The 121,896-nt window shown below is 39.2% G+C and overlaps 3 protein-coding genes across 9 annotated transcripts; 1 reads left to right on the forward strand and 2 right to left on the reverse strand.

Moving 5' to 3' along the window:
- Positions 1-14,747: 14,747 nt before the first annotated feature.
- Positions 14,748-15,463, reverse strand: LOC121485310 (protein FAM136A-like). The gene has a single exon (XM_041745497.1). The coding sequence runs from the start codon at positions 15,084-15,086 to the stop codon at positions 14,748-14,750; it is 339 nt and encodes a 112-aa protein (XP_041601431.1). The 5' UTR covers positions 15,087-15,463.
- Positions 15,464-23,980: 8,517 nt separating this feature from the next.
- Positions 23,981-35,859, forward strand: SMNDC1 (survival motor neuron domain containing 1). Of its 2 annotated transcripts, none has more exons than XM_041745495.1 (6): positions 23,981-24,113; positions 25,302-25,421; positions 30,474-30,616; positions 31,203-31,364; positions 33,799-33,952; positions 34,598-35,859. In XM_041745495.1, exons 2-6 carry the CDS (start codon positions 25,302-25,304, stop codon positions 34,733-34,735), a joined length of 717 nt encoding a protein of 238 aa, XP_041601429.1. In that variant the 5' UTR covers positions 23,981-24,113; the 3' UTR covers positions 34,736-35,859. The 2 variants fall into 2 exon arrangements, with proteins under 2 accessions (XP_041601429.1, XP_041601430.1); XM_041745496.1 differs by lacking the exon at positions 23,981-24,113 and adding an exon at positions 28,300-28,487.
- A 5,575-nt stretch (positions 35,860-41,434) lies between these two features.
- MXI1 (MAX interactor 1, dimerization protein) lies at positions 41,435-121,673 on the reverse strand. 6 transcript variants are annotated; one of them, XM_041743688.1, is made up of 7 exons: positions 119,026-119,186; positions 106,569-106,650; positions 103,064-103,196; positions 79,701-79,730; positions 49,466-49,580; positions 48,669-48,840; positions 41,435-43,987 (listed from the first exon to the last, which is right to left on the reverse strand). In XM_041743688.1, the coding sequence occupies exons 3-7, from the start codon at positions 103,159-103,161 to the stop codon at positions 43,824-43,826; spliced, it is 579 nt and encodes a 192-aa protein (XP_041599622.1). In that variant the 5' UTR covers positions 103,162-103,196; positions 106,569-106,650; positions 119,026-119,186; the 3' UTR covers positions 41,435-43,823. The 6 variants fall into 6 exon arrangements, with proteins under 6 accessions (XP_041599622.1, XP_041599617.1, XP_041599623.1 ...); XM_041743683.1 differs by lacking the exons at positions 106,569-106,650; positions 119,026-119,186 and adding an exon at positions 121,267-121,673; XM_041743689.1 differs by lacking the exons at positions 106,569-106,650; positions 119,026-119,186 and adding an exon at positions 119,217-119,347.
- Between the last annotated feature and the right edge of the window lie 223 nt (positions 121,674-121,896).

Genomic DNA, 121,896 nt, shown 5'->3' on the forward strand with positions numbered 1-121,896 from the left:
GGCAAGGACTCCATTGTATTCGTGGTTTTATCCCCTGTGCTTAGAATGTGGCAGTAGAAAGCACTATAAAAGTTGATTGGCTGGATCTCATCAACTCATCTAAGAAGTTGGGAAAGCAAGTTATCATATGATCTCCATTATTTATTATTTCAGGACACTAAGTTGCAAGTAACAGAAACCCAGTTTAGACTGTCTTAAGCAACAGTAACAGAGAAGACCAGTAGTAGGCCTGTCTTTAGGGACAGCTGGTACCAGAGACTCAAAATTAAATTGCAATCTCTCTTTCTCTCTCTGTTAGCCCTGTCTCCTCTGGATTGGTTCCACTTGCTGGCAAGCCCTCTCCATGCAGTCGCTCCTGCCAGCTCTGTGCTTATGTTGTACATTGTACAACTCAGCAGCCAGCAGAAAGAGAGCTGCCTCTTCCCAGGCTTTCCAGCAAAAATCTCAGAATTGACTTTCATTGGACCAATTTGGATCACATGACCATTCCTGAACCAATCATTGTGTCTAGGGGGCAGGAATATGCTAATTAGTCAAGCCAACTCACCCACTCCTAGATGGGAGAGCATGATTGGGAATTGGCATCACCTGGGTCAGATGGTTGGGGGCAGAGGAGGAGAGGCTTCCCCCGCTAAAAAACTTAAATCTATCAGGAGGACAGAGATACAAGTTGTGGGAGAGAAAAAATGTCCATCACAGTTGTCTTTTTGTTTCAGGGAGCTGAATTTGTGCCAATTGCAGAATAACCTATGATTTTAATGCTTAAGGATAATGAATGGTCTTGCTGCTGCCATCTTCCAGGGCAGCCTGATGAACTCAGCTACCACTGAATATTTACACAACACTGACTGTATCATATACCTTATCTCATAAGGCTTTTGTGACACCTCCCGAAAGGGTTCATGCTTTGTCAGTCTCCTGTTTGTCAGCTGGTACTAAATTTATGATTAAGGATTGACCTCAGGACAGGAGGGTCAATGTCATTGACTCTCATTTCTCAGGTGTCAGGCCTCAAACTTCCTGAGCCCTGGTCCATGAAGCCCTCATCTCTCTATGCCTTGTATCATTGCTAGTCCTCCTGATTTCGCCTTTCAACTCATTTTTGCTGCACTGCTCCTTCCTACCCCACCCCTCTGAATCTGCTTTCTGACCAGGCCTGCTGCTACCCAAAGTCTGCCTTCACATCAGGCATTTCCCTCAAGAGGTCATTCCTTCCTTAATCTTTGGCGATGAGCATCACACAGAGGAAAGAGCTAGAAACGAGCTGATCCCTACCTCGTGATTACCTTTCATATACTCATAGATTGGCACTAAATAGGTCATCCGTTTTCCCCTCTCCAATTCCATTTATTCCATTAAAATAAAGTTTTCCTAACCCTTTCAGATTGTTACTCCCCATTTGGTCCTCTGCCATTATGTGTCTTATGCTCTGTGGCTGAGATACAGCAATAAGAGCACTGTAGTTTTTCCTTTGAGTCATGAACTTGGTGACAAAGTATTCTTCATGATCCCACTTGTTATTTCCTTTTTCTTTAACTGCAGAAACTCACTCTGGTGGTCAGGTAAATTCCTAAGGCGTGATCCTTTGGCACAAGTGTTCTCATTCTAACCACATATGTTGGTTGAACCCATTTACTTGCACAAACAGAAACAAAAAGCTTATTTCTCTACAGAGGCTGCTAACCTGACCCACAAAGGCAGTTTGATTCTCACCAGAGTATAAAATCCATGATGACAGGGACTTTGTTTAGTTACTACTTTATCTCTGGTTCTCAGCATATATAGGTGCTCAGTGAATGACTGTGAATTCATTCATCCAACCAATCCTTATTAAGCCTTTACTAAAGAGGGTATTGTCCCAAGTGATACCTGGGATTGAAGGAATAAAGACAAATGTATCTAGGAGGATATTTCAGCAACATGTAACAGAACTGTCTTAAACAATTAGGCATTTACAAGTGCACATAAGTAGCAGTCCAAATTTAGACCAACTTAGGTTTGCTTGATCGACTAAGGATCCAGGTTTTTTCAGGTTCATCCTAATACTCCCCCTGGGGGAGAGGAGAGCGTGAAAGATCATAGGGTTGCTGCCAGTAACCACTAGCGTAACAGCTGGAAAGAGTAAAGCTTCCTACCAGAGAAAGACCCTTCCCAGAAGTCTCCAGCACTCCTCTTCCTTCTCTCGAAGGCCAGAATCGGGTCACCAACTGACTCCTGAATCATGTCTTAGAAGCTGCATTGGCCTGGGTGTTATTCTGTATGTTGACAAATTGAACACCAATAAAAAATAAATTTATTTAAAAAAAAAAAAGAAGCTGCATTGGTGATTCTGATGCCCAGCTGCATTGCATACCAGTGCTGTAAGCTAAGAACCACCATCCCATAAGTGTGTACAAATAAGAATTCAGCACAGTCCTTACCCTGGAAAGCCTACACTAAATGTCCTTTAAGAAATTTTGTCATATGTGACAGAGGAGTTCAGAGGAAGTAAAGCTCCCTGTGAGGTAGAAAGTTGGGAAAGAGAGAGAGTGGGACCTCCAAAGATGAGTAAGACTTGAATAGAGCACCCAGGGAAGCAATGTAGCCAGACGGGCACAGCATGAGCTGGGGTGGGAAAAACTGGAACACTTGTCAATTCATGTGTTGTGTTTGTCGGAGGACAGGCTGATCTCTGTTTTGTTACCTCACTGGTACATGAGAAAGGGAAGTTTTGTCATCTTGAACCAATAATTGGAGAAACTGAGGTTTGTTTCCAGAACTTGGTGAATCAGTGCTATCTGATATTCCTGATACTTTGCTGGAACTATTCACCAAGCTTCCTCTTTGAGCACAAAGGGGATTTTAAGAGGTAATGATTGGGGCTTTCACATAGTTGTCTTAAAAATCAGAACGAGTGGGTGGAAAAACCCTATGAGATCACCATTCTGATGTACCTGATCTGTGGGGGAGACACAATGATCTCCTTAGAGATGGAGGTTTTTCAATTTCTCCTCAAAGCAAACTAAGATAAACCCAATCAAATCCAGTCGGGCTGCAAAAGTGATGAGGAGGAAAGTTAGAAACAAGCTAGAGAATACGGAAGAAATCTGTAAATTGGCTGGCAATTGGATTACATTTAAAGATTTAATTAATGAGAGATTCAGAATAGAGTTTCCTTTAGTGAGTTTGTTAACTCCCAGGCAAGAGGCTTGGTGGTTTGCTGATAGCACAGAAGGTGAGTCATGCAGCACTGGCTGGCTCAGCCAGGCTAGGACAAATGTCACCCACTCACTTTGATGGATGCACCCCATGCATAGAAATATGTGAACAGATATTGATTTTTAAAAACTCTACCATTACTCACTGTTCTTGACAACTTATTTTCCTTCTTTGGTATACCTTTGTTGTTGATACTTCTGCTGAATCTAAATTGCCTTTTAGTGAACCTTAAAGGGGTCTCTCTCATACTAAAGGAGTTTCTGAAAGGTAGAGAGCTGGCAACAGACTTGCTAGGTGTGGCTTGGGCTGGACCTTCTGGAGGAATATTGCCTTTCTCAGGCTCAAGAGCCCTCCCTATGCGAGTTATTAAGTGGGTTCAGGGCAATACTGGGTAAGTCAAGAGGTATCTACAGAAAGCACTAATGTGGTAATTAGCTTCAGCAATGAGAAAAAACAAAATGTGTGCATATTTTTCAAGGAGAGGTCATACTATAAACTTTGTAAGAGAATGATTTTGTCTGGAAGCTCCAAGAAGGAGAACACCAGGCCACAGAAAAAGGACTGGTATAAACCAGTGAGAGCAGAGGTAAGTGCTGGCTCACCTGGTTTCTAGCCCTGTACCCAACCAGCTCTGGCAAAAGGAAGATGGAGCAGAAGCAAGAGCAGCTGATGTGGGAGTGATGTAGTAGCAGAGGCCTCCCTACAAAGTTAAAGATGACTCACACCTGTTCAGCTGTGAAAGTCAAACCTTTCTGTGGGTTCCATTGTTCCTGGTTTGAGCTGGTCTCTAAGTTCAGTGAGAATCATTTCCCATCATGGTGGACCTGAGATCAATAATGCTGATGAACTGAAAATGACTGCAAGCAAAAGATATTTTGAAGAAATTTAGGCCTTGTTTTGGTAAATGAGTTGTTTAAACCCATCTGAGTCTAGGAGATCACCTCATAAAAAAGTGCCCAATAAATCTATCTTAGAAGCAAAGACCCCAGGAATATGAATGGTAGGCATGAGTACTATTCCACAAAAAAAGTGGTATAAAAAGCAAATAAGGGTAGTGTACAGTTGAAAATAATACAAAAATAATTTTACTGAAAAAGACTGCTTTCCCAATTTAAGCCAGCTGGTTTACCCATGTGCTAATGATCATCCGAGAAGGTGGTCAGCTAAAGAGGTGAACCATTTAGCTCAAATCATCCTTGTAGCGGGAAAATAAGCCCAGTATGCTTCACTATCCTCAAGTCTCCTTACCTAAGCATGTGGACAAAATCCTTCTCCTTGGGTTTTGCCCCAAGTTCTTTTCCACTTGTTTTCACATGAATATTTTTATTTTGGGAAATTTTATCAGGCAAAAAAGATCTTAGTGGCTAAAAAATGGATAGGATCCATATAGGTAATCAATTCAAACTCTGTTTTACTCAGGCATTCACTCATTCAATAAATATCAAGCACCCACTATATGCCATGTTCTGGAAACCTACGGATGAATTAGGCCTGCTCCTACAGGAAAATCAATGGTGAGTGTATAGTGGAACACTAGCTATAATAGAGGTAAATAAGCACAGGATGTCATGACATCAAAAAGGAGCATGGATGGGGTGCCTAGGTGGCTCAGTCCATCGGTTAAGCATCTGATTCTTAGTTTTGGCTCAGGTCATGTTCTCAGGGTCATGACATTGAGCCCCATATTGGGCTCCATGCTCAGCATGGAGTCTGCTTGAGATTCTCTCCCTTTCCCCCTCCCCCTGCTTGTGCATGTCCCTCTCTCTCTAAAATGAATGAATGAATGAATGAATGAATGGATTATTTTAAAAATGGAGGAGCATGGGAACATCCAATTCTTCTAGGGAAAGGAGTAAGGGAAGATTTACAAGAGGAGGTGATCCTTAGCTGGGGATTGAAGGATGAGTACAGCTTAGCCAGAGAAATGAGAGAAGAAAAACCTTCCCCACAACACACACAAAAGATCAACATGTGCAAGGCCACAGAGGTATAATACCATGGATTATTCAGAGAACTGCAAATGATTTGATATGACTAGGTCTGGAAATTTCAGCAGGACCCAGATCTTAAAGGACCTTGTAGGTCTTGCCAAGGAGAAGAAAATTTACTTCCAAAAGGATGGAAAACCACTATAAGATTTTATACTGGAAAGAGACATGATAAGAATTAAGACTTAAATAATGATTCTGGCAGCTAAAAGAAGAAAGAGCAGGATGACACCTTAGGAGGCTTCTAGGCCATAAATGATAAAAGATTGAACTAAGCAGCTGTGATGGGAGAGAGGTTTGAGCTATGTAATGGTGTAATAGCTGGAATTGATGTCTGAGGTAGAGAAGAAAAGAAAGGATGGGTCTAGCAGGACTCCAGTCTTCCCTCTTACAGGAGAATGTGGCAGGTGGCATTACTTCTTGAAAAAGGAAATATGAGGAAAGGAGTAACTCTGGAGAAAAGATAAATTCCATTTTAAATACGTGTATGATCTATGGGTAATCCAGGTAATGATCAGTTGATATCTATTTATTTATTTTTAAAGATTTATTCATTTATTTTAGAGAGAGAGAAAGAGACTGAGAACATGAGTGAGGTGAAGGGCAGAGGGAGAGACTCCCTACTGAACATAGAGCCTAACATGGGGCTTGATCCCACCACCCATGAGATCATGACCTGAGCTGAAACCAAGGGTTGGACACTCAACTGACTGAGCCACCCAGGTCCCCCATGATCAGCTGATACTTAAAAAGATGATTTCTCAGTAAAAAATGTATTGTAGAGAATGACATTTGTATTGGCTGTGAGTAGAGGAACTACAACTGTTTTGTGCATTTATTCCACTGCTCAAAACTGCCTGGCACACAGTAGGTGCTCCCTAAATATTTTTAAAGACCTTTCATCCTTAGCAGTTTGAATATAATATGTCTAGGTTTATTTTGTTTTATTTTTAATTTACTTATCCTGCCTGGGGTTTACTAAGCATCTTAAATCTGTAATTTCAAGTCTTTTGCCAAACTTAGAAAAATCTTAGCCACTATTTTCTCTCTCATCTTCTTTGGAGATTACAGTTATAACTATGTTAGAACTTTTGATGTTGACTCAAGTCATTGAGGTGCTCTTAATTTTTCTTCAATTTTTTTCTGATCTTCAGTTTTGATCATTTCTATTGATCTATCTTCAGGCTCACTCTTTCATCCAATATATCCAATTATCTATTAAGCTTATTAAGTGAATTTTTTATTCCAGATATTGAATTTTTCACTTCTGGAATTTCTGTTTATTTCCTTTTACAGTTTCTTTCCCTCTGCTGGCAGTTTCCTGTTTATTCATTATGAACATATTTTTGTTTGTGTCATTGAAGATTATAATAACTAGCATAAAATAATTATGTCCTAATTCTGATTTCTGCATCATCTTAGGATCAGTCTCTATCTATTGTCTTTTCTCTTGATTATGGGTCACATTTTCCTGCTTTTTTTTAAGATTGTCTAGTAGTTTTGGACTGTGCTTGCACATTGTAAATGGTACGTTGTAGAGACTATGGCTTTTGTTATGCTAAGCTTCGAATTTTTTTTTTTTTTTAACTAAAGAGTTAAGTTGGTTACTAAATTTTTCTCCTCTGTTGTGGGGAAGGCTTGAAATTTCCATTATTCTTTTATCGCTGGCTGGGCTGATTGAAGTCTGCCTCACATGTGTGTAGTTCAGAGATCAGCCAGAGATTGGGAAAACTTAATGTACAGATTCTGGATGCTCTTCTCTGCAATTCTCTCCTTACTAAGATACCCCACCACCACTACCATTTTCCAGTTACTGTGACAGCCTCAAACTCTGCTAATTCCTCAAATAAATTAATCAAAACTGTGGATTTCCAACCACATTCTAACTTCCCCAGTATGACACTGACTGGTGCTTGCCCTTAGGCAGAAAGCCATTTAAAAACAAAACAAAACAAAGGCAGGAAATTCATCTAGTGCCATTTTCTTCTTCTAAGTATTAGCTCTTCTCTAGTTTCTAGTTTGGTTTCTCTTTACTGCCTTTAGGTAATTTCCCCCCCAGAATTTATAATTATTATTTGCAAAAGGGTTAATCCCATATAAACTACTCTGCTATTAACAGACATGGAGGGTTGCCTGGGTGGCTCAGTTGGTTGGGCATCTGCCTTCGACTCAGGTCATGGTCTCAGGGTCCTGGATTAAGCCCCAAGTCAGGCTCCCTCCCCATCAGGGAGCCTACTTCTCCTCTCCCACCCCTGGTCATGCTCTCTCTCTCTCTCTCATAGACAAAATCTTAAAAAAAAAAAAACAACATGGAATTCGAGGTACCCAGTAAGTATTTCTTGAATAAATTCAAGTGCCTACTATATATCTCCATGTTGATCTCTAATAGACACTATCGTTTGACCTAGTCTAAATGAAACTACTCTTGATTCTCTCTTCCACTTCTAGCAAACTGTTCCTTCCCAAATCTACTTTATTTTATATATATGATACATATAAATATCATATGTATATATGAAAAGACTATCATCCATAAAGTCACTAAGGGCGTCTAAGTCTTAAAGACAGAGAGCCACTCTGCAGTCCTTACCTCAATCTTTGCAATAGTTGACACTTCCTTATGAGAACTCCTCTTGTGGCTTCCATGACATTATTCTCTCTTGGATTTCTTCTTCCTTGGTCTATCTTATAGGCTCTTGTTCTATTGGAGTTTATATTCTAGTGGATATATATATATATATATATATATATATATATATATAGAGAGAGAGAGAGAGAGAGAGAGAGAGAGAGAGAAGATAATAATTTTCTTGGCATTTCCACTTAAACGTATAATAGGCCTTTCAAACTCAACATGTCCCAAACTGGAACACTCTCACTCCAGAGTTTTTGCATTTGCTGTTCTCTCTGCAAGGAATGGTCTTCCACCAAATATCCACATGGTTCACAATTCTTAGTCTCTTCAGGTGTCAACCAAAGTCAACTTTTAAATGAGGCTTTCCTAACCTTTTGCTATACAATGAATATGGCCTGTCCCTTCCTTTTGCACTATGTATAGTGCATACTTTCCTTTATCTTTCTCCATGGAACTTACCACCATGTAAATATTATAGATCTATTTTCAAACTGTTGCTATCAATTTCCCTTCACTGGAATGTAAGTTCCATGAGTGTAAGGCCTTATCACTGCTGAATCCCTAGCACTGAGAAAAGAGCCTAGCATGGAGTAGGTAGGTGTTCAATAAATATCTGTTAAATAAATGTTGAAGCTACTTGACTAGAGAATGAGAAGAAACATGAGTGAGGAAGGAATACTAGCATTCACAAGCAGGGTGGTAGAACAAGAACCTATAAAAGAGATCAGCAGGCAAGGGAAGGAAATTCAAGAGAAAATAACATCCCAGACACCAAAAGAGGAGTTTCCAAGGAACATGCCAAATATTGTAGAGCTCAAATGAAGCAAGAACTGCAGTGGCTTCTGTCTTTGAGAGTTAGAGGGCCTTGATGACTTTATGGATGACAGCTATTTCAGTGATGTGGGAGAAGAGAAAATCAGATCACAGTGAGATGGAGTAGCAGCAAATAGAAACGTAAGGTCAAAGGCTGGGTGGGAGAAAGGCCAAGTACGGAAGAAAGCTAAACCTGTAGGAATGAGGGGTTAATGACAGCTGGAGGGATTAGCCTTAGGCAGAAGGAAGATCTCACCCTTTGACTCTGAGATGCAAGGAAGGAGGAGAAGATGGGTTTGTGTGATGTACAGAGTCAGGCTGATACATATGATTGTATAGGTTATGTCCAATCTGAAGATACCTGACTGAGGGGGACATTCTGTTTTCCCAATTATAAACCCTGATATGGGGCTGTGTTGGCACATTTTCTTTTTCTTTTTTTTTTAAAGATTTAATTTATTTATTCATGAGACACACACACACACACACACACAGAGAGGCAGAAACACAGGCAGAGTGAGAAGCAGGCTCCATGCAGGGAACCCCAATGTGGGACTCGATCCCAGATCCCCAGGATCACGCCCCAGGCCGAAGGCAGGCACCAAACCACTGAGCCCCACGGGCTGTCCATTTTCTTAATGTAGTAGTATCCAAGTCATGCCTCTGAGGTGTTGTGTACATCTTCCCAAGGTTTACAAAGAAGGCCTTGTGTGAACTTAAATATTTTAAATAAATATACATATTAAACTTTATATATTAAATATTACAGATATTTAATGTATGCAAGTGGAAAGCCTCTTGCATACTACTCTCTGGTCCCAATGCCCCTTCTTCTTTCTGATACAATCACCATCCTGAATTTAGTTGTTTTCACTCGCATGCATGGTCTTATACTTTTACTCTACATGTGTTCCCATACACAATGTATTTTTGCATGACTTTAAAATTTGTATCAGTGGTCTCGTACTATACATACTATACATAATTTATTTTTGCTGAACATTTACCCATATTGAGAGTTATCCACATTGATACATGTATCTCTAGTTTGCTTTCATTAATTTCATGAATATTTATTCATCCACTGACTAAAATGTCCCACATTTCTTCCCTCCATTTCTCGGTTGGTGAACATACAGGTTTATTGTTTTTAAGGTTTGTGTTTTTAAAACCAAAGCTACAAAAAAAAAATTAAAAAAAAACAAAGCTGCAATAAATTTTATGTGTCTCCTTATTACATATCTAGAGTTTCTCTTGGAGTGGAATTGCTGGTTTGTGAGGGGTGCCCACCTTCTACTTACTAGATGTTGCCAACTTGCTCTCCACATGGATATAGTAACGTGTACTGCCATCATCCATGCATGAGTATTACCATTTCCTGGAGGTTTTTTTTACAGACTTCTAAATTTTTCCCCATTTACTGGCTTATAGTTTTTGTTGCCATATCCCTGATTATGCATAAGTCTGAGTATTTCTCATATGTTTATTGGTCATTTGGAGTTCTTCCTTTTGTAAATTATTTGTTCATATCCTTTCCTTTTCCTTCTCCTCATTATTTTCACTTTTCCATTAGGCTGTTTTCTTAATGATATATATAGGGTGTTTTTTGTTTTTTGAATTCTGGTTACTGATTCTTTAGTGCAAGTATCTTCTTGTGTCTTTAATTTTTTAAATGATGCTTTTGGTTGAACACATGACTTATATTTTAACAGTTATATTTTTTCAATCTTTTCAAAATGAACCAATTTAGTTTTTAGGTGTGTGTGCTGTAGGGGGAAGTTATCAAAGGAAATTCTTGCCAAGTGACCTTTCTTTTCTCTGTAAAGTAAAAGGAGAAGTCAACTTTGAAGAGATAAACTGTGGAATCCCTGAGGTTCCTCCTATAGCTGACATGCATTGAGTCCACAACAAATGCCTAGATCTAGGAGTAGGTGGGGTGGGGCAGGGGGAGAGGATGAGGTAGGATTTCATACACAGAACCTTGCTTTACTAAAGCTTACCATGAGAGGACTAATACAGGTTAGACTGTGTAACCCTATTGTACTTCCTTAGAACTCAGAGGAAGGAGAGATGGAGATAGGATCGAGTTAATTGTCTATGGACTAGATTAATCAGGGAAGACCATATGTCAACTTTCTTGGCTTCTGTAAACCTAAGAATCACAAAGTCTCAGGGCTGCAAGGAAACAGATAAGGCAAGAGAGGCCATCCCAAGTTAAGGTCTCTCTGCTGCAGGTCTCCAGCTAGTGAGAGGCAGAATGCATGCTAGAACTATAGTTCCCAGATTCAGAGTACTCTTCCACATGCCAGTCAAAGCATGTTGACATGTCTTCTTTTGATCATAAAATAGAGGTCTGAGAATAACGCAAAGGAAAAGCCAAATCAGACCAAACAGAAATTCAGTTAAAACCAAAAAAGACCCAAGACCATTTAATCTGGGTTCACAAACTGTTAGATACAGTTATTATATTCACATTTACTTGTTTGTCTTATGAGGCTATGGGCTATGGGGAAATATGTTATCCTCATTTTTTTTTTTTTTCAGTTGGGACAGAAAAAGATCAAGTGACTTAACCCAGGGCACTTTACAAGTCATAGCAAAAGAGAATCAATAAACATGGGCTCCATGTTCAATAATTTTCTCTTCATAAATCACAAGACAAATGGCACATATGCCTACAAATTATAGTTTCTTTTTTGTTTGTTACATTAGTTTTGTTCTTCCATTAACTGTCAGGTTAACTGGTTCTAATTCCCTCTGCTTGTGGAGAAACATCAAATTAGGCAGCTAATGAGTAACACTGAAGAAAAATAAACCAGAGGTACATTGACTGAATTGCTCATGATGAAGCTATTACAGTCCTGTTTTTCCTATCTATATCCTTATCAGCAAACACAAAGGTAGAGGGACACCTGGGTGGCTCAGTGGTTAAGCGTCTGCCTTTAGCTCAGGTCCCAGATTCCCAGGATCGAGTCCTGCATCGGGCTCCCCTTGGGGAGTCTGCTTCTCCCTCTGCCCATGTCTCTGCCTCTCTCTCTGTGTCTCTCATGAATAAATAAATAAAATCTTAAAATAACACAGACACAAAGGTAGAAATCACCTTCAACTGCCTGGAGAGACACACCATTAATTAGGATCAATAAACAGTTCTTTCCACCCAGAAATGCTTCAAAAATGTTAACTCCTTATATCACATAGTAATCGCCTTATGAAGAAACCAGTATCTTGTGCCAGTGTCAGAGAAATATCCTAACACTAATTACAAGAAATCCTTAGAATATTCTCCAAAATCAAATAGAATATTCATTGCTTTTGAAAGTTTGCCTCCTCCATGTTCTCAAGGAGATGGAATTCTACTAGTGCCAGGCACACCTGGCCCCTCGGATATGATGCCTTGAGTTCTGTTCTAAACACTAATAGTCTAGGGTGCTCTTACTAGATGTAAAAGTATGAAGGGAGCAGAAGAGGGAGGTAGGAAGCTCTGAAGTTAAATCTGGTGAGCAGTCACCAATGCCCTTAAAGAACCGGGTCTTTTAAGATATACTCCCAGGCAGGGAACTGAGGAAAAGCATGTGACATAGAACAGACCCTAGCAGCAAAGCAGTATGGCACTAAAGGGCATGGCAAGTTTGTACATGGAGTGTGTGGTCAGGATGAGAAGCAAGCTGTGACCATATCACCAATGGCCTTATATGGTGGGCTAACAAGTTGGGATTTTATTTTATTTTATTTATTTATTTTTTTTTTATATATATATTTTTTATTTTTATTTATTTATGATAGTCACACACAGAGAGAGAGAGAGAGAGAGAGAGAGAGAGAGAGAGAGAGAGAGAGAGAGAGGCAGAGACACAGGCAGAGGGAGAAGCAGGCTCCATGCACCGGGAGCCCGACGTGGGATTCGATCCCGGGTCTCCAGGATCGCGCCCTGGGCCAAAGGCAGGCGCTAAACCGCTGCGCCACCCAGGGATCCCAAGTTGGGATTTTAGAGGTAGGTATGGGCAAGCACAGATTGGTGTTTCCATAAGATCAATGTGGCAGGCAAGTGTGGAAGATGAATCTTAGGGAAGGAGCCCCCTTTCTTATGCTACTGCATCAGGTTAGAAAAGACAATGATGGCAGCTTGGTCTGCAGCAGTAGAACGGAGAGGAGGGCATACATCCAAAACACATCTAGGGGGTAGAATTAGTTAAGTAATTCTTGGAGAATTCTTGAAGAAGGAGAAAGTAATTTTTTTTGGCTGAAATTGGAAAAAAATTATTAAGAGCATCAGTGTCCCAGAATTCAAAAGAAGATGAAATCATGCAAAAATTTAAAATTTAAAAAAATTTAAAACTTCTTTATAATAGTCCATCATTTTCTACCTATGAAGAATCTATTTTCAGAGAAAAAATAAATTATTCGATTTTTTAAAAAAAATTTACCCTAGTGGCTTTTCTGTTTATAAAAGTCATGTTTAATGGCTTTTGATAATCACCAATTGTGTCAACAATTTTTGGGAAATTCAACAGAAGAAATGCTTATAATTTGTGTATCTGAGATGCTTATGCATAAGCAAGCTCTCCTACAGCATAAAATATGTAATAGCATCTACATATTAATATCTTTCTCTCCCCACACATGCACAATCAGGTATCAATTTAAAACAAACATGATATCATCTGCAGGAAGTGCCAAGGCATTTTTTTCCATTAGCTTTTATATGAGAGAAACAAAATGAGAAGGTGACATTGTTTCATGGTGCGTTTTTTTTTTTTTTTTTTTTTTTTTGAGGAAAAACTAAGCCTTATTTATTTTTTAAAACTGAACCACTAGGAAAATATATCACAGCCGTGAAACACCAACCATAGGCTATATTATCACTTCAAGTAACAAGCTGGTAAAAAGACAATAAGGTCCTAATCAAAATTATAAGGTGCTAGAGCTGGGGCAGGAACCTTGCTTGCTGCCAAGGCCCCAGGCAACAGTAGTATTTGGTAATGGGTGTGTGTTTGGTGTGTGTGTGGGGGGTGTCCCTCTTTTGCTTTAAAGGAATCACAGCTCACCTGAGTTGCTTATTTTTTTCTCCTTTGATCTTCCTATTGCAAAGGGATTAGTCTCTTTCAGGGGGCTAAATAAGCAATCCTGATTTTAGGCTTTCATTCCAATCTATTCTATAAAAACCATGTTTTTTCTAAATCCAGTACTTAGTAACTCCCTTAATTAAGAAGAAGTTCCTCCTTCCATGTTTATCCCTGGACACTGGTATAGAGTGCAATCAAAACCCTCTTTCCCTTCAAGGAGAGTGCTACTACTGCAAGACTGCTCAGTGGCTCTGCCGCAGATACCCTCAGGGCCCATCAGGGCAGCCAGTGAGAGGGAAGGTCTGAGAGGGAAGGTCTGCTTCCCATACCCAGTGTAACATCACCTCTCATGTCCCCCCCCTCCCCCCAGTCTCCTAGCTGGAAGATGTAATGTGTATTTCAAGAAATGCATATCCACATCTTGATGGCCAGAAACACATACAAGGAAGTGTTCAAAGTTCTTATCCAAACTACCTCTCTCAGGTCCACATCTTAAATCAACTTCATGGCCTTGTATATAAATAAAAACCAAGCAAAACAAAGAGCCAGAAACCCTTTTTCCCTCTTGCAAATTAGTGTTTTTAGCTTATAGAAAATGATTTGGTGATCTTCTGGTCAATAACAGGAGGTTGGCAACAAACAGAATCATCTCTGCTCACACTCTACCCGATCACAGGCAGGTTAGAGGAACCTGCCAGCCTGTCGGCACCTGGGCACCTGCGTACTAGGAAGAATGTGGTGCCCTGGAGGGCTCTGGCTTAGTATACGGGAGATCCCTAGTGCTAGGACAAGCATGTGAAACCTAGGATATCAAAAACTCTCCTGTGCTGTCTCTCACCCAAATTTTAGCATCAGTTTTCTCTATTTCACTTTTTAGGGTCGAAACAAAGGAACCAGTGTCCAGAGGGAAGTGACACATGCTTCAAACTTGATACTACCCTTAATTTCTTCATAAATTTCACTTTAAAGAACAAAACTTCCAATTCTCTTTTTAAATAGATTCCTGCTGTCACCGATGGCCCATTGCAAAGACTTCTATTTCCCAATGGACTAGAGAGACTCTTTCGTCTTCTTGGTCACGGTCGGGATGAGGTACGTGTGGTCATCCACATATTTGGTCACAGAAGTCTCCAGCTGCCACTTCACCTGAAGCTCTTTACTTCCTGCATCTATTGAATCTTTGGCTTTGTCATTACAATGCATGGTGCACCAGGCCAGGCAGACCTGGAACTTCTCCAACTGGGCTTGAGCCAGAGGCGCATGGCAGTGCTCAATGCACTGGTGCACCTGCTGCATGGACGTCTGCTTGTCCTCACAACAGCTGGCACTGCACCAGAACATGAGGCCCAGCATCTTCCGGATGTTCTCTCTCTCCAGACTCTTCACCATGGAATCTATCTACTGTCTCCTGCACCTGGAGCTGCTGCAACTCCTCCATGAGATCCTGTACTATACCCCTCCGCACCAGTGCTCACATGGACTCTGGTGCTTGGCCCCCGTTTCACAGTTTCTAATACAGGTAGCTTCTGGAACAGAGGCAGTTGAAGGGGTGACATATAAAAAGTATGCCTTCTTCAATACTGTGGATGATGTGGTACACTGCCCAGATTCCCCTTTCAGAACTCAGATGCTCGTTCACCCAGAACTAAGGAGTGTTGGTGGCTGACAGTTTTCAGCTGAATTATTTTCAGCTCCCTTCACAGGGGCAGTCCACATCTATTGGCTTATCATCTGGGGTTGGGTGGGTATAAAGTAGTGGCCCCCTTCACTTAAGGAGTAGAGGATCTTTGAAGGGCCATCTACCTCCAAAGCTCTTCTAGGAATGGCTGAAGCTATGCAGCAACTGCTTCTCCCTCTCTCTGCCCAGCGCTGCTCCTGTCACTCTCACAGGTGATGTTCCCAAGGCCACTACCCAATAAACTTCTTTGTAGAGACATGAATCCTTTTCCCAGGAACCCCAACCTATGGCACCAATCAGGACCACAAAAAGCCTTTCATGAGGGGCACCTGGGTGGCTCAGTTGTTTGGGTGTCTGCCTTTGGTCAGGTCATGATCCCGAGATCCTGGGATCAAGCCCTACATCAGTCTCCCTGCTCAGTGGAGAGTATGCTTCTCATATACATAGCTATACATGTGCATGTATATATACACACATATACATAGCTATACATATACATGTATATATACACACATATACATAGCTATACATATACATGTATATATACACACATATACATAGCTATACATATACATGTATATATACACACATATACATAGCTATACATGTGCATGTATATATACACACATATACATAGCTATACATGTGCATGTATATATACACACATATACATAGCTATACATGTGCATGTATATATACACACATATACATAGCTATACATATACATGTATATATACACACATATACATAGCTATACATGTGCATGTATATATACACACATATACATAGCTATACATATACATGTATATATACACACATATACATAGCTATACATATACATGTATATATACACACATATACATAGCTATACATATACATGTATATATACACACATATACATAGCTATACATGTGCATGTATATATACACACATATACTATAAGCCATTTTTTTTTTCTTGGTTGTTTTCCCCCATCTCCTGCCCTGAAAAGCTGCTTGACAATGTTACTTTCCTAAGTCTCCATTATTGGAAGAGGCGGGGCTGTGGTGGTGGTGGTAGGGGATAATCAGACATCAAAAGATGCCTGTGTTCTCACTGCCACCTAATGGGTTCTTGGAGCATTGAGGCCTCTATTGTATAGTTTTTTTTCAGCTGCTGACACTGTATCAATAAAATGGCTAAATGTGACCATATCAAACTAGTTTTTATGAGGCAAAACTCTGGGGCTTATTTTGACTTCTGGAAAGAAGTTGTATTAACTGTCTCCTTTTTCTTACTTACATTTGAGTATATCCATCCCAGGCCACCCAGGTTGTTTAGTGTAAGTATTCTTAAAAATTTTTTTTTGTTCTATTATCCACTGTGCAATAAAAGTGGTATGGAATGTTCCGGGCTGTTTCTGCAATAACTAAGTTCTTTCTAAGACAAATAGTCAACATGAACACTCAGATAAAGAGGATATTTTCAGGGGCTGTGATGCAGATGAATCCAATTAACTCTGAGTTTAAGACCATTTTAAGACTACCACTGGAGACTTTTATATGAGAAAGCCAAGTAGGGCCAAAAAATGAAAAAAGCTCCTGTCACCACATCAGAGGGTAAGGCCCATTGGACCCTCTCCTGCATGTGGGGAAGTTAAAGTAATTTATTCTCATGCTTTCCTTCCTGGCCTTCAAAGAGCTCCTGTGACTGCTTCAGCCTCCACTGCCCACATCTTCCTGCTAGACCTTGACCCATCCAGCTTTCTACAGCCTTTTGTTTCTGACAATCACATATGCTTTTGTAACCTTTCATATTACTTCTAAGCTTGTTAAACTACTGCTAGCTCCTAGAGATCTTCTCAATTATCTACCTGCTGCTTTCCCCCACAATGGTCCCCAAACACATACATACAAAATACCACCTAAAACTATTCTAGCTAGTTTATGAATACATTTCTCCATCTTTTTATTTTGAAAAATTTGAAACATAAGTTGAAAGATTACTACAGTGAACACATATATCCCCAACAGTGACCCTTAGCATAACATCTGCACATTTTAATTCCTTCTCTTCATCTATACACACACATACATTTATACATGTATACACATGTGTAGGTCTGTATATATATCCATACACTATAAATACATGTACAGATACACATTTATACATATATGCACACACATTTACATATGTATACATTTATGTACACACATTTAAACATATATACATAGCTATACATGTGCATGTATATATACACACATATACATAGCTATACATATACATGTATATATACACACATACATAATCTCCCCTTATCTGCAGTTTACTGTCTTTGGTTTCATTTACCCGCAGTCAACTTTAGTCAACATGCACATGATCCTCTTCTGAGGTATAGTCAGAAGGTCAATAGAAGCCTAACACTATGTCACAATGCCACATCATTCATCTCACTCCATCTCATCACATAGGGATTTTATCATCTCATGTCCTCACAAGAAGGGTAAGTACAGTACAAGAAGATACTTTGAAGGAGACCAGAGTCAGATAACTTTTATTATGGTATAATGTTTGGGTTTTTTATAAGATATTATTTATTTATTTGAGAAGAGAGAGAAAATGTGTGAGTACAATGGGGTACAGCAGAGGGAGAGGGAGAAGAGTATCAAGCTGATTCCACACTGAGCTGAGCACAGAGCCCGACATGGGGCTCAATCTCGTGACATTGATATCATGACCTGAGCCAAAACCAAGAGTCAGATGCTTACCCAACTGAACCATTCAAGTGCCCCTATTACAGTGTATTGTTATAATTGTTTGATTTTATTTTTATTTTTTAAAAATATTTTATTTATTTATTCATGAAAGACCGAGAGAGAGAGAGAGAGAGAGAGAGAGAGAGAGAGAGAGAGGCAGAGACACAGGCAGAGGGAGAAGAAGGCTCCACACAGGGAGCCCAAGGTGGGAATCAATCCTGGGTCTCCAGGATCACGCCCTGGGCTGAAGGCAGTGCTAAATCACTGAGCCACCCGGGCTGCCCTGATTTTATTATATATTATTGTTAATCTCTTACTGTGCCTAATTTATAAATTAAATTATCATACGTATGTTATATATAGGAAAAAACAGTATACATAGGATATGGTACTATTAGCCGTTTCAAGCCTCCACTGGGGGTCTTGGAACATACCCTCCCCCCAACGTGGATAAGGGGTGACTACTGTGTGTGTATATACATAAAAGCACATATATACACATATGTATACATCTATATTCATCCACACATCCACATGAATTTTATGAAATTCCATACAATGTTTTTGGCTGAACCATTTTTTTTTAATTTTTTTAAATTTTTATTTATTTATGATAGTCACAGAGAGAGAGAGAGAGAGGCAGAGATACAGGCAGAGGGAGAAGCAGGCTCCATGCACCGGGAGCCTGACGTGGGATTCGATCCCGGGTCTCCAGGATCGCGCCCTGGGCCAAAGGCAGGCGCCAAACCACTGCGCCACCCAGGGATCCCCATGGCTGAACCATTTAAAGATAAATTACAGGTATATGGCACTTCATCCCTAAATACCTGAGTGAGTCATTCTTCTAAGTAACCTAAATAAATTTCACACTTAATAAAGTTAACAATAATACAATAGCATCTAATACCCAGTTCATATTCAAAATTTCCAAAGTATCCTCAAGATTTCTTTTATGGCTTCTTCAAGGGGCACAGGGACCTGACCCTTGATTCTGAGTCACTCTAGACTTAGGAACTTTAAAAATGCAATAAATTTTTTGATCATCTATCAGTCATTATTCAGTTCAGCCCAACTTAACTCACATTTGGCCAGAGGAGTCAAAATTGATTCTGTGAGGTTTTGACCTAATCCTATTAGTTTTGGGGTACTTCCTTGCTTTCTTGCAAGGTGTTCTAGGCTCACTTTTGTACTTCTCAGGCCCAGAAAATACTTCTGGGCCTGAGACCCCAAAATAACCATTTCTCCAAGAAATGAAATGCTTTCTTTCATGGAGAAAGGGATCTAGATATCAAGATACGGGCACCCTGCATTGGGAGAAATTATATGTACGCTTCTAAGAAATACATATATAAACAACTCTGATTCAAATTTAACATCAGAGAGCTTCCCCCCACAAAACTTTTTATTTTACATTTTTATTTCTTTTCTCCTACAGTTCTAATATATTATTCAGTTTATAGTCAGTATAAAAGACTTTTAAAATTGTATTGCCAATAGTACTACTAGAATAAATCCAAGACATTTTATTTATTTGTTTACTTGTTCTTTTTTGCCCTCAGAGTATGTCCCATTAAGAACACATGTAAGGGGGGGATCCCTGGATGGCTCAGCAGTTTGGCATGTGCCTTTGGCCCGGGGCGTGATCCTAGAGTCCCGGGATCGAGTCCCGTGTTGGGCTCCCGGCATGGAGCCTGCTTCTCCCTCTGCCTGTGTCTGTGTCTCTGCCTCTCTCTCTCTCTCTATGTCTATCATGAATAAACCAATAAAATCTTTAAAAAATAAAAAATATTTTTTAAAAAGAACACATGTAATACTACTTTCAGGGACGCCTGGGTGGCTCAGTGGTTGAGCATCTACCTTCAGCTCAGGTTGTGATCCTAGGAATCTTGGGATAAAGTCCCGCATTGGGCTCCCTGTGGAGAGCCTGCTTCTCCCTCTGCCTATGTCTCTGCCTCTCTTTCTGTGTCTCTCATGAATAAATAAAATCTTTATTAAAAAAATAAATACCACTTTCAAATATGTCTAAAAAACTGAATGACTGCCATTTTTGATCCTTGTATAAAGCCTTAGGTTTTTTGTGGGTTTTTAATAAAAGATTTTATTTATTCATGAGAGACACAGAGAGAGACACAGAGACATAGGCAGAGGGAGAAGCAGGATCCCCACAGGGAGCCTGATGTGGGACTCCATTCCAGGACTCCGGAATCACGCCCTGAGCCGACGCTCAACTGCTGAGCCACCCAGGCGTCCCAAGCCCTAGGTTATAATCTTTTTCAAACTGAAGGAATTCTGTTTTCTCTTTTTTGTAGCATGTTTTCTGTTCTTTAGTGGTACACATAAACACAGGAATAGCTGAAAATGCATATCCTAAGATAAGCAAGGCAGTGCAGATTTAAATGAACAAACCAGAATTGCTATGATTGATGAGAACCTGGTTTGGTCAGCATCTATTTAAGGTGTTTTTCTGTCATAAATGAATGATGCCACTTAAGAATCACCTTAGGGTATATAGCCAATGCACTGTACACAAAAACAATAGGCACAAAAAGCCAGTAGCTTGCCCTGCAGCAAATCTACATGCAAACATTCAAAACAGCTATCATGACCAGAGGGCAAAGGCACAAGCAGTTGTTATGACTATGTACACATCTCTAATTCATCATCTTAGGCATTTGTCAAGATTGCAAAAAAAAAAAAAAATGTAGGGAAATCTGGGGCTACATTTAGTCAGGAATGGATGTGATAAAAGCTAAGCTAAAGAATTCACTCTCCTGGAGCACCTGAGCGGCTCAGTCCGTTGAGCGTCGGACTCTTGATTTCAGCTCAGGTCATGATCTTCTCAGGGTCTTGGGATGAAGCCCTGCATAGGGCTCCACGCTCAGTGGAGTCTGCTTGTCCCTCTCCCTCTGCTCTTCCTTCCACCTCCACTCGCACAATCTTTTTCTCTTATATAAATAAAATCATAAAAAAAAGAATGCAGTCTCATTTAACTAATAATTTGTTGCATACTCTTGTGCTTTGCAGTGGGTTGGTACATTTTCAAAGGCAGCTGCTATATTTTATTTTCTTTAGTAAAATAGCCATACATTGTATGACAACTTGGAGTCTTCAAATGTTATTTACCTACCAGGTTTTGATAAAATACTAGGTTTAAAGAACTGGAGGTTTTAGATACCTGCTCTTTTTGAAGAATAAGCATGATCAAATTTGAATGAGAATGTTTTCAGAAAAATTAGACACAAAGTAGATTTTCACACTTCAATAGAGGTAGTAAGTCTGAACACTTACTTGAAGTATCTCTCTTAGTCACTTTACACTTGCTCCAATTTTGTCTCTAATAGCATATTGAGCTACTGTAAATCAAATGAGTACAAGTGCTTAAAATGGCGCCTGGTACATACAACTGTTATCTGTTTATGAAAACTAAAATTAAAACTATAGTTTTTCTCCCACCAAATATAAGCTATGTTGTACAGAGTGAGAGACTAAGAGCAATCCTGAAAACAAAAGCTATCAAGATGATATATAAATCCATACAGGAGCTTATAATAAATATTTTCCTATTTTCTGATCTGGAGACGGTTCACTAGAGTTCTCTTATTTGAGGGGTGCCTGGCTGGCTCAGTCAGAAGAGCATGGAATTCTCGATCTCAGGATCATGAGTTCAGCCTCACAGTGTGTAGAGGTTACTTAAGTAAAGCTTAGGGAAAAAAAAAAAAGGTTCTCTTAAAGATTTTTACATAACTGCAAAGTTTACTTTATATTCAAGGAAGATCCTCCCGGCATTAGTTCTTCAAATACACAATTAGAATAAGAGCAATTGTTACAAACTATATTTGAAACCAATTTCCACTATGTTAAGGAAGTATATCCTTTCTCAGCGGTCTTCCCTCTTAATTCTAGCTACACACTACTGCCCCCTGCAGCATCTTCAATTCTTCCAAATTGCCACCCCGATTATCACAAACCTAGTTTCCATCTCTATTAAATATCTCAGTAAAAGGGATATGTGTCTGTAGAGAAGAAAAAGGAAGGCCCCTTCAAAGAAGCAAGAAGGCGCTAGAGCAAGATGTCCCAGTCCAAAAGAGCCCATCTGGGGAGGGTTTTCTTAAGGGTCCAGCAACAGCCCCCAACCCCCAGAGGTTCTAGCATTCATAAAGCCTGTTTCCCAAGAGTCTTAGATTTTTAATTGGAAAAAATAGTATACGTAAGGGTAAAAATTTAGAAAGGGTAAAGTGAAAAAGATAATCAGTGAAAACATTTGGCTTAGGGGATCCCTGGGTGGCTCAGCGGTTTAGCGCCTGCCTTCGGGGCAGGGCGTGATGCTGGAGTCCCGGGAGCAGGCTCCTTGCATGGAGCCTGCTTCTCCCTCTGCCTGTGTCTCTGCCTCTCTCTCTCATGAATAAATAAAGAAAATCTTAAAAAAAAAAAAAAAAAGATAACATTTGGCTTCTATTCCGAATCCCTAGATAGGTTTATGTGTATAGAAAAAATATGTATTATTACAAACATGTTTCTTTTTAAACAAAAATGAAAATACATCACTCTGCTTACCATTCAAGACAAGAACTTGAACTAGGGGTGGTGGAAGGGGAGGAGGGCGGGGGGTGGGGGTGACTGGGTGGCGGGCACTGAGGGGGGCACTTGACGGGATGAGCATTGGGTGTTATTCTGTATGTTGGCAAATTGAACACCAATAAAAAATAAATTTATTATAAAAAAAAAGACAAGAACTTGGAGATTGCCCCCTATCCCGCGAGATTAACCTGCATTATTTATTTATTTACTCATTCAAGAGACAGAGAGAGGGATCCCTGGGTGGCGCAGCGGTTCGGCCCGTGCCTTTGGCCCAGGGCGCGATCCTGGAGACCCGGGATCGAATCCCACATCAGGCTCCCGGTGCATGGAGCCTGCTTCTCCCTCCGCCTGTGTCTCTGCGCCTCTCTCTCTCTCTCTCTCTCTCTGTGACTATCATAAATAAATAAATAAAAAATTAAAAAAAAAAAAAAGAGACAGAGAGAGAGGCAGAGACACAGGCATAGGCAGACGCAGGCTCCACGCAGGGAGCCCGACGCGGGACTCGATCCCGGGTCTCTTGGATCACGCCCTGGGCCGAAGGCAGACGCCCAGCCGCTGAGCCACCCATGCGTCCCCCTATGTAATCTATTAAAAGCAAGTCGGTTCAAACAAAATAGGTTTTAAGTCAATCAACCTTCTCTCCAATAGGTCCTGCCACAACTTAATTAGCTTTTTGCTGTTACTAAGCCTTATTATCATATAATGCGATGGCTCTGAGGCTTGAGCGGACGCTGGTATCACCTGGAGCGCTCGTTAAAACAGGCTGCTGAGACCCCTCGGATTTCTGATTCAGGAAGTCTGGGGTGGGCGCTGAGACTTCGCGCTCGTAATAAATGACCAGACACGGTGCGGAGGTTGCGGGGACCACATTTTGCGAACCAACCCCCACCATGCGTGCTGCGCTAAACTCCGTCCCTCCCACCTCCCAGCACCACTCATCTAAGAAGGCACACGCGATCGACCCCTCGGGAACTTCAGGAAGGGCGCACCGGTACCTACTCCTAAATAAGCCACGGACTCTGCACGCGCAGCAGAAATTAGGATGAGACAAACCTACATCCGGCGCCTGGCGCAGCCAAGCTACGCCATTTCCTTTCTGCGAAGCTCCGCCCACTCCGCGTCTCTAACGCGAGCTAAGGTGGGCGGCCCAGGGAAAGCTGGGAATCACGTGAGGAGGTGACGTCTCGCGAGGCTTTTAACCTCTCGCGAGGCTTGACCCGCTTCTGTCTTTTCCTCCTTCTAGTGCCCGGCTTTTTCCCCTCCCCCTCATCGCTGACCAAGTTCTTCCTTTTCAGACCGAGTCGCCTTGTTGTTGCCGCGGAGATTTTTTTTTTCCTGCTGCTGCTGCCGTCGCCGCCGCCACCACCACTGGGCTCCTTTGCCCCGACCCTCTCCTGCGCCCTGCCCCCAGCCCCACCCAAGGTAACGAAGCCGATGAGGGAAGAGAGCAGGGCCTCGCCGGGCCTGGGCCTCGGGTTGGAGCAGAGGCCTGAGGCCGGGCAGCGGGCGGGGCGGGCCGCGCCGGAGAGGCTTGGGCAGCCGGCTGGAATCCCGGGGGCCCGGCCCCCCCTCCCAGCCGGGGTTGGGCCGGGCCGGGCCGGGCTGGGAGCTGCGTGCGGTGGCGGCGACGGGGGCCAAGCGGGGAGCCGGTCGGGTGGGGTGGGGACGCGGGAGGCCTCTGGAGGACGCCCTCAGCCTTCCTGCGGGGCGCCTTGCGGTAGGAGGCTCCGGCGCCGCCGGCGTCCGCTCCGGTAGTGTTTTCGGTTTCCCTGGAGCTTGTGTTTGGATTTGGAGGTCTGAAGTCCTCGAGCAGTTGTGGCGGGCTTGCTCTCGCCCCAGGCTGTGGCTGGACGGGAACTGGAAGACAAGGGTCCTCGCAAACCCCGCGTGTTTGCTTATGCACCGAGAAGGGATTCTCGTGTCGTATTTTCCGGAGGAGAATGAGCCCGATGGGGTGAAAAAGGCACGCTCCTTAGAAAGCCTGAGCGGGACCGTGTCGGTGCCGTTTCTTTAGTGAAGGAGCTGCATCGGCGATATTTCAGTGACCGAGTGAAACATTTTTTTGCTCTGGAGAGAGGTTCTAAACACACTCCTATCTCACGGAGGGAGTATTATTTGTGTAGTTAATCCAAAAGCCATTTCTGTTTTGTTTTGGACGTAGTATTGAGTGCTTAAAAGTACTTTATCAAGTCTCCACTCTTCAACAGATTAGTGCTTTTTTTTTTCTTTCTTTCTTTTTTTTTTTTTTTTTGGTGAAGCTGTAACACCAAAAAAAAAAAAAAAAAAGCCAAATAGAGTGTCCTCCCTGTTACAGAAGTTTAAAGAAAATTGGAAATTATCCTTCTCCCTTTTGTCTTAGCTCTTGTTTTCTGTTCTGTGTGGAATTTATTGGACGTGTTTATAAACTGTGGAATCCATTGCCCTGAAGCTTGGGTTTGACTCACAGCTCTTCTAATTAAGAGTAAAGGTAATGGTAATAAGTTAAGCTGCAACAATGAATTACATTGAGGAGCAAAACTGGTAAGGATGAAGGCAGGCAGACAGGGAAATTATTTTTTTTTTATGGTGCTTTTGGTTCAGTTTTCATGATCTTACTCTTACTTTCCCCAGATGTCAGAAGATCTAGCAAAGCAGCTGGCAAGCTACAAAGCTCAACTCCAGCAAGTTGAAGCTGCATTGTCTGGAAATGGAGAAAATGAAGATTTGCTAAAATTAAAGAAAGACTTACAGGTAAGTACAAGAGGACACTAATAGTTACATTGCTTGGAAAAAGTATTCTTTTTCAAATGATCTTATTACTTAGAATCCAAATCCCTCCACCATTTGGAGGGGGATATTTCCTCTCCTACTCTCCCTTGTGTGTACATGTGTGTATGTACATAGGCATCTATGGCTCATAGAAGTAGGGTTGCTTCTCTGTTACAGACCTCAAAATGAGTAAAGCATTGTTCTGTTATGTAAATCTTGTGTGTTGATATAACTTAAAAGTAAGAGTTGGTTTTAGAATTTTGTCAAACCTTCTAGAGAAGAGGTACATTTAACTTTACAGTAGAAAATGCTTTTATTTTTAAAGATCTGGCAAAGGAAATTTAGTTCAAAAGGTAACTAAAAGAAAAATATGAGGAATTAAAAAAATGTCAACTATACTGGAATTAAAAATATGTGGAAGCATTTTATAAATGATAAAAACAATGAGAAAAATGTAACCTGATTAAGATTCTTTTTAATGTTACAAGATTCTTTGAAACAGAAATGAGAATGTGTGTGTATGTTTCAAAGCTAGCAGGTAAACAACTTGTATTAAAAACATAAGAATATCTAAAGAGATACTTGGTTTCTGCATAAATGTTACATAATGTTTGAATTTAAGGCTAGATTTTACAGTGTAGTTGTTGATACTTGTTGAAATTGAGTGGATGTGGAAAGATCTGTTTTGTCTGTCATGGGAAAGTTCAGTAGGAATAAAACTTGGCTTTTGAAAACCTGCACTGGGGTTTCAAGACAAAATCATTATAGTAAATATCTATTGTTTCTCAGAACATTAGGTTGATTAGTGAAAATCCTGTGTGTATATATACACATGCATATGTGTAGAACTTTATTTTTAAAAATTTGAGAACTTAACATTTTGAACCTGATTTTTTTTGAGTTTTAAAAGATGTTTTTTTACTAGATGATCTTCCTTTACTGATTCAGTACAAAACTATAATCATCTTTATCCTATCTAAATCCTTTTCCTCCTTTTATCATTCTCTTGCCCATTAAAATGAATATTTTAGGGATATCAGAACTGAAAATAAATGAAACTTCTTTGAAATGGGGTCCAAATACAGGACTTTGAAAAAGTTTATCTGGGCATAATTAAAATGAATTGAAAATTTTTAGGTTCAAATTATAGATTTAGGATAAACATGCCTAAGGTTGCAGTAATATATAGTTTTTAAAAACACAGAAAACAGGATCCCTCTTCAGTATGTAGAAGTCAGGCCAGTGAATTTGAGAGTGCTAGTCAATACAAAAGATGTTTTGGAAGCAGTTTCTCCCACTTCCAGGGCAACGTTCTGCCTACCTCAAAGAGAGATCCTGGAATGCATCATTTACCAGCTTAAAAGTGGTCTTTTTTTTTCTTTGAAGAAAATAAAACATTGTTGATATTATGTATATTGTTTCCTGGGCAGTTGTTGGAAGGAGGGATATGTGTGGAACTGGTGGAGGGGAATTTAGGAATAAAGATTAAAACAATATTATTGTGAAGTGGGTTTTTTTTTTAATATTTCTAAATTTTTTTTAGAATTTTTATTTATTTATGATAGTCACAGAGAGAGAGAGAGGGAGAGAGGCAGAGACACAGGCAGAGGGAGAAGCAGGCTCCATGCACCGGAAGCCCGACGTGGGATTCGATCCGATCCCGGGTCTCCAGGTTCGCGCCCTGGGCCAAAGGCAGGCGCCAAACCGCTGCGCCACCTAGGGATCCCCCTTTTTAATATTTCTAATATTTAATAAACTCTCAGGAGTCTAGGCAAATTGCCTTACTGTGACATGATCTCTGGTGGAAGTATTGTAGGGAGAGAGACTGTCGTGGTAGGCATTATAGTAAGCACATAAGTGGCTTACTTAGGGTTCACTTAATGATGACCTGGGGGTTATTTATCTTTAAAGTTTCCTTTTTCTATAACCATTTAGAACAGCACTGATGTTGCATATCTAGTTTGTAGTACTGTAGCCACTAGAGACCACTGAATATTTGAAATATGGCTAGGGTAGCTGAAGAACTGGATATTTTATATTATTCAAGTAGCCACTTGTGACTACCACCTTGGATAGACCAGGATATAGAAGCTTAAGTTCTAAAACTTCAGATAATAATACTTCAGAATGTTTTTCCTGACCAATTTTGATCACGGTTTTTTTTCTCTTGTTATGAAAATTTTTTTATTACAGTTTGCTAGATACAGGTCTGTTTTGAACTGAAAATTACTCAAAGGTAGAAGGGATCATTGACGATTAGATTAAGTCTGAAAAGTGTTTGGATATCTGCTTCCACCTAGTAATTGTCATCTCCATTGATTACAGTTACAGCTCCTGTTTTGTCGTGGATTTCTAAAAAATAGTTTTCCTTTTTTTTTTTTCTCTCCTCTGTTTTCTGGGATATACCTCATGCCTTTGATATTTAATTCTGCCTTTTATATTTGCTGAAAAGTTGTTCAGACTGATGACTGAATTTGTGGCCTCCTTTATTTTGTGTTCCTCTAGTGGAGTGTCTTTACCTTGGTTATGACTGTTTGCCCTTTCATTTATGACAAAATGCTTTTCTGCATTTTTTTCAGTGACTTCATTTTGCCAGTAAGGCTTCCATGTTTATCTTTTTATGTACTGTCTTTCATATAGAATAAAGTTACTCAGCAGGCAGCACGTTAACCTACTGAGGTCCTAATTGCCTTTTTTTCACTTAAAAAAGTGGGTGTAGTAAAAATCTAGGCTAGCTACCTGACTAGTTCCCCAGGCAGTCTGTGATAATCACAAAAATAGTCAATTTATTAGGCTGTTTTGCTGAATAAACTGGTTCTAAAGGAGGCAGGGGTCAAGTCACTTGTCTCATATATTACAGTGGCTCTCTGCATCCCCGAAACGCCTTCCTTCAGTAAGCAGAGTGCTTGAGTGCACCCTTTGACCTGCTGATATGTAGATCACAACATCTGATGCTTCCTGGAATTGCCGATTACTGTAACTGCTGCCCATCTGTCGATGAAGGAGCAGTTTCAGAACTCAGACTTGGGGGAGGAAAAGTAATTAATGGTATGTACCTTTAAGAACCCCCTCATACATAAAATAGTTTCTCTAATACTTTGGTCCATATGCACATGTAAAGAAAACATTGAGAAGTGTCGTCATAGTTTGTCGGGAGGGATATGTGAAACATGGCAAAATGAAAGGACAACTAGGGATAAGTGCTTTGGATTTTTTTTTTTAAGTGTCACTTAGTGCAGGGCTCTGAAAATTGTAACATGCACAGCTTTTCAGAAGCCTTTGGTGAAAATACATTTCCTTATGAAATGTGTACTTAATCTGCTAATAAAATGGCAAGTAGTTCTATGCTAAGAGAGGTAGAGTTCTAAATCTGAAACCTACAAATGGCAGGAATCGTGTTTTGCTTTAGTTAAATGGAGCTGTTTAAATGATAGGGATTGTGTGGGCTCTTGAGTCAGGATTACTGGATTAGATTCTTGGATAGTAGTTGGTTAAAAACAAGACTGGATAATTTACTTTGCATAGTACATGATCTATTTATTTGGAAGTTCTTTGCTTTATTTGCAAAGGATTGTCTAGTTAAAAGATACTTAAATGGCTCTTTGTCACCTAATAAAATCTCATTGAAGATACTACTCTACTAAATTTTTAACTCAAATCTGAGTTAGTCTAGGGTTTTTTTTGTTTTGTTTTTAAATTCACATAACTGGCCTTTCTCCCAGGGCTTGCCTTTTTGTTTTTTGGTTTTTTTTTTTTTGCTCAACTATTAGTTTTTCAGAAATAGCCATGAAGATATAGAATCTTTAAGAGAGGAGCAGAATGTATATCTTTTTGGTTACTGAACCAGAACTATTAGAAAACTTCAATGGAGCCATAAGAAACTCTGTATAGAGCTTAACTTTGCTATATTTTCTTCCAAAGGGTGTGATATTTTAAAGTATTTGATATGCAACAATGAGGGAAGAGGTATGCAGGTTCTTAAATCAGATAAGGTGATGCATAACATAGGTCTTCATTAGAATAAAAATACAGCAGATAGGTGGCACAGTTTATCAATTTGAACTGTTATCTTAAATTTTAACCAACCCTACCAAACACTCTTGAATGAAGTCAGTAAGTGTAAGCTTGAAATAGAAAAAATAACTTGCCACACAGTAAGGTATTGCCTGTCTGTGTGTTACATTTCTTTTATTTTTTTCATTTTAAATGGAGCCGTGCTAATGTGCCTTTTAGAATATTTTAAATCTAACCTGGTAATTTGCTTACCTGGATGGGGTAAGTTTTATAATAGATGAATAAAGACTACTGGCTTTTTATATGTGCCTATAGTATTTTAGTAGAAATATGTATGAGGAACATTTTTATTACTAATAAGGCTGCTTCAAGTGATTTGGGTTTTATTTTCTTTTGTTTTGTTTTTGACAGGGGTGGGGAGAACATACTGGCTAGAGAGTTAATACTGCCAAGTAATGCCCCATAAAACAGTCCAGATGCATGAAATATTTTTGACAAAGATATGAGATAAAAGTGAACTTGAACCCAGTTCAGTCCCTCATAATTGACTATTTCTAATATTAGATCTGTGTAGCTAAAACAGGTACTTAGAACTGATGCATGGTAGAGGCGCCTTGCTGGCTCAGTCAGTAGAGCATGTGACTTTTGGTTTCAGGATTGGGAGTGCAAGCCCCACATTGGGTGTAGAGCTTAACGTGAAAAGGGAAACAATGCACGGTATAAGCTCAAGTCTACCTTTTTAAATTAGTATTTGAGGTTAATTAAGTTTAAGTTGAAAGGCAACTGTTTGAATCCTAGTTCCACCACTGTAAAAATAAATTGTATCTTAATTTCTCTGTGAGGATAATCATAGTAACCTACATCACAGTATTGATATGAATTACAAATAAATATGTGTAGTGTACTTAATCTGCTAAATGGTGTGAGAGCTATCATCCTCAAAAACTGAAAACCTGTTGAAAGTAGGTGATAAGCGAATTATAAAAATAATGTTATGGCTTTTGTTTTTTTTCTTTTTAGGAAGTTATAGAACTAACCAAAGACCTTCTGTCAACTCAACCTTCTGAAACTCTTGCAAGTTCAGACAGTTTTGCTTCTACTCAGCCCACTCATTCATGGAAAGTAGGAGACAAGTGTATGGCAATCTGGAGTGAAGACGGACAGTAAGTGTAGAAAAAACTCTAACTATAACATGAAATAATAAAATGCAATGGTAAGAAGTTTTTATTCAGTTTAAACTACCCTATTAATCTTTCTGTGTAGATGATATGTAGAGCCAATTTGACTCTTGGGTGGTTAACCACTAATACAGTTTAGTTTTTAGCTTTGGATTACATTTTGGGGCAGTTGAAGGACTTGGATCCTAGAGGAAAATGAATGGATGGCTTTACTAATCTAAAATTTTTTTCTCAAATTGAAAACTGAGTGAATGGTTGGCTATCTTAGGATTTAGGTGAAGCACGTACACTGAAATTATTCCTATAAAAAAAAATCTTTTCTCACAGAGATCAACCAGAGCACATTTAATAGACATGTAAGAGACTTTCTGACAGTATTTTGATTACAACTGCCTTTTTTGATAGTAGATGGCTAACTCCAACCACTCTTGTATTATCTTTACCAAAAAGCCAACTGATAGCAGAAGTCCCATTTGAGACAAGAATAATAGTTGAAGCACTGCAGTGTAAGTCTTAATAGGCTGAGTACTAAACCTTTACTCACCTGCTTACAGTCATGATATCTTTACAGGTGTTATGAAGCGGAGATCGAGGAGATAGATGAAGAAAACGGTACTGCTGCAATCACCTTTGCTGGCTACGGCAATGCTGAAGTGACCCCACTGTTGAACCTCAAGCCTGTAGAAGAAGGAAGGAAGGCAAAGGAGGACAGTGGCAACAAACCCATGTCAAAGTAAGTGATTTTGATGTTAGCAGTTTAAGTGTAATCTTCCCCATTTTGGTAGTTGAGGTAGTCCATAGTATCCATGCAGGCTAAATTAGGGTAAAAAGGTTATAATACTCTTTACCATTATTTTGAAGATTAGTAGTACAGGGTCAACCCTGTATGTGAATACCTAGGTCCACTTAGGCATTTAGTATATTTATTAAGAAGATACTATGTAGCTCTCACCAAATCAGGTGTTGGGGTTCCATCACAGTGACTACCAAAGCTTGTGCCTTGTCCTGATTGAGTTTATAGTCTAGAGAACAAAATAATAAAATCAAAGGAGAACTTTAATAGGAAAGTCTACAAGTTATGAAGGGAACATAACAGGTACTTTAAGGGAACAAAGAAGAGTTACCTAAATTGCACTTTAGTCATCAGGGCAAATTTCTTTGAGAAAATGACATCGAAACAGATTTGAGAAGAAAATGAGGTAGTGAATGAACTTAAAAGTATGACCTTGGGCAAACTGCTAACTTTTTTCCTTATTTGTAAAACAAAGTTGACAGTATCTACATTGTAGGTTGTAAGGATTAAATGTTAGCATTTATAAATCATGTAGCACAGTTCTTGGCATGAAGTAAGATTCAGCAAATGTTTGCTTTTAAAAAACAAAACGGTGAGAACATAGAAGCAACAGGAACAAATTCCTGTGGTAAAAACTTAGGGCTTGGGTAGTTTGACAAGAGAAAAGAGGTAAGAGGTTGAGAAGTCAAGGCCAGATCACAAAGAGCCTGACAGCCACTGATGCATTTCAAATAGGGATGATATGATGTGATCATAGTTGAGCTTTCAGATAATCACTGACAGCAGAGGGAAGGCAGCTACTGGTGGGATCCAGTGAGATGATGGTGGCTTGAACCCAGGAAGAGAAGTGGATGGTTTGAACGGTACTTAAGAGGTGGAATCAACAATATTTTAGTTAACTTACACATATTTGCCACAATTTTCTCTTTTTTGGATTTGTCAAGGGTTTGTAAAACCTAAGTTGTTACATAAATATATTTGAACTTCGGAAAATTATATCGCCTAAGTATCCCAATGATAAAATCAGATTGTAGAACAATAATGTAACATGTCAATTTGTTTGTAGTCTTTGACATCAGTGTTTAAAAAAAAAAAAAAAAGCCTCTCTTAGCTTCCTAGTGGTGGTTATATGATACAGAGACATCTAGATCATCTTGCCTCTTTTTTAAAGACCCGTTTCTTCATGCTTCTTTTGGTGAGAAAGTCAGTATGTAAGCTGAACAGAAATTACTGAGAAAGCTTTAGGCTCTAATCCTATATAGAAGAGTTTTTTTTTGTTTTTTAAATCCAGTTTTTGTTTTTAGGAATTTTAAGTTGTGATTCCCTTTATACTGGTGCGTTCTTTGTATCTAGAGAAATAGTTTTATCTGCATTGCATCTCTTCAGACACTTTTTCTAAATGGAGCATATTAAACTTGCTAACTTGGGGATCCCTGGGTGGCTTAGCGGTTTGGCACCTGCCTTCCGCCCAGGGTGTGATCCTGGAGTCCTGGGATCAAGTCCCGCGTCGGGCTCCCTGCATGGAGCCTGCTTCTCCCTCTGTCTATGTCTCTGCTTCTCTCTATATATAACGCTCATGAATACATAAGTAAAATCTTTTATTTTTATTTTTATTTTATTTTTGTTTTATTTATTTATGATAGTCAAAGAGAGAGAGAGAGAGAGAGAGGCAGAGACACAGGCAGAGGGAGAAGCAGGCTCCATGCACCGGGAGCCTGACGTGGGACTCGATCCCGGGTCCCCAGGATCGCGCCCTGGGCCAAAGGCAGGCGCCGAACCGCTGCGCCACCCAGGGATCCCAGTAAAATCTTTTAAAAATAAATAAATAAACTTGCTAACTGTCCATTTAGAAATGGATAAAGGTTTAGACAGCTATTAATGTTAAAACTCATTTCTAAAATGCACCTGGCAAAAGCAATGTAAATGTCAAAAAGTCATAGTTTAAATATTTGATTTGAGGGGCATCTGGGGTAGCTCAGTCAGTGAGCAACCAACTCTTTATTTCGGCTCAGGTCATGATCTTGGGGTGCTGGGATTAAGCCCCATGTCCTCAGTGCAGTGTCTGCTTATCCCTCTCTGCTGCTTCCCCCACTTGCACACACTGACTTTTTCTGTAAAATAAATAAAACCTTTAAAAATAAATTTGATTTGAATGGGTAATAGATTAGATATGGTTTGAAAGCTTCCAAGGATGCTATGTATTTCAAGTAACATTTCTTAGTAGTACTGGGTGATTGACATTGTTGGTGTTGGTGCTTCTATTCATGTAATGTGTAAGCTTATTACAGGATTTGTTTTTTATTCTGCTAAACATTTCTAAGGAAATCATCTGTTAAGTCTTAAGAGTTGACATTTAGCTGTTATATCCACACAGAAAAGAAATGATTGCCCAGCAGCGTGAATATAAAAAGAAGAAAGCTTTGAAAAAAGCACAGAGAATAAAAGAACTTGAGCAGGAAAGAGAGGACCAAAAGGTTAAATGGCAACAGTTCAACAACAGAGCCTATTCTAAAAACAAAAAAGGCCAGGTTAGTAAATCCTTTCATCATACTTCATAAATTTCAACAGTATAATTGTCATTAAAGTAACTTTAAAAAGAAAAAGGAAGTGCATAGGCTTAAAAAAATACATAACTGGATCTTGAGAGGCACCTGGGTAGCTCAGTGGTTGAGTGTCTTCCTTTGGCTCAGGTTGTGATCCCGGAGTCCAGGGATCAGGGCCTGCAATCAGGCTTCTCGCAGGGAGCCTTCTTCTCCTGCCTATGTCTCTGTATCTCATGAATAAATAAATCTTTAAATAACCAGATCTTCAATTCAGAATCCTCTTCAATCTTCCATTTGGCTTATTGTGCGAATATCTCCATTAGCCATTGTCTATCTGCAATAGAAACACTATGAATGAGAGAATTTATATCAGGAATTACAAAAGATCGAGGTTTTTTACCCTTCAATTAACTGCAGTTTGAAAAACTATATGCTACCCTACATATCACTTAGAGGGAGTGTGATGAACTGTACCTGCTTTGTAAACATGCTTTATGTGCTAGGCCTCACTGGCAGATTTTATTTAAGAGAGCACTCCAGTTCCCTTGATGTACTGTACTTCTTAAGTGTATTTTGGAAATTTTTTCCCCAAAAAGCTAATCAGAATGGTTTCTGTTTCATTCCCAATAGGTAAAGAGGAGTATTTTTGCTTCACCTGAAAGTGTAACCGGCAAAGTTGGAGTAGGAACTTGTGGAATTGCTGATAAACCTATGACACAATATCAAGATACCTCTAAATACAATGTCAGGCATTTGATGCCTCAATAATCAGAAAAACTGTTGGATTTCATCTCTGCAGGGCTTTACATTTACCTTTTTATCCTTATATTTTTCTAAAGGTAAATTATTTGTTAGATGAGTAAGGAAGATACCATTGTCGTCCTTGTTTGACTTCAATAGAATGAAACTTGAAGAAATTGCATTTGATAACTGCTATTCATTTAACTTTTCGTTACTACTACCACAGTTTCCTCAAAGTTTGTTGAATAAAGCAACTTTTCTAGATAGATGCTGCATAAATACAGCACTTAGATGAATTGTTGATCTTCCTAATATCAGGCCCTTACTTAATGGATGGTGTGTACTTTTTGTAAAGTCCTAACTTGGAATTTTCGGATGCTTTTAACTTGCCACATATTGTAGCAATTCACCAGAACATCAAGGCAAAATACCAACCTGCTAAAGAGATCCTTTTTTTTCTTGTTTTCAACTTAAACCTAGCTGTTGCAAATTAAGCCTAAAAATAGGTTAATTTGTAAATGGCAACTTTGTTTTGAGGTTTTTCCTTAAATAATTTGTTTTCTAAGCCCATTAGGCTATCTCTAAAATTGATCCAGCTCTTAAAATTTTTTCATTGAGTTTTAATTTTATGTAAGAAACCATGTTTAGGACCAGCTACCATTTCTAAGGGTTTTTTGTTTTGTTTCTAACGTTTGCTCTTTTCCTGTGTTTTTTCCCTTATGGTAGTGGTATCATTTTTTGGATGTGTAATGTTTATAAAAGAAAACAAAAAGCTGATGTATAGCCCTGTATACAGTGTAGATACTATTTTTGTAAAAAAAAAAAACAAAAAAACCAAGGCTAAATTAATGAACAAGAGTACTGAATGTTTCATCATTAAAAATTTCTTGTATTTCTTGTGCATTAATCTGACCATAATTTCCCTGTATATTATGTTCATGTAGCTGGGTTTGTAATTTTTGTTTACTAGATCAAGTTGTCAGCATTTGTTGGTATAAGTGAACATCACAGTTATCCTGAGTTGAGTTTAAGCCAAATATATGCATAGTAAAGTATCTTCCTATTACTGGAAGATGGTGATTTTTAGGATATGTGTTAATTTCAGTTTTTGTATGTTTAACTTTTATTAAATAAAGTGTTCTTAAAATCTCCAGGGTGTGTTACCAGAAGGGTGGTGAAGTCCTAGCTGGCAGCACTGATACGGTGATTAAGCTTCAGTGTACTTGCATTCATGATTTCCACAGAAGAGAATATTGAGTATGTGATAAAGGTTTCAATAAATCCTTATGTACTTCTTACCTTAGACTTAAGAAATTGGATCCTAAAGGACAACTATTTTTATTTTCAGGGCTTGTGCTGTGTATAGAGATGTTTGTACATTTTTGGGAAAAGGAAAATAAAAATGTTAATGACGTTTAAATATTTGGCAAATTAAAACTTAAGAGGACAGAGATGAGGAGTAGGATTCTTTATCTTGCCCCTTCACCTCCCTCCCAACCCAGGAGGACTACTGTTTTCCTTCCTATAATTTATGGCCACAAGGTAGAGCGTGTGACAAAGTGAAAGATGAAGTCTTTTTAGATACAAGGCACAAATTATAGCAGAAAAGGGCTACTGAGACTGAAGAACTCTTAAAAATACACTGTTCTCATTAACAGTATAACACATTTCTTAACTAATAATGTATCTTTGAAGAATTACAAAGAAACCCTTTAAATTCAGAAGCACTTGGAAAGAAATTTGGTACAATTGTATGACCACATAGAATGTGTTTTGGTGAGATCACCTTGGTATGTTTGTTGGAATAGTAATTTATCTGTTATTTGTATAGGCAAGAGTGTTGTGTTGAGACTTGTATCTCCTTTGACCCAAGGGCCATCCTTTCCGCACATTAATTTTCCTGGAGGGGTTTTGCAGGAGAGAGAAAAGGAGTAACGGTGACCATACTATATAAAACATTTTTTAAAAAGTATGTAGCAGATCAGGAGTTTTGGTGTCAAAGACACAGATGTGGCCCTTTGAAGAGTCCTAGTGTCAAGAGTAATGATTGTTTCTGGACTAAACTGAAAGGATTCCTGGGGGATGGAGCACCTATCTCTTAGAGTGATACTTTAATGAGAGGCATGATACCTGTGATATTTTACAAATGAAGGTAGCTAAGTTCAGTACTCTGAAACCAGATACGACACTTTGTCTTATGAAGCTCTGTTACAAAAATATAGTTTCCCTGTCTAAAAGGGAAGGGAGTCTTGAAGCCCTGAAACTCACTGAATGAACCATTAGTCATGGACAGCCCTTCAGTAGCTTTGGTTGCATGGATCTCAAAACTTGATACTTTTGTTATTGACCATTTCAAGACAAGAACAGTCCCAGTGCCTCCAAAATAATTACATTTTAAATTTTAGTATCACAGATAAACTTTTTTTAAATTAACATGTAGAAAGGCCATATTGAAGAGCAAGGACTCAGGAGCCAGACTGAATCCTGGCCCCTCATTTTTACTTGTGTGCATAACTCCTCTTTGTCTTAGCTTTCTCAGCTGTAGGATGAAAATACCTGTTTCGTTAGGTTATAAGCATGAGTGAGTTCATATGTGTAAAGTGCTTAGAATACCTGACACAGTAAACATTACAGAAGTGTTTGCTGTTTACTGTGCAGGTGGTAATGATGAATAACTGTTTCCTTAAAACTTAATGACAATTCACATAATGGATAATGCCCATTGTTTATAATTTGAAGCCGCTATAAATGCATTCTTGAACTGTCAAGTTACCAAAGTTACATATTAAGTACATGCTAGTAGAAATTTAAATTTTTATATTAGAATTTGTTAGGGTATGTCTTGGATGGGAAGGGTGTACAGGTTATAATAAAAGTTACCCTTAATGCTTGCTTAAAGAGGAATTCCTAGATCTGGGTCTTATTCCAGACCTATTTAAGCCAACGCATGTCTGTTTTGGACAAATATCACAGATTCTGATGTGCATCCCCAGTCTAGAACCATGTTTTAGGTTAAATGTAAAAAAGTGATTTTTCAAACGAAGGAATAATTTCTAACGAGCAGTTTTTTAAGCCAATTATCAAGATTAGGCATCAAACCAAAATGAAGTGCATCTGTTTATCATAACTACTTAAAAAGCTTTGTCACAGTGAAGGGTGTGCATGTACATAGGTGCATGTGGGTATGTTTCCATTACAATGCAGTTTTTTTGTTGTTTTTTTTTAAGATTTTAGTTAGTTATTCATGAGGGAAACAGAAAGAGACAGACACAGAGGGAGAAGCAGGCTCCACTCAGGGAGCCCCTTGTGGGACTTGATTCCAGGACTCCAGGATCACGCCCTGGGCCGAAGGTGGCGCTAAACTGCTGAGCCATCCAGGGGTCCCTACAATGCAGTCTTAATGCTGAGTGTATCTGCCTTTAAAATAGGGGAAGGGATGCCTGAGTGGCTCAGGCCATGATCTCAGGGTTGTGAGATCTCAGGGTTGTGAGATCATGGGGCTCCACACAGCAAGTAGTCTGCTTGAGATTCTTTTCCCTCTCCCTCTGTCCCCTCCCCTCCCTGCCTCCCCACATCCCATTGTGTGCTCTCTCAAATTTTTTTTTTAAGAAATAGCAAGGGAAAACCATCTGATAAACGAAAATCATAATTTTTATTTATTTTTTTTTTATTTTTTTCGAAAATCATAATTTTTAAAATGTTTGTAGGTTGTAATTATAAAAGGTGAAAAATCTATTGCTTGTGCAAATTTAGCCAAAATATTTTTAAAGCTTTGGTTTGGCTTTTTGCTTCAACTTGGACATTAACTGAAAGACTGAAGAAGGGGAAAAAAACCCTTAAAACCAAAAAGGTCTTTTATGAAGATCTTGAAAGGGTTCCATACTACCTCCTGAATTGTATTATGTGTATTATACTATGAAGCAACCAGTTAGTATAAATGGTAATTTACCTGTTCAACAGTAAATGTAAACATTCTTTATATCTAGGATTTTTGAGTTGCGAGTTAAACTGAATTTTTACTACAGTGGAGAGGAAGAACATAGCAGGCAATAGAACAGGTAATATACCATAGTTTAAACAAAAATAAGTAATTGAATCCCCTTATACTATGATTTTTATGTATAGATACATTTTTAAATACCTTAAGAGATGCAGGGACCAACATTGGCATTCTAAGAATTTGTCTTGGCCCAACCAACAGAAAGTAAAAACATAAGATGAAGGTGTTAAGAGTTCTGTGAGGTTATTCAATTGCCTTTTTTACCTTTCAGCTTATGAAAGGCGGTTCTTTCATGGCCTTGAGTGGGGTAAAGCAGATCTGAGAATACTATTGGGCTTGTGGTAGTTGACAGCTGAGCTAACTAAAAATACCAAATTTTGGATAGTCCTTTTTCAGTTCCCAGAAAATAAAAACTGATAATTTACTTACATTAGGTACTTCACCAATTCACTTTTATGAAACCAACACAGACTTACTGAAATTATTAAAGTTGTAATTGGCTTTTCCCAGTTACTTTAAGATCGCAGCTAAAGAAGCCATAGTTAAATGCATTAAGAAAAATGACTGCTTTTGGTTTGAAGAGTTACTTTCTCAATTTGAGGCCCAAAGTTATGTTTATTATTTTGCTGGCTCATGATTTACCTTTCTTGGTGAAACTGATGTGCTTTTGCTTTTCCCCCCTTTCAAGCCCTGTACTCACTTTAGCAAGATGCAGTGCATTTCTGACCAGAGAAACAAAGAATTCAGGCTTGGAGGACACTTGACTCTATATCCTGAGAAAACTAGAGTTGAAGCCTGAGACCTGCAGCTAGGCTAGTCTTTAATAGATGGTAATTGTCCAATTGTTCATTGCTCAGAAGTATACAGGAAGGAGTAAGTATCCCTTCGGTTCTTTCGCTAGGATTTTCCCCCCAAAAGCATGGTCAGGTTTAGTTGACATAGCTTTCAGAATGTGATAAAGATAATTTAGAAGCAACTGGCTTCTTAAATTTGTATTTTTAATACACATTTTAGAGCTATGTTATGGATTTTATGTTTCTACAATACTGTTTGGTACTCTGGTGCAAAAATATGAGAGAAATATCCTAGTTATTGCCCTAGCAAATAAAGACTTTAAGCATTTCTCCGTAACAAAAAGCTAAGAGCTTGAGGAAATAGAAAAAATTTCAAAATGATAGGAAGTTAGTTGGCAGTACTTTAAAAGAGTTTCATCTAAGCCATTTCCCCTAATAATTTATGATGGTACAGAAAGGTAAAACAGAACCAAGAAGTGAAGTTGCCAGCCAGTATGTGTATTCTGAACTACACTTATTTTTTGGAAGAATCTAGGTGTATTCCACAAGAAAACCAGTTTCCTATTAGATCTAGTATATGGGCCAAGAGTTTTTCTTGGCAAGGCGAACACTAAATATTAACTAGGGCATTATGAAGTTATTACTACTAGTGTTTAACAGACTCAAGCTCAAGTTAGTCGTCTTTTTTAGAAAGACCAGGTAATCACTAAAACCGCTGATACATCAGTCTTATAAAGTCTTTATTTAAAAAATTCTATAGGACATCAAAATTGACTTCTTACAAAGTATAACCTGTCATGGAATTCTGTGAAAATGAACCATTTTATTTATTAGAAATAGTCTTTCTTCTGCAAGACCCAGAGTCAGAATAACTAAAATTCAAGATTAGGATGAAATTAGAAGGTTGCATTCATCAGAGAAAGTAGAGAAGTACATACCTCTTATTTTTCTTCTGGTGCTACAAACTCCTAGATTGAGTATGTGTGGGGATTTACAAGTATCGGTTTTAATCCTTACAACCTTTCAAGATAGAGGTAGTATTTGTAACAACTTTTCAGGAGGAAATAATTTCCATGAAGAAATTAAAATAACTTGCCCAGAGTCCTTAGCAAATATTAGAACTAGGATTTAAATGTGACCCAAAGAAACCCGGTTCTTCCCACATTATGCTGTTAGGGAACATGGAATTTTTGAGGTGGGACGATAATAAAAGAAAGGGGAAAAGGTAGCTGGTTGCTTCTTCAAGTGGAAGAAAACAAACTTACCAACGAACCTTCCTCAGGAGGTTAAACAATTTTCTCATGAGAAATGACCCAGGAAGCAGTGTGGCCTTAGGTTAGGAAATTTGCCTCTAATCCTCACCCTTTTAAAATCCCTCCATAATGCTAAAAGCTGTCATTGTCATGGGGACCAGAAAAAACATTCCTACCAGAGTTCTACCTATTCTAATCAGAAACTACAGTCTGACTTTATCAGGATCTTCTTTGGTAATAAATATGCACTGAAATGGAATTTACCCTGTATTAATACATTACTCGGGCATTTTACAGAAAGGGTACTTTAACTCAGGTTAGTGGGTGGGGACTAAACAGGAACTTCCAGACTTACTTTCAATTTAAATGTACAGTGTAGCCAAAAGGATTCCCTAAAAAGTTATTAAGAACAGATAATAACAAATGGCTTGTGTCCTACCTGAAAGCAGTAAGATTATCAGGTACATTAAACCATCTGCAGTTAGGTTACATGGAGTTATCAGTCAAGAAGGCACCTGTTTATATTACAGAACAGGAAATGACAATGATTCAAATTGTCATTAATTCTGGACTACTGACGTATCAAACACTGAGGAGATAGCTGCTGCTTAAGGTGTGGATGCCCATTCATACTTTTTCCTTCATGGAGAAGGGTGGTACAAAAAGCACTCGGGTCTTCTTCATTCACAATTTTTATTTCTTGCAATTAACTTTTATATCTTCAAATTCGATTTGTCTTTTAAAAAATTAATACTTCTTACTCATCATACAATCCACTCCCCTCCCACAAGGAAAACAAACCCAGGGAAGGAGTAATTTAGAGGGCAGTTGAAATAGGTACTATAGATTTGTGACAAAGGCTTCCCAGCCCACCAACCTGTACATATACAACAAAATGGCAGCACCTCAAGTTCTCCTGAATGAAGTCCAAAATTCCAGCCCTAGGCAAGTGATGCAAGTGAATGTCATGGGAATAACAAAATGGAAGCTCAGTCATTGGCTTTCATTTACTTTCCATGGTAGTTAGCAGAGTCTTTAAACTGTCTCCCTTGGGAAAGTCAAAAGTAAGCAAATATATAGAGCAACATTTTGACCCAGCCAGGAGTAATTATAAGTGAAACCAGAAATAATTTACCTGGGCCAGAGAAATGAATTTATCATGTTTTTCATTAAGTCCCCAGCACCTGAAGTAGCAAGTTCTAATAATGGGCTTCTAAAGGCATGCAGTTTTTCACACATCTACTTCAAAGAATTTCTTCCACTCAAACATAGCACAATCAAGGATAAAATATTCTCGGAGGCACAGGAAGAGCACAAAAACAAGTAAGTATATGCTGAGGCCTTGTGTATGCCAAGATGGTGCACTTCATACATAGAAGCAGTGAAAGCTGTTAAAGTGCTACTTACAAAGGATAGTCTAACATTACACACACAACTCAACTGCACTGCTAAATATGGTTGTCTTTATTTTCTTTTTCCTTGCCCAGCCCTATCTAAACAAAATAAAACTACAGGACTGAAATTAACAACCCATTAAAATCAGCAATAAGTTATGAAAATCATAAAGCTTTTTTTTTTAAGTAATTAAGGGTAGTTAAATTATTTAAAGTATACAAAGTCCAAAGAGCCAAGGGGTAAGGGGTCCCAGAAAGCTTCCTGGGGTCAAGGAAAGGGGAAGGGGGAACCTTGGATTTTGAAAGACAAAGGGGAACACATGACATCAAAGTGCAGGCTAGAAAAGAAATTTCACTTAAAACATTTCAGAAAATATTGATAAGAGCAACAATAGCACCTGCACAGTGGGACTGTGAGGAAGGAGAGAGACTGCCTGTAGGAAAATGGAAGCAGATCTTTACAATAAAATGAGACAAGTGCTGAACTTAACTATGTTAAGTATTATAGTGTGTCTACTATAGATATCAGATGGTTAAAAGCTGGTAAAAGGTAATGATTCTAAAAGAAAATAAAAACAGCATTGACCTTTTTTTCTACCTAGCCCAGACCTCATTCATTTTGTGCACTATAAAGAGGTGTGAGGTGTTTTATCATTATCAAATGCTGCATCAAAATAGATGATTTTTTTCCCATGTGTTTTTCCACTATAAAAGACATCTATGTTTTTTATGGACAAGCTTTAAAAAGATGTCATTTTGGTTTTCAACACATACAAACAGTTATCAAAATCTGAAATAAAAATGCTGCCGTGGCTCAGACCTTGGCCTGCTAATCTGCGTGCACAATTCTTCTGGCCCACGCAGACACAGAGGCATGGAGAGCTTTTTCCTTCTGGCCCCTCAATCCAAATTCATAGGCCCTCTGTGGTAGAGGCTGTCATACACAGACTGCCCCCACGCTGCCCAAGGGCCTAGGGCGGCTGACTGTCGAGCTGGCGGTTGGGTACCCTACTGCTAACAATGCAGGATAAGGTTAGCTTGCTTAGCATGGAATCCAACAGAAAGCTGAGCTGCATGATGATCCCTTTCAAAAGGCTTCATGGGAGTCTCTCCTTTTGCAGAGCATGAAATGAGCTTGCTTTTTTTTTATTGTATTTTTTCAAGAATTGATCATCCACAGGCTTCATGATAAGCTGTCCAAGCTGAGTTTTAATAGCTCTTTAGCTATCCAAGTTAATGCCTGATTATCTTGTCTTCTCATTACTATGGGTTTGATTTTGTTTTTAGGACCATAAAACTCAGGAAGGGTTCATAACCCCATCCTTAAATGTGTCTACTCATTGTATTATGAGCAAACTAAAGAAGAAAAAGAGGACAAAATCTCCAATGTCCTCTTTCAAATCAACTAAATCAAGAAAATTTCACTTAAGTTTTCTGCCATTAGAAACTGTGATTTTCAAATATGAATATTATGAGTATTTGTTCTGCTGGGGAGGCTCTGCCCCACTTTTTGCTAAGTATTTGCTTAAATAGAGGTCTTTTGACTCTTTTGTTCAAGTATAGTTTTGTTTAGTTTTAAAGAGGAGACTGCATCATGAACCCAATTTAAGAGATTGTTTGGATTGAATTGGCCCAGTGAATATTTTGCCCTGCACTGTTATGTCATGCTGGGTTCTAGGAAGTGAACGAAAGTTTGACACTGGCACTGGAGTAACCCTCGTCACTCCCAATACTCTGCAGGCTGCTGTGGTCATCAATGTCACTGATGCTGGTGGTACTGATATTGTCCACTTCTCCATGGGAGAACTCTGTGCTTTCAACATCCACTTCAATCTCCTCTGCCAAAAAGAAAAAAGGAAGAACATTAGTAATCTGAACTTTCAAAAACGAAAAAAGGGTATAAGAAAAAGTGATTATTTTTGTGCAATAATTATACAAGCTTATTATCAGTGATTTCTAGAGAACAAAAGTAACTGAAGGTGAAGAGACATGAATATATTTTGCAAAGGGGAATGTCTGGTATCCAGTGGTGGTCTCAATTTAGGCAGCAAGTTTACTAAAGCCTTTGACGCCAGTACGTCTGGACCTCCCACCAAAAGCACTCAGCCTATTTGGGAATTAGTGCTTAATATTAAAAGATCCTAAACCCCAAGTGGTTTAACAACATCTGTTTTGCATTAAACTAGAAACTAATTCTCAGTGCTGTTTGTTAATCAGAGTTGCCTTAAGGAGGGAAAAAGCATCAACTTAGTATAGGTGAACGAGAAAATGTATCACTTATTTTTGCCTTAGGTGGTCTCATTCTACAGACAGTTCTACAGACTTCTAGGAGTCATCATAAAGACTTCTGACTATTCAGGAACCAAACTAAGCCAGTCATTATAGAGGGAACTCTAAGAGATTTGTCTTCAACTCGATTTAATTTTCTTGCATCAAATATAGCTTGAAATGAGGGTGTGAGCCTGCAAAGTCTCTGGCTTATAATGAGATCTATAATAAAGATTATAGTAAAGCATAGTATAGCTATAGTATAGTATAGCATATATAGCTATATATAGTATAGTATAGTATAGTATAGTATAGCATTTCAGTGGTTGTATTTTACTTCAAAAATCAAACATGTTTATTAAAAGGAATCCCTAAATACATATATGACCAGCTATTACCACATAGTTTGTTAAATACTACATATACAATTACCAGTACACCACATAAAATACAATATATACATTTTTAAAAATGAAAGGCAGTTGAAAAACTGTTCTCTCTCATAACAGTTAGAAATGAACTCAAGATTCTTCAATTCTTTTAAGCTCAAAGTCTGATGTTTCATATTTGGCAATGACTCTAAGGGTTCACACTGATCACAATTGCTTTAGGAAAAGTGAATTCTTGCTGAGCCCAAGAAGAGAGAGTAAGTTATTTCAAAGAGTATAATTTTCAAAAGGGCTTGTTGCTTCAAAAAAGTTATAGAAATCTGTTTCTAAAATGCAGTCATCTGTCCAAACAAGCTGTACAAACAATCCTCTGAATTCATAACTATTTGTTTTACATCCATAATGCTTTACAGGCTATTTGGTGTTTCCCAGTATCAAAGAATACTCATCCAACCTAAAACTGGAAAAGAATCTTGCTGCACTCAATTATATTATAGTAAAATGAGAGACTACTCTAGCCAAATGGACTAGAGATATTACTAAAAGTCCCCTATAAGACTGGGAAAGAGGTACTAGCACATGGGGACTACCAAAAAAATGAGAATCCTAATGATGAAGACACACATTTTCTCAAATTTGGAGGGAGGGTGGGTACAAGGAAGAGTTAAGAGAAGGAAGGGCAGCTAAAGCTTGCAGACCTGACAAAGTCACATAGCTTGTAGCCAGTAGAAAAAGGACTAGGATCAAGGTCTGCCTCTTAATTTGGGGTCATTTCTGCTATACCTCACTGTCATTCATAAATGTAGCATGTCTTTGAGGTTCTTGCTGCTGCCTCTGGTATACTTTTGTTCTTTGAAACTGAGTGCCACATAAAAAAAACCTTACACAGCAAAACAATAACAAAAACAAAAAACCCAAGGACTCCTAGGGTTGTGTTAAAAGGGATAAAAATTGATCTGAAATGTTTCTATGGAATATGGGAAATTTGAGTATTAAAAAATAATATAAAGAAGACTACATTGGATTAAAACACATTCAAAACATGAAAACCTACATGTTCCTAAGATAAAACCAAACAGCAAAACAAAAACCCCTGTTACCTCTGGAGGTTGCTAAGATACCAATTCATTATTCAGAAAACTGACAAAAAAAAAACACAAAAATTTTTAAAAAGCATTTATCCCATCTTCCCTAGATGGACTTTATTTTGGAGTAATCAAGAAAGCTGATGAAGAAATGCTCTTCTTTATAAAAAGGTTAATAAATGCAAAAAGAATGACAGAATGAGAAACTACTATTTGTAATACCTAAGTGAAAGACAAGTGAAAGGTTGGGCATTTGCATAAATGTATCAGCACCACCTATAAAGTATTCTTGCCTCAAAAAAAGGATCTGAATTTATAAATCAAGCCATGAGATTCACCAACCAGTTTATAGGAAATAGGGACAGAAGAACATTTTTTTTAATCTATCTATCTATCTATCTATCTATCTATCTATCTATCTATCTATCTATCTATTTAAAGAACATCTTAAATGATGCCATGAGGATTCAGTCAGCCAAATCTAGAATGTGGGATGTTCTATAAGAAAAATGACTCTGGGGCACCTGGGTGGCTCAGTGGTTGAGTGTCTGCCTTTGGCTGGGGTTGTGATCCTGGGGTTCTGGAGTGGAGTCCCACATCAAGCTCCCCACAGAGTCTGCTTCTCCCTCTGTTTATGTCTCTGTCTCTGTCTCTCTGTCTTGCATGAGTAAATAAATAAAATCTTAAAAAAGGAAAGAAAAGAAAAATGACTCCATTTCTTTCCTTTTTTTTTTTTTTAAGATTTATTTATTTGAGAGAGAGAGAGTGGGGGGGTGGGTAGGCAGAAGGAGAAAGAAACCCAAGCTGACTCTGCTGCACGGAGCCTGCCTTAGGGCTTGATCTCACCAGTGTGAGATCACAATCTGAGCTGAAACCAAGAGTCAGACATTCAACCTACTATGCCATCCAGGTGCCCCAAAATGACTCTGCTTCTACAACAAATAAATGGCACTGGGGAGGATAAAATGGGGAACAGAAATTATAGATGAAAAGTATCTTAAAAGGCACAAACAAATGCAATATGGACTTTGGATTCTAATTCAAATATGCCAATGGTAAAATGCCACCTTTAAGAAAATCTATCAGAAATTGGGTATTAGGGCAGCCCCGGTGGCACAGTGGTTTAGTGTCGCCTGCAGCCCAGGGTGTGATCTTGGGGACCTGGGATCAGGTCCCACATCAGGCTCCTTGCATGGAGCCTGCTTCTCCCTCTGGCTGTGTCGCTGTGTCTCTGCCCCCCTCTCTCTCTCTCTCTCTCTCTCTCTGTGTCTCTCATGAATGAATAAATCTTTAAAAAAAGAGAAAAAAAAGGGGATCCCTGGGTGGCTCAGCGGTTCGGTGCCTGCCTTTGGCCCAGGGTGCGATCCTGGAGTCCTGGGATCGAGTCCCGCATCGGGCTCCCGGCATGGAGCCTGCTTCTCCCTCTGTCTGTATCTCTGCCTCTCTCTCTCTCTCTCCTTGTCTATCATAAATAAATAAATCTTAAAAAAAAAATACCTTAAAGAAATTGAGTATTAGACATTAAATAATATTATCTGATTTTACTAATTCTGTGAGATTTTACTAATTCTGTGAGATATAATAACATTATGACTAATTTTAAGTCTCATTTATTAAAGATATATACTCAAGTATTTAGGGACAAAATGATAATGTTATCTGGGATTGGACTGAAAACATTCCAGAAAAAATGGTGAGGATGAGCAGTGGAGAACCGATGAAATGAGAATGATAGAATGTCGTCAGCTGTTCAAACTCGATGATGGGTACATGAGAATTCAATATTCTGCTTTTGTGTATGTTTGAAAATTTCCATAATAAGTCAAAAGAAATTTTATAGACAATTCCTTTTTTGTTTTAGAATCCTCAAGATCTCATGAGCTCCGTTTTCTCTAATATAAAGCTTAAAAATCCTGAGAGTTCTCCTCTGGGATCTTTTATTGTACTGTGAGGTCTGATGTGGTGGGAGCTTTAGATGAACAGATCAGTAAAATTCAGATTTTTTGGTTGATTTTTGTTCTTTCATTCTGCCAAAGGCCAATATTCTGGGACAGATGGAAAGAGAAATGAAGGGTGCAGTACTTTAAAATACAGACATAAAAATTAATATCACCAGTTACAAAACATATCAACATCATGTATCTTCCTGATACAATGAATTGAGAAGGGCACATCATCACTTCTGTGATATTTCTTTCCCCTAAACGTATAACCTCAACTCAATAATGAGAAAACATCAGACACTTGAAAGACACTGTATAAAATAAGTGGCCAATACTCTTCAAAAGTGTCCTGGGTCATGGAAACTGAGGAACGATCTAATACAATGTTGGATCCTGCACTGGATCCTAGCTAAGCAAAGGACATTAGTGGGAAAACTGGTGAAATCTGAGTAAGGTCTATAGATAAAGTAATAGTATTACATGAATGTTAATTTTCTTGTTGTAGTAATGTATTACATCTACATAAGATGTTAACAGTAGGGAAATCTGGGTGGAGAGTATATGAGACGCTATTATTTTCTACAGAAAACAACTTTTCTCTAAGTCTAAAATTGTTTCAAGTAGAAAGTTAAAAATAAATTTCTACATAATCAAGGGGGAAGAGTTCTCTTGTTCATACAGGCATTGCTAGACAACATTGTGGTTGCACAAAACCCAAGAGTGCTGCAGTACTGGCGAAAGAGAAGAGAGCAAACAGAACGATTTCCAACGCATCCTGCCTAAATTTAGATAGGGGATGTGTAGTATTTCATTAGGGAGGAAGCCCAGGCCTACCTCGCTCTGAGTCAGAACGATCTGAAGAAATAGTTGACCCGATGCTGTCCATTCGTATTCGTTCCATCTCCTGAGAACCCTGCAGCTGCTCCAGTCGCCGCTTTAAAAATCTCTGTTCTCGTTCCAAGTTCTCTAGCTGGTGCTGGCTCTTCCTTTCAGCTTCTTCAAGTTTCTAAAATGATAAAAGACACTTGTACAGTCCAGTACAGACAATAAAATTCATTCCTACCTAACATCTTAAGAGATTTCTTCTTTGGCAGAGAAAATACGAGTGAATAATCAAGTGTGTGTGTGTGTGTGTGTGTGTGTGTGTGTGTACAAACATACACAAATACATATTTTTAATCACCAAATATAGTTCTTTTTCCATTTCTTTTTTGTGCATAATGAATGCTATATTACTAGAACACTATGGAATTCTCAAAGTCTGTAAAGTTATCTCCATGTAAGAGAAACTTGTTCTGCACTGTAGTTTGATGGAAAAATACTGAGGGACAAAGCCAAATAAAGTTATCTCCACCAGAGGGCACAACTGCCTGCCTTCTGCCCATCAGCAGCGTAATTGTTATTTTCCTAGTATTCCCAGCTCCTCAAATGGCCATGCTGTCAAAACAATTTAGTTTAATCAGGTTATGTTGCTCCCATCAGATTAGCTGATAAGTTTTCAGAAAGATTTCTCTGGAGGTCAGTTATTAAAGAGGGCACGGTGAGCTAGTTGATGTTTATGAATAGGAATCATTCCTTGTCATGAAATAAGGGCTGAGACAATCATGTACAAATATGAAAGAAATTCTCACCTTGATGTGTGCTTTGGCTTTGTTGAGCAAACCAAGTGTTGTGTGCCTGGTACAGTCTGGTCCTAGTGGAATCAGAACTTTTAAGCGTTCTAAACACAGGCGCAGATGAGCTCGTCTAAGAAAGACAACAAATATCAAATCAGCACACACTGAACATCCTAAAATCTATTTTTAGACAATAATAAATCACAAACTATTAGTCTATATCCATGTTACAACCCTATGTCTTCAGTTTCAAAGTATGCACAAATACAGGCATGGCAAATGGTTTTCAGTCTCTACCATTTCTGTTGTACTAGGCAGACACGGCCACTTCAGATTATTATCCCCAATGGTAACCTCTGTCAGAGATGATTTAATTTTTAACCCACCCCATAAACTGTCTCTGTAATGTAGAAGTAGGAAAAAGTATACTGGGGCAATTAATTGTATTTGATTTTGAATGCCTAGAACCACAGGCTAGAGTTAGCAGTTTTTAGCTGGAGTACCTACCCCTAGGGCATATAAAATGCTCACGAATTTCCATTTCCTCTCATCTTTTACACATACCCACATGCACACACCCCTCTCTTCAACTGAAGCGTTATGTGTTATTACATACTAGATTGAACCATACAAAATTTCTGATATACAATTCTCACTTATAAAAATGGTAATTTCATATGATCCAACATATTAGAAACAGCAAAACTGACCAGCTAAGAAAGGGTTAAGGCAAAATATATGGCTGTGGTCAATTTCAGCCACTGAAACAACAACCCATAGAACAGTCCCCTGCTTCCTAATATCTCAGTGTACCAGTCATTAGTTAAAAATTTTTATTTCTCTCTACCTCTCCTCTCTTTATTATCCCACCTCCAATTTTTCTACACATAGGAAAAAGCTTGATAACAAAATTGTTGTTTTTTTTAAAGAGTTTATTTATTTATTCATGAGAGACACAGAGTGGGAGAGAGAGAGACAGAGAGAGAGCTCCATGCAGGGAGCCCAACGTGGGACTGATCCGGAGTCTTCAGGATCAGGCCCTGGGCTGAAGGTGGCGCTAAACTGCTGTGCCACCCAGGCTGCTCCAAAATTGTTAGAGAGAGAGAGAGAGAGAGAGAGAGACAGAGAGAGAGAGACAGAGAGCATGGGGGGAGGGGTAGAGGGAGACGCAGACTCCCCATTAATGGGGCTTGATCCTAGGACCCTGAGATCATGACCTGAACCAAAGGCAGACACTTAATGGACTGAGCCACCCAGGTGCCCCAACAAAATTCTTTACTCAAAGTTATTGCATTCTTTAATCCACCCATCTTATGGGCACGTTAAGGAACTTTTCTCCTGAAAATGCTAGCACAGAGTCTTGTGGATTTACCTTCCCTATATCCTAAAGGTACTATGATCACCATGATGAGAGTTCTGAGTACATAATTATACCCTAAAATAATACTAGTCCACATCTTTGGTTCTGTGATTCATAGGCATAACATAATTCAACAATTAATAGTATATCTGAAAAGAAAATCCACAAATTTCTTCACGGCTTATCCTTACTAAAGAGCTATAACTGACCATTTAGCAACTGTCTCAATTGCACCAGGGGAAAAAAAAAACCATCATCCTCTCAAAGATGGCCAAAATGGTTTTACTAGCTCAACCACCAAACTATGCTTTCTCTGTCTTAAAACACAAGAAATAATAAGTGAAATTCTCAAATGCTAGCAATATCAAAGAGGGGTAGGAGAAGACAATAAGCAACCAATTATGTCACTGACAAGCAAGGATGATTAAGGGTCGTGAGGTCAGAGGTCCGGTGATAAATTATCAAGATTCTTCCAGTACCCACTACCTCAGCTATAGTTAGGGGTCCATTCCAAATCTCTTTATTGAGTTCAATAACTCAAATCTAATAGTTGGCTCCAAGCTAAAATCTGACATACCTGATGTAGATAAAGGAATTAAGTTTTTTCCCTAAATTAAAGGTAGATCAATGGATTCCCCTTAATGAGATTTAACACTTTTAAAGTCACTCTGTTCCCCTGCTGTGCTACACCAAATCATAGAACTTTTAGCAAAATTCTCATTTTTAACTGGAAAACTTCTTAAGGACTCACATGATGATGAAGTACTTCTGCTGAGCAGACTAAAACAACAAAAACAAAACAAAAAAGGGAAAAAAATCCATTGTAAAAAGTGCCTTTAAACTCTTCATTTGAATTATAGCATATGCCTAATAACTGCACTCAAGATATGACTGGAAGATAGAAAGAAATACTGATGGTTGTCTTGCTAATAGAGATTCCCAAGGCTCTGAATTCAGTCATCTAAAAAAAGTTAATAGAGCAACCAACCGATAAAGTTAACATGTATGTTGCCACAAGATTAACTTGTCAATTTTGTTAATTACTTAACCTCAGAAATTCAGTGTATATATAGGCAATATCTTTTACACTGAGTTAAGAAACTTCAGAATGACTCCTTACTAGAGTTGTACATCAAGAAAAAAAATGGCTGGGTCAGTTTTCTGTTTTAAGAGTTCCAAGTCATATTAAAATGTAGGCAGAAATGAACTAAATATTAAAATGTCAATGTTTTTTCTCTTATTATTGAGGCATATATTTACTACATGATTTTGTATATTCAGTAAATCCCACATGCTTGAGTGGTATAAGTAAAAAAAGAGATGTGAAGTTTAATAAGAGTTTATAATCTAGACTACAGAATGAAACATACTGTTTTGTTTCATTTGGTTCATAATGAAATGAGTCATACAGAAATCCAGGGCAACAGAATCTGAATAAAAGGGGAGATTGTAACTGGAGAAGGCAAACTTATAAGTTGAAACTTGACTTCGGATTTGAGGGATACTGAATTTGTCTACGAAAAAGCAAGGCTTTTCCAGGTAATTAAGAGTAAAGGACTTAAGTTCATATATTGAAATCAAGTTTAAAATTAAAAATATCTTACTTTTTTCTGTCAAGGGAAAACAACTAAATTTTGTAAGGAAATATGAGCCAACCTCAGCAGTCTGGTCGTCTGCAATAGCACTGTCAGATCAGAATCTGCCCAGGCCACGGGAGTCAACGTGTAGGATGCTAGAACAACAGCGAAGGCAGACTGCCCTCTAAAATATTTTTTATTAGCCCCTGTTGAACAATTCTTCAGTCCAGTAATTATATATGTGTTCCAAGTTACAGCTTAAGAAAACATACTCTGAGTTAATATGTCTCACAAAGACCTGTGATGCCATTTTCCACGTTTTATAAATACAATTCTAAATACAATAGATAAGAGTATGAAGAATGAGTGGTAAATTATGCCCTGTGTTCTTTTGTGGGAAAAAGTCTCTCTGTGAGAGCCAAATATCATTTCCTTCAGTTTTCATACTCACAAGAGAATCAGGTATTTGGAGAACAAAGTAACAAGTAACGGCCACACTTTTCAAAGTTGCCACCCAAATACTACACACAGTTTTCCATATGTGCTTATTACGCCAGCTTTAGGTAAATTCACCCTTCTAAGAGCAATGGGATACCCTGTGATTGTAAACTGGGAACTTTAATCAGAAAATTCATTCACCTTGATGTGTAACTTTTTTCTCTCCAAATTACTGTAACATACTGTATGGCAAAATTCTTCTTCCCTTACAATGGTGCTGTGCTGCTTTCCACCCTTTCCCCATAGTCTCCCTGCTGGTAACCAGATTGCAAGCTTAACCACCAACGACCTAGAAAGGCATATCTTTTGATGCCATCTGGTCCTTTTTTTTTCTTGTCTTCATTCTCATGTGACTGGTGGCTCAGGAGCCTCCTGTATGGGGTTGCCAAATCATGGACTGTAAGATACTGGAGGAAAAAAAGAGGACAAAAGGCAGGAAAACAACAACCACCACCTTGGTTTGATTTGAAAATCCTAATAATAATAATAATAATAAAATAAAATAAAAAAAAAATCCTTATGCACTGAGGAAAAAACTGCAAATAGCATAAGATGATATTTTTCAAGTCTCCAAGAAATGGAAGAGCTGACATAGACAACAAGGATTCATAAAAGGCACAGCCCTGTACTTTTAGTCAAAGCAGGTTAAAGAAGGTTAGGGGTGAGTGGGGTGCCTGGGGGGCTTGGTTGAGCAGCCAATTCTTGATTTTGGCTCAGGTCATGATCTTAGGGTTGTGAGATCCAGCCCCGTGTTAGGCTCTGTGCTCAGCAAGGAGTCTGCTGGAGATTCTCTCTCTCTCTCTCTCTCTCTCTCTCTCTCCTACTGCCCCTCTCTTCCTGTTCATGCTAACGCGCTCTCTCTCTCTAAAATAAATAAATAAATCTTTAAAACAAAATAAAACAAAAGATGATTGGGGAAAGTTAAAGCTGATATTTTTTTTAAGGCTGATGTTTTGAATATTCTGATGAACACCAGACAACCAATAGAAAAACCCGACATTGTAAAATTTATGGAACTAGCCTTGATGGAAAACAAGAAAAAAATTTAGCCTCCTGGTTAGCATTTATTTAACTTTTCACAATGCATGAAGAGCTCAATAAAACCCATAAAATGTAAATCTTTCCTAATTTAGTGTGAGGATTAGACACTGCAGCAGGGGTGTCTGATGAGTCTCCTTGCTGAGAGGGAGGGGGCAAAAGGATGGAGAGATACCAAAGCACTTTTATTTTCAAAGACACTTTGAGGTCTGTTTTAAAATAGATTTAAAAGTGGGTTTTACCCAGGGGAAGAGGCAATTTTCAGTGACTAACCTTACTGGAGAGAAGGTCCTATCAAACTAACCCACACCTTCAAAAAGGGCAAGCCCCTTGTGGGAAAAGGAACAATTAGAGTCTGTTTGGCTTTTATTTTGGTAAATTGGGATCATTTTTCCCTGAAGGAACCAACGCTGCTTTTGATTTCAAACCTTGTAAACTCTACTGCCAAACTGAAATATCACAGAGCATGAGGGGAAATGATTTTGCTGTAAAATGGTCCCTTCTAGTAGCTGTGATATTTTAAGGCACAGGTATATCAACTACAAGAACCACACGTTGTTGAAGGAGGAGAAAGGAAGAATTCTCTTTCACACACAAAAAAATTGCAAGTACCATAGGATGATGTTTTTCAAGTCGTCTCTTGAAACTCTAATCCCTCTGCTCAACAATAATATGAAATTTAACACCTGCCAAGCCTCAGAAACCATCCACTGGCTGATGCCCTTGGAGGCACGGTCCTTCTTTGGAACTTGCTTGTCTTTCATTCCTCCACTACAGGATACCAAGACTTTGCCAAATAACTAAATCAAAATGGAAAACAAGTCAAGTGATAGGGACAGTACTTGTACTTTCCTCTCTGCTGAATGTTACGCAATGGGCTGAGTCCTCCCTTGAGCCACATTCTTCAAAGCTGCAGTGGCTTCTGGCCAGGTTTCCCAACTCCCCATACGACACTTCCGAAGCACATTACAGCAATTAGCTGCTTATCCTACACAAAATGTTCCTCTAATATTTAGTGTGTTGAGAATCTTCTGAAAAATCTCCAAAGTTACACAAAAAAAATATGCCTACCTTTTTTCTTATGAAAAAGGACATTAAAAATGAATCCAGATATCAAGCACATCCATGCTACTCATGGATCTTATTTATGAAAACAATTATGATCATCTTCTGCTGTTCAGCCTATTCTGTTTGTGAAATAAGAAAACTCAGACAAGCTATTCTTATATGTTTTACTTACAACTTACATATTATCTGCATCACAAAAACAAAACAAAACAAAAAACTATTAACTGCCAGATAGTAACTTGGTAAATGGCATTTCCCTAGCACCAGAACTGAGTGTGGTGTCATGGGGTTTGATGACAACAAAACAAAAACAGGAGAATAGCTAGGACTCCTTCCTCATTTCAAAAAAAAAGGAAAGCTCTTTTCATTAATATTCCTTTTAATTCAATTGGTATCTAGTAAAATAACTGGATAGAAATATCAACAAGTGTTATAATGAAACTGCAAATGATACAAATTATATATACTATGTGATATTATACTAATATAAATTATTCTACAGTCACATTGTCCACCTTAGCACTGAAGGGCTTATCTATATACAATTAAATAAAATCAGTTAAAGCAGAGATACACATTACTCAATCTTGGAATCTTGGAAGACTTTTTAAAAATCACTGTCTCAAAAAAAAAAAAAAAAAAATCACTGTCTCCCAATATAATCTAAGCAGTTCTTAGGGTAGGAAGCCAGAGAGTATTTACACCGAAAAGGTTAAATATATAGTAGTATGCCTTCCAGAAGTCATACTTTTCCTCAAAGATTTGGAAGAAAACACTCTTTTGTATGAAGATAAGCACAAATAACACAAAGTATACTTTTAAGGCAAAAGAAGACTTCAAATAAATCTTGCTCTATTCTACACTAAATCCCAAGACCTACAGGAATCTATGTTCAAACTACTAGAACAAATTACTGAAGATTACTATCAGAGCTTTAGAATTCTGAATATTGTTTCTGAATCATAACGGGGACTAGGTTTCTCAAAGGTTTACAGAGAGGAGAGTGGAGTGGGGGAGAAGAGATGGGAGAGATATGAGTACTCAATAAATTAATGATGACAAGATAATGATATATTCTTTCTCAAAATACATAGATTCCATGTAGACTGAAATTTTATTTAGCCTTTATATCTCAGAAATATAAAGAGGATAAAGTGCCATGCAGTCAACAATGATCACCAGCAAACAATCAGCTGCAGCTGATTATGCCACTGAACTAGATGCTGTAAAAAATTTAAAAGATGCCAGTAATAATATTCTGTTTGAAGATGCTATAATTTGGTCTCTGCCTACCACCTTTCTTGCCTCACTTCCCATTACCCATACCCTTACAGACCTCTTCCACACACCAAGTGTGCTTTTACCCATTTCTCCACCTGGAATGTCCCCCTCTCTACTGTGTACCTGGTGAGCATCTAACTCATTTATCAGTCCACAGCCAAACTATTGTTTCTTCTCTGACGCCTTCCTTGCTATATTCCCTTCTTTAGAAAATTAACAACTTGATTTTCACACTAATCACACTATATTTTACATTCAGGATAAGACTGAATCCATACTTTTAGTCATTTCAGTTTTTCCAATAACAAAACAGAATAACTGTCACACAGTGGGGAGGAGGGATGTAAATTTCTGATGGATATTTCTGAGACTCTCTAACTCACCAAAGTTGAGGCAACAATACTGAGACCTCCAAACGGTATATTCAGATGCCAGGCCAAAATCCATGAGAGAACTGTTATGGATGCCAGAACTGTACCCTGGGAATTTGTGTGTCAGCTGAAATTGTGTGTCAGTCACCACCAACGATGACTGACTCCATGTAGAGTAACTGACAATCTCCAACCTAACTCTTGATTGGGGTCGACATCTCTTTTAATAGTAAAGCACAGGATTAAGAACTGCACGAATTAGGCTGATTTATCAAAGTATCTGCAGTGATGAAGGGTTAAGACAACAATGTCAAATGAAATTCATAGATAGTTTTTTAAATCCAATTTTTTTGTCACCAATTTCAAACTTTCTAACCTTTTTAATAAGCCTCCTAACAAGCAGAAAATTTGACTGATTTAACTTTGGCCTCTGTTCCAGCTGTTATTCAAGACATAATAGTAATAACAAGTATAATGGCAGGAAGGCAATTACTAACAAAAAAATAGAAAAGACACTGCTAAGAAAACCCAGGTATGAGAGACGAAAGTCTAAAAAGAAATAACTCTATAATGCAAGAGAGAAAAAATTAAATGAACAGTTGTTACCCTATCTGATAACATGAGAAATTAGCACCTACACAATTTAAAGATCACAGGACTGCTGATCAGTTGAAGCCAATATTGCAGAACACATAAACAAGTTTTTAAACTGTCTTGTATTCATCTATAAGGAAAACCTGATTTTTGACAGCCTCATTTGAAGAAAATAACTAAAATCTCGTTCCAGAGGCATATGTTCTTCACTGAAAACCCCCACAAGGAACCCAATCTCCAAAGTGATTTAACAGAAATTGTTCACTTGATGTCCATTCTGTGCTAAATTTAGATTCCCTGCATATATCTCATCCCCTCTCTCATCTGTTTATTAGTATTTGGTTAAAAAAAAAAAAACTTGATCATTCATTCACCATATTTCTTCTTTGGTCACACAAGAACTTTCTGTATTCCAAGTTTCAAAGTCTGGGAAATAGGGCTACATCACTGAAGAAAACAGTGGCAATTTGTTCTAAATACAAAATAGCTTATTTTCCTTTGGCAACTCTCCAGGGGTTTGGGTAGAGGGAAAGGATACTCCTCTCTGGAGAGATCAGGCTCTGAACCTGGCCTACTGTCAAAACTTAGCTGTGGGTGGGAGAGAAATTTTTAACAATTATTTATCTTTCACATCAATTTGGAAATGGATTAAAGATTTTTGCATTATTAACAGTTTTTCCAGCCTTTTGTTGGTGTTCATCCCTATTCTGGCAGCCCCCATTGGCTGATTTAATGGTACCAAGGGGCTGAGAAGTGTTGCTGTCCAAAGAAAAAGCATTCTCTCACAGGGACTGGGAAGGCAATCTGCAATCACAACAGTAGCTACTTGTTAATTTTCTATTTGAAACACAGTGATGTCAATAGTATTGTACCCTGCCAGCCACCATGGGGTAAAGTACATTTTGAAACCAAAACAAACTTCCTACGTGCTGGCAAGTCAGATTTGAGACACAGTGATAATGTTCTGTAAGACACTGCCCCAGTTTTATACATGAAATGTACACAACAAGCATTAGTCTATTCTTCTATAAAAGTGTGAGTCTAACACTCATAGCCCCACTCTTACAGACCAGTGCAACTCTTTTATTACACCAAATTACAGTCCAGGATGGTAGAGGGAAATGAAGAAATTCTGTTACTTATCTCTAATAAAACGATGATCCTACACGCACAAACAACACAAAGAATGCTCTGGAATGTAAATGTTCATTTAGAAGTATAAAATGAAAATGGCACAATGCTTTTAAATATGGGCCCACTAATAAGATGTGATTAATGTAATAGTTCATTTTAAGGCAGTATACTCACTTAGGAGGAAAGATACATTTTATTAAACGGAAAAGGAACACTATGGCCTAAGAACACATCACTGGAAGATGAATATCCACAATTTGTACTGAATATGAAGAACCTGAAATACGGAGCTAAATGATTAAAAGTGGTGACCATGCTTACTATTGGCAGAGGGCAAATGGTCTGGCATTGCTGGACATCTGCCAATTCAGTCAAGTTAGCCAGGGATTATTTCTGTAGTTCCATTTTAGAAAAATTTCCCTGAAGTTGAAATGAGGGGTTGTTTGTGTTTTTTGTTTCATTTTGTTTGGGGGAGTAAAATTTGGGGCAGGAAAAGGGTAACAAAGAGCAACTGCTGACCACCGTAGAATTTTAAAACAATAATAATTCCTGAGGTATTTGTTGGGCATTGAGAATCTCTATAAAAATAAGACTCATAGAATTTTAAACATGCCACAGTCCTGACAATGACAGAGGATTAATGTTTTGGTTTATCTTTATTTCAAAGTTACATAATCCTTCTGATCTTTCTCTTTCATTATATTGTATCAAATTTTTTTTCTGATCATAAAGGGTCCAACTGAAGTCTAGTTTTTGAATGTTACTTTTGGAGGCAGCTTTGTATAACACCTGGCTCCCATCCTGGGCATGCTCTCTTCTTATGATAAAAAGAGAAATGTTTTCAGTGTTGAATTAGGGCATTGAGCATTTGTAGGCAGGTAGAATATGAACATGCCTTAAGGACTAGTTTACTTTTTAAGACCCTTCTAAAAAGGAAAAGGCATTTAACAGAGTAAAAAACAATTGCAATAGTCACCTAAAAGACAAACTTTAATCAGTAAAAAAACTGGGTTCAAATTTATGACTTGTTTCTATTTATATCTGTCTAAATCTTAAGTTTGACTCTCCTCTGGAAAAACCCAGGAAAAAAATCAAATGAGAGAAGAATCAGAAATCTAGTATTTATCCAGTATGATTCCAGCCTTAACTCAATACCAATATAGCTTTCTGTCCAAGAAGGACTGCTGTACAAGTGCCATTACACTTTGATTCCAGAACAAATCTATACTGCTCTATGAATTTGAAAAGAAGAAAAAGCTAGGCTGAGGGAACATGCTCCAGGTTATTACCACTGCCAATCAAAACTGAAGCAGAACAGTATATTCCAAAGAGATAGTATATTCCAAAGAGAACACAAAAACTGTTGGTCCAACCAAAGAATGTGATAGAATTTGGAGGGTAAGTTTGCCCTTGGCTGTATTTCCTTTCAGATATTAGACATGTAACAGGATGAAAGTCCTGAAATATCTCTAGGATCACCAATATCTCTAATCTCAGGTGACAAAAGATATATGAAGGATCCTCTGAAGTGATGAAAAATAACACCCAAAACATATTCAGTATTTTCTTCTATACATACCAATATTTCCTGAACATTGCAAGCCAGCAAATCCATGTTTCCTCCTTCATATGACCCAATACATACAGCAGTAAATTCCAACTGCTTTCAAGGGAGTTCTAGGAGCCCAGTATCACCAAATTGCTCTTTAGGAAAAGCCTCCTGCATTACAAAAATAGCAGTCTTGCAAAGTCATTCAGCTCTATCTAAATTGTGTTATGTTTACAAATGTTTTAACTACAAAGACAGAATTTCCAATTGAAAAAGAACCTTATTTAGAAAAGACTGGATTTTTTTTTTTTTTTTACAGCTATGCCAAATACAAGCTGTTCTGTAAGGAATAATTGTGAATCAGACTGGAATAAAGTGAAGCAAGATAGAAAAACCATACAGACATTACAACCCTAGAGAAAAATGCCATAATTGGTCACACCAATGATCCAAATACCAAAGAGTACATTTTTGTCAGTGATATCAACAGATGGCTCAGGAAAACTATGATGATTGTCCTCCATGAAAATAAATAATACATATATATATATAATATATATATAATGTTATATTAGAAACATATATAGTAGTTTATATAATTATATATATATATTAGAAACATACTCCTGTCATCTTACTAAAACTCAATAGCAACGTTTTATTAAATAACTGATCTAAGGTGGTTTGATTTTATTTACATTTTTTATTAGGGTAATAAATGCCTATAAGAATTTCAGTGTGTAGGGGCAGCCCCGGTGGCGCAGCGGTTTAGCGCCGCCTGCAGCTCAGGGCGTGATCCTGGAGACCGGGGATCGAGTCCCACATCAGGCTCTCTGTATGGTGCCTGCTTCTCCCTCTGCCTGTGTCTCTGCCTCTCTCTCTCTGTCTCTATGAATAAATAAATAAAATATCTTAAAAAAAAAAAGAATTTCGGTGTGTAAAGAATTGTCCATTTTCTTTTTAAATCCAGAGATCCCTCTTTTAAGCTTCAAGGGACTTTATTAATTCTAGTTATTATGATTTTGGTGAAAATACTCTTGGTTTACTCCTTCTTAATTTCTAGATTTCTCCTTTATTCTAATATAGCTATTGCATTTCCAAATTAGAAAACCTAGATTTTCTCATTTACTTTTAGATTAGTTTAAGGAGTTCACATTGCTTTAATTACTTTGGGATAAAAGTATTAGAAAATAAAGCATACTATAAAAAACAAACTTTTTGTAATGGCATAAAATCCCATGTCAACCTTCTATATCAGTTTTTAGGCAAACTTAGGAGATAGCTTGTATGTTGAAATTTTTAAGTCAGTAATTTAAGGTTGATATTCTAGAGAAAAGCTTACAAAAGCACAGTATCTCCCACAAAAACATCTTATTTGGGGTTCTCCATTAAAGGATAAATTGAGCAGCACTCAGAAGAAATAGAAGTAACAAGGGGAAAAACATGGTCACAAAAGTTACTAAGACTATCATATAGAGCTTACTAGAATAAAATGAACATCTTCAACAGTACTCCAAAACAAAACGATGTATAAGAGATGATGGAGAGCCAAAGAAATGGGCTTTCAGGTTTTCCTCATTTACCCAAAGTTATAGGAGATTGACCTGCCCCAGTTAAAGCTTTTTTCACAAGACACTTGGGTATATTCACCAACATCACCACTACAAAAGAGAGAGAACCATAGTAGGCACCGTTTCAGAGGAAAAATAGCTTGAAAACAATATTGAATTTTAGCTGCCATTAGAGACATACCAGGAAAGCAACTATAGATTAAGAAGACTTTATCACAATCTTTAAATACAGTCCCATGCCCATATCTATCTTATCCATGCTTAACAGCTGGAAGTTCAATTTCTTTTTTTTTTTTTAAGATTTTATTTATTTATTCATGAGAGACACGGAGAGAGAGAGAGGCAGAGACACAGGCAGAGAGAGAAGCAGGCTCCATGCAGGGAGCCCGTGGGACTCGATCCCAGGTCTCTAGGATCACACCCCAGGCTGCAGGCAGCACTAAACCGCTGAGCCACCAGGGCTGCCCTGGAAGTTCAATTTCATTTCAGAATAAGTGACAAACTATATTTTAATGATTAAAAGAGCAAAAGCTTCAAATGAAGAATTTCTCCTGAAAGTCTTTTCAAACATATTGAAAATGTGATAAATCCAATTTTGGCAAACTCCTAGAGAGAAGCATACAAGTCACCAGAATAATCACCACTCATAACTAAGTTGTTTATGCTAGCTATGGCCTATGATAACCTGCTGCTTTGAGTTTAACTCAACTTCCATCTGGGACACACACAACTTAACAATTATATATTTCTTTTTTTAAAAAAAAAGATTTTATTTATTCATGAGAGACAAACACACACACACAGAGAGAGAGAGAGAGAGAGAGAGAGAGAGAGAGAGCAGACACAGGCAGAGGGAGAAGCAGGCTCAATGTAGGGAGCCCGACGTGGGACTCAATCCCAGGACTCCAGAATTACTCCCTGGGCCAAAGGCAGGGGCTAAACCGCTGAACCACCCAGGGATTCCCTAATTATATATTTCTTATAGGGGCCTTATAATAATATATGTTGTCCTCTACCTACCCTATAAATCCTCAAAAGCAGAGTCTAGGACTTCTCCTTTTATCCTATCTCTAGTACCTAGCACACAGTCAATACCTAGTAAGTGCTTGTCAATTGTTAGTAATTATCTTCAGAAGTCTTTTGTCAGTGCCAGAAATCAAGTGACTTCAAATGAACTCCCATTTCCACCACAGATTTTTTTTTTAACCGAATTTGCTGCCTTTTATTTTATTTATTTATTTATGATTTTATTAATTTATTCCTGAGAGACAGAGAGAGAGGCAGAGACACAGGCAGAGGGAGAAGCAGGCTCCATGCCAGGAGCTTGACACGGGACTCGATTCCGGGACTCCAGGATCACGCCCTGGGCCAAAGGCAGGCACTAAACCGCTGAGCCACCCAGGGATCCCCCCACCAAAGATTTTAAATTAGAAAACATAATCTTGGGGTTAATGGTTATTAGGAGGGATCCCTGGGTGGCTCAGTGGTTGAACGCCTGCCTTCAGCCCAGGGCGTGATCCTGGAGTCCTGGGATAGAGTCCCACATGGGGCTCCCTGCATGGTGCCTGCTTCTCCCTCTGCCTGTGTCTCTACCTCTCTCTCTCTCTCTCTGTGTCTCTCATGAATAAATAAATAAAATCTTAAAAAAAAAAAGTTGAAAAATCTCTAATTAATGTTCATTTGCCAAGAAAGTAGGGCCATTTTGTAAATTAAAGCTGCCAATTTCAAACATATGTTTGAGCTCCAGCTTTGCTATGCCTAAACTAAGAAATCACAGAAGTAGAATACAGTTCTTTTATATCATTTCCAAAAATGTTTCTCCATAAAGAACTACCATCTGAAAAAAATTATTTTTAAATTACAGGACTAACCAGAAAATGCCCTCAAGCTAATGTTTAAAAATTCATTTTTTTCAAAACAGATGTTTCAATATACAGAAGAAACTGGTGGTTGTGGGAGGGAGGAAGGAGCATGAAATAGGTGAAGGGTTAAGAGTACACTTGGCATGATGAGCATGAGTAATGTATAGAATCGTTGAATCATTATAATTGCACACCTGAAATGAATATAACACTGTATGTTAATTATACTTGAATTAAAAAATAAAAATCCATTTTTTCCTATTCCATTCAAATATTACTAAATTAAGCACTGTTGACTACAATTTTAAAATGAATTTTCTTATAGCAAATTCTAAGACCAATTAAAAATTTAGAAAATGACAGTCAAAGGCCTATTAACTTTATCATGAGTAAACAAATATACAAATCTTTATCTGTATGAAAGTTAAAAAATTCTGTGATCTCAAGAACAGTGAAAAACTAAGCACTAAAATCATTCCTTCCAAGCATAGAGGATCAAAATGTGCTAAACATAATTATTTTTAAAATTTCTAGTAAAATGCTCAACAAAGCAAGAACAAGTTTCAATATACCATATTTGAAATATACTAGTTACAGATCACTTCCTATTTAATAAATTCTTATCTCTATTTTAATTACTTCATAGCTTTCAAATGAGCCAAACTCATAACTGCTTTTTTATTTATTTTATTATTTTTTAAAAAAGATTTTATTTATTTATTCATGAGAGACACAGAGAGAGAAACGCAGAGACACAGGCAGAGTAAGAAGCAGGCTCCATGCAGGGAGCCCGGCATGGGACTCGATCCTGGGTCTCCAGGATCACGCCCTAGGCCGAAGGCAGGCGCCAAACTGCTGAGCCACCCGGGCTGCCCATAACTGCTTTTTTAAATAAAGCTACACGCACACACAGATTTTTAAATTCTGCAATTCAATAAAAATGACTCTAGATGAAAACCTATGAGCACCAACTGGCCATTTCAATAACAATCTCTTTGGCTAAGAGTATTTATGGAAATTGCCAGCATTCCATGATGTTTTCCTAAAGCTATTAATTCTAAACTAAGAGAGATGTCAGCCTTCCAAAAAAGAGTAACTCTCCCTAAGGCTCTGCCCAAGCACAATACTCTACCTGATAATGGGAATGTGATGAAAGAATCTGTTCTAAAAATTCTGCAGGATTTTAATGATTCAAATTGAATAGCTATCACAGTAAACCAAGTTACCAAAAAACCAAAAGCAAAACAGAATTAACACAACTGCAGATAAAAATCATAAAGAAGGGATCCCTGGGTGGCGCAGCGGTTTGGCGCCTGCCTTTGGCCCAGGGCGCGATCCTGGAGACCCGGGATCGAATCCCACGTCGGGCTCCCGGTGCATGGAGCCTGCTTCTCCCTCCGCCTGTGTCTCTGCCTCTCTCTCTCTCTCTGTGACTATCATAAATAAATAAAAAATTAAAAAAAAAATCATAAAGAAGACTCTGTATCTCAAAAAGCAAGCTGAAATTTAGTAAAATGCTAATATCAAGTTATAGAGCTATTTAGACAGAACAGGGTAACGACACATCAAGGGCAAGACACTCGTATAAACTCCAAACATTTTGAGGAAATGTTTTCACAACAAAAAAAGATCTGCCACAGCTTCTATGCTATTTATAGTAAAACTTTAAGTCACAATTGAGTTTCTTGGTCTGCTGTACCAATTCAAATACAGAGAAAAATGTGCTTTCGTCTGTAAAACCATCACACTTAAGAGGCATTTTCCCATGCTACAACAACTTTAGCAGAGGTCCCATTATGAAGCACAATCACCACATATTTCCTAAGTGGGTCATATTACCTAGAATATCCTATGGGGACAAACTGTTCTCTCTGAAACATTAGTGGAGAACAAACTATTTTCCTTGGAAAGGGAAGATATTTGCAGGGTAGCAAATATCTCACTATGTGCCTTCCTAAAATACTTTCTATCTTGAAGTGGCAGCATTCGCAAAACAAAACAGCAAAAAAACAAAAACAAAAACCCCACACAGCTGTTTATTTGGTTTGGCATTTAACTTTTTTCTCTTAATCTGACACAAGGTGCATAGCCTGCTGCAAAAATCAAACAAAAATATTAATTATTAATTCACTGAGCACCTGTTAATACACAAGATGCTGTGTCAGATACAAAAAAAGAGCAAGTTAAAATTCCTCCCCTCACAGACGGGAAGCCATTATAGTATAAAGTACTGTAGGTTAAAATTCATATAAGTGATGCAAACAGTGAACAGGCAGGAATTTATCAATTCCTGAGAAAATATCACTTTGGATAATCAGGAAAGACATTAATGAAAACTGTTTATTTTAGCTGTACTTAGAGGGCAGCGTGGAAAAAGTTCTAATTTGGGAATCAGAAGATCTAGGATCTCATCTTGACTTTGTCAATTAATCAACTTGGTAGAGATGAACTCAGGTTTCCTTATCCATAAAATAAGGATACCAGACCAGATGATTTTCAAAGGCCCCTTCCAGCTTTATGATCTATGGAAATATATTAATATGCCTATATGTATTAATATATTAATAATCTTTCAATTCACAATATACTTTTACTACAAAGACTCTAACAATCAAATCAACACTACAGTCTCTCCTCAATCCTTTCCCAGAGGTAACAAGTGTATCAGGTTCATATGTATCTTCCCAGAAATTTCCCAATGTATTTACATATAGGACTGTGTTACTTTAATATTAATGAGATCACACTGGAAGTACTATTTTTCAATTTGCTTTTTTTACTTAATATACCTGGAAATCTCTCCATATACACACAGACAGGTCTGTATCATTCTTCTTACCTGCTGCAAGTTAGGAATATATTATCATCTATTTAGCCATTCCCCTATTGATAGAAATTCAAGTTACTTATTTTTGATTATTATAAAAACTGTTAGTTATTCACGCATCTCTGTGCATTAGATGTCCAAAAGGGAAGTAGGGGTGGGGAGAGTCAAGGAATTTGAGCCAAAAGAATATAGGAAACACAGAGATGAAGTTTGGATCAGGTGTCCAGAGTCTCAGCAAAGGAGCAAATGGGAGTCACAATAATATTCTGGAAATGTCTCAGGAGTTAGGAGATGTGGGTCCTAACTCTTGGTTCAAAAACTAGATCTGAGAGTAAAAAGTGGGATTGGGCACTTAATCTCAGAATTTTTTTGGACTGGAAGAGATCTTAAGAATCATTTAGTTCTACACTTAATTCTAGAGAAACTGACACCCTTCCATAAACTAGAATGTGATTTTTAAAAAGATTTTATTTATTTATTCATGAGAGACACAGAGAGAGAGAGAGAGGCAGAGGCAGAGACACAGGCAGAGGGAGGAGGCTCCATGCAGGGAGCCTGATGTGGGACTCGATCCCGGGACTCCAGGATCATACCCTGGGCCGAAGGCAGGCGCTCAACCCAACCGCTAGCCACTCAGGCATCCGTCGAATGTGATTTTGATGACCCCTAATTCAGGCTTTTACCTCATCCTCTGCTGGGGGGATTAAAAAAAAAGGTTGAACAGTCACTGTGATAAATGCTATAAAGGAGACAACAAAAACTCAGAATGGCTGATCCATAAGGAGGTTACAGTTAAAGACAGCATAAATTTCTAGTGGACTTAGCACAACTCTGATTTCCGGTAACCCTTAGCAGCTCTAAACTTGAGGGGGCGAAGGGGTGGATGGACAGTTAAGGTGTCCCAAAATGCAGGCTTGGCAGACTATCAAAGCAGTGAGGACATTACTGAAAAGCTACTTTGAGATTCTTCAGATGCTAAGTAAGAAAGATCGCAATATATTGACCTATAGCTACTTTCTCTACAGATTGTTTATAGACAAGATGTTTTTTTTTAAAAGAGTTTTTTATTTGAGAGAGAGAGAGCATGCATACCAGCAGGGGGAGGGACAGAGGGAGAGAGAGAAGCAGACTCCCCACTGAGCAGGGAGACTGATGTAGGACTCCATCCCAGGACCCTGGGATCAGGACCTGAGCCGAAGGCAGATGCTTAACCAACTGAGTCACTCAGGAATCCCAAAGACAAAATGTTTTAAATAAGTGACCTAAGGGGATACCTGAGTGGCTCAGGGCATGATGCCGGAGTCCCAGGATCAAGTCCCACACTGGGCTCCCTGCAGTGAGCCTGCTTCTCCCTCTGCCTAGGTCTCTACCTTCTCTGTGTGTGTGTCTCATGAATAAATAAATAAAATCTTAAAAATATAAAAAAAGTAAGCTAAGCCATCTTTCCTTAAAGTTCTATGTGACAGGATGTGCTTTTTCTTCCTGGTATGGCATACCTCATTTAGTGATCACAGAGGCCTATTAAAATGACTGATTTGATACAGCAATAAGTTACAGCTATAATCGCAAAACAGGATTTCTAGAGCCTGAGCAGACATAAACTAGTCAGAGAATTTAAAAAAAAAATGTGACCAAGATTTAGCACAATCATGTTTACAGATTAACTGTTTACATTTCCTTAGATGTCAGTGGTAAGTATTTTTCCAACAGGAGCAAGGTCCTAAATATTCAGTAGTATTAAATATCAGAATTCAGGGGTGCCTGGGTAGCTCAGTTGGTTAAGCATCTGGCTTGGCTCAGGTCATAATCCCGGGATCCTGGGATGGAGTCCCATATTGGGCTCTCTGCTTAGTGAGGAGCCTGCTTCTCCCTCTCCCTGACACTGCCCATTTGTGTGCATGCACTCGCACCTGTGTGTTCTCTATCAAATAAATAAATAAATAAATAAATAATCGTTAAATTTTTCAGGACTCATATCTGTGTGTGTGCACGTGCGGGTGTGTACGTACAGTTTTGAAGAATGTATTTATATTATTTATATACACACAGATACATTTGCTTCCCAGAGTAAATTCTAGTTTTATATAACTGTTTGCTGTTTATCATTAAAAATAAGTACTTAAAAATAGGCTTTTATCATTGTAGGTATGGCACCATATATTATTATAATCTTTAGATATTTTACAAAACTCTCAAAGTTTGAATGAGGTGAGGTTCTAAGCTCATTTTTCCAGCTGTTCTTTCATTGTGTGTGTGTGTCGGGGGGAGGGTTTGCATGCATACTTACATATATATACATTTATATTAGGAAAATGCTTTGCAGACGACAGAATAATAAAGTTTCTAATATGCCTATGATTGCTGAACTTAAAACTAAGAGAATTCTATAAGTTTTCATATAAGAAGGGAATTCGGAAATCACCCAAGTCTCTCTCTTTTACTGCCAAGGAAAGCAAGACCCAAAGAAATCAAATAATTTATATAATATCTACAGTCCACCAGTAGTACAGATGAAAGGAAAATTATTATCTTCTGCCTCTAGTACAATTTTCACATCGATTACAAATCCACAAAGAAGTTATCTGTGTTAGATTCCAGGTATCCTTTTCAACAACTTAGCTCTTAAACCATGTTTGGTATTAAAATCCACCTTTCTCTAATATCTAATAGCCTTCCCTGAATAACAACAAAACAAGGAAGTCATGTACTTATGAGTTAAGTTTCAACTTTTCTTGAGTTAGAAGATATGAGTATAAGCAACATGTCATGTGATTATCCCAGGGCTGTTAATTATTTTCTAAGCAAATCTGTCCTTCAAGAACTGGTTAGCAAGTAACCATATTAGAAAATTCTATTCTCATTACTGAATTCTTCTTTAGACCAGTGGTTTTTCCACTAGTAACATCCATGGGACTTGCAATTGGCATTATTCACTAGAATATACAGAAAAAATATAAGCAAGTACAAAATAATTACTCTCTTCTCTGCAACACCTAAAATATGTCAAATGAACCTGAATTTTTAGAAGATAAAAAATGCAAAATACTAAAGAACTCTCTCATGTAATAAAAAGCTTTCTTATTGATGTATCTCTTGGCATGCTTTAATTACCAAAATTTTCATCAAAATGGAAATTTCTTTAAAAGAAGAAGATGCTGCCTTAAGAAAAAGTACTTGAATTACAGTTATTATTATTAAACCAATATTTATCAGAGTATTTATACTGTACTGATTACATGTAGCAAAGGAATTTAGCAAAAGAGCATACTGCCTTAAAGTAGACTTCCACTGCTATACAGCAGTATAATATTATAATTATATAATTATAATGAGCATCAGTATAAAAGGCACAGCCAGTTTTTGTGGATCAAACATATTCCTCAAGGTGCATATAAAATAAATTTTTGTATACTATATCATCTAAAATGTATCAAGAAAGTCTATTAATTAAACTATCCCTTTTTCAAAATTACAAATTCATAGTTTGAGAGGAAGTGTTTTCTTAAACAAGATAACAGTTAAACAGAGATAATCTGCAATCACTTGAATAAAAATGTACTATACCTTCACTACAGTAAATAATATTCACCATGTCAATTATTTAAAGTCTAACAATTATTTATTTCTAGACATTAAATTTCAGAGTTTCAAATTATAGTATTTCCGGGTTATTTTTAAGACCTAATGATCTCATCTCTTCCTATGTTATCAATTTAAGTGATATCAATGTTAGGAACTGCACAGCTTAGGTTCTGAAAACACTTGGTTTCTAGCATGTAATCCTTGTCTGAATCAGCCTCTATCACCTTGTAGCCTAGGTCAGGGAGTAGAAAGCTTAACCTTAATGAGCTATTTCTGACAAAGGTCAATATAGAAAATGTGAATCTATCTAGATACTAATGCAATGACTTCATTGCATAGGCTGCATTTTAGATGTGTAATTTTATCTTGGCTACACTTCCTTTATTAACCATAAATTTTATCTCCAAAACCCACCAATTACTTCATCTCTATCTCATGTAACATTTAATTCTAACAGGTGCCCATCTCTGCACTCTGACAGCTATTTTTAGTTTGTCTGTAGTTTTCAGCATTCCTCTCCCTATAAAAATATAATTAAAATATTCATTTTCTTGCATTCAATAATAAATGCATCTATTATATGTCTCCACGACAAATATGGTGGTACTCTACATACAGTTTGAAAAAGTTAGCATCTATACATTTATCTGGTTCTATAGCTTCATAAACAGAAAAACTCTATTAAGTAAGTTTCTCTTACTTTCCAATGCATAGCTACTTTTCTAGTGTTCTATAGTTAGTCTCAATAGCTCAGAACTATATAAAAGAAATTTCTACACTCCAAAACAAAACAAAACTCTGTACTGTAACTGGACTCCTACTATCTAAAAAAGTATAAAGAATAAAATTATCTTCTTCAGGACTTTTACATAAATTAAAAATAAGGGTGTCTGTTTTCCATCTTTAGACTAAAAAGGAAAGTAGCCATCATTTTATTTGCCTAATCAGAAAACTAGATCAGTAGCTATTTCCTGGTCTCTGGAAGTGCGATTTCTCCTTCCCGACACAACTATACTTTTATAATTTGTTGTTTAAGGTCCCCCAAATACAGTCAGGTTATTTTTATTACACCTCAAATGAAACTCATATAATTTCAATATATGGTCTTAATTTTGTTGGATTTCATTATTAATTAGAGATTCTTAAAGACCTTTTAATATACCCTTCTTATATGTGACAGAGGTCAAACCTGACTTATTATCAAGCTCAGACCATATTAAGTAGTAGCACCATATAATATATTGGGAACTTATCTATGGTTAATTATATGTCTTAAGTAATTATAAACTGTTGAGTCATTTGTGTAGTGCCATCAGATGATAATGACATCACTACTTTTAAGTGCCAAACTATGAGGTCAGTCAACTTTTTCAGACCTTTCTACTAATCAATGGTTACTGATATGATGAATGGACAACCACAAAGTTGGTGAGCTTTTTAAAAGTTAGCCATTAGTGAATGCAAAGTGGTACCACTTAGTCTGGATTTTCATTTCCCTAATGACCACTAATGTTGAACATCTTGTCATGTCTTTGGAGAAATAGGTACTCAAATATTTTGCCTGTTTTTATATTGAGTTGTCTTTTTATTGTTTAGTTGTAAGAGTACTTTCTATATTCTGGATACAGGTCTCTTACTGGATATATGCGTTACAAATATTTTCTCATTCTGTGATTTGTCTTCACTTTCTTGATGGTATCCTTTGAAGCACATATGCTTTTAATTTTGATAAAGTTCAACATATCTATTTTTTTTTTGTCGCTTGTACCTTTGGTGTCATGCAAGAAACCATTACCTAGCACAGAATCACAAAGATTTTACTCTCATTTTCTAAGACCTCTATAGTTTTAGCTCTTAAATTCAAGTCTATGGGACAGGCCGGGTGGCTCAGCAGTTTAGCGCCGCCTTCAGCCCAGGGCGTGATCCTGGAGACTCCGGATCGAGTCCCACGCTGGGTTCCCTGCATAGAGCCTGCTTCTTCTCTCTACCTGTGTCTCTGCCTCTCTTTGTGTGTCTCTCATGAATAAATAAATAAAACCTTTATTAAAAAAATTTCAGGTCTATGATTCATTAAAGTTAAATTTTACATATGATGTGAGGTATATATTCAACTTCATTATTTTGCATGTAGATATCCAGTTATATCAGCTACCATTTGCTGAAAAGACACCAAACTGTCTTGGCATCCTTGTCAAAAAAAAAAAAATTGTCTTTGGTACACCACAAATGTGACTGATTACCTCTGGACTTCATTCCAGTGATCTGTAAGTCTATTCTTTGGCCAATACTTCACTATCTTGATTATGAAGCGTGGTGCTAAGTTTTGAAATTAAGAATTATGAGTCCTCCAATTTTGTTCTTTTCAAGATTGTTCTGATTATTCTGCGTACCTTGCACTTCCATGTGAACTTTAAAATCAGTTGTCAATTCCAGTTAAAAAAGGAAGCTGGGATTTTGACAGGGCTTGCACTGAATCTATAGGTCAATATAGATAGGTCAACTGCCACTTTAACAATATTAAGTAGTAGTTTTCAGTATATAAATTTTTTGCCTCCTTGGTTAAATTTACTCCTAGGTATTTTACTCTTTTGGATGCCATTATAAATGGAATTGCTGGGGAATCCCTGGGTGGCTCAGCAGTTTAGCATCTGCCTTCGGCCCAGGGCGTGATCCTGGCTCCCTGCATGGAGTCTGCTTCTCCCTCTGCCTGTGTCTCTGCCTCTCTCTCCGTGTCTCTCATGAATAAATAAATAAAATCTTTAAAAAAATGGAATTGTTTTCATAAATTCATTTTCAGATTGGTATACAGAAACACAATTGCTTTTTGTGTCAATCCTGAACCCTACAACTTTGCTACATTTAGTTATGAGCTCTAATAGTTTTTTTTTTGTATATGTGGATTCCTAAAAATTTTCAATACATATGACTATGATGTATAAAATGGTTTAATTACTTGCTTTCCAATCTTGATGGCTTTTATTTCTTTCTCTTGCCTAACTGTCCTGGCTAGAACCTCCAGAACAATGTTGAGTAGAAGCCATAAAGGCAGACATCCTTGTCTTATTCCTGATTTTAGGGGAGGGCATTTAGTCTGTCATCATTATGTACAATGTTAATTGTGGGTTTTTCATAAATGCCCTTTACCAAGCTAAGGAAGTTACTATAAGGCATTTTCATATTGACATTTACTATAAGGTCTTTTCACACTGAGATTTATATCTAAGTAATAAACCAAGGCTAAGAAGAGTTTTTGACTAAACATCCCAAAATTACTGAACCCAATCCCAAATGTGGACTCCTGATCCAGATGCAGTCATGTATTTTAAACCTACAATAAAAATTTAGTTTCCCTAACCTTGTAACTTGTCTTTAATGCAAGCAAATATTCTTTAGGTACTATTAGTTGACTTATAAGTTTCAGTGAAAGTTCTGCCAAACCAATCTTATAATTTTTTCCCTAACAGATATACATTTTTTTCTAAAATGTACACACTATATATAAAAGTACATGTTCTTTTTAAACAAATGTCATACAAGCACCCAAAATATGCAGCTAAAACCAGTTATATTATATGCTCTTCCTTTCAAGGAATCCTAAATAATCAGGTAATATACTAAGAAGCCACTGCCAAGATTTAGTATTGTTTTGTTCTAGAATAAGGTAGATCAAAACAATCTGTCAAGATGTCCATGTCAAATGGGGATTAGATATGTAGATAGTCTAGAAAAAATATATTGTATTATCATGTACAAGCCATTGGAATAAACAACTAATACATCAAAAATTCTAACACAAAAATTTGAAATTATTTATATTTCAGTCTCCAAGTATATATAAATCTTTACCTTGTAAAAATGCTTCCCATTTTCAAGTCATAGAATGAGAAAGACATAAAGATCTTAGAAGTGGAACATGAACTCTATCAGGTAAACTATCCCTCTTTAAAAAAACTACCTGTCTTTGTCTTAATGTACTATATAATATCCTAATGAACTGAAAGAATCAATTAGTTATTAATTCTCTTCTTATAATCAAAACAAAGTGCCTCACAATAAAAACCTTTTAAGATGTTTTCAATTATCAAGTTTTTTCATACAATGCATTTATGTTTTAAGAATTCATTAAGTTTTCCATATACATCCTATGAACTTATTTTATAACAACATGTCTGTTGAACTCTCAAGTATTTTATATAATTGTCATTTTTCTCTTAAGTTATTTTAATTCAAGTACATACATCATTGTTTATGGATATACTCAATAGCACATATAATCCTTTTTTTCACTCAATAAATATTTACTGAATGACTGCTATGTGTGACGGGTAAATAAAATCCCTGCCTTCCTGAAACTTATATTCTAGGAAAGAAGTCCAATAACTCAAACATAAATAATTCAGACAGAGATAAGTGTTAAGGTGACAGAAAAGGCAATGGGATAGAGAGTGAATGGGGAGCAATTAGTGTTCTCTAGGTAGATGACCGGACAACTAATGATGCAAGCTAGCAGAGCAAGAGTTTTCCAAGCAGAAGGAAGAAGTGCAAAAGCCTTAAGATGCAAATTAACATGGTGTGTCTGAGGAAAAGCAAGCAAGCAGTGTCAGTCAGCTGGATCATAGGAGACAAGTTGCAGATTTGTAGGCCATAGATTTTACCTAATTGGGAAGCTGTGGAGGACTATAAGTAGAAATGACATGATCTGGTATGTCCTTTAAGAGGATCACTCTTGCTGCTGTGTGAAGAATGAAATGGAAGGAAAACTAAATGGTAGCAGTTAACTGAAAATAATATTATTTTTAATGGTGTTTTTTAGTCTTCTCTCTTCCTTTCTGTTCCCAAGTCCATCATCTGAGTGCTGATTCCTATATTCTACTACTACATGAGCTACTTCAAAAGCATCTACATCAGTCTCACCTAGACCATACTTTTTTTTTTTAATAAATACTTTGATGATCTCTACTACCAACAAAAGAAAATCCAAATGCCTTAACATTTAACAACATTGCACAATTTAATTCCAAAACATCTTTCTGGCCTCATTTCCCATTGTTATTTGATAGACTCTGCTCTTCCACTCAATATGGTCTACTCACTCTTTCCTGAACACAGCTTATGATGTCACCTTCTATGGCTCTAATTACACTGACCTCTTCCCTTATTTTTTCCGTAGATTCAAATTCTATCTCTTATTCATGTCTCAGCATACATTCATTCTCCTTCACTATTCAGAGCAGTGGCTTTTTGATTATGACCACAGTATTTTATATCATAACCCAGTATATACAAGTTTCATAATTCTACATTTAACTTTACTTCAAGCAATGTACTTTCATATTTTCTAGTCTTTTCTTTTTTAAAATGACTCACTAAAATGACTGCATACACTATTAGTAGGTTTCAACTTTCAAGAGGAAAAAAACACTTTTAGTACATCTTCTAGACATTCACTGATAACTAAACTAGATCCTGGTACTAAAAGATGAAACCCATTAATTACCAAACTATAATGACCTTAACTTTAAGGATAGGATAGAGTCAGTATCTTATACATCATTTTATTTACCACAATACCAAACACAATATTTATTAATCATTACTGAAGAGAAAGACTGATATTAAATACAGCTATCATATTTATGACCAGATAGAATCATGGTTAGGACTATTTTTGTGTTCTCATTATCTTGTCTCAAGTTGTTATGATGGTCAAAATGGCTAGTTTTCTTTTCTTTTTTTTTTTTTTTAAATGGCTAGTTTTCAATAACACACTGGCCTACAGTTTTGCCTTCCTACCTTATAGGATTACATAATAGTCTTGCATAGTGGGGGAATATAGTAAGTACTACATAAAGGTCATTTTTACCTTTCCCTCAGAAATATGAGAAAGTGTCTATATGGAGGACACCTATTACCATTCATTGGAACTGCTTCTCTTTTATCCCAAATACTTAGGCACTTCTTCTCTGCCAGTATCCTCATTTGGCCCTTCTAGCTTTGCCAAAATTGCAATAAGGGTAAGCCTTTTGTTTCAAAGGAATGACAGCTATTAGGGTTGAATGGCCTCTCCTGCCGTCAGCACTAAGGTTCTTGATCATTAAAGTCCTGTTAAAGTTGTTGACTCTTTCAAAAACATCATCAGTAATTTCACTTAAGAAAATGAAAAAGCAATGAAGTGATCCAAAATCTACATTGCATGGTTTTTTTCTCTGGTAAGGATACAACTGATAAACCAGTGGATAACAGGAAATTTTTAATTCTTAAATCTCAAAGACTCATTAATTTTACCATGAGATGATACATATAGATTCCTAAGGAATACAGAACATCTAAAGGTACTCTGCTCCCCTTTTACTTCCACCTCAAGAGCCAGTTACAAGCTATGATGGGTCTAGTGGGACAAGGTGAATATACAAGTAACAAATGCTCTGAACCATCCAGACTAGGCTCAGTGTAACCATCAACGTTTTAGGCAAAAATAAGCCCCCAGGACTTATCTAAGAAAACTGGAGTTCCTTTATTAGTCCTGAAAATACCCCAAGCTCCCTAATGGTCTATCTGCATAGTGAAGTTAACTGTAAGCCAGAACAAACTACATTGGGCCTGCTAGACTCCTGCATCTGGTAATATAAACCTCAACATTTGCTGGCTACTGTCTCCTCGAGGACAGATCAAGAGCTTCAACAATCGTCAGGCTTTAAGATAGCCTTAATCTGGAATTTCTGTTATTCACTAACAATTTAAAATCATCTACATTAACTCTCATTGCTTTGCCCCAGTAAAATGCACTAACTCAGAACAGTTTTATATACAAGATTTTAAACCAAGTTAAAAAAAAAAAAAAAAACTCCTGACATAAATGTATCATATGTAAAGTGGCAAGATCTCAAGAATATGAATTACTTCAGGAATATCTTCTAAGAATAAAGACAAAATCAAATTACCCTTTTGACAGTGAATTACTTTCCTCATGTAAATTCACACTCAAAAGCAAATGAAAAGCAAAGCCAAAATTCTATTTATTTTAAAGGATGGCAAAGCTAGGTTAAGTTTTTTTCTTTAATACAGCAAATAAAAATGGTGCCTTGGGCAGGTGGGGAGGGAAGAACCATTAAATAGGACAGGTGTGGCTTAAAAATGTTATAACAATATAGATTTAAATTTTAAAAATATTCCTGTGCTGCCTTCTTGCAATTTGGCTAAAATACCTCCTTCCCTTTAACTCATGTTGTGTTTACCATTATTTTTGGTTTTTTGCTAGATCACAAGCCTCTAACTTTTCAGAAGTGGACTGCAGGTTATTAAATTGGACTCTTTCTTTGGCACTCATCCTCTGACACATTCCTCTAAATCTAAGATTTATTTATATTGATAACTACCCCTTTTAAAAACAAATGCATCTTAGAAAGGTTAATTCTATATTACCTTTCAGTTAAGCCTCAAGGAAGAGAGGAAGGGAGAAGGAAAAGGAGGAAGGAAGAAGACAGAAGATGAAGGAATCATGTCAAGAGGAGTAGGGTAGGAAATCAGCCAGAGCCTTAGACCTAAGTAAATAAAATGGGAACAAAACATCTTCACTGGAGACACTGGAGTTCACATAATGTCCAGGCAATCAAAAGCCACACATGCTATAACAGTCCCACAGACAGATACTACGTTAAACGACTTCAAGACATATCAAAGTAATAATATGAGTGATAAAGTTATCAATAAGTCAGAATTGATTTGCGGAATGCATTAAACAACATTTACTCAAAGATTTAAAAAGCTCCAACCCCAATAGTTTACTGAAGAATTTCTTCAGGGCAGCCCAGGTGGCTCAGCGGTTTAGTGCCGCCTTCAGCCCAGGGTGTGATCCTGGAGACCTGGGATGGGGTCCCGCGTTGGGTTCCCTGCATGGAGCCTGCTTCTCCCTCTGCCTGTATTGTGTCTCTGACTCTCTCTCTCTCTCTCTCTCTCTCTCTCTCTCTTTGTCCCTCATTAATAAATAAATATTTTTTTAAAAAAATAGTCTCTTCAGTGTTAAAGGCTTCTGGTAGGTTTCCATTAGGGTCTCACAAAGACTCCCAAAGACTACATTCAGGTGAGTGAAAGAATTATGAAAGCCACATGTTTCTCAGTATTTAAAATGTGGGACCCCAAATACACTCTATGGTCTAATTTAAAGCACAATATAAGGTTTTAATTTTAGAATTCTCAGAGCTGTCATTTCTTGGTGTTTTTGCCATTTTTAAACTAGCCAGATACTTCCTTTAATATACCAGAAGTTCAAGCAAAGTCTTTAAAATGAAAGATTTGCCAAACTGCTTTGCCACAAAGCAGTTTTTCACTAGACCACTGAACTTTGCTACAGTTTTAATATTGGCTTCACTCAATATTAAAGCCATCATCTACTACAAATGCATCAAATGCTAGGTACTAAGGTTACAAAACTGAACAAAACAGAATCCCTGCCTTTGAGGCAGTCATAGTCATTCAGCAGAAAGAGACATATGAACAGATAATTATACTACCTAAGTTTTATAATAAGAGATATGAACAGAAAATTGTGCAAACAAGGTGGTAAAAGCCACCAAGTCAGCCTGGAGGACTATGCTAAGCCTGTTCAAGATGATTTGACATTTAAATTCATCTACAATGAGGTAGTTTAGGTTTAGTCAATTTGTAAAGACCCTTCTATTTAAAAAAAGGTAGGACACACACACAAAAAAAGAGAAGACAAAAAGTTGAGAAGGTCATAGAAATCTTGTCAAAAATGATGCAGATTATTCCAGTTTGTTGTTTATTAATCTAATCTCTTTATCAAAAAGAGAATATTTTACTCATACAAACCCTCATCTTGTCTCCCAAACTTGTCCTCTTCCTGCATTCCTTTTCTTGGTAAATGGTAATACTATCTAAAACTTAACCTTCCACAGTCAACTAACTACCAATTCCTACTGATTCTACTCCCTAATAGTTTCTTTATTCTGTATACTTCTATCTGCAATGGCTACCATCATCCCTTATGTTGGAAGCTTCCAATAGCTTCCAAAAGAGTTTCCTTGTCTCTGAGATACCTTCTCCCAATCAACTAATTCTTCACACTATGGCCAGAATGATTTTCCAAAGCACAAATCTGATCACATGACAACCCATCTTAAAACCATTCCACTGCTTCCTATTGCTCTTAGAAGCCCAAACTCTTAAGCATAGTTGTCAATACCTGGCCTGGCTTGCCTCGTGCTGCAATCTTTTGTACAGCACTCATTTTGAAACTTTTGCAGTTTCCTTAATACACAGTACTCACTTATTCACTGTCTTCTGGAGAGCCTTCCAAGACTCCCTCAAAAGAAAATCAGATGACTCTCCAAAGTGATCTTTCAGCACCTTCTGCTTCTCTGTTACCATATTTACCACACTACACAGTATTTTAATTACCTGTCTGTCTCCCCCAGGAAACTAAGTTCCTTAAGGGCAAAAACTATCTCATCATTATGAGATATCATAATGCCTATCATTATGCCTGCCTGGCACACACCTCACGCTTGATAAAGATTTGTTGAGTGCATGAATAAATGAACAAATGAATGAACAAACTGCAGAGAGAAATTCAATGACCTACAATTTGTGTTAATATTAGCTACAATATAGAAACACTTATTCTGTCTACCTATAGTTTGACCATATGTAAGTTATGAGGCTATCACAACCTGTTTTCAGAAACATAAAGAAAGGCAGCTATACCACAAACTCAAAAATCAAATGAGCTTAAAAATTTATTGATGTCCTCCAGTTTAGACAGTATAACCTTACTACTGAAAAAGTCATTTTTTGGATTGAATATATATCAGAATTATCCTATACATTTAAAAAATAAAATTATAACTACCTTTGTACTATTACATTATTTTCACAGGAAAAACATTAAGTTTGCAAAGCTGCACTCATCACTGACTCACCGATTCTTTTCCAGCTCATTGTGTGTAGACCTAAAGAAAAACAAAAAAGACCATTAGATATTTGTTGCTAGGGCTATGGAAAGGGAGATTAGTTATATCACACCCAGTGAATTTCTTTAACAGTGCAATATATAATCAGACTTCTATAATCTCACTCATCAAGAAGAAATAGTCCACATTCATTAGAACTATTCATTCAGATATGGTGTATCCAGTTAACTAATTATTCTGACACTGGTGTTTCACTGTTTTTTTAACAAAATTAATACGAGCACATATTCTCTTGCCTACTTCTAGTATCCTACATTTTATTGATCTGTAGATTTTTAATTCAAACATCATCTCATTTTTGTTTAAAAAGAAAAACGTACTTCTTATGTCCTCTTCTCTCTCCACTTAGTAACTCCTAAGCATAAGGAGAAAAAAAAAGTTTTGGCTAGCACACAAGCTGAAACAGGCTTGCCTTACTGCTAAGTGATACAAATTCAAGCCTTCTTGCTCTTTGTGTAAAATATAAACAAACAAAAAAATTATACAAAGAAGAAAATAATATAAGAATATATATTAATAAAATCAAGAAAGACTGTTTTAAAAGACTGGGAAGATATACCTAAAAATGCTAACATATTTTCTTTTTGTGACTTTTTTCTGTTTTGTTCATCAGTATTTGTTATAAGAATACTTATCTACTGAACATAAAGTCTGCTAAACAGTATGCTAAGCAGTTAACACATATTATTTCATTTTATCCCCCAAACAACTCTTGGGTTTTTGTTTTTTTTTTTTAGGATTTTATTTATTCATTTGAGAGACAGAGAGAAAGAGAGAGCATGAGCAAGGGCAGAGGGAGAAGCAGACTCCCCGCTGAGCAGGGAGCCTGACGTGGGGCTCAATCCCAGGACCCTGGTGTGGCACTGCATCCCAGGACCCCAGGATCATGACCCTATCCAAAGGCAGATGCTTAACAGACTGAGCCACCCAGGAGCTCCCATAACTCCAATTCTCAACTACCTTGGTGGAGAGAAGTTAAGGACACACAGGCTCTTAAGGCTAGACTGCTAGGTTCAAATAGTGTATTGCCTAGTTCAAAAGTACCTTCATTTCTCTGTGCTGTTTCCTCATCTATGAAAGAGGACAAGTGACAATACGTGCCTCATGTGATTGTTATGAGGAATAAATAAATTTACTCTGAACAGCAAGATATAACAAACTCTAAAGTTAGCTATTATTAGAATTATGTTAGTTTGGTCCTCTTAAATGAACATGTATTACTTTTATAATAATTTAGCATTAACAGTAACAGGAATTTTATAAAAGAGAATTTAAGTTCCTGTCTCCAGAACTAAAACTTCAATTATTTAATATATTCTGGTTAATGTCAAATGTTTTCAGAATATCACATTACTGATTACTTTAATCTGATTTACTATTCCAATTACATTTCTAAACTTCAATAATAGAAGTATTTTTGTCAGTCTCATAATTTGTAGAAATTTTACCGTCTTAGTTCAAAACCCAAAAGGTTTGCATTACTGTATCCTGTCCACTTTTTCCTTTCTTAACGGTTTCATAAGGTCCAAGTGACACAGGATGAAAAAGACTGATATTCATTTTCAAGAGATTATCTGATTAATAAAAAGGATTTCTCCCTCAAAAGAGGCAAAAAAAATCTTAAGATGCTTCAAGAGCTCAGCCAAATTAAGAGCAAGGATATGTACAATTCAGATGGAAGAACTCATAAAAACAGAACTTTTAGTTTAACAGAGACTCAAGAGTTCAAAACCCTATAAATAAATTATAACTAAATTTCTATCACTATATAAGTATTTATAAAAAGTTTTAAGTTCTTTTTTATTTGTCAAAGTAAATCAGTAAGTCAAAAGAGGAAAAATACAAATCTTAAAGAGATTTAAAACAAAAAATGCTCAAAATTTGAAGGGGTTATCAATAATGGAATTTCCTACTCCCTCATAGTAAGTTTTGGTTTAATTGCTTTTATCTGAGAAAAAAACTTAAAACAAATAAAGCAAAAACAATGGAATACTAAAGTAAGTAATAAATGGAAACAATCTATTTAGAGAGAAGTAGGACTATTTACCATAAACTTAACCTGTTTTATTTTTTTTAACCTGTTTTAAACAGTTTGGAAATCCCACATATGGCTATAAATGCAAAGGAATGTATATATCTAAAGATAACCAATTGTTGAATTCCAATATTGTATTAAGCCTATTATCAAAGCTAGCACCAAAAGAACATAATCTGACCCACTGCTGTGAACAAAATTAAAACAGCAGGTTCTTCCCACCTCTCTCAGACTTTTACTTATCTTCTTTCTAAAAAAATATATAAAATAACCAAGAATATGAACTTTTTCACCAAAGAAATGCATGCCCTATCTAGTTATACCACCAATAACACTTAACATTTCCAAATACTAAGAAGCAAAAATGATCATGTATGTACTCATGTTTACCATATTGCCATGTTCTTCCAATTTTTAAAAAATGTATCAGTAGTACTTACATTTAGATGGCTTTTTTGCCTATAATCTCAAGTCAACAAATACTTTGATTCTTGTGGTGGTTTTAAGTAGGCAGAATTTACTTCCCAATCTGGCTAGCAGGGTAAACTTTAGAAAAAGGTAGCATTTGGTATGGATCTTAAATGATGACTATTTGCTACTAGTAGAAGCTGGACCTGGTAGGGAAAGGGCATAACCAAGTGGAAAGGAGCACAAGTAAAGAAGCAGAAGCAGAGGTGTCCCACAACTATATGGTCAACTACTTTTTGACAAAGCAGGAAAGAATATTCAATGGAAAAAAAGACCTTACAACAAATAGTGTTGGGAAAACTCGACAGGAACAGGCAAAAGAACTTTCTTAGACCATGCACAAAAATAAATTCAAAATGGATGAAAGACCTAAGTGTGAGATGGGAAACCATCAAAATCCTAGAACACAAACAGAACCTCTTTGGCATCAGCCTTAACAACTTCTTACAAGGGAATGGAAAGGAAACAAAAGAGAAGGGAAGCAAGGGAAACAAAAACAAAAATAAACTATTGGGACTTCATCAAAATAAAAAGCTTCTGCACAGCAAAGGAAATAATCTGCAAAACTAAAGGTGAACTTTGGAATAGGAGAAGATATTTGCAAATGACATATCTGATAGTGGGTTAGTATCCAAAATATATAAAGAACATATAAAACTCAATACCAAAAATACAAATAATCCAGTTAAAAAACAGGCAGAAGACATGAACAAACATTTTTCCAAAGAAGACATACAGATAGCTAACAGACACATGAAAAGATGCTCAACATCACTCATCATTAGGGAAATACAAATCAAAACTATAATGGGATATATCACCTCACACCACTCAGAATAGCTAAAATTAACAGCGCATGAAACAACAGACCTTGGCAAGGATACAGAGAAAAGGGAATTCTCTTGCACTGTTGGTGGGAATGCAAACTGGTACAGCCACTCTGGAAAGCAATATAGATGTTCCTCAAAAAGTTAAAAATAGAACTATCCTATGATCCAGCAATTGGGACTACTGGTTATTTACCCAAAGAATACAAAAATACTGATCCAAAGGGGTACATGCACCCTGATGTTTATAGTAGCATTACCAACAATAGCGGAATTGTGGAAAGATCCCAAATGTCCATCAACTGATGAATGGATAAAGAAGTTATGTATGTACATATATACGTGTGTGTGGAATATGGAATATTACTCAGAAAAAAAAAAGACTGAAATCTTGCCGTTTGCAAAGACGTGAATGGACCTAGAGAATGTTATGTTAAGAGAAATAAGTCAGTCAGAGAAAAACAAATACCACATAATTACACTCTAATGTGGAATTTAAGAAAACAGATGAATATGGAGCAGGGGGAGAGAGAGGGGCAAATCATAAAACAGAATCTAACTACAGAGAAGAAACTAAGAATTGCTGGAAGGGAGGTGGGAGGTATGATGGGTTAAAGGGGTGACAGCTATTAAGAAGTGCACTTGTGATGAGTATTGGGTGTTACACGTAAGTGATGAATTGCTCAATTCTATACCTGAAACTCGTACTACACTGTATGTTAACTAACTGAAATATAAATAAAAACTTGGAAGAAAAAGAAAATAAGCAAGCAGAGCTGTGAAATCCAAAGCAAAACCAGAGAACAACAATGTATAGGTCAAAAAGATCTGTGGTGTTAGAATAAAAATGTCCTGAGTCTATTAATTCTATCACTCACATTAGCTGTGTGACTTTAAACAAATTATTTAACCTCTCTGATGGACAGTTTCTCCATTTGTAAAACTAGAATAACACGTGGCTTGGCTAGGTTAGTGTGAGACTTAGAAAAATATGTAAAAGCATCTAACACATAATAAACATTTAATATATGTTAGCCATTGCAACTACTCTTACTATTTTTAATGAAACTAAAAATATACTACCTAAACCTAGTATACTTAATACTATGTGGGGCAATAAACTAATAGATTCTCAGTAACATTTGAAATTAGCCTGGAAATAAACCAACAATCATAATCATGAAAAAAGAAACTGAAAGAAAAGATAAGTATTTTGGTCATTTAGTCAGCTGTGAAGACAGTACAAGGTTTAGGTAGGGTATGATAGAAAGATGACTAATTGTATGTACACAAAGAAAATAATGATCCAAATAGTGCCGGCAATAAATGAATATTACATACTAGCACACCTGGAAACCACCTCTTTGCTTTTCTAAGCCTATGTGTCCAACCAAACCTTTCCAATAATATGCCATTGAAATATTCAATTATGATAAGTTCTCTGTAAGGTTGAGGTGTTCTTTTTCTTTTTAAGAGTTTATTTATTTGACAGAAAAAGAGCACAGCAGCACACTGGCAGGCAGGACAAGAGGGAGAGGGAGAAACAGGCTCCCCGCCAAGCAGGGAACCCAACATGGGGCTCAATCCCAGGACTCCAGGATCATGACCTAAGTGGAAGGTAGATGCCCAACCAATTGAGCCACCCAAGTGCCCCAGGTTGAGATGTTCTAATGATCCAGTGGGTTAGCCCACTTTTCTTCAAATAAAATGCATCTCTGAAAGCAAACACTAATCAACTGTATGCCTTTCAGACACCCTTATTCTGAATGCTTAATAACTCCCAAGGACAGAGAAAAGACATTTCATTTTTTATCACTGAATCACAGGTACTCTTGTTCACAAATAACATCCCTTTAAGAGAGACATACTAATGAATTCACTATTAGAATGGGAATCATCTCAACCAGATCTGTGACTTTTCACTGACCAGTGCACAGCTCTAATACATAAACTTTTAATTCTTTAGGGTGTAGTTTGGTGGCAGTCAATGAAGTGAAGCGTAGAATTAAAACTGAACAAAATAGTACAGTCTGGCTCAAGAGTAGTGCCATCGTGGAAGAAAAATAAAAGCCCCCATTCCTAGAATTAATATTATCTTCCAGCAAAAAAAAAGACCTATCTTTGTTGAATGAGCAAACCTCAAATTTGTTAACATTTTTGTTTCACTTGCTTTGTAAAATGGATGTTGCCCTCCACACAATGAAAGAAATACATTCTCTGAATCTAAACAAGTATCTTCTAATTGTATCCTAAAGCTTATATTTCCTTTATAAATACTCAAAGGGCAAGAAAAACAGAAAATCTTAGCTACATTAGAGCAGGGATCCCTGAAGTGTATGCCTGAAGGGGGCTGACAAGAGTACAGAATTTTTGCTGTTAATGGTATAATATAGTGTTCAATAAAATTTGAAAAACACTATAATAGAAGAAAACTATGCTAATAAAGTAATTCTTTTTAATTTTTAAATTAAATTTTATTGAAGTAAAATTAACATACAGTATTATATTAGTTTCAGATATACAACATGATTCAGCAACTCTATACATTACTCAGTACTCACCCAATAAATGTAGTCACCAAACAATATTATTACAATTTTATTGACTATATTCCCTATGTCATACTTTTCATCTTCATGACTTATTTTTTTAAAGACTGATTGACTGATTGATTGACTGATTTGGGAGAGACAGAGAGAGTATGCATGCACGCACACAAGTCGGGGAAGGGGCAGAGGGAGAGAGAGAGAGAGAAGCAGACTCCCCACTGGGCAGGGAGCCTGAAGCTTGGCTCAATCCTAGGACCCCAAGACCATGACCTGAGCCGAAGGCAAAAGCTTAATCAACTGAGCCAGTCAGATACTCCTCATCTTCATGACCTATTAAATTAATTCTTTCAAAAAGGAAATTTTGAATATTTGTTTTTATCAAAGATACACATTTTAAAAAACCATTAAAAACACAGTAAACCTTGATTATTGCAGGCTTTCAGGAAAACTGCCTTATAAGAAATGTATTGTTTCTTCCTTAACAATGACAAAAACATAACCACCATACTAACTAAGGCCACAAAAAAGCAAGTGTCTAAAAAGGATGCATAACAATAACTACAATCAATAAAATCTCCCTTAAAACTTACATAGCAAAGCTGAATATATGCAATCCTCATGACTCAGCATCTCTACTCACAGGCATATACCTAACTAATATCTGTTCATCAAAGGACATACAAAAAAATGCTCATTCTTTTCATACTAGCCAAAAACTGGAAACAAATATCCATCAATAATAGAATGAGAACAAATTGTGAAATATTCATACAATGTAATACAATGGAAAATACAACTAAAAATGAACTATTATGCAATAATATGTATGAATCTTCATAATTTTGACATAATGTTGAATGAAAAAAGGGCAGATATACAAAAATACATACTGCTTAACTCCATCCACACAAAATTCAAAATAGGCAAAACTAATTTAACAGCATCAAAAGCTGAAATAGTAGTTACCTCAGGGGGGCGGGGTGTGTGACTGGAAAGAGTCAAAGGAAGGGTTCCTTTTTTTTTTTATTTTTTTTTTATTTATGATAGTCACAGAGAGAGAGAGAGAGAGAGAGAGAGAGAGAGAGGCAGAGACATAGGCAGAGGGAGAAGCAGGCTCCATGCACCGGGAGCCCAATGTGGGATTCGATCCCGGGTCTCCAGGATCGCGCCCTGGGCCAAAGGCAGGCGCCAAACCGCTGCGCCACCCAGGGATCCCAAAGGAAGGGTTCCTAAGAAGAGTCTATAATATAGTATTTCTTCACCTTTGTGAAAATTCATTTTATATTTTCGTATTTTTGTGTACATTTTTCAATAAACGGAAAAAATTTTAAATTACATATGAACCAAATTAAGTAAAAAACAATTATTTCAAATACAGCAAACACGCTAATTTAAGCCTCTGATAAATCTTTTGGCTCACTACATAAACATGCCTAAGTTATACATTTTGTAAAGCATAATTTTCAAAAGTTTATAATTACTAAAATTATACAAAGTAAGTTGTCTAAGCACAATGGAATTAAATTAGAAATCAAGAACAATAAGATAACTAGAAAAATAATAATATTTGGAAGATAAGCCACAAATCAAAAACAAAATGCAGAGAAATTAGAAAATATGCTGAATGATAATAAAAACACAACATCTCAAAATTTGTTGGATGTAGCTAAAACAATATTCATACAATAATGTTTAAATTCTTCTATAAGAAAAAAAAGAAAGATTCAAAATCAATGGTCTTTCACCTTAAGAAGCTCCAAAAAAAAAAAAAAAGCAAATTAAACCCAAAGAAATAGAGGAAGTAAATAAGAAGTCACAGGTTAAAGAACAAATCACAAAGAAATCAGAAAATATCTTCAGAGGGATTATAAAGAAAATGCAACATATCAAAATTTGTTCAATACAGCTAACGCAGTGCCTCAAGAGAAATGTTTAGCTTTAAATCCTTACGTTGGGGATGGAGTCCAAAATTAATGACTTGAGATTCCACATTTAGAAGCTAGAAAAAGAAGCAAACTAAACTGAAAGAAGCTGAGCAATGGTTCTCAACTGTGGGCTATTTTGTTCACCAGCACATATTTGGCAATGTCTGGAGTCATTTTCTATTATTACAACTGGAGGATCTATTGGCATTTTGTGAGGAGTGGTCAAGGATGCTGCTAAACATCCTATGCTGCTCAAAACAGAATTATCTGCCCCAAATTGTCAATACTGCTGAAACTGAGAAACTCTGAGGTAGAAGAAAGAAATAATAAAGCCAAGAACAGGAAAGAACAAAATAAGAAACAGGAAATAATAGAAGTATCAATAAAACCAAAAGCTGACTTTAAAAAGTCAGTAAAATTTATAAGCTTCTAAGACTGATTACGAAAAAAAGAAGAAAAAAATTACTAATACAAAAAAAAATAGTATCAGGATGAAAGAGTGCCCATCACTACAGATCCTAACATATTACAGGGGATAAGAGAATATTATAAACAACTTTATGCCAATAAATTCAAAGAACTTAGAAGAAATGGACAAATTTCCTGAAAGATACAAATTATCAAAACTGACTCAAGAAGAATTAGAAAACCCTGAATACTCTTCCATCTATTAAAGAAATTGAATTCATAATCACAAACCTTCCCACAAAAACTCCAGACCCAGAACTTTTCATTGTCAAATGTTACTAAGCATTTAAGGCATAAATAATATCAATCTCACATAAAAGCTTTAAAAAAATGAAGAGAGAACATTTCCCAACTCTTTCTGAGGCCAGTATTATCCTGCTAGTGAAACCAGACAAAGAAATTACATTGGAAAAACAAAACAAAACAAAAACCAGATTACTATCCTTCATGAACCCAGACACAAAAATTATTTTTTTAAAGATTTTATTTATTTGAAAAAAAGAGTACACATGCGCATGAGCAAGGGGAGGGGTAGAGGGAGAAACAGACTCCCCACAGAGCAGGGTGCCTGATGCAGGGCAGGATTCCAAGACACTGAGATCATGACCTGAGCTGAAAGCAGATACTTAACCGACTGAGCCACCCAGGCACCCACAGATACAAAAATTCTTAACAAAATATAAGCAAATTGAACCCAACAGCAAATAGATAGTATCACTCTTACAATAAGAAATTTGTCTGGTCATTGTCCCAACTTTCTGGAACCTTGGAATTTCAAAAGATATAGGAGTGTCTACATTATTCACAGTGGGCCCTGGACTACACTTGAGTTTATGCTAAAGAGATGACTCAGATTGGAGGCTGGTCATGACAGAAAGATGAAATGTGTCATTAGAGGGTTGGGGCTTTGAGCCACTGATACCACCTGACTTCCTAACCTCCCGGGAGAGAACAGTCACTAGAGATGGAGTTCAATCATGTGACCTATGATTCAATCAATTAGGACTACACAATAATTCTGAAATAAAAACTATGGAATCTGAGGCCCAGGTGAACTTCCTGGTTGGTAAATATATCAACGTGCCAGGAAGATAATGCATCGATTCCACATGGAAAGGATACAGCAGCTCTATGTTCCCAACTCTCCTGGACCTTGGCCTATATATCTCTTCATTTGGTTGGTCCTGATTTGTACTATTTTTTTTTAAAAGACTTTGTTTATTAATTCATGAGAGCCACAGAGAGAGGCAGAGACAGAGGCAGAGGGAGAAGCAGGCTCCATGCAAGTAGCCCAACACGGGACTCGATCCTGGGTCTCCAGGATCACGCCCTGGGCTGAAGGTGGCGCTAAGGTTTACACTGAGCCACCCGGGCTGCCTGATTTGTACTATTTTTAATAAAATTTATAATCCTAAGTATAGTGTTTTCCTGAGTTCTGTGAGTAGTTCTAGTGAATTCTCAAACCTGAGGGGACTGAAAACCCCTGATTTTGTAGCCAGTTAGTACAGCTGGCATCTGTAGTGAAGGCAGTCATATTGAAGACTGCACCCTTAAATTTGTGGACACTGTGCTAACTACAGGTAGTTGGTGTCAATATCACAAAATATACCATGACCAAATAGTGTATTCCAGGAATGCAAGACTGATTTAAGATTCAACAGAAGTATCAATCAACATAACTGACCACATTAAAAGAACAACTTAAAAATAGCATAAACTCGGGATCCCTGGGTGGCGCAGCGGTTTGGCGCCTGCCTTTGGCCCAGGGCGCGATCCTGGAGACCCGGGATCGAATCCCACGTCAGGCTCCCGGTGCATGGAGCCTGCTTCTCCCTCTGCCTGTGTCTCTGCCTCTCTATCTCTCTGTGACTATCATAAATAAATAAAAATTAAAAATATATATATATATATAAAATAGCATAAACTCAATAAATGCAGAAAAAGCACTTAACAAAACTCAGCATCTATTCACAATAAAAAATAGAAACACCTCAGTATATTAGGAAAAAAAGGAATTTCTTGAACCTGTGAAAAGTATCAACAAAAAGTACAATTATTATACTCAATGGTTAAAGAATGCAAGTTTTCTTAAGATTAGAAACAAGGAAAGATGTTCACGCTCACCACTTCTATTCAGCACCATATTAGAGGTCCTCGCCAATGAAATAAGGGAGAAAAAAGAAACATACAGAATGGAAAGGAAGAAGTAAAAATATCGTATTGGAAACAACATCATTTGTTATCTATTTAGAAAATCCTAAGGAATATGCAAATTATCAGAATATACCAAATTAAACTGCCATTTACAATAGCATCAAAGATTAATAAATGTTTAAGGATAAATTTAACACAGTATATACATTACTTACATTCTGAAAAACTATAAAATATTGCTGAACTTTGAAAACATTTAAATAATTGAGTAAATGAAGTGATATATCATGTTCATGAATCAGAAGATTCAGTATTGTTCACATGTGTAAGGTCTCTCTAAATTAATGTATAAATTCAATGCAATCCCAATCAAAATTCTAATAGGCTTCATTGTAGAAATTGATGAGCAGATTCTATAATGTATGTTAAACTACAAAAGACCTATAACAGTCAAACGAACTTTTTAAAAGAAGAACCACTTTGGAAGATTTGCACTGCCTGATTTCATGATGAATTAAATCATGTTTAGGTGTCTGCCTTCAGCTCGGGTCATAATCTCCAGTTCCTGGGATCGAGCTGGCATCAGGCTCCATGCTCAGTGAGTAGTCTGCTTTTCCCTCTCCCTCTGCCCCTCTCCATCATTCATTCTCTCTCTCTCTCTCTCTCTCTCTCTCTCTCGCTCTCCCTCTCTCTCAAATACATAAAATCTTAAAAAAAAAAAAACCTATAGTAATGAAAACATTGTAGTCTTCAAATAAAAATAAATATTCTGATCAACGGACCAATCATAGATTCACACATATGTGGTCAACTGATTTTTTACAAAGATGCTAAGCTAATTCAATAGAGAAAAAGAAAGTATATTTGCCAAAAAATGAACTTCTGCCCTTGCCTCACATCTTCTATAAAAAATAACTCTAAATGAAACTTAGATCTAAATATAGAACTTAAAACTGTAAGACTACTAGACGAAAACAAGAGAAAATTTTTCATGATTTTGGATGATGCAAAGATTTCCTAGGACATTAGGAGGCATGAATAATAAAATATAAACATTATAAACTGAACTTCATCATGACATGCAACTCTCATTCTTCAAAAGACAGTTTAAAAATAATAAAGGCAAACGACTGAGTAGGAGAAAACATTTGCAAAACACATATGTAATAAAGAACTTGTCTCCAGAATTTACAAAAAACTTTTTTTAAAAGTTGCTGTATATTTTGGATAATAGTATCTATCTATTTATCTATCTATCTATAGAGGGATGGAAGGGGAGGGAGAAGGAGAGAGAATCTCAAGCAGACTCCAAAGCAAACTCTGTGATCAAGCCCGGACACAGGGCTCAATCTCCCAATGTTGACATGACCTAAGCTGAAATCAAGAGTCTGATGCTTAGCCAACTGAGCCACCCAGGGACCCCTAAGAATTTACAAAGAATTCTTTATAGTTCAACAAGGAAACAAACAAAAGAAAAAAGGTAAAAAATATAATTAGACACTTCACCAAAGAAGACATATCAATAGCAAACAAGCACATATAAAGACGCTCGAGATCCTTAGTTATAAGGAAAATGCAATCTAAACCACAAGTTATCATGACATACCCATTAGAATAGCTAAAATTTAGACAATACCAAGTGCTATCCAGGTTGTGAAGCTACTAGAAGTCTTCTACACTGCTAGTCAGAATATAAAATGTACAGACACTTTGGAGAATGGTGTGGCAATTTCTTTACAAAGTTAAATATATACTTAATATATGGCCTAGCAATTTCACTCCTAGGTATTTATCTAAGAAAAATAAAAACAAATATCTACAAAAGACCTGTTCATGAAAGTACATAGCATCTTTACTTACAATAACTAAAAATGTCTATCAACTGGTGAATGGATAAACAAATTGTGGTAGAACCATACAATGGACTATTACTCAACAATATAAAGGACTGAACTACTGAAACACTATGCTAATGAAAAACACTATGCTAATGAAAGAAGTTTGACACAAAAAGAGCATGTACATGATTCCACTTACATAAAACTCTAGAAATGGCAAAACTGCCGTGACAAAAAACAGATTAGAAGTTGCCAGGACCAAGAGGCAGAGATAGGAAACTGACTATAAAGAGGCATGAAGCAATTTTTTGAGATGATAAAAATGTTCTGTATCATAATTTTGCTGGAGGTTGCAGGACTGCATATATTTGTCAAGTCATCAAATCACACACTAAAAATTGAAGAATTTTATTGTATGGAAATTATATCCAAATAAAACTTATTTTTTAAAAAACTAGTAAGCCTCATTCAGAAATTAAGGCAATAATCCAATGTACCATGAAGTACTCAAAAATGAGAGCAAAATATTAATTTCTTATTGCGGGAGATTGGTAATACAAATTACTAGAAAGTACATAATTTAAAAACATCATTCCTTTGGGAAATATCTGTATTTATGTATATTTTTCTTAAATTTTGGGGATGCATGGGTGGCTCAGCAGTTGAGCGCATCTGCCTTCGGCTCAGGGCGTGATCCTGGAGTACCTGGATCGAGTCCCACATCAGACTCCCTGCATGGAGCCTGCTTCTCCCTCTCCCTGTGTCTCTGCCTCTCTCTCTCTCTCTCTCTCTCTCTGTAATGAATAAATAAAATCTTAAAAATTTTTCATTTCTGGCATGCAATTAATCTGCTATTAGTCAAGTGTACAGTCAAGTCCTCATCTTCTGTAACGGGAAATTGATAGAGAATAAAAAGAATAAGCTTATTTTTTTAAATTTTAAAAAGATTTTATTAATTTGAGGAGGGAGGGTTGGGGGAGGGGCAGAGGAAGAATCTCAAGCAGATTTCACACAGAGCCTGACAAAGGGCTTGATCTCATGACACTATGATCGTGACCTGAGCAGAAATTAAGAGTCAGACGTTTAACCAACTGAGCCACCCTGGTGCTCTTAGAATAAGCTTCTTATTTAGAAATAAGAAAGCAGGGGCAGGGGATTCCTGGGTGGCTCAGCGGTTTGGCGCCTACCTTTGGCCCAGGGCGTGATCCTGGAGTCCCGGGATTGAGTCCCACATCGGGCACCTGGCATGGAGCCCTCTGCTTCTCCTTCCTCCTGTGTCTCTGCCTCTCTCTCTCTATGTCTATCATAAATAAATAAATCTTTTAAAAAAGAAAGAAAGAAAGAAGAAAGAAAGAAAGAAAGAAAGAAAGAAAGAAAGAAAAGAAAGAAAGAAAAGAAAGAAAAGAAAAGAAAAGAAAAGAAAAGAAAAGAAAAGAAAAGAAAAGAAAAGGAAAGGAAAGGAAAGGAAAGGAAAGGAAAGGAAAGGAAAGGAAAGGAAAGAAAGGAAAGAAAGAAAGAAAGAAAGCAGGGGCACCTGGCTGGCTCAGTTGGAAGAGCATGCAACTCTTGATCTCAGGGTCATGAGTTCAAGACCTGTGTTGGGTGTAGAGATTACTTAAATAAGTAAAAACTTTTAAAAAAGAGAAATAAGAAAGCAAACAACCAATGAACTGTTAAATTACTGGAAGTGGTAGCCTCTAGGAAATAGAAATTGAAGGGGAAAAAAAAAATTAAAGGGGAGATGAGGCAGGGGAATGTTATTCGTATTTGTAAGGATCTGCTAGTTTCTATAGTTTTGCTTCTTATAAATTTCACATAATGAAATCATACAATATGTACTCTTATGTATCTGATTTTAATGTTTCTGTGGTTCACCCACTTTGTTATAAGTAGTTTATTTACTTCTATTGCTAGAGAGTATTCCACTGTATGAATATACTACATTTTGCTTGTCCATCCATTCACCTGCTTATGGATATCTTATTTCCAGCTTTCGGTGGTTATGAATAATGCTATGACCATTCACATTCAAGTGCTCCTGTGAACATGTGGAGGACAGCACCTCACACTTGTTACACTCTACCACTAACATCCAAGTTATTTACCACATTTATGAAAATGGCTAACAGAATGAAATACATACTGGTACTTAATGAGTTAATATTAAATTCCTACTGATATTTAAATGCTTGTTTAAAGAATAAAAAACCACATTACTCAGCTATTCTAATAATATGGGCTTCAACTTCAATGTTAAAAACACAAACATAACTTTGTCTCCAGTAAGTATACCTGCCACAAATAAATTGATAACGAGAATGATTTTAAACACCTGTAGATCAATTTCATACAAAGCAATCAATTGTGCCCAAGTTTCTCCACAAATGTCAACATTTCATCAAACAAAACCCTCAAATCTACATGATCATGCTCAAAATATTTAGCCATTCATTCATTTAGTATTTAATGAGTGCCCACACTAAGAGTATAAATACTCTAAAATTGCAGAGTGCTTGCCCTCATATAGCTCACGTTCCATCATCCACTTTTGCTAAATAAATAAATGAATAAATAAAGCATGGCTTATTGAGAAAATTATAGCTATATAACACACTATGACATTTTATCTTTACATTGTTAAAGACCATGTAATTCTATTTATTTATATATACTTAAAGATGTTTACTTTTTTTAAGATTTATTTATTTTATAGAGAAAGAACATGAACAAGGGAAGCAGCAGAGACAGAGGGAGAAGCAGGTTCCCTGACCAATGCAGGAGTTGATCCTAGGACCCCAAGATCATGACCTGAGCTAAAGGCAGATGCTTAACCAACTGAGCTACTCAGGTGTCCCCAAAATGGTTAAATTTTATATAAACTGTTTATAGTATTTATGATAAATTCCATAAGAACATTAGACTTTGAGCTTTTAGTAACCTCCATAATAAAACAATGATTCTACAGAAAAATGAAAATCAAGTACTTTTTTTGCCTTACAGAACTATTTCCAGGAAGGTAACAAGCCTTCCAAAGGACAACTGACTGGATAACATGTTAAAATGATAATATTAAGAACACCAAATGGTTTTAGAGCCACGCTAGAAGTTGAAATTTTAAACTGTAACTTCTGTGCATTGACTGTCACCAGCAAAGACTACAGAAAACAATCCTAATAGATTCAGTATTAACAACAATATATTGTCCAGAGTTTTTGTGGAATCTGAAGACTGCTTTTTTTTCTGTTATCATATTGTTATTCACATTCATACTTCTACACAAGATTATGGTAATCAAAATTTAAAACCTCAAGACAAACTTACATTTTACCCTCTGGTGTCTTATTACATAAAAAGAAAAATTCTTTACACTTCCTCAAAGAGAATCCTAATTGTCCCTTTCTAATTAATCAAAATAAGAATAAAGGAAAATCAGTTGCTTTATCAAAATATGTTGACTGAGCCTAAAATTATGTTCTTTTATAATTTAAAAACACCCATTTCAAATGGCTTCAAAGCTCTCCTTATGCGGCCTCCACAGTGTTTACATAGTGATCTCAAAAGCCTATCCAACATACTTCCCATGATAAACAAATGTAAGGAAATAAATACCATACAGAAGTCTTTTTATCCAATGTCATAAAACTAAATAAAAAGAAACTCCACAACACTTTTCCCTTGAAATGTCTGTAGTAACATTAATAAAATTATCTACCAAACCAGATTATTTTCTAAGAAACTACTTAGGTAAAATGTAAGGAATTTCACTTATACTAAGTTACAGAATCCCTATATCTCCTTGTCAATAAACAAGTATATACTGTCAATCTGTAACATTTCTACAATAACCTATTGTAATCTCTTCTATAAATTTAAATAATTGAATCTAGAATAGCCATGTTTATAATATCCTACTGATTTCCATAATTTACCATTTTATTATACATATATTTTTCCAAATATACCGTAAGATCCTCTGTGGAAGGGAAGCATGTTCTACGTACATTGTGTAAATTCAAAAAATTTGGTTACTAATTACCTTTAACAAAGCAGTTTCAATAGCTAGTAAAAAAGGAAGCAAATTGCAAAAGTTGAAAAAGCACTAGTGGGAAAGCATTAAAGCAACAGATGCAGACCACATATTTCAGGGATTTGGCAAAGCAGAAAAGGAGAGCACTAACACATAAATTCAGGTTACACTCACTCAGTCTTAGTTTTTAACTAAATTATTACTAATGACTGTTTGCTAATCCCAGAGGAAAAAATCCTAGGGATTTGTCTCATGTCCTAGTTCTACCTACGCAACTTACCTTGTGTGCCAATCCAGATTCCTCCACAAAAAAATACAGAAAATATTTTCATCTTACCTTACAGAACTATTCTGAAATTCAAATGAGGTAATAATGTACATTAAAGGGCTTTATAGACAAGTAGTTTATTAAATGCAAGGTGTTACCATTATTATTTTGAAGATGGATTCTACGCTTTGACCCAACAATTCTGATTCTTAATGTTTATCCTAAGGATCTAGGTGGACAAACGTACAAAGGTATCTGCAAAAAGATGTTCACGATAGCTCTGTTTCAAATAAAAAAAAAACTAAAAACTGAAATGTCATCATTGGATGACGGGTTTAACAAATTATGGTATACACATGAAACAGAATATCATGTTGTAATTAAAGATGATTTAACAGATGTGTATCAACATGAAAAAAATGTTCAAGATAAGATAAAGCAAGACTGCAAAAGTTTCAACTTTTGGGATCTCTTCCTTCATCTCTCAAACTTAATCAGGTCCTCTCTGTTACATGTCTGGTAGGATTCTCTATTTTTCCTATATTAAAATAATCACAGTTTGAAATAATATATTTGAATAGTAATAATAGTAATAAATAACAATAATGTGTTTCCTTTATAAATAAAGATAATAAAGGTAATAAAGATGGTATACACACACATATATGCGGGGGTGGAGGGGGAATATGACAGTATTTTAAAATGTAGGAAACCCAAATGAAAAATAAAAACAAACAAAAAAATATGCATGTTTATATTATATCAGCACTACTGACCAAAAATGGGATCTGGAAATACATTTTGTCAAACTATACCAGCAAAGCTCTTTGATAAGCTTAGTATCTGAAAAACTGTCTTCACTTAAGAAGTAACAAAGAATCATGCTATAACCAAAAGGAGGCAATGCTGCTTCCTTTTTAAGGAGAAATCTAGAAGAAAAAGCTTTCTTCAGGTCAACGGTCTTATCTGAGAATGATGCATATTCTGCTGAAAATCCCGCTTGATGTTAAATCAACCACCACCTGCAGCTAAATAGATATCTCTTACCATTTCTCTAGGCCACCTGAGTTTTAGTCATAAAATGTGTGATAATATCTTACCTTCATAAAGCAGAGAACTATACCAAATAAAGTCTTGAATTCCCTTTTTACAATTTGTGATCTTCCACACTATGTATTCGATATTCTGGAAAAAGGCCACTAATCAAATAGGAACAGAAGCAGCTGTTCTACAGACTTACAGGACATGATCATCAAGTCTCCTTGAAACAATACTTCCATAGGGAATATGTCCTTTAGAAACTCTGCAATAGCAAACTCATGCTTCAGTGAAGCATTTAATGAAAAAGTCTAAATAATTCTTGGGAATTTTTCATTTAAACTCAGTGGAAGACAGAATATCACAGAAAACATCACACAGAGGTATTAATCACTCAACATCTGGAAAATAGTGAAGAACAATTCTAACATCACAAGGAGTTTAACTGCTACTAATGTCTACCTTTGTCCCGATACTCTAGGAGTTACCTATTCCCACCAAGACTCAGAAACTATTTCTTGATACAGAAAATTTGAAAAGCATAGAAGAGTAAAAAGAAATTTCACAATAAAAATAAAGTTTCATTCAACTGTTCAGTGAACAAATAGGTACATGTTTCAAAATAAAAACAGAAAATATAACAAATTTCAAATTACTTATACTGGGAAAAAATCTTCTACAACTATTCTTAAAAAAAAAAAAATTCGCCACTACTTCCCCAAAAAACTACTGATTCTTTATAGAAGACAACCAAAAAAGCTTGAAAGCTGAAAATATAGCAATATAATCATTTCATCTAAGACTAAAATATGGCATGATTCTGCAGTTTAAAAACAGTTAAACTAAAGCCGTAACAAGCAAAAGGAAAGGTGTTTTGTTTTTTAATGTCCTCAATCCTAACAGGTGGAATTGAAATATGGCTGCTATTGTGAGATTTGTTAATATCCAAAGGATACTAAATAGAATAAGTTTTTCATAAACTTAAAATTCAAGCATGAATTGGTACTATTATTTTCTACATCACCTTAAAACAATGGAATTACCATGTGTCATAGGCTTATACCAACATTTATTGCCAATATTTGGCAGACTTATGGTTTTTGCAGATACAAGTTTTAATATTTTATTTTCATAACAGGATGACAATAGTGTTCTTTAAAATTAACTGCAACATTCTGTAGTCTACTTACATACTATATAGTATACTAGAATATACACTTAAAAGAATTGGCAGTTGTAGAGTTTATACTTCAAATACTACATATTACTTTTTTCTCCAAATATATAATTGCTAACATCCTTTAGAATACAGTGTAATCAGGGACACCTGCGTGGCTCAGCAGTTAAGCATCTGCCTTCAGCCCAGGGTGTGATCCTGGAGTCCTGGGATCCGGTCCCACATCAGGCTCCCTGCATGGAGCCTGCTTCTCTCTCTGCCTATGTCTCTGACCCTCTGTCTCGGTGTCTCTCATGAATAAATAAATAAAATCTTAAAAAAAAAAAAAAAAGAATACAATGTAATCAGAGTTTGCCAAAGCAGGAGTTGCATTATTTCTCCTTCCAGACTTTAATATGGTACTCAGCACATAAGAAAAACTAAGTTGCAACAGAGGGCAGTCTACATGGAGTTTAGAAACCTTCCATTTTTTAAGAAACACCTACTCTGTACAAGGCATTGTGATAGTTACTGGGGATAAATCCTTAAGCAGAAGAAATTCAATTTCTACCTTCTTGAAGTTTGCAGTTCAATGAATGAGATGTGAATTTATCAATCAGAGAACTGTATTTCTACAACTATGATAAATATCATGAAGGGAAAAGCAGGGCTGCCATCCTGTGAACATCTTTTCTACTTTGGCTGATGAGGAAAAGCTTCCGTGTAAACATTATGATTGCACTGAAATAAGAATGTTATTAGATAGAGACAAGTTGGCAAAAGGGGAAAGAACAGAGTACGTGCAAAGACCCTGAGATAGGAAACATGGTGTATTGAAGGAATTGAAAGAAAGCCTGCCAATATAATTCATTAGAATTGTATATAGGGTAGGAGTAGTTGCATGGATACCAGGTAGGAGGTTACAACATTCTCCAGGTGAGAGATGGTATCTCATTAGGGGGGAAGTAATAAAGATAAAGGAAAGAAGGCAGATTCAAAAGATATTTTAGAAAAAATTGAGTTACAATGAAGCCAAGTAGAGTAGTATTAGAGTTTTAAGGATGACAGATCTTGAAATTTCTCAGTTGTGAGATCAAATAGTAGAAAGCCGGTAATCTGAGCTTATGTGATGCTCCTCAATGAGCCAGATAGCAATTGCAGCCAGGTTTTCTAATAGCAGCAACATTTTAGGAAGGGTGATTTTAGGAAATGTGCCAGGAGGCCATGACCAAGACTACAGTAAAGTCAACCATGTATTTAAAAAATAATTACATACTATCTATAGGTCCCACTTCTGAATTGTCAGTCAGAAGGATACCAAATGATAAAATTACTGGGATTTTCAAGGTACATGCTTGTAATATCACATTACATCACTTATTTTCTCTCCTTTGTACTTCTGTGAAAATAAGACTTAAAAAAAAAAAGACTTCAATATTAGGAGTTAACATTCAGCATAAGCTTATAAAACAGCATTTTTTATCAGGAAGATCATATTATACCTGAGAATATTAGGAGGAAAAAGTCACTAACATTATATCTGAAAGATGCTACAATGTCCGGGAAACAAATGTCATCTTATGACAAACAAGATATCAAAGTCCAAGATGCATAATAGTAACAGTAACTTCCACACACGGAGCTTTATATAAGATCAGGAAAATAAGACAGATATGCTCATAATTCTATTCCTTTCCTTGTTTCAGATGACTAATAAATGGAAAATTTTTACAAGTCTTTCTTTCTGCTTCATGTAATCAATATAGTAAAATTTCTACTAAATCCAGTAATAGGCTTAAAGTTAAGAAAAGCCCATAAGGTCTCCTTCAAATGGACTAACAACTCCGTTTCCCAAATACCCCAGTGTTGGAAATTGATCCTTGGCTCCTTTATTCCATGATGCAGAAGTTTTTTTGGTTTTTTTTTTTTTTTTAAGATTTATTTATTTATTTATTTATTTATTTATTTATTTATTTATTTATTTATGATAGACATAGAGAGAGAGAGAGAGGCAGAGACACAGGCAGAGGGAGAAGCAGGCTCCATGCCGGAAGCCTGACGTGGGACTCGATCCCGGGACTCCAGGATCACGCCCCTGGGCCGAAGGCAGGCGCTAAACCACTGAGCCACCCAGGGATCCCCTGATGCAGAAGTTTTAAACAAATGGTAAGGAAAAATAATTTCTAGTGTTTAACATAGGCCCCAGTCTAAATCCTACACATGAGTGGACCTTAATATTTTCTAAAATCTATTTCTTTGTCTTTTTATTTCCCTCTTATTATTTCTATTCCTATGAAACATGATCTTCCTTAGTCTTAGGTGGTCCAATATATACATAATTATTTTCCCATGGGTACTGTAAGAACAACATGGCATGCCTATAGTTTTATAAATTTTCAGATATGTTGTGCTAAAACATACAATAATTAGCACTGTGGTTCCACACACCATACTAGAATCCTAAAAGGAATACTACCTTGAAACACAAATGCCACACAGTCAGATCCCCAAGCTGAGTCGAGTATAAGTCAAAAGATGACAAAGACTTATTAATGACCTGTAACATGACTGGTTAAATCTAGAAATATACGTCTTATTTATGCCTCTATAATCTTTGAATTGTTAGTAACAATGTCACATTTGCAATGATGGAATGGTATAGTAAATAACTATACAGTAACTGATCTCTTAAACTGTCAATAAATCAGTTTCATAGAACTTCAGGGGAAGAAGGGACCTTGGTAAATATGTAGTCCATTCCTTCATTTTATAGATGAGATGAAGGACAAAGAAAATGTAGTAAGATTATTTATTTGATTTCTACAAAATAGGAAAGACTCAGTAAATACTTGTAGCGTGACAAAACCCAGGTCTGGTTTTCCATCTTTGCGTGCCTCTAAATTAAAAAAAAAAAAAAAAAAAAAAGCCTTTTTAAATCTACATATGAACTGAAAAAGCCATGAATTCTTGAGATATAGACTCTAACTGCTGACACCTTAACCAGAGAAACTGTGAAGAACGAGAAAATTTATATTTACTTCTTTAAATACTGCAGATCGTATTACATATTTTCATCCTAAACCTATCATACCATAAAAAATCCTCTAGACCCACACATAAACATAAATGCAGCATATTAAGCTTATAACTATTTTTATAATTTTAAAAATTAAATTTAAAAAACACGAACAGTCCTAACAAAGAAACCAAAAAAAGGAAACACATGGCTTTAAAGATTAGTCAAAAAGGGACGAGTGAATCCTAGTTTTGCCTCAGCAATGTCAAAAACGCAGAGTGGGAAGATCCAACATTTGGAGCTCTAATTATTATCTGTAGAAGCCTCAAATTTCCTGCAAATATTAGTAAGAGCCCCTAGTCCTGCTCTCTCCCCAACCTGTTTCCCCAAGTGACTTCCCAGTGACCTGTCTGGAGTTTCCCAAACACTTCAGGAGACCTTGGTTACCCAGGTTGCTCTGTGCCTCTCCAAAATAAATGCTCACATTCTCTAAATAAAGCTTTGGGAATCAGGAAAAAGGCCTCATTGAATTCCTCATCAATGGAAAAAGCAAAAATCAGCAGCATCTGTTGATTTTTAAGATGGCCTTCTGAGAACTTCCTACAAGTTGAAGCCTTAGAATTCTCTGGCCCCCTGGGATAAAATACTGAAAAGACAGCCAGACACTACCAAAAGTTCTCAAAAAATAGAAGTTTTCAACAATGCCTGAGTACATCCATTTTCTAGGGATCTCTTTGGCCTAAAAAATAAGCATCTTCTTTCTTTTTCTGTGTGCGTGTGTGTTTTTTTAAAGCTCCTTTACCAACTCAATCTTATCAAATAAGAGACAACTTTTCCTAGCATGGTCTTCCTTTTCACCCTTAAACAAATAGATTATGCCCACTAACTTCCTACTCTAACTAAATATTTTTATTCCTTTAACAAAACCCTTGATTCTGCTTTACATCCTGCCTGAGCTATTTCTGGTTTTCAAAAATTCTTCTTGGACTGTCCAAATTTAAAGCTGGCTCAATTACTTTTGGCATGTGGTTGCATGCATGGACACATGCTATCAAGTCTCTCAACGTACTGACCCTCTCCAGTCACAGACTTCCCCACTTAATAACCCCCAGCAAGGGATCCCTGGGTGGCGCAGCGGTTTGGCGCCTGCCTTTGGCCCAGGGCACGATCCTGGAGACCCGGGATCGAGTCCCACGTCGGGCTCCTGATGCATGGAGCCTGCTTCTCCCTCTGCCTGTGTCTCTGCCTCTCTCTCAGTGTGTGTGACTATCATAAATAAATAAAAATTAAATAACCCCCAGCAAGAACTCTTTGGTTGCTTTCTGGATTCTATGCCTTCCCTTCCACACAAAGTCAGGTTATGATATCTAGACTTGATGAATTTAATAGGGCCAAATGTCCAGGGATGGTGATAAAGGAACTCGGCTGGCTATTCAGTGTTGCTCCAGACTCCATATTAGAGGACTGAGGTCAGTAGCACCTGCACTTTTGCGTGTGTGGTCCCTCCCTCAGCAGCCTTTTCTAAACCTCCCCAGCTTGCTACCTGTTGGCAGTGCTGGTGTTGCTGCTCCCGGTGCTGTGTTTCTGTGCTCGGCTCAATCTCCTTGGGGGCTTTGAATGCTGCAGCCGGGGGCTCGGCATGGAGGGGAACGTTGAGGCATAGCCATGTTCACACTCTAAAGAGATAGCAAGAAAAAAAGACATGATAACAGGAATATACCCAAATCCGTGGATCTACTGATCTAAAGTCATTGCATTAATACGTTGCAGAAAATAGCAGATAGAATGGAAGTCGTATTTTTCCACTTTTTGGCTGGAAGATAAAATTCTCAGTCCTTGCCAGGAAGGACATCGATCCTGCGACATTATATACACGCCCAACCCCATTACCTGAAAGGTGTACAGATACTTCCTCTAAACCTCTAGGAAATATCTCCATCTTCTCCAAAACCCTTTTCTCCATGAATTCTTGACTGAAATACACTAATTTCTGAGGCTAGCTACCTACCATCCACCTCAATTACTTCACCGGCCTCAAAATCCCCCTCTCACTTACTCTCCCCATCCGAGGTCTCTCGCTAAGGTCCCCATTTTCACCTACTTCAAACCATCCAACTGCCTCCTCTCGGACGACATTTTCTCCCCTGACACCGTAATTTCCAGAGTTCCTACTCTCCGCTCCCCAGCCTCTTCACGTCCCTTCCAGTCTCCGTTTCTCAGAGGTCCCTTCCCCAGAGGTGTGCATCCTCCTGCCCGCGGGCTCCTCAGCAGGCGCTGCCCCCTCTGCTCCCCGCCTCGGCTGCTCACCCCGACCTGCGCCGCCGCCACCCCGCGCCTTCAGTTCTTTCCTCCCTCTTTCCTCCCAAGTCCTGGGGCTGGCGCCCACTCTTACCGCCCCCTTCCCTGGGCTCGGCCCCCTCCCCCTCCCCCCACCCCCCTCCGAGTCCTCCCGGCTCACGCGCGCCAACCCGCCCGCACAGGCCCGCGCGGCCTCTCCCGCACCCCGCCCCTCGCAGGCTCCGGGCGCCCTCACGCGCGCTCCCCTCCTCACACCCCCTCCTCACATCCGCACCCCTCACACACACACCCGCCTCCTCACGCACGCACCTGTCGCACGCGCACCGCTCCTCACACACGCACCCTCCCTCCCCTCACACACGCCTCCTTGCACGCGCGCCTCCCCACACGCGCCCTCCACACACACTCCCCAGGCACGCACCTCCCCTCACGCACGCACCTGCCCCTCACACCCACACCCCTCCTCTCACACACGCACCTCCCTCCCCTCACGCGGCGCACCGCACTCCTCGCGCCGACGAGGACTGCGCGGGCTCAGGTGGTGGCGGAGGCAGCGGCGCCCGGCCGTTACCTCGGTCCCGGCGCTCCAAAAACTCGGCCGCCTCAAGCAGGCGCTGCACGTTGATCATCCGCACCCGCTCCATGGGCACCGCTGGTGGCGACCGGGGCCTCTCCGCGCTCCCTCTCCTGACCGACAGGAGGCGCCGCAGACGGCTACAGGCCGGCGCCGCCCCGGGACATGTGCGGCGGGCGGGCGGGCCAGCCCGGCCGCGGCTCGGCGCGCTCACCGCCGCCCCCGCCGCCCCGCCGCCCCGCCGCCCCCGCCGCGCCCGCCGCCGCCGCCGGCAGCCCGCGCGCGGTTTGTTTACCTCTCCGCGCGAGCACGGGGGAGGGGCGGGCGCAGCACCGAGGCCCGCCCCGTCCCGCCCCTTCCTGTGCCTCCTGGGAAATGTAGTCCCGCCCCTCCCACAGCACACCGGGAGTGGTAGTACGCACGCCACCTCAGTGCGCCTGCGCTCTGCCGAATTCCGCAATGGCGGCTGGGAAATGTAGTCCCCTTCGGCTTCTGTCGCCAGGGTGTAAAAACTAAGAAGTTATCTGAGCTTCCCCTCGGGGAAGGAAGAATTTGAGCGAGTGCCGGGGAAACTTTTTTCAGCGACTCCTGGCTGGTGCCCAGGACCTGGAGCATTCTTTATCTGAAGTGCCATGTTCCAGTCCTCTATCGACTACTACTTTTTCGTGTAACTTCCATGCCTTAGTTTCCCCATCCCAAAATGTGCTGTTCGGCTGGTGCACACAACAAAACGTTTGAAAAGCCAAGATCACGGTTCAGACACAAGAGATGATCTCATCAGTGCCAGGGAAAGCTTCCATGAGGTCCTTCTTCCACCTTAGTTTCCATATAACGTAGTTCTGGTTTTCGTGGGGTTTTTTAAGTCGTATTTTTTAAAACTTATTTTTGCTTCAGGCCCTCACTAGTGACTTTGGAAGCTAGAAATCCTCTCCGGTGTTGCAAGTGCAGGAATTCGGTGGATTAAGTGATTTGGTGCTGAAGTCACAGAGGGTTCAGTTCAAATCCTGACTCTGCTACTTACACTACCTGTCTGGACTCTTCGGGCTTCGTTTTCCTCATGTATAAAATGGATACGATTACTCCATTTATCCAAACATTGAGGGCCTGCCATGTACCAGGCACAGTACTAGATATAACGTGTACCGAAATGAGAAAAACAGACATGGACCCTACTCTCTCAAGGAGTCTGTAGTCAGTAGGGCTTATTGTGAAGATCAAATGAAAAAAATCCAGCACCTAATATATGACACTCAATTAATGGAAGTGATGGTGGCGATTTCCTCTCTTGCTCTCCTGCATAGAGAGGCAACTGAAAGCAGTGGCTAAAGAGAGCAGGGACCACATTAAAGGATTGCCAGTGGCTACCCTCTCTGCCATTCTCTTTCCAAGTCCTCAGTCTAACAAGCCCTCAAAGTCTAGACCAGAGTTTCTCAACCTCTGCGTTATTGACATTTCGGGCAAATAATTCAGGAGTGGGGGTGGGGGGTGGGGGCAGACTTGTGCTTTGTAAGATGTTCAGCAGCATTCCTGGCCTCTACCCACTAGATGCCAGTAGCACACTACCAACCAGAAAGGTCTCCAAACATTGCCAAATGTCTGCCGGGGCACACAAATCACTCCCAGTTGAGCACCATTGGTCTAGGGAGAGGAAGGGCAAGAGGGTCATAACTGTTGAATGCTCTAGGAGCAAGCTGGGAATTGTATAAACATCCATAACTTTTTCCCACCCTGATTATTTTAACCTGCTGGTGGACATCCAAAATAACAGGAAGCTCTTGGTGAGGGGAGAATTTCCCCTTCCCTGTGGTCATTCCAGTGGCTACTGTAGAAAATATCATTCAGAATGAAAATCTTACTCTTAAAAATGTCATGAGATTCATGCTGCATTTTAATGCCCTCTCTCTTGCACTCTTCTTTTTTCTTTTTTTCAAAGTGAACAAGATTTCCAATGAGGTCAAAAGCTGCAAAATTATGCCAGTCCTTTTAAATATTACACTTGGCACCACATTTAAGAACCAATTAGATATTCCATCGAATGCAGGGAAATCCAAAATGACAAATGTTCACAATATCACAATGATAGATATTCACAGGAGAGGGTTTTTTTTGTTTTTGTTTTTGTTTTTGTTTTTGTTTTTGTTTTTGTTTTGTAAAAACCTGGATATAGGGATTTTACCTTTTCTGCTGTTGGCCAGGTCACTTCAGATCTGGGCTTTTCCATTGGGTATTGGTAACAACCACTCTTGACAAGGGACATGCTGGGTAAAGGGAAGAATGGAATTATTTAAAAGAAAATAGCTCTTCACCAAGATCTATTAGTGGAAGGCAGAAATTATTAAGGTTGAAAGTTTCTACAACTTAAGCTTTAGAACCCAAATTGCTAAGGGCTACTCCAGGAATTTTAAAAAGGTAGATTTATGACAAAACTCTCCCCAATAGGAGATAAACCATGCAACATGCAATAAAAAAAAAAATACACATGGGTTTAAATTCATAGATCATAAGACCTAGCAGGTTATTAAGAGAAAGCTGGATGCTCGGTACCCATGCCAGACCTTTCACAGTTGACCTCCAGATGAATTAACCAGCCCTTCTTTTAGAGCCATAGCCAAGAGGGAAAGGAGTAAATGGAAAGTAGGGCAGGAGTCACCAAAAAGGCCACCTGCATCTGTTGAAGAAGAGCAGAGATGATGGTGATGGAGGGCAGTGGGGCAGTGTCAACCTAAGGTGCCATTTCCTTCTCCCTGCTTTAGCTGACTCCTAGAGTTCTTGCTCTACCACTGGCCACAACGGCTTTCCACAGTACAAAGCTTGGGGCTCTAGCCTCGGCAAAGTAATGTGCTTCACCTTCCCTCAGCATCAGTCCCAGCCTGGAGGAACCCAGAGGCAGCTATGGCCTTTCTTTTGTTCAAATGAATCCAGTTTGCCCTACAAATGCAGATGGGGAAACTGAGGAAAAGCAAGGCTTCCAAAGTCTTCTGACCAAAGAACCTGGAATCTTACCTGCAATCCTGCAATCTCTGGACTGCAATCTCTGCAGTCCTTTCCCTAAAGGATCTCTCTCAGGGTAGCCTCATTGGAAGATGGGAAAAGTCCCCCTGAATCCCCCAGGCCTATAACAAACACAGCCCAGATGGGGGCCATATCCCCCCGGTGGGGGGGGGGGGGAGAAGGCAAAGCTCTCCACTCTTAGAAGTCCTTTCTGTCACAGTTTACCCAGTGCAAATTTCCAAACGACTTTTTTTTTGGGGGGGGGCGGGATCCAAACCACTTATTGCATATTCACGAACAATGGAGGAGGCTGGTCTGTATTACATCTTTTCTGCAGACAGGAGAGATGGAAACAGGGGAAGGGACCCTGAGGTTAAGTTACAAGCCCCAAGTCACTGTATTGGTAACACCTGGAGCCTGAGAGAACTTCCCTGAAAGTGCAAAATGCTTGTGGCGCAGGGCACTGTTTTCTGCAATTATCTTTAAGGATGGGGGTTTTCAAATACCGAAGGCTGAAGACGGAGGAAGAAGGGTGAGTCCTGAGCTCCTACTAAAGGACAACCGTCACAGTGCTACATCTTTCCATCCTCCACCCCAAAACGACAACCGCAGCCTCCTTCTCCTTCCCACCTCCCCCCTCAGGGCCCCAAAACGTGAAGAGCAGCAGAAAACCTTTGCCTCTGCCCAGTGAGTCAGCCTTGCCTAACTTCATGCGTAAGCTCTCCTGGAGTCAGCGGCAGCTCAGAGCTGCGGGTCTGCGCGCAGCCGAGATAAATTTGGGTCTAGAAGGGATGACGTAATGCTAAACCCGAGAGGTAGCTGCCGCCTCCCGAGGCTCCAGTCGCCAGGGCCGCCGGCTGACATCCCAAGCACACGGAAAAGCACCGAGCGACCCAGGTGCCCGAGCTGGGGGGACAGGGAGAGAAAGGACAAAGGGGCGGGAGGAAACGGCAGGGGGAGGCAGTGTTGATCCCAGATCGCTGAATCTGGAAGTTTGTTGTTTTTAACTTCAGTTTTCTGGTGAGATCAGGCCACTGGCAGAGGCTCAAACAGCTGCACTTGACTTCCATCCTGGTCTATCTCTTCCCCCTTAGGAAAGGGCTTCTTACAATTTTATTAAATGGCCTTTCTTACAGCAGCCTGCTTCGGCGATTATAATGGATGTGGTAATTTCTCGAATGTCCTTTCCCTTCTTTTTTGCATTAACTTGGATCCAAGAAGAAATCTGCATTGCAGGACTCAGTTCATAGGCACCTCTAAGACACTTGCTGCCCCTGGAGCATCCATCCCACTTGGGGGTGCAACTGATAAAGTGTTCTGGATTTTGGAAAGGGAATTTGCTAGGGACATGTCAAGTTAATGTCCCCTCAAATAATATTTCATGGTTTATTTCATAGAAGTTTATCTTGTTAAGCTTGTTCCTCAGTTCAGTCTCCATTTTTCATTTTTCAGATGAGAAAACTGTGGGCCAGAGAGGTATGGTAACTTACTTGAGGCCACACAGCAGCTATCTATCAAACCCACCAAGCAAGGATTAGGTTTCAGGCCCACAGACTCTCCTGTGCTCTCTACCCATCTCCATAGTTCTTTTTCTGGTTGACTCATGTTCTTAAAAATAAACAAACAAACAAATAAATAAATAAATAAATAAGAATACATTTTCTGATCTTTTTAATGTGTGGAGCACCAAACCTTTAAATATCAAGTTACATTCCAAAGGGATCCAAAGCCTACTTTTGTTTTCTGTTTAAGGTTCATTCTTCTCTAAGGAAAAGGTGGCCTCAGAATCAACTCCCTTCCTGGTGAAGAGCACAAGCCATATGCCTAACCTCATGACACCCCTTTAATTAAAAGACCACCCACAGGTAAATAATCTTTACTATATGGAAATAGTTTCCTTCATCGGGAATATGCCTCCTGTATCCTTTTTTCCAAATGACATTTCATCATTTGTTGCTCTAGCCACTTACTATTCTCCTTTAATTTGTGGTTATACTCATTTGTACTGGTAGATTTCATGACTTTCAGCCATTCCTGGCATATAGCCTGCTCAGCCATCGTATGTTATTCTTTTGAAACATCGCTCATTCCATGAATTAACATTTTCCTAAAAATGTTTGCATCTATATTCAAAAGCAAGAATATACTGTATATATTTTTGGTTGCATGTATCAGGTTTTGGATGCGATGATCTGTTCTTTCAAAGGTAGATGCAACTTGCTTTTAAAACCTTAAAAAAAATAAAATAAAAGGAGGATCGCCAGAGGCCTTCCCTGCTGCTAAAGAGGATGCCCCACATTCTTGCCACAGTCCTGGGTAACTCTCCCTCCCCTGTCAGGAGCCTGGCTAGAGCTCCCCTGCCCCCACCCCCACCCACTGGCATCACCACTCCCTTCCAGGCAGCAGACACTTGTGGAGGTCACTCTTAGGCCCAGCCAGACCCTGGAAACTACAAAGTCACATACTCAGCCTGCTGCCTGGGGGCTGAGTTCTCGGCTTCAGGTGCACCATTTAGAATAAAAACACCAAAAAAAAAAAAAAAAAAAGAATAAAAACACCAGGCCCTTGGGACTCAAGATCACTCAAGGACATGAGTGATCTCGCCATCTCTTCCAGCCCCAGCATTCTGATTCTAGGATAGTGGGATTCCCCAAGAGCTTAGAACACTATGCCTCATCTGTGTACTAGCTTGCACGTGATGAGAGCCAACTATGTACCCAGTGTTGCTCACAAACTCCTCAGCACACCACAGAGATTCTCTGTTTCACATATGAGGCCCGGAAAGGTTAAGAGATTTGCCCAATGTCATATAGGTAATGACCAGATTCAAGCTTAGATTTTCTAATTCTGGGACCCCACAGCATACATTAAGGTATGTTTAATCAGATGAGTCAAACAAAACTGGGTTAGGGCAATGGTCTCAACCAGGGGTAATACCATCCCCCAGGAGGCTTTGGAAATAAGTGTCACAATGATTGGGGGGAGGGGGTTCTGGCATTTAGTGAGTAGGGAACCAAAGGTATTACAGGCTGCAGTATCCTGGACTAATCTGCACACAAATGGTCTCACCAGTAGCTCCCTTGCTGAGAAACACTAGGTCAAAAGGCTAAAGAGAGAGAACTCATCATTCATTCAACAGATACTCCTTAAGCATCTCTTACGGGTTGTGCACTAAGCTAGATGCTGAAGACAGAATAATGAATGTAACTACTTCATGACCCCGGGGCTCACGGTGCTTGTATTTTAGTCCAACACACTGATGACAAGCAAGCAAAATCATAATAAATTGTGATAGGTAGCACAAAGGATAAATAATAAATGTGGGATAGCTTCAGGTGGGTAGAAGTTTCATGGCAATCCCAAGGACTGTCTAGGTCAGCTTCTCAAACTTTAATGAGCACACACATCACCTGGAAATTGTGATAAACTACAGGTTCAGATTCAGCAGGTCTAGGGTGGGGCCTGGGAGTCCCATTGCAGATGCCAAGGCTGCCCATCCTAGGACTACACTCACTCTCAACAGTAAGGGTGAGATAGGAAAGAAACCACTGAAAGGCTTTAAACAAGTAAGGGACGTGAACCCAGTTATATTTAAGATCACTCTTGTTTCCTCGATCTCCGCTGAGGAGATCACTTGACCAGAACCAGCTGGCCCACACTGTCACAGTGGCAGCCAGGGTCTATAGCTCATCTCTGCAGCTCACACATGCTTCTTCCCTCTGGCTTCTCTGGCAGAAGCCCTTGGCTCCAAGCGCGGCCAGACCAGTTGCCCTAGAACTTGAACGCCTTCAGGAAACCTAGTATAGCCTGATAGGGTGTGGATTCACACCCCTGACACCCTAGTGTGCAGAGCCACAGGAGCCCTACTGGTTGGGTGAGTTCCCCAGGGGCCAGGTAGTACTGCACATACAAATAGCAACACCCTAGACCATTGCCCTTCGGAAGAAGGGCCCTTATCTGACATTAGTGTCAATACCAAAGAGTCCTGGAAGGTTTTGGCTGCCTTCTCTCTGCCCTAGGATGAGTGGGAAGGAAAGGAAGTCACCCCAGGGAGGCATCCCCAAGGGGACCCTCAGCTTGGACTTCAAACGTTCCAGATTCCATCTCTAGCCTCTTGCCCCTTGAGGCCTAAGTTTTCCTAAGAAGAAAGAAAAACCTAGATTGGAGTCTCAGCTCCACTCTATGTTAGCAGTGGCTTTAGGAAAGTTAGTCAGCCTTGCTAAGGCTGAGGCTTTCCTCATTTACAAATGAAGATAATTCTAGCACTCTCCTACTGGACGTTTGTGAGGATTTAATATAGAGCACTTAGCATGGTGCTGGTACATAGTAACTGCTCAGTAAAGGGGACATTATCATTATTCCTTTGGAAAACAGAGACAACATTGCACTTGTCAGCAGTCCCCTTGTGGTCAGGTATTAGACTCCTAGGAGACAGGCAAGAATTATTTATTGGTCTCTATTTGTCTATCATTTGTACTGGAATATGAGCTGGAACTGGAGACCATACCTCCTGCACTTTGAAAGCATGAAGCACAAGGCTTGGCTCCTGGAAGGTTTTAGAAATTATTTGTTGAATTGAGCTATATTTTACAGCTGGTGAAATGAAAGAAACTTGTATGCAAAGAACTCAGAGTTTTATGAGTCAAGAAATATAGTATGGGAGGTCAGGTGTGGTGGAGGTAAGAGGCAGATAACACAAGGATACCATAAAGCAGTTCTGGGCCCCTGTAGAGAGAAAAACAGAAGCCACCCCAGCTCCCCCCACCCCCACCTGCAACCCATGACCACAAACAGAGCAATCCTAAACATGCCTTCTATTTTAATACAACAGTATTAAAATTGTCTCAAATCATCTTTACTCAAGTATTCCTGCTAATGGCCATAAAGATACAAGAGTAAAACATCTCAAATAGTAGGTAATCCAAATCCCTTTTTATTGGCTTTAGTTTGAATTTCCCAATCTCCCCTAGGACACTATGTTTATCTTTCTAATTTTGCTGTGTTTAAATTTCCTTAGCAGATGCTGCAGTTGGATATAAGAGGTATGTGGCCAAGGGCATGTTATATGGGAGAGTGGGCTTGGTAGGAACACTCGTATGGACCATCCTCCAAGTGCAGAATGCCCCAATCTGTAAAGAGCTGGGAGTGGAATGTGTTTATTTACAAGGCTGCTTACAGGGTACTTAGTTTCCTAAGCACAGGCAGAAAAAAAAGAAAGATCTGTAAAAAATTACAAGGACAAATACAAAACACAAAAGATTTTAAACACAGGGGTAGGGGTAGGGGGTGCAGGGAAGGGAGGGACTATTCCTTTTAGGAAGCCTAAGATAAATTTGGGTTTCATCTGTAATGATGGCTAGAACCATAGACACAAAGGTCCAGGCCAGAGGCATTTCTATATTCTTGGGGTTCACTTTAAGACAACGGAATTTCTACAACCTGGCACTGGAGTAGAGTACAGATTCCATGCATGAGGGCAGGGACTGTAGCCCCAGGACCTAGCATAGTGCCTGACATAAAGCAGCAGTATGTGCTCCTTAAATATCGAATGAATGAATGAATGAGTGAAGAATTCACAAAACAAATTTAGGGAGAATTCCTGACAAGCAACATAATTCCACAGATTATAAAAGGATTTGCCACAAAGGCCTTTTAAAGAGAGGTTCTCCAATCTAAATTTTTTAAAAGGGGGATTGTATTTACATATATTTCCTGGAGATTGATTGCTAAAGCCAGGGTCACCTGCACTTTCAAAATGTTTCACAATCAAGGGGCCTAGCACAACTCTGTCAAGATGAGGAAGCAAAGAAGAAGCCTCAAGCTCTGGAGGATGGTAGCAAACTCCCATTATTTTTGGCCAGAGAGATCAAGTCAGCTGTTGACAGCTTTAACACCTCCAGCCAGGCCACTCAGGGACAATGATACCAGAGACAATTACTTCCCCTTAGTAGCAGAAGAGCCAGAGAGCAGGTGTCTATCCCTGTGGAATTGAAGCTTCTCTCCAGTGTGAGCTGGGAGCTCCACCCACCACTCCCAGAGGAGGCCCCTCTGGGAAGACTTGTATTTCTCCTCTTCAGATATGGCTTGGGTAGCCATCCTGTCATTGTCACTGCCTTTAGGCTCCTTCTACTTCCCCCAGCCCCAGTGTACAAGAAAAAATTTTTTTTCTAAATAGAAAATTCAAATTAGCTTCATTTTGAAAGACTATTGAGAATGTTGCAATGACCTTTGCAATAACCAGACACACCCTAGGTTTGAGAATTGCTGAGTTTTATAAGCACCTGACCTGTAAAACAAAAGCCCAATTTGGGGCTCTGCTTGTTATCCATGCTCACACCAGGTGAGAGCCCCAGAAGAATCTGGTTCTGCCTCTGCTGTGTCATCTTGGGCAAGCCACTGTCCCTCTCTGGGCCTCAGCCTCCTCATCTATACAGTGAGGATGATGGATGTTCTGTGACCTCTAGGGCTCCTTCTGGTCCTGACCCTCTGTCTTACTACCTGCCTCCTTTAAAAACCAAACCCCAAATGGAGTGGAAGGAAGAATGAGAAAGGCAAGAGAATGGCTCAGAAGGCCTGCCTGCCATACGTCCCCACAACTACCCACAGCAACACCCCCCCCCCCCCCCATATCTGCCTGAAAACTGCTTTCTTCATTCTGTAGGAAGATTCCTATTTCTTGGCTGGATTGTTGCTTTACTTCTTTTTCTTCTCTCTCTCTCTCTCTTAACTCAAAAGCCACAAAACCACAACTCACCTTCCCAAAACGGGTCATTTGGAAGCCAGAGCTGTCAGGGGGTTCAGTGTGTCAGGCCTGGCATACTGGTGGTATCTAAGTGAGGACCAGGCCAGGGCAGCCATGTGCTTCTCCTCCAGAAACCCAGTTTAAATCAATATTTATTCAACTGTATTTATAGAAAGTGGTGGTGGTAGGGAGGAGGGGATGGGGTAAGGAGGCAGGGGGGATCTAAAACAGAACAAGCCACAATGACTGATGCAAATCTTTGTGGCCAATTCGTTTCTGCAGGGCCGGACTTTTTTTTAAAGGCAAAAGACCCGGCTTTTGATGAACCTGCTGTTGGCCCCAGTACCATAGCAACAGCCCAAGTCCTCTGATATGCCCAGAGGACAGACTTGGGAAAGGCAGCAGGAGGGGGTGGTGTTTCCTAGGAGCCTAAACTTGAGTTAGGGCCAGAAGAGTTGAACAAGTCTGAAAAACAAAAAAAAAAAAAACCTCTCTGGTTGGCTCTTCTGTCCTCGGCCTCACTTCTAAGCCTTTTCTAAGCAGGGTGTGTACAGGAAGACCTTGAACAATCAACAGAGTGTTTCAAATACCAGCTCTGCTTTGGGTTGCTGGGTGACCTTGAGCAAGTCATTTTACCTCTCTGGACTTCATTCCTTGGCTGGAAATTGTGTACATGCATGTATCATTAAGACTGGAATCAGAGGCCTAGGTTCGGAACTCAGCTCTGCCACTTACTAAACCATATGACCTTTGGGCAAGTTACTCAACATCCCTGCACCTTGGTTACCCCCTCCATAAAATGGGATAATAAAATTGCACACATCATGGGGTTGTTGTGAAGACTGGAAGAGATAATGCATATTTAACCCCATACTTGGTATATAGTCAGTGCTCAAAAAATGGTAGCCAGTACTGATACTATGTAAAGCAATTAGTTGCTGCTGCAACATGCTGGCACTCTCTTTATTTTCTTCAGTTTTCCCTCCAAACTCTTGCCCAGTCATCCTCAGATAAAAATCCCCATTTCTAGGTGTGTCAATGGAACAGTGTTTCCATCAGCAAAGGAAGGTCGATGAGCAGCTGTTGTTTTGCCTTGGAGCTGATGGAACCTCCTTTTTCCATCCAAACCAGGAATGGCTTAATTCAACTTCTCCAATTTTCTAAGGGTCCCCTGGGGTCCCCTCCACAGGGTGCCCAGTCCCTGGGAGCTCTGGGACTCTGAAAGCCACAACAATATCTTCAAAGTCTACTTCTGGCATTTAGCAGTGGGCAGAAATCATAATTAAAACTGGAGGGGAAAAAAAGTTGAATCTGAGAACATAATTTAGGATGCAGTGAAAATAAAAACCTGATTTGGACAGCCCGGGTGGCTCAGTGGTTTAGCACCGCCTTCAGCCCAGAGCGTGAACCTGGAGACCGGGGATCAAGTCCCACGTCGGGCTCCCTGCGTGGAGCCCGCTTCTCCCTCTGCCCCTCTGCCTGTGTCTCTGCCTCTCTCTCTCTCTGTCTCTAATAAATAAATAAATAAAATCTTTAAAAAAAAAAAAAAACCTGATTTAAGAATGTTCTTTACACAATGCCCCAAAACCCAAATATCCCACTTTACCCCCACCGTAAATCAACCCACAGAGTTTTCAGGGAAAAAGCAAGTGCACATAGTAGATGCTCAATACATATTTGTGGAATGAATGAATGAATTGAAAGATACCTGCTGTGTAGAAATGTGACCTGCTTGAACATTAGTTGCCATCAAAGCCCTCAATTTTAGCAAAGTCACCCTAGTACCCTGCTCTCTAAGCTAGTAACTGATCCATTTCCAGGGTCACAGCTGATGACAGTGGGCACTTTTAACAACCCAGGCCTGACCTACTATCTCCTTGAAGCCCCTGGTCTTTACAACCCAGGGGCAGTCTGTGTGGATTATGGGAGACCCTCTTTCCTTGCAAGAGATCAGTATTTCCAACTCTTCTCCAAGTCCCCAGAAAGTCTATACTGTGTCCCCCCGGCCTTCAAACCTGATCGCTGTGTCATAGCCAGTAAAAGCCAATTCAACCAATCAATGTATATTAAGTATCTCCTGTATGCCCAGTGATGCACTCTATGCAATGGTGACATACACTGAAATACTATAGGTGATCTTTCCCCCTAGGATGCTATTATCTCCCTGTGAGGATAAAGCTAATACACAGGAATCAAATAGAAGTCTGCATGGTACTGATGATTGAAGCTCAGAGAAGAGGCTATTTATTGAGCACCTACTATATTTCAGGTACTTTTTTTTTTAAGATTTTATTTATTTATTCATGAGAGACACACAGAGAGAGGGAGAGAGAGAGAAAGAAAGAGGCAGAGACACAGGCAGAGGGAGAAGCAGGCTCCATGCAGGGAGCCAGATGTGGGACTCGATCCCAGGACTCCAGGATCACAGCCTGGGCCGAGGGCAGGCACTAACCCGCTGAGCCACCCAGGGATCCCCTATTCCAGGTACTTTAGATGTTTAAATGGAGCATCTCAATTAGTTGTTCAGCAACGATGTGAGGCTGGTTCTATTGTTATCCTCAATTTACAAAAAAGAAATGGAACCTCAGAGGTGAGGTAACTTGTACCCAAAGTCATGAAGCCACTAAGCAGCAAAGGAGGAATCTGGGCTCTGCTCTGAGTAACCGTAAAGCTTTCATTCTCTCAAGTACACTGAATTAAGAAATAGCCAGAGGAGGCTTCCTAGGGGAGGTAGGAACTGACCTAGGTCTTGAAGGGTGAGTAAGATACAGATAACCCCAGAGGAGTAAGAGAATGAAGCCATTCTAGACGCAGGGAAGAGTCTGAGTCAAGTACAGAGGCATGACTGCCTAGCATGCTTGCTGGGGGACCTGCTGGACGGGAGCAGAGGAGATTAAGTGAGGAAGGCAGGGTGGGGCCATATGACACCACAAAGCAGCAGCTTCCTCCATCAAGAGGAAGAGGCTGCTCCTTGGCCTGTCCATGCCCCTAGGAAAGCACCTCACCCTCAAACGCAGATAATCCACTCCAGGGAGCAGTGCCTGCCTTCTATTCCCCTGTAACCCTTCATCTCTATCTTAACCATTGCCCCCCCAGAGCTATCCTCCCCAGACACTGAGAAGCCCATTTCTATCCTCTGGATGTTACCTGTTACAGAAGCTTCTACTTGCCCACTGAGCAGCTCTTCTGTGAATCTGGTTCTTTTTCCCTTTCAGTCTTAACCTTTTTTTCCAAAACAGGAAGTAAAGATTTTTCCCATTATTAGTCAGTTCTAAATTGCCACCTCTTCACTGGACCCCAAATGGATATAGGAGATGATGCCAGAAGTGATTTACATACAACTTCTGACTTTGTGATAACCGGTGCTCGCCTCCGTGATGAATATTTCTGGAGACCTGTGAGATCCTTAAGGATTCCCATCAGTTGGCACGTCCCTGGGAATCCTGGCCTTGCACAGAGCAGGCAGTCGGGAGTGGGGGACTTAATTTGAACACCTTCCCCCTGAGGAGATTCACCAGATCTGCTGGGAATAATTCAACCCTGCGGCCACAGCTTGGGGAGCACTCCTACTACGGAAACCTCAAAGAGGCAATGAAAAGCAGTTCTGGCAACAATGGAAAATACGGCAAGCTCCTGCCAAGTAAGTACTTCGCAAACAACAGTGAAAACGAAACGTGTGAACTCGTGACCAGGGTCTAGTGGTGCATTTTGGGAAGGTCTCACAAGAGCCCGAAATGGAGAATCAAGGCTGACACACGTCTCAGGGGGGGAAGAGCGTCCCTTTAAGACGGGATCGTACCAGCTGGCCACACTACGGCTCCCAGAGATTTCCTGGCTGGCCTCCTGGCCCCACCCACCAGTCTCTGGCCTCAGCAACGCGTGACGTCAGAGAGAGCCGCAGCCGGCGATAGGCTGAACCGCGCAGCTAGGTCAAGTCCAGTCACAGGAAAGAAGTTTGTCTCCATGTGGAAACCATGTGTCCCTAGCTGGGAGGGGGAGGAGGAGGAGGCGGAGAAACTGAGATCAAGTGATTACAGGGGAACTGGCTGAAATGCAGGCGGGGAGGTTGTGCACCTGAGCCGGCCAGCACTGCCCTTTGCAGGAGTGACCTAAAAAAGAGGAAACAAACAAACAAACAAAAAACTTGCCCAAAAAACCAAAGCTTGAGCCCCCTCTCATTGTAATAACAATCGGACAACTAGGATCCCCGCTTCCTTCCAAAAACCAGGGACCTGAGAAATGCCGGAGTCCTATCGGAACGCCGGCCCCCCTCCCTCCCCCAACGACTGCATGATGTCAGCGTTTCGGAAAGCGGGCTCCGAAGCAAAACAAGCCCCGCGCGCGCGGAGCGGCCCGCAGTGCCCGAGCCCGGCGCACGCACGACCCGCCCCCCGACTCGCGTTATTGCTGTGCACACGCGGGCCGCCGTGACGCGCGGGCATTGTGTGCAGCAGCAGAAAACAACGGCGAGCGCCGCCAGCGCGAAGAAGCGCCCCCGATAAACCGAGGCAGATGTAGGGCCCGCCGTTTTCCGTACCAGGAAACCGAGACCCGGCGCGGGGGGGGGCGAAAGTGGGGAGGGCAAAGCAGCCCCCGTGGGCCGCTACCGGTTGCAAGGGGCCTAATGGGGGCCCCGGGGCCGGCCGCGCGTACTTTGCCGGAGGTCACCCTCGCCTGCGAGAGCTGCTGGGGAGGGGCGAGGGCCTGGAGCCGGCGAGGTGCCCGCAGCCAAGCCGGGCAAGGCGCAGCGCCCCACGCTCTCGGGGAAATCTGGGGGCCGCTGGCATCACGTCATGCAGAGCCACACAGCGGCGGCACATAGAGGCAAGGGAGCTAAAAATACTCCCGCGGGGAGCCGGCCGGAGGGGGGAGCAGCGGGGCCGAGGGGCTGATTACGCACACGAAGTTGACTCCGGCTGGGGCGCGGAGGTTCCCGACCCCCTGGCGGGGCTGCGGGGCTGGCAGCGCGGCGGCTCGGGAAGGGCTCCGGGACGAAGCCCCCCGGCTCCCCGGCCACAGGCGCCCGGCTCCCCGCCGCCGGCCCGCCCCGCGCGGGGTAGCCCGGCCCGGCGCGCCCGGCCCTCTGCTTACGTGACTGGTGGCCACGCCGGAGCCCCGGCACGGGGTAAACTAGGAGGTGGCGACGGCCGGGGCGGCGGGGGACGGCTCGGGGGAGGCGGCAAGGGGGGCGGAGGTCTGCGATTGTCTGCGGGTGCGCGGGGGGGCGGCGGGACGCGGTGGAAGCTCCAGCCGCCTCCTTAGCACACCACGCTGGGGTAGGGAGAGGGGGCCGGGCTTGCCACACACTGCCAAGGTGCCCTCTTTGGCGCACCCCCCCCCAGAGTCGGCACCACGGGACGGGCTCCGGAGAGCCCCGGACGGGGGTGAGGGGTAGGCAAAGAAATCACGCCCCTCCCCCTCCAACAAAAGCAAACACACCAAACAAAACCACGTCTTCACCCAGCTCCCCAGCAGCTCTGGCTTTTCAGAAACTACCCTCCAGACGAATGCACCTCCCCCCCCCCCCCCCATGAATAATCGCAAACTGCTTCGGCTACACAGCCAGCGATGCGCCTTTCTCGCAACCCAGGCACTCCGAGAAAACAGGAGAGAAGAGAAAGAAAAGAACACACACAACCGTCCTCCCAACACAAATCCTTGGTTTTGCCTTCAGCCGCTGCACAATTGCGCCGGCAACACACGGTCCCTTTCACCCTGGAGGCCTGGGGTGTTGGTCAACTAAGGTGTTTTTGTGTTTGAGGATTGTTGTTGTGTTTTGGGGGGAGGAGGTTGCAAGATCTGACACGTTGCAATCGGACCTTTTTTTTTTTTTTTTTTTTTTTTTTACCCCCTCTCTCTTCTCATTGATCTTCCTACTTGTTCGGACAGATTAAACAGCCTGGTTCTCTCCAGTCTATCGGTTCATCTGCCTCGACCCTTTCCCCGTTCACGCAGCTCGTATTCGTGAGGACCGTGCTGGAGACATCGCACACGCGTGCCCCCGTTAGGACGCCGAGCCGACTGCCTGGGAGGACCGGGGACCCAGCGGGCAGGGGCAAAAATGAAACAAACAAATACAAAAAGGAGGCCAGGCCGGGTGGGGCTCCCAGCACCCCCGCCCCCAGCCCTGCTCGCCACCTGAATCGGCGGGGGGGGGGGGGGGAGGAGGAGGAGGAGGAGGAGGAGGAGGAGGAGGAGGACAGCAGAAATCCACCAGGCAGGCGTTCGCCTTCCTCGCCAGGCGCGCTCACTCGTAAGTCGTCTCCCGGAAAATAAAGAAACCGCACACAACAGCCCACACCTTCTTCCCCAACTATTGTTTCCTGCGAGATCCCAAAGTTTCCTTTTAGCTGCGTCCCCCTCGCCAAGTTTCCCGGGCGCAGGACGGCGAGTCCGGGGCGAGCTGCTGGCGCTGCCTGGCCCAGCCGGCCTGTTTGGGGGAGGGGGGGCGGTGGCACCCCAGGGCGACGGAGGTGCTGGGGTACAGTATCCGTGGACGCGATGGCCCGAGCCCTGCTGCGGGCGGGGAGGGAGAAGCACAGCAGACAGGAGGGGGAAGCACCGCCGAGCCGGCCGGACCGAGCCCACGCCGCGGAGGCTGTTCGGTTGTTGTGGTTGTTGTTATTGTTGTCGTGTGTGTCTCTGTGTGTGCTTTTTTTTTTTTTTTTTTTTCCCCTCGAACCGCTGAGCTCTGCCTACCATTTCCAACTTTCGGCTTCTAATCCCCACCCCACCCAGGAACGAGCAACAGAAAAACAACACTTGTCTGCCCGAGAAGGCTCCGGCGCGGGGGGGGGGGGGGGGGGGGAGAAAGGCGACCTCGAAGAGATGAGCTCTGGGCTCAGTTGTCAGCAAACAACACTCCCCCGCTTGTCCACCCGGCGGTCGTCCCAGCCTCGGGGAGACGGACAGACGGACGCACCGACAGGCCCCCTCGCCCCCCCCCCCGCTCGTCTTTGTTACATCTTTAGCAGCTTTGTGCGTGCGTGTCCTTTCTCCGGTGTCATCGGCTTTACTGCCGAGGGCTGGATGTGTGTGTTGGGGGGAGGGGGACGCGGGCCGAGCAGGCGACAGGGGTCGCCCAAGTGGTTGAGGAAGAAAGAGCCGGGCGCCGAGGAGGAGCCGGGGCCCCCAAACTTACTTTTGTTTTCTTTCTCGATCTGCTCCAGGTAGCTGGCGGCCTCGAGCAGAATCTGCACGTTCTGCAGAAAAGTGTTGATGTGCTTCTCCATCGAGTTCTCGCTGGTGTTGAAGATGTCCGAGAAGGGGCACCTGAGCTTGGCCCCCGCGGGCTCCTCGGGCTGGGCCGGGGGCTGGGGCGCGGCGGCGGCCGGGGGCGCGGCGGGGGCCAGCCCCGCGCCCTCGCAGCGCGCCTCCTTGCGCGGCCGCCCGCGTTTGCCCATGGAGGAGCCGGGGTCCGCCGAGCTCGTCCTGCTGCGGGGCTGCGCGGCCCGGCCGAGCTCCGGTCCCCGAGGAGACCCGGCTGGCTGGAGCGGGGGAGGCGCCGAGGCGAGCAGGCGACCTGACTTCCCGAGCCTCGCTGCGTGCAGTTGTGCGTGTGAGTGTGTGTGAGTGTGTGTCGGTCTCGCAGTGGGTCTGTGTGTATGGGAGATTGAATGAACCTACAGGACGGACGGAGGCGCTCTGGCGCCTGGGTCCTAGCGCGAGCCTGTCGCCAGCGGACCGGTCAAAATAAAAGGTGGAGACTAGCGAGGCAGGGACCGCCCCCTGCCCATGCCCGCACCCTCCCCGCCTCTACCCAAATCTTACC

Source organism: Vulpes lagopus, chromosome 2 (genome assembly GCF_018345385.1).
Source record: "Vulpes lagopus strain Blue_001 chromosome 2, ASM1834538v1, whole genome shotgun sequence".
Classification (NCBI taxonomy): Eukaryota; Metazoa; Chordata; class Mammalia; order Carnivora; family Canidae; genus Vulpes; species Vulpes lagopus.

Bases quoted from the DNA above. Each gene is read 5' to 3' on its own strand.
- LOC121485310 (XM_041745497.1), bottom strand. From the start codon at position 15,086: ATGGTGAAGAGTCTGGAGAGAGAGAACATCCGGAAGATGCTGGGCCTC.
- SMNDC1 (XM_041745495.1), top strand. From the start codon at position 25,302: ATGTCAGAAGATCTAGCAAAGCAGCTGGCAAGCTACAAAGCTCAACTC. The intron at 30,617-31,202 runs GTAAGTGTAGAA...ATATCTTTACAG, and splicing joins ATCTGGAGTGAAGACGGACA to GTGTTATGAAGCGGAGATCG. The intron at 33,953-34,597 runs GTTAGTAAATCC...CATTCCCAATAG, and splicing joins CTAAAAACAAAAAAGGCCAG to GTAAAGAGGAGTATTTTTGC.
- MXI1 (XM_041743683.1), bottom strand. From the start codon at position 121,528: ATGGGCAAACGCGGGCGGCCGCGCAAGGAGGCGCGCTGCGAGGGCGCG. The intron at 103,197-121,266 runs GTAAGTTTGGGG...CTATCTCTTTAG, and splicing joins GATCGAGAAAGAAAACAAAA to AGTGTGAACATGGCTATGCC. The intron at 79,731-103,063 runs GTAGCAAGCTGG...GTTTTTCTTTAG, and splicing joins AACACCAGCACTGCCAACAG to GTCTACACACAATGAGCTGG.